The sequence below is a fragment of the Rhinolophus sinicus genome, chromosome 2 (genome assembly GCF_057876585.1).
Source record: "Rhinolophus sinicus isolate RSI-liver-muscle chromosome 2, RSI-T2T, whole genome shotgun sequence".
Lineage (NCBI taxonomy): Eukaryota > Metazoa > Chordata > Mammalia > Chiroptera > Rhinolophidae > Rhinolophus > Rhinolophus sinicus.
The window spans coordinates 56024003-56168181 of record NC_142502.1 but is presented as its reverse complement, the minus strand read 5'-3'; the positions used below and the strand labels follow the sequence as shown (position 1 = coordinate 56168181).

General features: G+C 37.2%; 1 protein-coding gene across 4 annotated transcripts; it reads right to left on the bottom strand.

The window, feature by feature from the left end:
- Window positions 1-55750: 55750 nt before the first annotated feature.
- Window positions 55751-113822, bottom strand: GPR63 (G protein-coupled receptor 63). 4 transcript variants are annotated; one of them, XR_016020220.1, is made up of 5 exons: window positions 113554-113822; window positions 72275-72841; window positions 66393-66466; window positions 63726-63884; window positions 55751-58611 (listed from the first exon to the last, which is right to left on the bottom strand). XR_016020220.1 is itself a non-coding variant. In XM_019743425.3 (2 exons), exon 2 carries the CDS (start codon window positions 72689-72691, stop codon window positions 71432-71434), a length of 1260 nt encoding a protein of 419 aa, XP_019598984.1. In that variant the 5' UTR covers window positions 72692-72841; window positions 113554-113820; the 3' UTR covers window positions 70245-71431. The 4 variants fall into 4 exon arrangements, 1 of the variants encoding a protein (XP_019598984.1); XR_012496687.2 differs by having other exon boundaries at window positions 71466-72841; window positions 113554-113821; XR_016020219.1 differs by having other exon boundaries at window positions 55754-55993; window positions 71466-72841; window positions 113554-113821.
- Between the last annotated feature and the right edge of the window lie 30357 nt (window positions 113823-144179).

Genomic DNA, 144179 nt, shown 5'->3' with positions numbered 1-144179 from the left:
TTCTCTCTGGTTAGTTCCTCTCCTCTGATCTCATGTTCTGCCTCAACTCTGGTGTTACACAGAAGATTTTTCCACACTAAGGCAGAGGGTCTTAACTATGACTTTTTTCAGGTACCAAAGGATTATTTAATAATTGTAAATAGGTTTCATTGAGGAAAATTATTGTTGGAAGGAACAAAATAAGCACCATAGTCATTCCCCCTGTATATATATTTGAAAGATGTTTACATTCCTTTCTCTTTGTTGTATTCTGTAGTATCCTATACTATAATATCCTTATTAAAGGTGACTACTTAAAATCAGCCCTCTGTTGAGTTTGGTGTTTAGGTGAAGATTGGTGAATAGCTAAAGGAAAGGTACCAGGCTGTTGTTATCAGCTAGAATGTTGAAATTTAGCCCAATGCACTGGCTATCTTGCTATGGAAAATATGGAGTGGTCAGAACATTGTATGAGCTTATTGAACGTTAAATAATGTGTGTTTTTTCGTTTTGTTTTGTTTTTTTTTTTTTTTTTTTTTTACTTTGCTGTAACAGAATGTAATTTAATCTGGAAAAGCATGGAGAAGGGCAATGAGGATAGTTAATGTTTGGAAGGATATATGCTTTGTAACTAGACTATCAAAGTAAGATTAATTAGCCATTACAGAAGAGCAACATGAATACATTTATGGGAATCAAAAAAATATATCCATTTTTCCATTTAACCATCCCATTAACTCCCGAAGACCTCATTAAGTTTCCATAATTAAAAGTGAAAGAAATATAAATTATATATATATATATATATATATATATATATATATATATATATATATATTTTAAATACCATGGACTTTCCAGATGCATGAAAGCTGTAAAGTGTATTTAAAGTAAATAGAGCTGAAGAATGAAATAAATGAGTTTTTGGTCAATGACACAATTAGATCACTTAGATATCGGTGACAGTGAGTCTTGACAGTTCATAAAATGGGCAGCTATTAGTATCATTAAATTACTAACTGTCCTGGTATTCATGTCCCAGTTCTAATACTAATGGTTCCTTGATTAACCAATATGTCCAAAAAGAGATTTGACCATGTCAAATTATTTATTCAACCTTGAGTCTTATAAAGTAACAAAATAATCACTTTAAACTGGTTAATCTCTTAGAGTTTTTTTAGAAAAGCATGTGATATTACCAAAATTTTTGAAAGTAAAGAAACAAAAATACTGAGAGTACTTACTGTTCCAATAAAACTTTTACTATTTTGATGCATTTCTTTTTAATCTTTTCTTCTATGCATTTGTACACAGATGCAGTCCTAATATATAACCTCCATTTTCTATTTCTGCCAAAAACAGTTTCCCACATTTCTTACCTTCATAATCCACATTTGTAAGCTACACAACATTCCAACAATAGATTATACAGCACTCTATTAATTATTAGTTCGTTTTCCGATTTTTGCAGTAAGACATTAGAATGATTAAGAGAACATTCTTTGATGTCACACAAACTTTACTTCTACCAGGAATCAGCTGCATGATCTTAAACATGCTTCTTAATCTTTCTCCAGAATCTCACACGGAGAGACACATAGTAAGCTCTCAGTCAGTATTTTTTGAACAAAGGGATAAACCTCTGCTATGGACTGAATAATGCCCCCCTCCCAGAGTCATATGTTGAAATCCTAACCCCCAGTATTTCAAAAGTGTTACTGAAGATGGAGATAGGATCTTTAAAGAGGTAATTAAGATTACAGGAGGTCATTAGGTTGGGTCCTAAAACAATATGACTGGTGTACTTCTAAGAAGAAGAGATTAGGACACACATGCACAGAGGGAATTCTGCCCGCAGACGGCTTCCAGACTTTTACTGCAACTCTTCCCTGGGTCTCCAACATGCTGGCCCATCCTGCGGATTTTGGACTTGTCAAGCCTCCACAGTCACGTGAGCCAATTCCTTAAATCTCACCAGATAGGTAGGTAGGTAGGTAGGTAGGTAGGTAGACAGACAGACAGACAGACAGACAGACAGATAGATAGACGGACATCCTATTGATTCTAGTGAACCATGATGAATACAACCTCTCTAATCCTTAGTTGCCCTACCTACAAAATGAAATAAAGTAGTGCCTGCTTTATAGCACACAGTAGCTATACCACTTGCAAGGTTCTTAGCACAATGCCTAAATCTTAGTAGATATATTGGTCAATATTATAAACACTGTGACAATGGACAAGTTCATCCATTTACATTTTTCCAAAATTTATACTAACTTTCTTTGATAGATTCATGGCCATGATTTTTTTTAGTTATTGATACATAGAAAATTTTTGTCAAAGGATGTGCTGTATACAATACTACTGCATATTTGCCCAAATAGGGCCACTGTTTTTGAAAAATACACAATGACACAGACATTTCAAAGTTTCAAGTATTTTTTTTTTAAATCAAAGGATTATTTAGTTGTTCCTTTATTCTATACACAAAACAATATTAAGCAGCATGTAAATATTACCTCATTGATTTAAGCTGATTTTGACTGTTTGTTTGTTTGTTTGTTTGTTTGTTTGTTTACATGTTTGAATATAACTGGACCTTCAAAATTGGGATTCCTCTTACAACCTGGGAGATTTTTTTTCTCATCTCTTAAAAATTTTACTAGCAAACGTTATTGACAGCACAGATATTATATCACCTGAGACATCTTTAAACCACAAACTGGTAAATATTTTGAGCAATGCTTTTTCAATGAAACTTTGCAAGCATTGCAAAGTTTGAGTGCTTATTGCTGCAATGATGCAAAACCTATCTTTCTGAAAGATGCATTGAAATCTTTGTGGAAATTACTTGAGAATAAAACAAAAGTCTTAAATTTTCTTTTCCCAAGACAGAGAGAAAATAATGAAATATATTGTAAGTATTAAGGATGTTTCAAATCTAAAAAAAAAAATTCAGCCAAGGTCTTCTGGAGCAATAAATGTTTGAATACACTGCTTCCAATGTTAGATATTGTTAATTTGGAGGAAAAACTCATTTAATCGGTAAAACATTATACCTTTTTATTTTGATTTGCATTTAGTTGATACTAGTGAGATTGATACTTACCTATGAATTTTCTAACTATATATTTTTAAGTAAATTATCTGTTGATTTGGGACTTTTTTAATCTTGTGAAGTCCTAGTTATTTTTCATATGCTGTAAATATGTTTTTTAATAGCATGTAAATAGTCACTAACTAGAAGCTCTTTGGAAAGCACTTTCTTCTGGCCCTGAGGTTATGGTTGGGAGACAATTACTCGTTGTGCTAGAGTGTCATGGGGAAGTCACTGAGTCTCTCTGAGCCTTAACATTCCCATTTGAGAAAGGAAAAAGTGGAATTCAATGTTCCCAGATTATCTTAATAAGGATGAATTATTTGCAAAGAACAGAAGTTCCCCTAAAATAGCTCAAGTAGAAGGGTAAGATATTAACATGGGTTAGATCTAAGTGCTCTAACAGTGTCGTGGGGCTGTCTGTCGCAGCTTGGCTCGTCTCTGCTTCTCTTTGTGTTTTGGTCTTATTTTTCTACCACAGGCAATCTCTCGACACATGGCACGTATGAGCACCTTTGGGAACCTACACCCTTCATAGCTCATGATTCAAAAGGAAGAGAGATCCTTTTTGTCCTACTGTCCATAACCAAATCTCTGGGGACAACTTTCACTGGGCCAAAGGACCGGAAGGGCAATATAATTGACAAGCACACCAGAATCCACAGTTGGGGAAGAGATAAATGAGTGTTGAGCAGACAAAAATGGCAGGTGTTCACCACAGACTCACATGGGGTATGAAGAGCAGAACTACACTGAGACTGAAAAATTGTCAGGCAGCCATTTTCTCTATGGTCTGTCTCTAGGACCACAAGTGCTCTCATTTCTGCTTCTCTTTGAGCATCTGTTCCGTTGTCCTTTCTACAAAAACGTCTTTTTCTTGAAAACTCCTGTTTTTGGCTTCCAGTGACCTCAGCTTCCATGTAGCTCTGACTCTCTTGGCTCAGCTCCCTGCTGCCCCCCAAAGCCTCCGCCTGTTCTCAACTCTAAACTTTCAAGGGCAAGAATGATTGACTAAAGGTAGGTCATGGATCTGGTTAAGTTAAATTGACCTCTCCCACCACTGTAGGTGAGTGGGGTATTTTGAGAAGGGAATGAGTGTTCTGTCTACCTGTTCTACTTGACCTTGCATAACTCACATCCTCTTTCACTCCCCCCCACACACACATACTCACAACTTGCAGGTCCCTCCAAGTACAAGCTCTTTTCTATCTCATGGCTTTCCCTGTGCTGCAGCCTCTGCCTTGAAGGCTCTTTTGCCCACATTTTTTCTTTTTTTGCTTTTTTCTCATGTTTGAGATATAATTGACATATAACATTGTGTAAATTAAAGGTGTACAATATGATGATTGATACACATATATATTATGAGATGATTGCCACAACAGGGTTAGTTAACACCTCCATCCCTCACATAACTAACTACCATTTATATGTGTGTGTGTATGTGTGTGTGTATGTGTGCTTGTGTGTGTGAACAATTAAGATCTACTCTCATAGCAACTTTCAAATACACAATACAGTATTGTTAACTACAGTCACCATGCTAGACATTACACCCCCAGGACACATTCATCTTTTAACTGTGGGTTTGTATTCTTTGACCAGCATCTCTCTAGGTCCCCCCAACCTGTCAGGTCCTAGTGGCCACCATTCTACTTTCTGTTTCTATGAGTTTGCCTTTTTCAGATTCCACATATTGTTGTGATCCATTTCAATGCACCCTTCAAGTTTTGACTTAACTATTTCCTCTGACAGGCCTTTCTTGCTTACATAATTTGAAGGTGTCTCTTGACATTCTGTAGCGTTATACGCGTGTGTTGCACGTGCATAAAATCTGTTTACTGTCTTTGTCTGGTCTGCAAACTTACATACAAAACAAATGTAAATTTCATTTTTTATGTAACTAGTATTTTTAACCTCTAGCCTTCCAAGTAGCGGAAACTTCATCTTAATTTCCCTCCAATTACATCTGTGCTCGGATAGGGTATAAGGTATGGGGTGAGAGGGAAGCACCAACTGATTTTTGATACCATCATCTGTCCATGTTGGGATCTGGTGGAATGGATTTATTCCAGGCTGATCTTTAATCAAATCTATCTATTTGCAAATTGTCTAACACAATATATTGAAAATTAAAGTTTTCTCAATAATTGGTTTATTCAATAGCAGCCTCCTTTTCTAGACTGGGGGGAACCCTATTCAGTGCATGATAAAAATTATTTCCTTTCTTTGAATGGCTGAGACTTGACACCATGAATTAGGATGTGAGGGGGGAGTCGGAGTACGACAATTGGTTCATGGATTGTATTTACAACACTGGAAACCCTATAATTTTCACTAAAACAAAATATTTTGGAAAAAAATATTAAAAAGGTCAGAACACAGTATGAAACTGTCAGTCATAACAATGACTTTAAGTATCTAGTACTCCTTAATGAAATGTCATGTAATCTGAATTTCTTTTCAATCAGTGAGCTATTTAAATAGTTTATATTCATCTGCCTCGTATTGCATTATTTCTGACAGCAAATAGCTGTAGTTAATTTGTTTTAATTAGGGGGAATAACGGGCTGTCATTGATTTTGCTTTTCAAATTATTCTCAAATCATTCTGTATTGACAGTGTTTTTAGGGGTTTTTTAAGCTGATTTCTACTATGACACAATTAAAAGAAAAATCTTTTATTTTCAAACTACAATTGAATGGCATATCTAAGTACTTTTAGTAAAGGGCATATGAAAGCTCAAGATACTGAAAGAAGTCATATTTTTCATTGTACTATTTTAATCTACAGATGTTATTTACAAAATTTGATAACAAATGTATTTTCAGTTGTGAGGTAGGTGGGGATATGTGCTCCTTTAATTTTGGAATTGATTTTCTTGTGTGCTAGTCTGTCTGAACAATGTCACCATCCAGCTAAATAAGAATATTTAACAAAACATAGTTTGGCCTTCTAATTAGGCTACAGCATTATGTCTTAACCCACCAAAAATAAAACACAAACATTTCATAATGAATCAAAATATTGTCTTGAATAACCAGCAGCGTGTATACAAAGATGCCACCCAAGTTGCAGAGCAAAGCTGGCCTCTCAGTGCAACTCTCCTTCTTATGAGAAGATTCATTCTTAGAATAACAAGAAAGAGTGTCCCTGGTATTCTGTGTGCTGAGGTAGGAAGAACATGACATTTGGATTCAAATATCCTGGACGTGACTCCTGCCAAACTTCTGGGGCCACACTGTTAATATGGAGATAAAGTCACTATTGGATTGAAAGCTCCCACACAATCACCTGTTGTTTTAAAAGTCCCTTCTTGGACCCATAACATGGGTGAACAAATGTCATCATGGAGGAGGTGGGCCATCAGGATTGAAAGCATGGACTCTAGGATCTGATTGCCCTGAATCATATCTTACTCTCTGCATTTACCAGCTGTCAGAACTCAGGTAGATTAACTAATCTCCCTCAGCCATACTTTTATCAACTATGAAATGAGAATCATAAAATAGTAGCTGTCTCATAGAGTTGTGAGAATATAATGAGTTAATGCATGTAAGGCTCTGAGAACAATGTGTGGGATGCACTGAGACTGAAACGAACACTCACTGTGATTATAATGATGCCGGCGGCTAAGTAATACTATTTGGTACCGAATTGCCCTCAGTTCACTTCAGTTCTGCTCTATGGTTTCCTGATTGCTGCTCCCCCAAAGTCTCAACTTCTTGTGGTTCTTTCTTTATGGATGCAATTAATGAGTGTGGGTTAGCCTGTGTTAAAATTCATGATTTATTTTAAATGCTTCTATTTTCCTAATTGTAAAAGAGTAATATATACTTATTGCAGAAAATTAGAAAATATATAAAACTATAAAGAGAAAAATAAAAAGTTAAATAAGCTAGGGTTATGTTTTATGTTTCTTCCAACCACATTTTTCTAGACATATACATGTTCAACAAAATTTGCATCATTTTATACATACATATACATAGATTTGTTTCTTGATTTTTTTTTGTTTAATCTTTAATCATGAGCATTTCTCCAAGTTTTAAAATTGTATTCAAAATTACTGTTAATGGCTATATAATACTCCAATACCCTGCATTAATTCGCCGATCTCTCACAGTTGAGTATTGAGGTTACTATCCCACTGTTGCCTAGCATAAATACTATAAGAAGCATCACTGTGCTTAAATATTTGTCCACATTATCGTCATTTACTTAGGCTATCTTTTTGAGAACTGACATTAAAATACATTAAGATATTGATTGAAACACTTGTTGGAAATTTTGTATATATTTTTTTACTTCTCTGATAAAAAACAGTATCTCATTATTATTGTAAATTTGAATTATTTGACTGCAAGTGGAATTGGACAGTTTTTAAGCTGCTTATTTATACTTTGGATTTCTTCTGTTAATTGTATTATATATGCCTTTTGCCTAAATTTCTATAGAAAATTTTGTATTTGCTGCTGTCATTTGCCTAATCAGCACTGTTGTTAGGGTTTCCTTTATTAAATTATAAGTGGAGGAACGCAACTTCCCACTCTTGTTTTCCCTCTGTCATAGTCCATTCGGACTTCTATAACGAAATACTACACACTGGGTGGCTTATAAACAACTGAAATTTATTGACCACAGTTCTAGGTGCTGGAAGCCCAAGATCATAGTGCCAGTATGTTTGAAGGAGCACCCTCTTTCAGGTCTCAGACGTCTTCCTGTATCCATCCTCACATGGCCGAAGGGGCTTGGGGCCTCTGTGGGGTCTCTTTTATAAAGGCATTAATCCCCATCATGAGGGCGCCACCCCCATGACCTAATCATCCCTCAAAACCCCACTTCCCAATATCAGTATTTTAGAGATTAGGATTTCAACATATGAATCTTTGGGCGACACAAACATTCAGACCATAGCACCCTCTATGTGAAGACAGCTCCACTGCCTAACAGTCCTGGTCCCTCAACACCCCCTTCCCCCCTTCCCCCCCCCCCCCCCACATACACACTCTTTCTACCAGTAGGAATGAGGAATGACTGATTGGTGAGTTTAAGATAAGGAACAAGGCAAGTGCAGCTTCACTCTTCCTCCAACGTCCTGTCCCTCCACTATAGAAACAGTGGGATGCACTATCAGCTTCTCTTTGATGTAAGTTTTAAAGGGGCAGCTCAACGTGGGAGGCCTGGGGCTTCCTGACAATAATTGCTATGGCAAAAAACGATAGAGCAGGAAAGGGGGTGGGGAGAACTATAGACAAAGAGTGAGTTAAGGGTTGTAATTTTAAGTAGGGCGGTTGGGGAGGACTTCATTGCATGCCACTTAATCGCTTGTATCCTGTGGGTTAACAATTTTACCTTCAGAAATGGGGCTGTAGCATGTGAAATTTTTTTGTTCAAATTTAAATTTCAAAAACTCCTTGATATATCATCATTTGAGCGATATATAATTAATCACCATCTGATGGTTTATGCCCATCAAAGCTTAAAGAATCAACACAGCCTCCTAAAAAGGTAATTAGAAGATGTTTGTTAGAAACACAACTTTTTTAATGCTTTGAAAGTAAAACACAGCTTTCTCCCCTCCCAGCCAAATTCTGTTTCAGGTGTCAATGCAATAACAAAAGAAAAGAAACCTAATATGCACTCTCTGTCTACCTGGTTATTCATTCTTCAAAACAATATATTAACTCTATCATTTATTGAGTATTTGGTGAATATCAGATGAGGTAGCAAATTTAGTGCAGAATCCTTCTATGTTTTTACAATTGATTTACAACCTTTCAGATTTATCTCTTCCTCACTTAATTTTACAAGGATTTTGCTCAAAAAAAAAAATTTAACAAAGCAACTAATACATTGATTTTTTTTCCAAAAAGCTACAACTCTCTGTCTTGCATTCCCATTTCATTCACTTTCCATATTATTTAATTAAATTATACAATTACAATAACAAATACAAGTGATTTAAACCAATTCTGGTAATAAATAACAAACCCAACTCTTCCCAAGCAAATCAAAAAAGTAAGACTAGGCATTTTTTTTTTAGAAAAGGTAACGCTTATCTCACAGGAAGGTATGGCCCTGTTATCCAACAGAACTATGGTGTATGACAGGAGAACAGAGAGACACCAGGATCCAGGAGTTGGCTGACTCATCACACACACAAGGAGGGTTGTAAGTAAAAGCACAGTCAGGGAAAGCGAGCAAATCTGACGTCTCTGTGACGGAACCAATGATTAGGATTCGAGCATATTTCTGGAAAACTAGATAAAAAGCAGAAGGTATAAAATCAAAAGAAGAAAAAAGCAGGGATAAATGGAAAAGCACATCAAGTAAGTTCCTTGAAGGTGAAGGCAGCTGGATACCGCCATTCAATCTGTATTACTTTCTATATAGGGGAAGACAGTCCCTACAGAAGCAAATGTGAGGGAGCAGACAATCTGCTCTGCAGCTAAGCAGATAAAGGAGAAGAGTCACACGTTATTTCTAACTGAGATTTCCTAGCATTAGATCAGTGCAAGTGTTCGCTTCCTTCCAGGGCATTTATAATGTTGTATCAATGCTATGTACAACTCCCAAGGCAAGACTTCCTCTAATCTTGGTAAGGAGACTTGTCACCAGTTAAACACAGAGGAAATGGTGTTTAATGGTACTTAGTAGATATTTGCTAAAGCTCAGGAACAGGAAGAAAATCACAGGAATAAATTAAATTGACATTCTCAGGAACCCAAAATATAGAGGTAAGTGGGGTGGGGGTGGGCCAAAGGAGAAAAGTTAATATCAAACATTTGGTCTTCAGAATAATGGAAAACCTGTATAAATAATTTGTTCGACTTTAGATTTCATCTGCATTTAGTCCTCCTGTGGTCATTTTAAAACGTGGCCACAAATTCTTTCATCCTTCTCCCATGAGGAAGTGAGGGGTCTGTGTTGCTTCCTCTTGAATCTGGTAGGCTGTGGCTTCTTTCACAAATGGTGTATGTAGGAAGGAACACAATGTGTCTTTTGAGGACAAATCATAAAAATCCATGCCCCTTCTGCCTGGTCTGCTGCACACCTCACTTGGGAGCCCTAACTTGAAGGTAAGAAGTCCAACTACATTGAGGCCACCGTGGAGAGGTTACACGTAAGGTATCACGCCAACAGACCCAGCATGAGAGCCATCCGCAGGAGAGGCACCAGATACATGGTCCAGCCTCAGGCATTTGAGTTATCCCAACTGAGGCCCCAGATATCAGGGAGCAGGAACCATACCCTGTTTGAATTCCTGACCGATAGAAAGTGTGAGCATAATAAAATGGTGGTTCTTTTATTTCACTAAGTGGGGGGTACATGTGATTTGTTATACTGACAGAAATAACTGGAATGACTCCCAATATTCTTGGCCACAAAAACACTATTTATCTACTCCACCCCCATTCCCAAGCTGCACACACATTCAGGCATGCACACATTCATTGTCTGCCTTGTTCCAAAGAAAAAATAAAATAAAATATTGTTTTTGTTGATTTTTTTCTTACACCACTTTGTTGTGGTGGTGGTGAGAAACTACTCAGGCATCTTAAGAACAATCAATCCTTAAGAAAATATATAATTAATTCTTAAAGAATACATTTCATTCAAACTGGACATGTTTGGGGCTCACTGTGGCACCCAAAGTTTATATTAAAAGATTATATCACTGAAACCACTGAAAGATGGAAGGCAGCACCCACACACTCTGTCTGCCTTTGCCCTCCTCTGCTTTTCAGTAACCTTGATCAAAGATCGTCTGTCACTCTGAGTTCTGCAAAAGGCAAGATGCACCCATGTTTGATGCCCTGATTTGGAGCTGCACAACCTTCTTACTATGAACCAAGAAGATAGTAGACACAAATCCAAAAACGAGATGGGACATAGCTTTTATAGAGTAGGGCTACTTTGAAAGCATCCAATATGTCATTTTCCTGTGGGTCACTGTCTTACAAATATTCTCAGCAGCTTCTAAGAGAAAGCTGAAACCATATTTTCTTTTTAAATTTAAGCCCAAAATAGGTGATCCAAGACCCAGATGATTGATTATATGACTTTCCTTTTCCACTTTATGTTTCTTGAAGAAATCTTTTAAAAAGTAAAACAAAGATCTTTTGGCTAATTAAAATATTCATACATGGGGATGAATATTCCTAAGATTTACTTAGAACTACCAGATGTCAAAAAATTTACACTCTAAATTAAAAGTTGTTTATTTCTTTCATACTTGAATATTAGATATACTACTAAAGACGTTATATAAAAATAATCCATGTTTCATAAAGGAGTTTATCAATATCTCCATACCATATAGAAAGAAAAGTAATATGGGGATTCAAAGACTCATAAATAAGAAAAGCAATTAAGCTACTTTATACTGGCATTATACTTCCTAGCAAAAAGACAGTGCTAATGAATTTTTAAGCAGCAACTTTTAACTAAAGTTAATTACTTTGTCAACATGTAATGGTTTCGACAATACACTTCAACCAAGCGCAGCTCTATATCATGCATTCAAAGCAAGGCATGGGGTTGTGGCCTTTGTTGATAACAGGCACTGCAAAAGTGAGGTGGAGAGACAGGAAGGGCATGTCATCCACAGTCCCTGCCATTGCCAACTGGACAAAGTAAAACGCGATGAGTTCTTGTGAATGTGTTCTGATGCATGTGCCTGAGCCTGAGCCAACAGAAGGTTAGGCTGCTTTGACTTTCAAAGTTCTCTATCCATGTTGAGCAGGATGCTCCCTGAAACAAACAATGCCTAAATTGCAGCAGCGTAACACACTATTTCTTGCTCATGAAATAGTGCAATGAGGGTGGGTGGTGCATTCTGAGTTATGCAATGACCTCAGGACTGCAGATCCTTCTAGCTAGGTACTCCCCCGTCTTTCCTTTGTTAGATCCTCTCCATCCAGACAGTTGACAAGTTATAAGAGAAAGGATGGGACACCTGGTCGGACCATCTCAGCCTGGATGATGACACGTATAACTTCTCCTATTCTGTGGTCTAGAACTGGTCTGGTGGTCCCTTCTAGATGCAAGCTCTGCCACATACAGCAAAAAATAGGTTTCTACTTTTCCCCAATTCTGTGACCTTGTTTAATTTATTTTTTTTCACTAACTGAGTGGCTACTTAGAAGAAAAGTTATTAATGAAAAATCTTATACCTCCCTTTAAGATGTAGCCTGATGTGGTAGAAATATCCTAATATTTGATGTGCATATCATTGGCATCTCAATAACTTGTTCCCATGATCTGTGAGAAAATGCAAAATTTTGGCTGAACAAACATAATGTGGCATTTAAACCTTCTCATCTACTAACCACCATCTTAGAAATCATATTTAAAGTAAAATTCTCCACATGATATGCTATTCTTAGCTCAGATAAAAAGTAATGCTGGTTATAGCAGTGTAACTATGGTGTTGCCATGGTTATCTACCTATTAATGATTAAATTTGCTTCCTTATGCTCATTAGAACGTATATTTTGCAAACAGAAAAGAGGTTTCAGTTTATTAACAGATTGTAATATCCAAAGTTTGGATATGGTAAAACCAGTTTAGGCTCTGATGTTTAACAGATTCTATCTTGTGTCCATGGAATTTTTTTTTTTTTCCCTCATCAGCTACAGCAATCAATCTTCAAAGGGATAATAATTTTATGCATCATAGAGTCATTATAACTTCCGGGGAAGAGAGAAACTTGGTGAGAGAGTATGAATTATGCAAAAATATAAATTCGCTTAAAAACCAAAAAAGCATCAGCAAATCGAATCTGTTTATTCATTTCAATTATTTAATAAACCCATCCTTCTGAGTCTAAACACAAAAATATCACCATAAATTACCAAGGCAATCAAAGTTGCAGAATCATATGCATAAGATTAACAACTAATAGTTGTTCACAGAAGTGACTTTGAGACTTATAATTCAAGATACTTTTGGTTATTGTATTTTAAAAGCACTCAAGAGCTTGTAGGTGTTTCCGGATTCCAACACAGCAGATAATTTATCTGCTCATTTTAATAGTCCTGCAGATTTTTTAGAAAAGAGTTAAACCTTGGAACTGTGTATAAGATACCTGTGTCTTCAGATAATTTTATTCTTCTTGAGAGGAAAAAAAAGGAACGATGTGGTCATATTTATCTTCTTGTGATTCTCTATTTGTTTATTCAACGGGCATTTCCTGAATGTTTAATATGTGTCAAGACCCACCCTGATGCTAAGGGCACAGAAATGAACAAAACAGACATAGTTCCTATCTTTATAGAACTTTCAATAGCACAGGTAAGAAATGGTGAAAGCCTAGACAAAGGCTTGTGAATGAATCACTCTCTTGATGACAGGATGAACCCTTAGCCTAGTCTTCAAATTCTGCAGCCTGTATTTTAAGTCTTCCTTGCAGGAATCTATAACTCTTCCCCCAAACTGGGTGTCAGTATGTATCATTAGGGACCAAATTCCTATGGTCAGGACCCTCTTTTTTACCACCAATTTGCAAATTATATCCAGATTTCAAAGCCTAATTCAATTCCCACTTTCTCCACAAAGTCTTCCTTGACTGGATGTTCTCTCTCAATCTTCTGAATGCCCATAGATTTTTTTTTTAATATCAAAAATCACGTAGGAAATTTTGTTGAATTTACATGGTGAACCAGATACTTAATAAACTATAATTTATTTTCATTTTGAATCAATGTTATAATAAAAATATCTCCATTTTGTATATTTCAGTGGAAATAAATAAGTTGCCCCAAGTTTGAACTGTAATTCAACTTAGTATATTGTGGTTCAAAAATCTATTTCCCTTCAAACCCATCACATTGACCCAATAATAATTTTCAAATTTCTCATTAGCTTATAAAATTAAGTCAGGAATCATCTTCACATATATGTATATTTTCTTTAACATCTAAAATTAATGCTTTATCCATAATAGACTCTAATTTAAATTTTTCATAATTATGATAACAATACAAGATAAAATATAGTAAATACCCTTCTCCTCACATGCTATATGAAATAACAATTAGATGAGGTCATGAAGGGGAATATCACAGTGGGCTAGTGTAGTGAGGAAAGGAAGCCAAGAACTAAAGAGTAAGTAGAATTTTATTGCTGGTGTCCATAGATAAAAGCACTCCAAATATGGGAAAAGTCAAGAGCAAAGGTGCTGAGATGAAAATGTACAAGGTCCATTCATGAGACAGCAATTGGAAGAGTCCAACTACAGCAAAGACTGATACAGTGGAAGATAGCCTAGCTAATGGGTGTGATAGGCAATAATGGCCTCCCCAAGACATCCATGTCCAAGCCCTCAAACCTCTGGATGTTACTTTATATGGCAAAAAATCCTTAACAAAAAGTGATTAAGCTAAGGATTTTGAAAGAAGATTATTCTGGATTATACAGGAGGGCACAATGTATTTGCAAGTGGTCTTCGAAGAGGATATCAGGATATTTAAATAAGTAGAAGAAAGAGATATTATGAAAGAAGCAATAGGTTGGAATGATGTTAGGAAGGGGCCAGGAGCCAAGGAATGTTGGAGGCTTCTAGAAGCTGAAAAGACAAGGAAACCGATTATTCCTTGAAGGAATGCAGCCCTGCCAAAACCTTGATTTTAAACGTCTGACGTCCAAGACTATATAAGAGATTAAATTTGTGTTGTTTGAAGCCACTCCATTTGTGGTTATTTGTACCTTAATAATAGTATATCAGTGCATCAGGAAACTTGAGGCCCATACTAAATAATTGGGAATCGTTCCTGCATGCATTGAATATTTCTAAGTTTGCATGGAAATAAATTCACATTAAGATGAATCACATTTTTACATTTATTCACAGCTTTCTGAACTACTGTGGCAGTAATGAGAACGGAACCAAGGGGAAATGCTTCGAGATTATATCTGAGGAACTCAGGAAAAGGAAGATTCAAAGAGGATACCTAAATTATGAGTGTGATAAGTATAATTGAGAGAATAGAGAGCTTAGGTGGAATAGCAAATGTTAAGTAAAATGATGAGTTAAGTGTCACACATGATGCGTTTAGCATGCTGAGGTCATGTCCATTAGTCAGTGGAGAGTGCACTACTAGAGAGAGAAAGATGGCTTGGAACTACTGCTAACTCGTTGTGAACTCCATGAAAGTAGAAAGACAGTCCTTTTCTAAATACTTACAGATCCACACACAGCACACTGCACCTAGCAGTTGCTAAGGGCATGGCTGTCGATTGGGAAAATATTTAATTTTGCCAATGGAATGTATTACAAACACATTTAAATTTAAAGCAGACTCTTTGGGATAAGTATCTAGCTGTACAGATTTCTCTCACTCTTAAGTGATCTTTCCTCTTCCTCTTTCCAATTTTGCATCTGGATTTCAGAAACCATATATATTTATGTGTTTTTCACGGGGAGGCTTGCCCAGGCCTTATGCCGTCCTCTGGGTCCTGTTATATCTGCTGAACTGTGCCTTGATCCACCTGGTCCCTGGGTGTCCTACACCAATCTCTGCTGAATTGAGATTGCCCTGTGTGACCATTTGAGCATCACTCGGGCACCACTGCAGGTGCCATGGCCTCCAGCTGCAAGGGGGTGCAGCTACCTCGTTCCTATCAAAGGCCCCTTGTATTCCTCCCAGCACTTCTATGTCCCCCATCTCTTAGAGACCTTGGAAGTCTCAGTTGATTTCCCTGCATCATTCTGATCTGTGCTAGATACGAAGTTGTCATCAAGCCCAACTGCCTAGGTCACCTACTTTTGTCTTTGTTACTCAGCCATTCCCACATCATGATGGGTAATATTCAATATGGACTTCTCTGAGAGTCAGGCAGGTTCCCTCAGCCTATGCCTTTGGAAATCCTGAAGCCTCCAAATATGTCTGTGTATTTAAAAACTTCCTCTTAGCTTTTAAATATATTGTCTCATTGTGGATTTTAAAAAGTCAGATTTGAAATTCAAAGCTGAGCAATAACATCTTGGTTATCGATAGTATATCTTCTTTCCTTCCTTAGAGCAATAAGCCTTGATCTCATAACTTAGCCTTAATGGGACTAGATGGCAGGTAATGAAAAAGAAATATTTGAGAAGGGAAAATCCATTGGAAGTCATTGCAAAAGCATTATTTGCCTACAGAGGCAGAAGAGAGAGTTGAAGTCAAGTGCATGAGTGAGAGCAGGAGTGAAAAGAAGAAAGTATAAAAGGCTGAGGACTGAGTTGGGGAACAGCCACTAAGCAGGTCCAGGAAGGAAAGAGGAAATAGAGCAGGCTGAAAAAACAGCTAAGACAAGAGGAGAATCAAGTCCAAGAGAAAGAGAACATTTCCCAAGGAGGTGATAAACAGAGAGCAAAAAACTAAATCAAAGAGAAAGGGTACCCAAATGGAACTCCAGAATGACAAATGCAAGGTAGCTGCTAACATTTGACAGGTGTGAGTTAGGGGTAGGATTTAGATTAGCACCCAGAGATCATCCAGTTAAGGGCTTCAGAGTAAAATATTGTTTTCTTAGCATATTCCTGTGCAAAAAAATCTGAACAAACCAGAATGGATATTTTGAAAAATATACATATCAAAAAAGACTGGATATTTATTTTTGTTATCCTTATAGTATAAATATTACTCATTACTAATTTTATGTTTATCCCTAATAACCAGACTGGTGTATGGTCACCCTCCTAAGGTACATTCTTTTCATGTGTGTAAAATTCATTCTCCATCACTGCTTTCTGTGCATGTTAGTTACATAATTCTTCATTTAAAACACACCAAAATTACTGTGATTTCAGAAGATGGTCACCTTAATCCCTACTATAAAATTCCAAGGCCGGAAGCATTTCTTGTTGTTCTAATGAGCCTGCCAAATGTAAGAAACAACTTTTTTTGTTATCTTAAGAATTGCTTAGCTTTAGGTAAGGAACAGATGTCCATTTGGGAGTTCAAATGAAGGCCTATGCTATAAAAACATTGCATCAATTCCAAAGGGAACTAATGAGGAAGTAGACTACATACCACATGTATTTAAGACTCATTTTAGCAGATACTCAAGGAAGTGGATTTTATACAAGTTATTTTACTGGTCATTATAAAATTCATTAACAGTTATACTTTTTCAGTTAAGCATGTCATCATAAAAATACATTCAACGGCAGGCAGGTTATATGCTTCTCTGTATGATAGGTGTAAAAAGTATCTCTGTGGGCTTTTAAAAAATATATACACCTATTAAAATGGCTCAGGTTCGAAAACTAACTGAAAGGCAGAGTGATTAACTTGGCAAATAATAAACTAAAAAGACTTATGAGTTCCAGATGAAGTGACTACAGGCAAGAAATTTCAGCTTTCTGAACCCCGGTTTCTGAATCTATAAAATACATGTGAGTACTATAATGCTTTAAGATAATGATGGGCATAACACATGTGGTAGTGTAAGATACAGTACATAAATCTTAAGTGGTAATATGCTGCTCTTTTATTATTGGTTTTACAAAACTATAAAATATGAACTATAGCTAAGTCATGGAGTGGAAAATCATCAAGATTCCTCGATTCCTTCAGAATAATTTTCTTTCTACACATTGTAATCATGTCAGCATGTTGTTCCACTGACATATGCTCTACGTATACAGGATAACAATGAAGACCTGTATCAGATTTTACAAAAATGAAAATTGAAGCTGTGTGATCCATTCTTTTCTCATTTCTTTAATTTCTAAATAAAAGTCCATCCTACCAATCAACAGGAGCTAGAATTTCCAACCTCACTTCTTTTACCAACATTTAAGAAAGCCCATCGAGGACTTCACCATAACAAACAAAAGTTAGATTTAGGATGCAAAGTGTTTTGAGTGTACAAAGAGCTCACCCAAAGCTTCACACTTTCTTGAGAGACAGGCCAAAGCAGAGGAAGACCTTGTTACCGAATCAGGCAGGCAAAAAAAGTTGCATAAGATTTGTATATGATGTCATCTAATACACTGACCTTATTATGCTTCAAAAGAAGGACTAAAATGTCTGAGGTTGAAAAAGACTGAAATGACAGAATAAAAAGTTCAGGTGCTCATGACAGCCGATGAGTACATGCACTGCTCTGAGTAAACATTTTCTGCACAGAGTGACACACCATCACCCAGGACGACATTTCATGCAGAATCCAGCAAGTGAAGGCACAGAGTTCTGATCTTACATTATTATTTTTAAAAATAAAATAAAATAGAAATTTATTTTTATAGATCTGTCATTGGTGTTCTCTGAACTTAAGTAGATAAACATTAGTGAGTGATAATAAAAGCTGTTTTCCTTTCATCAAGTGTCCAGAGGTCCTCAGGGGAGAAAATGGCAACATATTTTGTTAGCAAAATGGCAGGCAACTAACTTTCTTCTTTCCCACAAAATAATTGGGGGAAAATACAATAAAGCACGTAATAATCATGTAAAAGCTAGGTTTTAAAAAGACTCCAACTTCCATCAGACAGCAAAGCATTAACAATTTCCTTCTCTATTATTAGAAAAAATCTGGGAAAGAATTCAGATGCTTATTTTCTATCAATCAAATAATATTCTGAGTCTATTTTGTATGTCAATTAGAGTTTTGCCACATTCTAGTTGAAGGCAGTTCATTAATTAATATTTTTACAAGATTGTTTTCCTTTTCTCTTCAGCCTTGAATTTGATTCAGAATTATTCTCTCCCCAAATAAGACCAATCTAGTCTCCAGAGCTCTGCAAACCTCCAGATGGTTCCAGTGATAATTCTGCATGGAGCTGCGTTTTTGTCCTTGAAAGGAAGAGTGGTCCAGCAATTAGTTTTGTTTGTTTGCTTGCTTGCTTGTTTATTTGTTTGTTTTCATAACATCTTGGAGTGATTCTTCATACTGAAGCTATTTGGAGTTCCCTTTTTCTAAACTCTGCTTTCTGTTCCTACAACTCTCTATCATGTCACTGTATGTATCGCTGAAGTATTATAAATACTGTTTATATTAGGTGTGAGAATGGGCTATAAACTTCCAAGGCACTTTCCAACAATAATGTCCTATGAAAATTCAAACTTTTCTCCCTCTGTAGCACTACTGTGATACAAATAGTTTTCAATGTACTCTTGATAATTTACTCCACATTATAAAATGAACATTGTGGAACTTGTGTAATCTGAGCCTGTAGCTAACATTATACACATAGAACCAGAGCTGGATGGCAGCTTGGGCATCATCCTATCATGGGTCCTCAACCCTGACTCAATACTCCAACCACTGGAGTGAGCATTGAAACACTACTGACAGTCCCACCCCGACTTTATATTGCTCAAAGCCGTCAGGGTTGAGAGCTGCTGATCTCATCCACTTGTCATTAGCAGACAAACTGAAGCCCACATGGATTCAATCACAAACCCATCTGCATAAAGTGAAAAACAGCAAAGAAAGAGGCACAGATCCACGTTTCTAAAAAGTGCAGGGTTCTTTCAATTGCAAGGACTATAGGAATTTTTTGAAGTTTCCTGAAGACCGTAGTCTGTGGTCTGAATTCCTTTCAATTTAGCTCAGCTAATTTACATGTAATTTGCAGGGCCCAATGCAAAATAAAATGTGAGGCCCTCTTTTCATAAATGACTAAGAACTTAGAAAAGTTGGCATCAGAAATTTAAAGCAAGTGCAGGGCCCTTCTAAGTGCAGGGCGGGATGTGACTGCACAGAATACACAGCCATGAAGCCCATCCTGTCCAGGATTTTGAAGATACTCTGTTTTCAGTAACATTGTTAGTAAAAAAAATTAAAAGAAAAGAAAAACTTCACAGCAATAAAGTGTGAAACAGTGCTGAAAGAGTCTTTGGTTTTATTTGGGTGCTTGTTTATTTACTTTTTGTAACTGCAGAAGTTCTCAGGGGATTTCAACAAGCTAATGTTCATTGTGATTGCTTTAGCCTTCCTCTCCCTCTGTCAAAAGCAGAACCTGCGAGACATGGGCTTTGATTTTTGGGAAGTGATCCCAGAGAACCAGAGAGAAGGACAGAAACAGTAACACAGGGAAGGAAGAAATCAATACAAGGGTTTGTTACCAGGTCAGCCACCGCAGTGGGTAACTGAGCTGCGAGTAGAACAATGTAGACTGGGCCTCAGCAGTGCACACCCCACCCAGGAAGTGGAAGAGGACGGCCTTTATCCTCTGGGTCTGGTGACCGGTTGGCCAAGTATGGCCCTACAAGGGGCTAACCCTTGCCTTTCCAGATTGCATGTGAGAGTGCCAGGAGAGAGTGGGATGCTCTGTCAGAGTGATTGATGCCTGTACAAAGCTGGCTGCAGCACTGAGGGCTGGATGGGCAGAGACGCCTGGATATCTGGGCCCTCCAAGCTGGAACTTAGCCAGCGGCATGCTCAAACTGACAAAGCTTAGCTGAAATGTTTTACTTCCCAGAATACCTACTAACATCTTTCTGGACAAATGTGCTATCCATGGAGCACGGTTTGGGACAAAGTAGAAGAATTATTATTAGAGTTAAACACTCCTTTTCAAAGAAATCATACACTGGGAAAGCCAGGTTAGGTGTCGGGAAGAGGAAGGGAAAGATTAGAAGAAAGAGAATGAAAGCCTGCATCCAGCTGAAGGGCAGTAATTGTTTTTAAAGTCCTCCTGCAGGTATAAGCTCAAGGATTTGGCCCCACTGACTGCTCTGTGCCAGCTCTCCAGAAGTTATTTAATGTACATCCAGAGAGGTTGAATAAGGCTATCATTTCTATGCCATATATAAGGCAGACATTTTTTAAATAGATGTTAGATGAAACAGAAAATAGCACTTCCTGCCTGCAAACTGGTAATAGTAAAAGATTTTAAGTGAACTTGGCTACAACGAAAAATTACCCAGAGAGAAACCATTTCCTTGTTTAAGACAATTCTGAACACATGCACTCTTGGTCACTGAGACTGCTGGCAGTAAGATGCACAGACATATTGTGAATAAATGTCTTCTTACTATATTTGTTTAGCTGTGACAGCAGACTCAGAGCAATCTTAGCATTGAGAGGAGACTCCCTAAATATATTTGGTGTAGGTGTACCCATTGACGTATACAATTAATATGGAAAAAGAGCAAAAACAAAAAAAAATTTACGTAACTATGTTATAACTTCTACTTTTACTTAGGAACTCTATAGCTTGCTATTTAAAAAAATCCTTTCAAACTTCTCTTCATCACCTCACCCATTTTCTCCGTCAGTCAGGCAACAATTTATTTAGTGTTGATTTCCAGAGGCTGAACCTGATGTGTGTGTCAGCAAGATGTTTATATATTTAGAAAAGCACAAAGAACTCTGTCTCTCAGGGAAGTTGTAATTGAAATATCAAAATGACAAAATTTCCTGTATTATAGAACATTTTTTTCCATAGGGTTTTCAAAAACCACATTTACCTTAAGAACAATTCAAATCTTTAAAAATAATGTTTTATCATAATTTTCAAAATGTAATCATCTTATTTTTAAATGTTTATTTGTCATTAAAAAGCATGACTTTAAATATTTAATCTTCCATCTGTTTTAAATTACTATCACCCGTAAAGGCTATATGTTGCCAATTTTCCCTATACTCCTTTTTATCGCCACACTTTTTTTTTCCTGCATATAAACCTGGAAATGCTGCACAAAAACAACTCAATAACATGGACCTCTAAAGAAAGATAACTTTAAAACCAGTATAAAAGTATACGAGCAACCCTCTCCTGTTGATCATATTACTGTTGGATACTTAGTACCACCCTGCCAGGTGCTTCGACTGTGAAGGAAAATGTGCAAGCTATGCTGACAGGAGCATTCTAGAATATATGACCCTGATAATTCATTTTACAACCCAAGGAAGGGGAATCACTGGTTGTATATCACTCTAATGGGCTTGATAACTACACATTCATCTCTGAAAAACTGACCTATTCTTGGAGTACTGACGAATCAGGTTTCTAATCCTTCAAGGCCAAGGGCCATTTTCTGATAAGTTCACCAAATACTTATGAGAGGAGCCTGGTAACAGTAGTCAGAATTCTAGCTTCTCTTGATGTCTTTTGAGGGTTCCATGTCTTTCCATTGGAAAGTTCGTCCAATATCTACTCTATTTTTCTACCTCATCTGCATCAAAAACATGAAACCAGCCAAACAAACAAAAAAAAACTTTGTTGCGATTAGGAAGAGAGAATAGTATATATCTTACTGAGCTGGCAATAAGAAATCTCTTGATTTATGTTGACTGAAAAAATGCATAATATGTCCACTGAAAATAATTTTAAAAAAAAAATCTCTGTGAGAACTTTTCAAAACCACTAGTGTCCTCCAAACCACTGAGACTCAAAGTGTGAATATTCCTGATCCTTACATCCGTTAACTTTCATAGCAGAGAACCCTTCCTTTTAGGAGCTGAACTTAAATATGTAAATTAGAGAAAAAGCAGAAATTGCAGTGAAGGTTTTTGTTTGTTTTTGGTTTATTTGTTTTGCTGTTTTTGTTTTATTTTAATGATGAGAAAAGGGAATTGGATTAATAGAAGAGCTGTTATTCACATTAAAAAACATGGAGAGATGGGAGAAGGCAAATAAAGGTGAATAAAAATGAAACCAAGATATTTCGGGAGAATAGGATAGTCTGGAGGTTCCAGAAACCGAGTTTAACATAATAGACAAACTTGAGCCAAGAAGAAATGCTCGTCCCCTCTCTGACAAGTAAAATAGCAAAATTCTGATGACTTGCCTGGTAAAACACTATTTCCAACAACAACAGCTATTATTATTATTTCTTAATCATATTCTTCCTTTTATACAGTTGCAAAATATTTACTCATTTAACTTTATAGTGTGAGTCATTGATGAAATATTTTGCTTTTATTCAGAAATACAAGCGCTAGGTGTCTCCAATTTTAAATGATAGTCATAGGCATTAATCAGTGGATTATGATTTAAATAAGGATAATAGACATCTCAAATTTTCTTTGACTTCTTTCTTCATTATGTAAACAAAATTGTGCTCAGAAACAAAAGCGCTTGTAAAGAAAGAGGTGATTAAAGCTAAGCAGTATTCTGGGAATCTGTGTTCTTAGTTGCCCGGTTGCTTTCAGGCTGCCCATTACAACAGTGCATATCAGCAGGCCTAGAAATTAGCTCCTCAGATAGAGTCTGTGAATAAAGTGATAAACAGCCATTCATCTAACACTTATTTGAAGACAATTACAACATATCCATTTTATAACAGAATATCTTCAAATACTATGCTGACTCCTGTCAGAAAGCCCTGATACAGTCCATCTTTACTTCCAATACCAAAGAAAACAATGGGGAGGAGATATATAATAGATTTTCAAAACTATTATCAGCAACTATCGGATTAGTTTAAAATGGCAGATACTCTATTATTCAAGGCCCCTGGGGTATGGAGCGGGGGGGGGGGGGGGGGGGGAGGGATGGAAATCACAAATGCATTCCCCTTAAAACCCTCATCTATCAGACCAGACTTCATTTTTATTTTTGCCTTCTAGTCCTCCTCAATCCCTCCCCACTTGTCTAAAAAGTGCAGTGATGCCTTTCTCTAAGTAAGAAATATAGATAAAATATTTAGAGATAATTGGAATTCTATTGGCCACCACCTTATTACATTCTGAGCATTTCAGCAGGAACACAGTTCATTTTAAGATCATCTCTCACCTCTCCTTAGTGGTTACTTGCTATTGCAATGACTATTATTCACTTGGATGCATAGAATGTTTTGTCACAATAATAATAAAGGTGTCTTAGAGCCCACTTATACATAAAATGTCCCAATAAATAGCCGTTTAAATTCCCACTACTGCTGCTATCCTACTGCTCAAAATTCCATTTGAATTCACACATCTACAACATCTTTGGAGTGGATAAAATCATTGATTTAAAGAAAAAAAATTACAACAATAATATAAGAATTTTCTATACACCATCTGGTCGTCAGTTGATTATTAGCAGTGGCCTAATTACAGAATAAGACAAACACTGTTGGTGGGAATGCAGACTGGTGTAGCCACTATGGAAGGCAGTGTGGAGGTTCCTCAAAAAATTATGAATAGAATTACCATATGACCCAGCAATTCCTCTCCTGGGTATCTACCCCAAAAATCTGAAAACATTTATCTGTAAAGACATATGTGCTCCAATGTTCATTGCAGCTTTATTTACGGTGGCCAAGACATGGAAACAACCAAAGTGTCCTCCGATAGATGGTTGGATAAAGAAGTTGTGGTATATAAACACAATGGAATACTATTCAGCCATAAGAAAAAGTGAAATAGTACTGTTTGCGACAACATGGATGGATCTTGAGATTATTATGCTAAGCAAAATAAGTCAGACAGAAAAAGTCGAGAACCATATGATTTCACTGATATGTGGTATATAAAACTGAAAACAACAAAAGAACACGACAAACAAATGAAGAAACAAAAACTCACAGACATGGACAATAGTTTAGTGGTTACCAGAGGCTAAGGGGGGAGGAGGGTGGTAGATAAGGGTAAAGGGGATCAAATATATGGTGATGGGAGGAGAACTGACTCCGGGTGGTGAACACACAATGGGATATATAGATGAAGTAATACAGAATTGTATACCTGAAATCTATGTAACTTTACTAACATTTGTCACCCCAATAAACTTTAACTAAAAAAAAAGAAAAAAAGAAATTAAGTGACCCAGATGTCTAAGACATGTAGGCATTACCAGTGAGGATGTTTAGAAGCTGATTACTATATATATCTACTATATAAACACATATATATATATGGTAATCAGCTTCTAAACATCCTCACTGGTAATTTTGTGTGTGTGTGTGTGTGTGTGTGTGTGTGTGTGTGTGTGTGTATATATATATATATATATATATATATATATATAATATATATAAAATTTACTCAGGGTCCACTACATATAGGTTACTAAGCTGTATTTGAGAGTGTTGGGGAAATATAATTAAAAATCAAATCTCCCAACACAGAAACCCTCTCCACAAAGATGGGAGAAAGAAAACACTTTGTCCAGAAAAAAAAAAAAAAAACCTTCTCATACTTTTATGTCAGGAGGTAGTTTTATAACTTGGAGCAAGGTACCCATTAAAGCTGGGCTCCTGCCCTCCCACAGAGACTGGGGAGGAGCTATATGTCCCTTGATGTTTACATTTCAAAGAGATAGTTCTTAGAGTCTAGAGAAAGACATTCCTGGGTTATAGCTGAAAAAAAGCCCTATCTAGTCTTCAAAAAATAGGCATACATTTCAAAGAGAGGAAATATTATTTACAATGAAATGTCCTACTTATTGTACAATTACAATTTTCTAAAGTAAATGTTTTAAAAAAATTAGGAAGGAAAAGTGTCTTTATTTTCAATGGAATTATACTTCTTATTTTTAATTTTTATCTGTCCTTAAGTGAATAACCCTCAACACAAACTCCAGTTATCTTCCAGTATCTTCTTACTGTCATATAGACCTGAATTTTGTCTTGAAAGTCACGTCTTCATCACTTCCCATTCAGATTGATGTAGGTGATGTTGGATCTGCCAGCAGTTTTTGAGTGTGGGCTGGGATCGTGTCTTGTGAAACCAAAGAAATGAAACACGGACCAGGGAGAGGTAAAAAGTTTTAAAAAGAGCAGAGTTTATTAGAAACAGGAGAAGAGGTTGCAGCTCCCGAGCGGGAGGGGGTCCTGAATGGGGGTGCCCCATGACTGAGGCAAAAGCTCTTACTTGTATACCTTCCCTTGCCTGCTTGGGAAGAAGGGAACTTTTATCAAGAAGGGAACTGGCGCCTTCTAATGAAATTCATCTACCAGGTTTGTTCTGCTTGCCCATCCTAAAGGAATTAGAAAAGTAACCCACTCTTTACCTATCAGATCAACTCCATTTGTCAGGTCAAAATGAATTTTATGATTAATCTCAGGGCCTTGTTACATTATGTCCTGGAGCGAAGGAGTGATTTCAAAACCTGAAGTTTTAGGATATGACTGCCTTTATTTCACCAGGGACCTCCCTGTCTACCTAGGGACATGCTAACTCTCCTGCATCAATTTGCCTTGGGACTTTTATGCTGCCTGGCAAAACTCAGCAGTTGGCAGTTGCCAAAAGGAAGGAGGATCATATACGCATTTACTCAAAGACCTGACAAAGGACTGGATGTTAGAGTGTCTCATGTGGAGGTGGAACCAGAGTTGACAGCGTGTTCCAAGTGTTAGGGAAGTATAATAAAAAACAAAATCTCTTCCCAACCCAGCAAATTTCTCCACAAAGACAGAAAAGAAAGAAAATAATTTTATTATTGAATAAGCTTTGACCTGCAGGGGATTGCTCATCACAGGCAATCCATTAAAGGGATTGCAAAGCTGGAAAACAAAACTTAGTCTTCCATATAGCTAAATGGATAGAAGCCATGATATTCTTGTTTGCAAGATAAAATGAGTAAGCTTCTCCTATCTTTGTGACTAAAGGGTAGGGTTTGCAATTTGGAGTCAGGCGACAGCATAACCTCCCAGGAGACAGGGAAATAGGGCATTACTTTCTGTGATGATTACATTTCCAGGTGATGGCTTTCAGGTTCTTGAAGGAGCATTCTTAATCAGTGAGACTGGCTAGAAGCCTATTTAGCATTTTACTTTCCACAAGGAGATGAAGGAACTGGGAGGAGGGGGCCTACATTGTACATATAGAGACAATGGACATGAGATTTCACAAAGAACCCCACGCCCAAGATAGGCAAAGAAGCAATGGACTCTCATGCCTTTGAAGGATTTGGGGAGCTTGGAAAAATGTGTGGATCAAAGGTGAGCAGTGAAGACTGGACACCACTGTGATCTTTCCTAAATGTTTGGCATAATTTAAGATTCTTACCATCATTGCACAACTGTAGATAAAGGAAGGAAACTTTTCATTCATGACTTAGGTTAAATATCCTGTGAGCCAGGAATGGAAAGAAAGTAACTCAAAACAGAGTTATCTTATTTTTTCAAATAGTGAAATGTGATATTCTTCTTTAAAATGTAGTACTATTCAGACCGGCCACATTTACTTACTGCCTACTATATATTGCTCACTGTTCCATGTAAACAAGACCATGACAATCGCTATTGTCATGGAAATTACAATGCATTAGGAAAATCATACAAGAAAGCAGATTATTATAATCAAGAAGGAGAAGTTTTATAACGAAAAGTATAGGATGGTATGAATGTTACCTGAGACCCACACTTGGGATATAAAGGAAGGTTTCCAAATGAAGAGAAGTCAAAATTGAGACTCAAAAGAAGAGCAGGAATATTTATTACCTGTAGGTTCAATATAATAATGGATTTTAAATGGCAACCTTTAAACCAAAAAACATTTAATTCTCCAAAAATATTTTTACCAAAGCAAGGAAGTGTGGGCTAGATCTTAGAAAGATTTTCATCAAAAATAGTTAAGCTTTGAAGAGGAAAGCTTTTATTCATGATATCTCGTTTCTTTAACGATGTCAGACAAATTAAGTGCTGCTTTGTTTGTTTTCTGAACTTCAGATTTTACTGCTAATCCTTCAGCTAAAGTTCAAGGTATGACTTAGTAGAAAGAGAAAACTCAAGTTACTATGATTTTTCCATATTCTTTCATCCTTTACCCAACCAACTTTTCTTGTTTGTTTACAAAAAAAAAAAAAAAAAAAAAAGAGTGGGTCCTCTGCTAGGTGCTGGTGATAACACGATAAAAAATAGCCAGTCCTTCCTTTCAAGGTGCTCACAGTCTAATTAAGTAACAGGTATAGAAAGAAATACTTATGTTACCTTTAATGATTGATGTTTCCAAAAGTCAAACTATGATGTGATTACATGAAGGCTCTAACATCTTTCTATCACCTTCAGATTGGTAACAAAAGCTTTAACAATTGACCACACCCCCTTGAGGCTGCTGCCTCTTAGGACACTCGTTATATACAAATGCTGGGCTATTACTGATTGATCTATACTGTATCTGATCGCACCCATGTAAAGGTAGATTGCGACATATTCTTAGAGCATGTCTTCTGCTGTCTACCTCATCCAAAGAAAAAACGAATGATCTAATGAAAAGCTCAAAAATAAAAAAATAAAAGAATCACATGTGTGGGTATATTTCTCTACTAGGAAATCTTTTTTCTTTTAAATCAAGGCAGTATTTTACTTCTGTTTTTAATTTAAAGATGAGTGGAAATATGAATAGATAATTGCATTTTGATGTCATACTTGTATAAACTTCTGTAGTAGCTATTTTCCTAATAGCTCAGCCAAGGGAAATAAATGGTTTATTTCAGCACTTCATTGACTACAATAGATATTTCCAGTGGAAGAAGCTCAACGGAACGAGAATACTTTATTTTTCCACTTAGAATAATGGTAAATTCAACTAAAATGTATTTAATTATTTGACTAGAAGTTAGTAAAGTGTTCTTAGATTCTAGGCCACTGTGGCAGATAACGGTAAATAGGAGGTTCTTTAATTGAGATTTTTAAAATTAAATATTAATATGTGCTGACATTATACATTACATAAAAATTAATTCTTAAATTGAAAATTTAGGCATAATTGCAACTAATCATTTTAATTCTGTAATTGCCTCTTCGAAATGAGCTGCTTGCTATAGCTGTGCTGTGGGTAACTTTGTAATTAGACCTATGTGTCTTGAAGAACAAAATAATCTACCAACACCATGTTATCTACCAATAGAACTATTAAGCAATGAGATCAAAAAAATTTAAGTCCACGCAAATATGCTAAAATACCAGTTCCTAGATTGTAATGGTTCTCCAAAATCCCTAGATTGGCTACTAAGATTATTATCTCATTCAAAATAAAAACAGCTTTATTTCTTTTGAGATTATAATAAATGTTCATTTTGCTTAAATTTCCATACAATGCAGAATTCTATAAAGAATAAAATCATCCTTGATGTCTCCACCTAAAAATAGCCATTAATATTTTCCTTTATAACTTCAGGCTTTATACTATCTATACAAATTTTTTTACAAAAACTGAATATATTGTAAACAATGTCCCTCCTCTTATTTATCTATTATACTACTAAAATACTTTGGTGTCTATACATATATTCTACCTTCTTTCATGTATGTATTTTTTAATGATATATTTCCCTTATCTATTTAACCAATCCATATTATAATTAGATTTAGTTTACACATTTCTTTTTTGGTATTAAAAGAAATACTTTAATAAATATTCTTACAATACTTGTATGCACTTTATTCATGAATTCCTGCATTGCAGTTTCTTGGTCAAAGGGATGATTAATGTAAAGACTTTTGCTACACATTTTCAGGTCTTTTTCCAAAATGGTTACATCAGTTTAGAGACTCATTAATAAAATATAAAATGGCCTGTTTCCTGACACTCTCACTAACAACACCAGTTCTTATCAATATTTTTAATTTTTGCCACACTTGTGTTTGGTTTTTAAAAGTTATGGGAGGAATAGCAAAAAGGAGACTTCAGGGGTAATGGGTATGTTTATTTTCTTGATTATAAAGTTGTTTCACAGGTATATACATATGTCAAAACTCATCAATTACGTACTTCAAATATGTGCAGTTTTTATATATCATTTATACTTAATGAGACTGAAAAAAAAAAAGAACCCAAAACAAAGTCAAGAAAAAAAAACTATTTACTTTTAAATTTCTTGGATTATTACAGAAGTTAAATATATTTTAACACTTATTGGCCATTAGGTAATTGTGGGGTTTTTTTTAGTGACTAGTGTGTTTTCTTTATGTATTAATAATATTAACTCTTGAAAATACCTTTTCTAAGTTTGCCTATTTTGATTCTGCTGCATTTAGTCACCACAAGCTTCAAATATTTATGTAGCTCAATCTACTAATCTTTTCCTCAACTATCAGGGGTAGGGTCCTCTAGCAATGCTTCTGAAGCTATAACATGTTCCAATATTTGATGTCACATCTGTTTTGAAGGAGGTCTATCCACTGCTCCCTTCCTGCTTTACAAGTTCAAGTCTGAACCAAGATGGGTTTCAGAGGACACAAAAGCTACTGTCAACCTTCTTTCAATCTCTCTTTCTCTAGACAGAAAAACTTCTCATGCCTCCACAAAAAGCCACACACTTGTTTTTACAAATAGAGCATTTATTATGTTGAATCATAAAATTAGTTATTTGACCACTTTTGAAATACAACAATGGAAATTTTGTGTGGTTCAATTTAGTAGGCAGACTTGGGTACCTAGAAGAGATTTGGGGTCTGGATCTCTCAGTGACATCAACCTGCAAAAGGAGTTGGATTTCTTTGAAGCAGTCAAATGTGGAGAGAGTGAAACACTTGCACTGAGAGAAGATTATGATTATATATATAAGTGTGTGTGTGTGTCATATATATATATATATGACACTTGGTACTGGCAGGGATAGAGACTACAAGAACAGCTGCAGGTCTGGTGGACATGCCATTTGTTTCCCAGGCCAGGGCAAGCCTGGCTCAGTCCACTCGGAGCTCTGATGTATATAGGCTTTTTGATTATTAACGACCTAGCATTGGTTTCCAAGTTATCCTGTTTATCAGCCGTATGTCAAAGCACAGGTGATGGCACAAAGTGATATTAGTGCTGCCATCAAAGCTTATCCAAAACTAAAGGAATTCAAAATACTAGGCCAGGTGTCGGGGAGACATGGCACACAGCAAAGGGCGTATTGGTTATCACTGGGCCCCTAAGGGTGCTGGCTCAGGTGACAGACCAACTACGAGCTCCAGTTTAAAAATATGTTCACAAATACAAATTGGACACATATGTGGAAACAAGAGAAACAAGAGGCGATGCTGTTCAGGAAAGCAAGTGCTATAGACCTAAAGAACTCCAAGCAGGACGTGGAGACATCACAGAATGATGAGAGTCCTGGATTCCTACTGAGCTTGAAGAAAAACACAAAGAGCTGTGGGGAAGGGAAGCCATGACCTCTGACAGGAGACCTGCTCTTCTCCTTGGGGTTACCTGCTCTTTGGAAAGAGTAGAATCTGTATTCCTGAATAGGTAGACCACAGTTTAGAATTGACTTCAGAATACAGAGGTCAAAGATGGATTCTGAAAGAAATTTAATAGGCTTTAACAACTCAGAAATAACATTGTTGAGAGGAAGGGAGACTGAAATTTTCTAAATTTTGATAAAAGATTGGAGTGTTTTAGATGACATTTGCCAAAAATGAAGTGGTTTACATGGATGGTAAATTTTTTCCCAAAGCGTTACAATTAACCTTCTCATGAGTGATTTCTACCCACTGACTTTGAAATTAATTCACAAGAGATAAATTTTAGATAATTGGAATGGATTTGGGGGCAACCTAGTAAAGCTGAACCGAAAGACCCTTTCTCTTCTCTTTTTTTCTATTAATGTATCTCCCACCCCAAACTGAATCTTTGTCATATCACTTTTTTCTCCATTTTTTATTAAAAGGCCTGTTTACTTGCCATTATCTGATATACATTTCATAGCCAATGCAATCATACCAATTTGCCATATCAGTTCAAGGCAAAAACAGTGATGTTTTTGACTGGACATTGTGTCTTCACAATATCAAAGTGTGACAGGTGTAATTTTATAGACATTTATGACTAGTCACAGATCCTCAGACAGAACCTCAGGTTGGAACCCTGCTTCTGAGGGATGTATTCTTCACAGTCAATCTAATACTGATCCCCCCTCTCTATGTAAATATATATTTCTAGAATTCATTGAAATTGCCATATATGAAGTCCCCACAAAGAAACACTGTAGTACTACATAAAACCTCCCGGAGAAATGAAACTTCAAATCAACAAACAAAAAAATGAGCACACTCGTTTTCTTACACCTTAAGAAAATAGGTGCATCTGATGTTTAAGCTGCCCTTTTATCAGCCATCCCTTTCTCTGCAGGACCCTTTTCCAGTTAAACACCTATTGTGTCCCAGATACCATGCTAGGGACTTTAAACATGTCGTATCACTTCATCTTCACCACAGCTTTATAAGGTAGGCACGATTATCTTCACTTTAAAGGGTGAGGACATTGAGATTTAGGAAAATTAAAACACTTTGCCGTGGCTAATCAGTGGTCTGTCTAATGGCAAATTTTATTCCTTGAGAGTCATTTATTAATTTAAAACATATTTACTGAGGGCCTGGGCACTGGGGATAGAGCAGTAAACCAAGCAAAGTTCTTGCCCACATGGAGAGCATATTCTGGTGGAATAACTTAACTATGCTACTGCATTATATCTTAGCCAAACATTCCTATCCCCACCACCTGGCAATAGCTGTGATCAGCATTTTCACAGAAGGAACCAAGAACTGAATGGTTTAGCAGCCTGTGCATTAGACCTTGGTGGATCGATTTAAGTTTTATTTTAGTTCTGGATATTTCTCAAGTTTGTGAATAACTTACCTAAGTTTGGATCACAAGGTAAAACTGACATCAATCTATGTGATAAGGCTTTTCCTTTATGGAAGATTACTATTTTTTTCTTCCCTTTGAGAAATAGAAGTCTAGGCTGCACTAATATCTAGGGTTCCTTATATATTTTGGCTCAATATGTCTCACAAATCAAAGATCAGTTTAAAACTATTCAAAATGTCCCGGTAAAAAAATGTTTTGAGTTTTACAATTGCTAAACTTATCTCTTAGTTAGATGGACACAGGGGAGCCACACATCATTGAACCCTCATTCCTCCAACTGAATGTGGAGGAAGAAAAAAATCAATAAAGAGTATTCACTCACTCATGTAATGTCATATAAATGCTCAGGAGGACAGTTGTTCAGTGCATGGCTCTGCAGGAAGGCAGAATTCTGCAACTCAATTTACGACTGCTCCAAGAGTAAACTAAGTAACTGAACATGGAGCGCCAAGAAAACAAGCGGTGTCTGCAGGAGCGCTCGATGACCTGCCCACCTCCAGCACTACTGGTCCAGGGAAGGAAAGTCCAGATTAGAAGAGTCCCCTGCTTGAGGAGCTAGCAGGCACGGTCTTTTTTCTCTTTTCAGGCATCTGGTGTTCGAAGAGCACAATTTGTTGAAATATACACTTGGGTAAATGGAATAAGCTGTTTGTAAATTAAACTAGCCCAGCAGCCATTCTGAAATATCTCACAAATGTGAACAGCCCTCCCATTTAATTCACAAGTGTATTGTAAACATTTAATGAAATAATTTAGTTTGAAATGTCTAACACGGAATATGTTACATAATATAAATTCTCGATAAATATTTTAAGAAAATAACAGTTACAGTTATTTAATCTACTAAATGGAAATGCTGAAGCTACACAGCATGGCACAGGTATGATTTCTAGGTTGACATGTGTAGACAATGCTTGACCATCACTCAAACGCCACCAGTCAAAGTGATAAAAGGGCGAAAAGCAATATAAATATCCCTAATCCACACTCTGACCATCCAATTTCTCAATTATAAAGATTAGTTAAGCTTGGGAAAAAACAGAATGCCTGAGGGGGAGGAATTGCCTTTTACACAGGTAAAAAAGATCACTTCTTGATTCGGGAACCACAACCTCATTTCCCATATATTAATTAATTAACTGCCACAATTCTTTAACTCTAGTGCGACTACCATGTTTCTCCAAAAGTAAGACCAGGTTATATATTAATTTTTGCTCCAAAAGATGCATTAGGGCTTATGTTCAAGGGATGTCATCCTGAAAAATCATGTTAGGACTTATTTTCCAGTTAGGTATTATTTTCAGGGAAACACGGTATGTCTCAAAGAATAAATATAAGAACAGAAATAAAATTACAGTGGTTACATTCATAACACAATCACACTAATAATTATGCTCAGTTTATATGGGAATATGGGAAGCAATTTTGAAAGGAAATATTTTTAAACATCTCATATTCACTTCTGAAAGTGAATCAAATTTTTTAGAAGACATGCAATTGAGCAAAAGGAATGAAAAGAGCTCCAACACAATAGTTTTCTTTAAAACTATTTCTACCCTCCCAAGGATTTGTTCCTTATTCTTTCAATGAATCCTAAATAGCTACTTTACTCTTCACCTGGTTTATTGCTGCCTCAATAAGATACACTCCTCTCATTTTTACATCGTGCGTTTTGAATTTATCCAAAAAAAGTTACCTATAATGGTTTAACTATGATAAAGTCTGCTTTCTTTGAGGGCAGTTTTGGAGAAAAGATTTAGCAAAAAACAAAGCAAAGATACCCAAATTAAAGTTGCCAATGAGCTAAGCTTAAAATAGTTTTCAGATGAAGTTCAAAAATGTAACAAAGCCGTATACTGTGTTTGGGTAAGTTATGAGATCACAATTCTTCTCCCGAGTCCTCAAAAGCCCTCTTTTCATGTTTCGCACATGGTAAGCTTAAGTAGCTGTTCTATAATTGTAAAGGCACATATGCGTATACCCTTAAATTAATTCCCATATTTCTTGAGGAAGCTTATTCACATAGAATATCAGCCTTTGTTGTAAATAAAGGATTGTCACAGATATTCCTTCAGTAATGTACATTCTTATGACAACGACTTTTACTTGGAAGTTTTAATATATGGATATTAGAAAGAACGGTCTCATTCATTCATTCTTGTTCAAATGGCTTCTGGGAAATTTTCAACAGACCCATCTGAGAAGAGTTTAAGTAAATTTATAATTTCACCCAGTCAGGTTTTTTGGGCTATGGATTTTTCAGCTCCAGCCAAATCCCTAGCCTATTTATTTCTGGAAATGTCCCTTACTTACCCAAACTTTCCAAAAACTCTGCCCTATAACACCTGCTTTGAGGTACGATCACACAAAGAAGTTGGAGAAAATGTCCATAAGAAGCAGTTTTTCTTAAAAAAAAGTTTTAGACTCATGAGAACAGATAGAATAGTGTTAGCCACCTACATATTTTAATTTCAACAAATTCCAAACTTCACACCATCTGACGAATTTCCTAGGTGTTTTTTTTTTTTTTAATATCTCATTGCTTTCATATGTTCATGTAACAGGAAAACCACAAGACCTCAATCACTCTTCAATTACAACACACAGATCATACTAATCTAAATCTCATTAACTTGTTCCATGAGTTTCCAAAATACAATTTCAGTTTACTGGGAAAGATTAAAAGGCACATTTGGCATTTGTACTGCAATGAGAAGTCAGTAGTGGGTAAAGGGCTATCAGTCTCAGAATTTTATTTTGTAAGCTTATGTACCAATTTTGAAAGGCTTACAAAGTGAGTTTTCTAGACAAGAAAATAAAGAATTAGTCTCTTCCTAGAAAGGTCCAAATGGAAAAGTGTATGAGCCCCTGCTTCTGCCAGACCCCCAAGCATAACTAACCACAAATATGTGTCTGACCAAATACAGAGATGCTTCACTTTAGAGAATAAAAGTAGAACATTTAAAAAGCTGAAAGAGACCCAAAATCTAAGTGTTCTCTTTGATTTCTTTCTCACAAAGCCCACATCTCATCCATCAACAAGTCATGTCAGATCTTTACATTCAAAATTGTTTAGGTGCCCCCCTTTTCCAGCAGGTTCATGATGGCGGGGGCCTGTGCACAAATCCTGAAACAAGCCATGAGTCTCAAACCATCATTACCACTCAGTAATGTGGGGCTCTCAGCATGACCACAATTCTCTTTGGCCAAACTAGCCTCTCACCTGAATTCCCTGCAAATTTCTTCCCAGGATGTTATAACATTTGGCAGTGATAGATTCTGAGTGGTTAAGAGCAAAGAGCAGATCTCCTAGCTGAGCAATGAGTAGCTGTGCTTTGTTGGCAGCAATACTGCCCCCCCCAGGCCTCCAGAACCTGGCCCCCTTGAACCTCAAAAAGCAGACCTCAGAGAATGCAAAGGAGGATGTCGAATGGGGCTGCTAGAGGCTCACGTGAGTGAGGATTAGGACCTTCCTGGTGGGTAAATATGACTCACTAGCTAGTGTCACCATTGGCTACATCTTATTGTACTTCAACTCTTAGTTCTTGAAGCCTTTTTCTCCCAGGCCTTCCCAATACCAAACACTGGTTTCTTCCCTGTATCCACCAACCCAATTCTGAATGCTCTTGAAAGAGTTGTAACTCTCTTATAATTTCATATTAAACATGGCCTAACTGATGTTAAAAAATTTGCAAAGAGCTAGCCTAAGAAGAAGACTCCATGGAAAGAAAAAGGTTATCAAAAGGAAAAGCAGAGGGCTCAACCTGAGAGGAAAGAAGAAAGTGACTCCAGCAAACACTGGTCCTGAGGGGAACTTGCATAAATGTGAGTAGGAGTTGGCTGCTTAGCCCAAGGCTAATGCCCCTTTGTCCACTTGTCCACAAGTATCTTTGTGTTGGATGAGTTAAAGTGCAAATTTTCCAATGAGAAATCTCTCTCTCAATGCTACATATTTCTCAAAGCACATTTGTCAGGTGACTAGTCCTTGTGGTGTGCTGATTACAGCACACCCAACACTCACCAAACCTTCCTGAGTTCCAATCTAATCCCTGGATGCCGGACAGTGGCTGGACAACCAGGAAGGGTTCCTTTTCAGTGTCTACCTTTTTAGAATCAACTTTATTTCCAGACTTTGGGCCAGGAGAGAAAACGTGAATAGACCTAGCTAATAACTAGACCTAGTAAATAACTAGATAGGAGATTTAATCAGCAATCAAAAATGTGATGCTTCACTGGTGAATTCTAGCAAACTAATAGCAATTCTCCTTTAACTTTAAAAAGTAAAAAAAGTAAAAAATTAAGAGGGAACACTTCCTAACTCAGTCCACGAAGTCAGCATTACCCTGATACCAAAGCCCCCAAAACACTACAAGAAAATGACAGAACAATATCTCTTATGAACTATTGATGGAAAAATTCTGAACAAAATACTAGCAAACTGAATTCAACAGCGTACTAAAAGGATTATACACCATGACCAAGTGGAATTTATTTCTGAAATGTAAGGATGGTTCCACATATAAAAATCAATCAATGTAATACACCATATTAAAAGAATGAAGGGAAAAAAACACATTATCATCTCAATTGATGCAGAAAAACATTTGACAAAATTCAATATTCTTTCATGTTAAAAATATTCAACAAACTAGGAATAGAAGGAAAATAACACAAGAACAAACATGACCATTTGCTCTACCCAAACACTTCTCATAAGTTATGAGTAATTCTAATGGAGAGAAAGATGCCTACATATAAGTCTATGAAGACTGCAGAGAGCAAGGTGGTCAGCATGCTTCCCTTTAGCAACTTACTATCCAACTTGCCCAATTAATTCTTTGCCCTATTTCCAATCTACCCCAGACCCAAAAGCTTACAGCTTCCCTCATCCACATACCATTGTATATAAAATTTCATATGAGATGAAATGACCACAGTGTAAAAAGAAGAGTTTCCTGTGACTTCCTCATACTATATCAGATCTACAGTGTGTGTGTGTGTGTGTGTGTGTGTGCGTGTACACAGTACATTTCCTTAAAAATATACTATCATTAATTTGTGTGTGTGTGTGTGGCCCACTGTCTACCCGTAGGTAAATCAGCAAGCAAACCATCCACATAAGCCTTCATACCCTCTTTTTGGCCTCCTCGAGAATATGACTATACATATTATTCTCCCAAACAGATGGATCCTAGAATAAAAATACAGTATACTTTCTATTTCTGGGGTGAGAAAGCACCAAAGGTATTGCTTTGCTCTACCTGTTAAGGCCACAGCTATTATTTAAAAGCCATTGGGAATATATAAATGCACATTTTTACAACTGTTTCTTAAAAACCCACAAAGGCACTACCATTTTTTTTTTTACTTTTAGACTTAACATGATGAAAATGAAATGATGACTACTAAGAAAAGTTGTTCTACATATACAATAAGATATCCATCTCCATTATGAGATATTTTAACTAAGTCAGCAGAAGGTTCACTGAAAAACTAAAGTCATCATGGCATTCATTTTTTCAAAAATAATTTCTCCAAGGAAAGCTAATCCTTTCTGTCATGCTTCAGTAATTTTAAAAAGCACTGCTAACGAGCACAATTTTGACAATAACTAAATGCCACTGGGCCACAATAAGAACACAAATGTGTTAAACAAGTTACTGCTCTTTTGTAATAAAAAAATAAATGAAAAAAGGTTCTGAACAAGTGTCTGGATAATTAGTATAGCTTTCTACTTATTCAAGGGTCTTTGAAGTGTAGATGGTCATATTATTCCTAGGTTAGAAAATCCTTGTTAAAGAGAGATAGCCTTAAAAGGCTTATTGTGCACGGATTTTTGCATTGGATGTACAGAGTGTTTCAAGAACAATGAATATGACTACAAATTTTCAGACATCCACCCTAATTACAAAACAGTATCTTTCAAAACCTGTAGCCTCTGTTAAAAGAGAAAGAGGAGTGTTCATGGGCAGGCTTTAAAGTCTTAAAAACTTAATTTCCTTCAGTGCCTCTGTGTTGCTAATTTAAAATAAGTTCCCTGTCTTTTCCCATTATTATCACTAATCTTTATTGAGTGCTACTGCTCCTGAAAAGGATATTCCAAGAACATGTTAAACCTGTAACTGCAAGGAAAAACTCCCTAGATACAGTTCACAAAGGGTACACTTATCCATTTTCTCTATAGGAAATCAGCAACTCACAATATCAAATTGCTTCTTTTTATCCTGTTTGTTTTGATGAAAAGTGTTATAGAATGTAGGGAGTTGGGAAAGTAAATGCCAAACTTTTCAACCTAAATCTCTAGAATTTGATGTTGTGGCTGACCAACACTGAGCTTTCCCATCCCCAAACACTCAACACCACCCTCGGATCCCTCTACCTTCTACTCTCTACCTAGGAAAACAAATTAGGAATTAGTAAGCGTTAGACAGGATATTCTTCAAGTCGATTAATATCAATTGTAATGTTACCCAAGGCAAGGAATGTCCAAGTGCAAGAACACCAAAGGTTATTCCTTTTCAGGAAATAATATCAATTTTTTGTTGATGATATGAGCCACATGAATCACTCAAGCGACCTAAAGGTTGTCCTGAGAAAGACTTCAAATCTGAGATTTCAGGAATAATATTTGATTTCAAACAGTTTAGGAAGATCCCAGCTACCCCCTAGAATGAAAACAATACTTATATTTTCAAAAAAAATAGTTTAATTTTTTAAAATTTAACTTATATAAATTCTAATATATTATTCCAAACTCAGATTGATTATAAATAAAGTAAAATCTACAGAAAGGAAGATTTTTGGCATTTCATACATTTATAGACTATTTATTTTAAGCCAAATTTTCTTGGGCCCTAGGGAAGGAGACATGAACTTCTATGATAGAGGACTTACTACTTTATAGGTAACATTCATATATAATGTTTTATAAAGAGATAATATTTTATAAGGTTCAAAAATCAAAATAATTTTTATTTTTAAAATAACAAAATCCAACACCTATTCATGATAAAAACTTGCTGAACTTAATAAAAAAATATGTACAAAACAACCTGGAGCTAGCATCACATTCAATGGTTAGAAACTAGAAGCTTTCCCACTTAAATCAGGAACAAGACTAGGATGTCCCCTCTGACCACTGCTTTTCAGCATCACACTGGAAACTACAACTAATAAAATAAGACAAGAAAAGAAAATTAAAGTTATACAGATTGGGGAGGAAAACATAAAACTGCCTTTATTCACTGATGACATGATTGCCTACATAAAATCCAAAATAATTGACAAAAATCTCATGAAATTAATAACCAGGTATATATAGCAAGGTTGCAGAATACAACCTTGAAGGTTAATATACAAAAGTTGATCACATTCCTATATACTAGCTATGAACAAGTGAAATTTGAAATTAAAAAACAGAATACCATTTATATTATCACCCCCAAAATTAAATACTTAGGTATAAACCTAACAAAATATGTAAAATATCTATATGAGAAAAACTACAAAACCCTGATTTCAAAAATCAAAGAGAAATATTCCATGTTCATTCATAAGAAGACTCAATATTGTCAATATGTCAGTTCTTCCCAACTTGATCTACAGATTTAATGCCATCTCAATCAAAATCCCAGCAAGGTATTTTGAGGGTATCAACAAACTCTAAAGTTTTTATGAAAAGGGAAAAGACCCAGAATAGCCAACACAATAAGGAGAAGGACAAAATTGGAAGACTGACACTACCTGACTTTAAGACTTCATATAAGGATACGGTAATCAAGACAGTGTGGCAGTAGGGAAAAAATAGACAAATAGATCAATGGGACAAAATAGAAAGTCCAGAAATAGACCCATATAAATGTAGTCAACTAGTCTTTGATGATAGAGTAAAGGCAACATAATGAAGAAAAGAAAGTCTTTTCAACAAATGGTGCTGGAATAATTAAACATCCACATGCAAAAAAAAAAAAAAAAAATTCTAGACATAGACCACCCAAAAAAATTAACTCAGAATGGATCACATACCTAATGGAAAACACAAAATTATAAAATTCCTAGAAGATAACATAGGAGAGAATTTAGATGACCTTGCATTTGGCAATGACTTTTTAGGTACAACATCAAAGACACAATGCATCACAGAAAAAATAGATACAATGGATTTCATTAAAATTAAAAATTCTGCTCTATGAAACAGTCTATCAAGATAATGAAAAGACAAGCCACAGACTAGGAGAAAATATTTGCACAAGACATATCTGATAAAGAACTGCTATCCAAAATATACAAAGAACTCTAAAAATTCAACAATAGGAAAACAAACAGCCAAATTAAAAATGGGCCAAAGACCTGACAGACACCTCACCAAAGAAGATATACAGGTGTTAGATAAGCATATAAAAAGATGCTAATCAGGGAAATGCAAATTAAAACAAGGAGATACCACTACATTCCCATTAGAAGGGCCAAAATACATAACACTGACAACATCAAATATTGTCAAGGATATAGAGCAACAGGAACTCTCTCTCATTCATTGCTGGTGGGAATGTGAACGGATACGTCTGCTTTGGAAGACATTTTGGTGATTTCTTACAAAACTAAACATACTCTTACCATATGATTTGGCAATTTCACTCCTTACCTAAAGGAGCTGAAAACTTATGTTCACATAATAACCTGCAAGCAGATGTTTATGGTAGCTTTATTCCTAATTGACCAAACTTGAAGCAACCAAGATATCCTTCAGTAGGTAAATGGTTTAATAAACTGTGGAACATCCAAACAATAGAATATGAGTATTATTTAGCACTAAAAAGAAACGAGCTATCAAGCCATGAAAAGACATGGAAGAAACTAAAGTTCATATTATGAACTTAAAGAAGCTAATCTTAAAATACTACATACAGTATAATTCCAATTATATGGCGTCCTGGAAAAGGTGCAATTATGGAAACAGTAAAAATATCAGTGGTTGCCAGGGATTATGGGTAACAAAGAAATCAATCGGCAGAGCACAGAGGACTTTAAGGGCAGTGAAAAAACTCCAACCGAAAATGGTGGACACGTCATTACAGATTTGTCCAAACTCATAGAATGTACAATACAAAGAGTGAACCACAACATAAATCATGGACTTTGAGTGATAATGACATGTCAATATAGGCTCATTAATTGTAACAAATGTACCAGTCTTATGGGGGATGTCAATAATAGGAAGGCTATGCATGTGTGCAGACACGGGTATACGGGAAATCTCTGTACCTTCTGCTCTATTTCTCTGTGAATCTGAAACTGCTCCAAAAAATAAAGTATATTAAATTCTATTTTAATTTTTAAAGTCTACATTGATAAATCATTAGTTCCATCCCATTCCTGTCCACCTTGTCCCCTCACCTATTTCAAGTAGCCATTTTTATCCGTTTCTTGTTTACCATGCCAAAATGTCCTTGTTCAAATATAAAGATACATATTCTTATTTTTTCATCTTTATGAGATAAAAGCTACCTTAGTATATGGACAGTGTTGCACTTTGCTTTTTCGGTTAACAGTAATATATCACAGCAATCTTCTCACACCAGCATATTATGGATGTCCTCATTCTCCTCACAACTGCATAGTGCTTCACCATGTGGTGAACCAAGTCCCCATTGGGGGGCACTTGTGATGTTTCCAGTCTTTTGCTACTGGAGACTATGCCAAATGAGTAAGTTTACACATATGCTATTTTGTAATTGTAAACATATAACTGCAGAATAGATTCTCAGAAGTGAGATTTCTGGGGCAAGGAGTAAAATGCATCTATAATTTTGGCAGTTATTTGCTAGATAATTTTCCACAGGTGTTGTAGCGTTTTGCTACATTCGCCACCAGCAGCAGTGTATGACTTACTGATAGAGTGTGTTCTCAAACTTTTAAGTTTCTGCCAACCCTGATAGGTGAGAAATGGGATCTCATGTATTTCATTTTTATTTCTCATTCCATCAGTGGGGTAGAGTGTCTTTTCATATAGTTACGGGTATTTCTATTTTTTTCTGCAATCTATCTGTTCCTGCCTTTTAACCACTTTTATTTGTGGGGTTGCCGGTCTTCAGAATTTTAGGAGCTATTTATATATTAGGGGAGTTACACCAGTGTTGTGTATAAGTGGCAAATATTTTTTCCACTGTCAATTGTCTTTTGGCTTTGCCTATAGAGTTTTTTCTTCAATTCAGAAATTATGATCATATTGTCAATTTTAAACTCACACAGCCTTAGATGGGATCACTATTACGCCCATGTTAGAAAAAAAGGCACTGAGTTACAGGAATATTAAGTAAATTGTCCGAGAACACACAAATCTGGCCACAGATCTGACTTTGAAGATAGTGTAATATCCGTTTTACCACATTGCTCTATAAACACAAGGATAAAAAAATAAGAAAAGCAATTATACCTAACACTTTAACTATATTTTTATTTCACAACAACTCTATGAAGTTGATATTATCATTATCCTCATTTTCAGGTGAGAATTTGAGACTTCAAAAGGAAACATTGTTTCAATGAGGATCAAGCCCCTACAGTCCAAGTCCAGAACTGCAGTGCTTCATCTCCAAGCTTTATAGTGCTTGTCCTCAAGGAACTTACAGAGCCCAGCAGTAGAGACAGAAAAGCAACCAGCTCCAATAACAGAGGTAAGTTTAAAAATAAAATAGAGAGGGAAGGATCCAAGATGGCAGAGTAGATAAACACTGTGCTTGTGTCCTTCTGCGAACACATTAAAATTACAACAAAATTATAGAACAAGTAACCTGGAGAATCATCTGGAATCCAGCTGAACAGAAGTGATATAACTAATAATTTAAAGAAGCCACGTCGAGACTGGTAGGAGGAGTAGAGTCATGGAATAGGCCCCTAACCTCTATTTGCAGTTGAGAATCAGGAAGGCTATCTCAGCTATGATGGTTCACCCAGTAGGAGCGAGGGACCCTAACCTAACACCACACTTCCTGACCCAGAATGCTGGCTCCGAGAAGAGGAGTCCCCATAACATCTGGTTGTGAAAAACAGTGGGGATTCCGACCATCTGGGTGGGATGGAAGGCTGCGGGAAACCCAAACATTCTCTTAAACGGTCCACATATAGACTCACTTGCTCACAGGCACTCACCTTGGGCTCCAGCGAAGGGACGGGAACTTGGAGGAGGCGTCCGAGGCATACGGGGGTGCAGTCTGAGGTGGGTCACTCTTCAGGGTGAGAGCTAGAGGACAGTCGTCATTTTCCCTGTGTCAAGTTCTCCTCCCATGCAGCCAGCAGGCAGACGCCATCTTTCTTATACTGAGCCCTCCCACCACATAGCCAAACCTAAATCTGATTGGCCTAGTGAGCTCTGCTGGGATTCTGCCCTAACTCCCCCAACACCTGAGGCACTTTCTCTACAAGCAGCCAGGCCCACCTGCGTTACACTCTTTCTTGGAAAACTATGTAAGTCTGCAGGCTCCAGGCGGGCAGCAACTGTCCTGAGTGTGCTCTGAGACTTTTGCTGAGTAGCTACGGGTTCAGCAGTGGCATCAACCAGAATTTACATTAACCTGGTAACTGTAACACTTCCCAATCTAGTGACTCGTGAGACTCTGCCTCACCCAACTTCCATGCCACATAGGCTTTATCAGCATCTGAACCCTAAGGCAGCTGGCAGGTGGCAGCAGGACTCAGAGTGTCCTGGCTTTTTGCTGAGCTACCCCAGGCCTGGTACTGGTGGCAGACATCCTTAATTCACAGTGTGGCCTCTCCCATGAGCCTCCACGTGTAGCACAGGAAGCAAACAACTGCAGATAGCTTTGTAGCTCCTACCTAATAGCTTCTGGCTCATCACAGGCAGTGGGTGATCTAGGCCTACACCTGAGCCCCTACCAAGAGGCCCCAGAACCAAAATACTTGGAGGTTGGCTTCAGACCACAGCAGAGTATCATCCAATTAGTCCCACAGCGGCATACACAAAGGACAGTTTCAATAGGCACCAGAGCCCTCTGGGACAAATCCCATACCGTGGGGTAAGCCCGCCACACATCAGCCCATAAGCTGTGGATATGGCCAAACCCCACAGCTAGTCAGACTGAGGGTTAATTCCACCTACTGATGTGCCAATAGCAATCAAGTTTCAACTAAAACAAGAGGGTACACACAACCCAAACAAAGGACACTCCTGGAGCACCCAGAGAAGGTGACCAGGGAGACTGTGCCACTGGACCCACAGGGTATGTACTACATAAGTCCACCCAGCCAAGACTGGGAACCATAGAAGATCTCTACCTAATACACAGAAACAAACACAGAAAGGCAGCCAAAATGAGGAAACAAAGAAATACTTCCCAAGGGAAATAATAGGAGAAATTACAGAAAAAGAACTAAACCAAATGGAGGCAAGCAATCTACCAGATACAGAGCTCAAAACAATGGTTATAAGGATGTTCAAGAAAACTTGAACATCCTTAGTGAGAATTTGAACAGAGAGCTAGTGAGCATAAAAAAGGACATAGAAACCACACAAAGAAACAAGTCAGAAGTGAAGACATAATAACTGACATGAAGAATTCATTAGAAGGAATCACCAGCAGACTAGATGAAGCAGAGGAACGAATCAGAGATTTGGAAGGCCAGGTAACAGAAAACAACCAATCGGAACAGCAAAACAAACAAACAAACAAAAATCAAAGAAAAAGTGAGGCTAGTTTAAGAGACTTCTGGGACATCAAGCATAACAACATTCATATCATAGGGGTGCCAGAAGGAGAAGACAGAAAGCAAGGCATTGAGAATCTATTTGAAGAAATAATGACTGAAAACTTCCCTAACCTGACAAAGGAAATAGACATATAAGTCCAAAAAGCAACATGCAATTTGTGTGATCACTTTAACTAAACAGGATGAACCCAAACAGGCCCACACCAAGACACATCATAATGAAAATGGAAAAAGTTGAGACAAAGAGAAAATCCTAAAAGAGGCAAGAAAAAGGAAACTAGTATCTTATAAGGGAGCTCTCATAAGATTGTCGGCTGATTTCTCAACATAAACTTTGCACACCAGAGGGAATTGGCACACAATAGTCAATGTGATGAAAACCAAGGACCTACAACCAAGGGTACCCTACCCAGCAAAGCTATCATTTAAAATTGAAGGACAGATAAAGAGTTTCCTCTTTATCTGAGTGGACAGACAAGAAAAAGCCAAAAGAGTTCTTACCACCAAACCAGTATTACAAGGAATGTTAGAAGGAATTATTTAAGATGGGGGGAAAAATCAAAATTATGAATAATAAAATGGCAATAGCTACATATCTATCAACAATTACTTTCAATGTAAATGGATTAAATGTTACAATCAGAAGACATAGGAAGGCTGAATGGATAAGAAAACAAAACCCTTACATATGCTGCCTACAAGAGACTCACTTTAGATCAAAAGACACACACACACACACAGAAAATAAAGGGATGGAAAAAGATATTTCATGAAACTTGAAACAAACAAAAAAAGCTGGGGTAGCAATGTCTATACCAGAAAAAATAAACTTTAAAACAAAGGCTACAAGTAGAGACAATGAAAGACCCAGTAATCCCACTTCAGGGTATTGTTTTGAAGAAGCCCAAAACACTACTTTGAGTGAATGTATAGATGCATATTTTCATTGCCTTGTTCACAATGGCTAAAATGTGGGGGCACCCTGGGTGTCTGTTGATGAAAATATGGATAAAAAGAAGGTGGTAAACATATACAACAGCATATTGCTGGGCCATGGAAGGAAATGGGTTCTTGCTATCTGTGGTTTCATGGATGGATCTAGAGGGTATTGTGGACTGTCAGACAGAAAAACAGATGCAATGTGATTTTGTTTATATGTGGAAACTAAAGAACAAAATCAACAACCAAAACAGAAACAAACTCACAGATGCAGAGAATATTTTTATGGTTGTCAGATGGGAGGGGATAGAGATGTGGGTGAAAAAAGGGGCAGGGATTAAGAAGTACAAATTGGTTGTTACAAATTAGTTATGGGGATGTAAAGTAAAGCACAGGGAACATAGTCAATGATATGGTAATAACTATGTATAATGCAAGGTGGGTATTAGCCTAGTCAGGGGGATCACTTCTTAAATTATATAAATGTCTAACCACCATGTTGTAGACCTGAAATTAATATAAAATAATATTAAATGTCAACTGTAATTGAGAATATTTAAAAGGTGGTAAAAGGTTAAAGGGGAATAAGAGGTCCAAATTTCTAGTATAAAACAAGTAAGTCACTGGGATGTAACATACAGCAGAGGGAGTATAGTCAATAATACGATAGCATGGTACGGTGTCAGATGATTGTTGGACTTATCATTGCTCTTACTTCTTTAGGTATGTAAATGTTGGATAACCATGGTGTACCAGTGAAACTAATATAATATTGTATGTTAGCCATATTTTTAATAAAAATATTTAAAAAATAAAATAAAGCTGTGTACAGGTACAGTTGCTATCACTCCATTTATTTAAAATATTAACTTGTGTCTCATTTGATTTAGAGGTAATGACAAACTATCAGCCCCGTGTGCAAGCAGCTAGGCAGTTTCACCACATGCTGTCACTATACCCAGCGACACAATCATGGCTCCTAGCTATGCATTTAATGAAACACAAATTGCCATCCTCCAGTTTCTTGTCAGGGAATATTACCTTAAACTCACAATATTCACGAGCTCTATGCAGAGGAGTGCTCTTGTGGAGGACTTCCTGGAGGGTGAGTACTCTATCGATCCCCCTAATTCCACTCAGTAAGAGCTAGTCCAGAAGAAGCAGGACTGACAGAGAGAAAAGTACCTGTCCTGCTTTATACTACTTCCTCCTGGGCAACTGGTCTCACTGAACTTTGATCTTAAATGATGCTCTCGACCTACAGTGAGAAGACTTTAGAAATTCAAGAAAACTGTGTTTTCTGTCAAGGTGATATTAAGGATGCCATTACACATGACCCCCAGTGTCTTCTCTTTGACAGAAAACTAAAAGTGTGACAGGAATAGTTTCAGTCCTACTGAGATTGAATTTTGCTTACCTTGTAGATCCTGACACTCTTATAAATGATCACATTTCCCTTTTTGAATTGGCTATAAGGAAGTTCAGATTAGAATCTGTGGCACAAACATGCAATTTGTATGATCACTTTGTTCACAACTCTATCTTGCTAATTTATCCTTATTTTCCTTGTACTTCCTTAAATTAATTGATCTTATCACATTGTGTGTTTTGTTTTGTCACCTAAATTAATTTTAAATAAGACAGTGTGTAAATATATATTCACTCTAAGTACTTTATCCTCATTTTAGTTTTTTTAAACATTGTTAAAACCCATGATTGGAATTCTACTAAATCTAAATTGTGACCCAAATTAAATGAGTAAATAAAGAAAGATTTCTCGTTCTTGTCACTTTGTGCTGAGCTATAAAATTTCTGTACCAGAATTTCACTCATTCTTCTCCCTTTATGCTGACCTATAAAACCTCACCAGAAATTTTGATCATCTGTTTCTCTGGTAAGAGAAAGGTCAAGGCACATCATAATTCTTTCCAGATTATGGTCATTTTCTGGCACGCTAATCACTACATGATTAAATCAAGCTTATGTTACTAAAAAAGAGTTTTCTGTTCATAACTGCTTTGAAGCTAACAGACATGAAACCTTTAAATTAAAGTAGAAATCGGTGCTCAAAATATAATCTTCCTAGAAATAGACAGGCCTCTATATACTACAATGAAGTCATCCAAAGAGGAAACTAAAAGTACCTAGGACATCTTTTTAAAATATTACTTGTTACAGAAAAAATATATATAATTATATCAAGAAGAATTCAAATGTAACCTAGAGTACACACTTAACAGCTCATTTCCATTCACCTTCAGAGAATTATAAATACAGGACTATTAGTACGACTGAGACTCTCCCTCTGTTCTCAAACTTCTCTCTGTATCACTCCACCCATGGAAGGCTACCAGCGTATTCCATCAGTAACAACTCTATTTCAAACAATAAAACCTTAGCTCATCGGGATTTAAAAAAAAATCAAAACTAAGAAACCATAAATATGTTTATATCTATCCAAAGAAAAAGTAAAGGGTTTTCTTTTGTATTGCTTTGTTTGTCTGTTTATTCATTTGTATCTTTTTTTGTTTGTTTCTATTTTCATTTTCAATGACTTCATGAACAACTCAGGATTTACTCTCCCCAAGCCTTGGATCATTGTATACTTAGACAAGCTGAGTCTAGTTATCTCAGGAAAAATCATGCTTTAGACTTTTGCAATATTTCTAAGCTCATAAAATTACCAGTGTTCCTAGAGTCTAAAACGACTATACCCAGAGGAGCTAATTTTCATCTGTGCTTTGAACTTACACAGAAACCACAGCTGCCTTTATCTATCTGACTTATAGGTTAATTTACTACAGCGTGTTCTGTTTGGTTCTCTTTGGTGTTACATAGTTGATAAAACTGCTTGGAAATATTATTGTGACTACCTGTGTCATGCCCTTATTATATTGTTTGATTTGGTTCATATCATCCATCATTCTCTCTCTCTCTCTCTCTCTCTCTCTCTCTCTCTCTCTCTCTCTCTTTCTCTCTCTGAAATTAGTTTTGTTATTGTCAAGAATGAATTGTTCCTTAGGGAAACCAGGAAAAGTCTCCTGATTGTATGTCACCTTGAACATAAGTGTGCTACATAATTTTAGATTTCCCTCAGTTTAAAATCAGTTTTCTCTTCTTCCATATCTTTGAAGGGGGGTGGGGAGAATTCATCATTATAAAATCATTTACTACTCACATTCATCTAGAGCATATCTACTAACAAGATATTAAACCAGCAATAATTAATATTTAATAGCTATATTAAAAATAAAATGTATACCTTCACTGATGACAAATAAATTAATATACCTAAGAGTTAAAATTTTCATTTCAAAGACAGTACTTATTAGTTGGGTTAGGGTTAAAATCTTAGATCTTCCTGGTTTTCATCTAATTTCTGGTTCCCTCATAAAACCATTACTTTATTATTTGCAGCTGAGAAGTCTCGCTAGAGCTATTTCCCAGGTGTGGTTTCTTGCAAAGGGCACAGAGAAAAAAAATTACAGTTATTACAATAAGCAAAAGAAAGGATGACCTGCTTAAGAAAAAAAAAAAAAAAGAAAAGAAATAAAAACAAACCATATTTCAAAATGGCATACTGGACAACGTAAGGCTTTGAAGTTTACATATCTTCACATTAACTAAGGCACTTCATCAAACACGTTTTCTTCTGAGCATCCAAATTTGGAAACATAATTAGAGTCAAAGAGGAAACAGTTCCAGGGTCACACTTTATAGTTAAAGAAAATAATTTGAATAAAACTCTGTGAGAAACATTAAACAGATCAAAATGCAACAAGATACAGTTGTGGTGTGCAATTACTGAAAAGAATGAATTATATCCCTGTAGACTGACCTATGAAAACAGCTATGATCTATTAATCAAAAGAACAAATATATTGCACAATAATGTATACAGAATAACTCTATTTTTTAAATGAATAAATAATCAAACAAAACTAAACATGATAAAAGGTTATAAATTTCTACAAGCATACAGGAAAATGTGTAAGTGCACATAACCAACGGTTAATATTGGTTACTTCGGGCAGGTATAATTAGAAAAAAGAAAGAAGAGATTAAAGTTTACTTCCATAATTCTATACAACTTTGACTATAAAAATGAATGCTTATTATCTTATAATTAAACAAAACAAAAATGTAAGGGAAAATAAAGACAAACTATATACCAAGAAAGACACATGTATCATATATATAGGACAGATTTTATTTTTTCCAGTTCAACTTAATAAGTATTAGTTGAGTGCTAGGGTCTGAACATATAGCTTATATATGGTGAATTTGGCTACAAATAGTAGGAAATCCCACTCAAACGGGCTTAAATAAGAACATTTATTGGCACACACACCAGAAGTCCAGCAGTGACATGGGTTTCAGGAATGATAGAATCTGTGGACTCCACCTCCATTTCACTGAGATTCCCTTGGCTTTCCCCTCCTCTGTGCTTTGACTTCATCTTCAGTCTGATAGAAGAATCAGACTTATTTCCAACTATCACATGTCGAGAAGAGAGAATTGCTTTTTGGAAGCATCCCCAGGAGATGAAGTAAATGCTCCCATTGTATTTTTCCTTGTGCATCGTTGGCCAAAATTGCATCACATTCCCAATCTTGAAAACTTCACTGGCAAAGGAAATGGGTATTAGATCAATCAGGGCATCTCTTAGAGTGGAATGTGAGCACAATCTCCTGAGAAACATGGGCGAAGTTGGGGAGGGGACCAGGTTAGATATCTGAACAGGGTTCCTTTGGCAAAGAGAAAGAGGATGCGGTGACTACAGTCAAATACCAGTGAACACCAGTGGCACAATCCTTACCCTAATGGAGCTGACACTGCTGCGGAAGGTAAGCATTCGACAAGCAGCTATGCTTGGGAAGAGCATCACAGAAAAGGAAGTATACAGTGCTATGCTCTGGGAACACTAGCAAAGAAGATATCTGTTGACAAGTGGGAGTGGGGAGGTTTACAGAAGACCACTCAGGAATGCTTATGACCTGAAGAGAGGAGAGAGAAACAGAACTTGTGATGACAGGAAGGTCAGCAAGTGTGATCGGTTTAAATAACTGAAAGCAGTGCAGATGGCCAGAGCCTAGAGAAACTGAGGCAAAGGTTATGTCTTCTGTGTATCAGAAAAACTTACAAATTATTAAGACAAAGACAAATGCCCAGAGAGAAAAATGGGCAAAGTAGTTCACAGAGAGAGAAACAGAAAACGCAAATGAAGATATGAAATATTGTTTGGTGCACTAACAATCAAAGAAATACATTTTGAAATAAATACATTCCATTTTCCATTCATGAAAAAAAATTGAAATTAATTATAGAGTCAAATCTTAAGTTAGAACAAGGATAGTTGATAGAATGAATATAAATTCATACAACTTTTCTGGAAGGCAATTTGGCAATAAGTCCCCCTCAACTTTAAAGATAGCTGCCTTCTGAACCTTGTAATTTCACTCCTAGAATTTATCTAAAACAAAAATACAAAAGTGGGTAAACATGTTTAGGGATATTCATCACAGCATTACATGAAAAAAACAAAAAAGTTAAAAAACAAATTAAGTGTTCAATGAACAATACAGGTTAAATAAATGTTGGCATATTGCTTTGATAGACTATAAAGTCATTTTTAAGTATACTGTAAGTAATGGTGAATGACTGTTATTAAATGCGAAACAAAGTACAATGGTATTACAATATGATTTGTTTCATATAGCAATAATGTACATGTACAAAAGAGACTGAAAAAATATATATGTGTTGTCAGTGTGTATTTCTTAATTTTTTGTTTTAAATCATCTTTCAGATTTTCTATAATAAACAAGTCTTTGTTTTATAATAAAAAGGGAGAGATTTTTGTAAAGAAAATCCAAGTAAAACTTTCCTTGGAGGCACCTAACACAGTGAGCAAGGCAAAACTATTACTTCCCCTTATTTTCCATATATTAATTCACAGCTTCTTGTTAATAGAGAGAGGGCTCGGAGATGGTGAATTCAAATTATCACGGTGATGGAAGTAGATACTATCTGTCATATAATAAAGGAGTAAGATATCTGTGTCCTGTAACTTTTCTTCTGAAGTAAATACTTACTTTATAATTCAGTTGGTGAGAAGTGAGACAGAACTGAGACAGAATTGGTCCTATTGCAGCACTTATTGAAAAGACAGACAGACAAGCTCTTGTGAGGAATACAAGTTTATCCTCATTATTATGAATTCTCACTACCATTAATGAGCTTTGTACATCAGATGACTTACAGACATTATTATATTTCCAAATCTCTCAGGAACAATGAAGGATAGGTTTTCTTTCCCTTCCTTCTCATACGAGAAAACAAAGCCTCAGACGTCAAACAACTGGCCAAATCAAGACATGAACCCAGAACTGGTGCAGTCCTAAAGCTCGTGTCCCTTCCTCTACACTAATCTGCCTCCCCACCCGACACTTATTTACATCAACAGCCCATATTATTAACATTGTCCAGTAGCTGTATTTCCATATTCAGTAATTAATTCAGTATTTATTAAGGGACAACATATCCAAGTGACTACCTAAGGGTACTGGATATCACAAAAGGCTGCATGCCTTCTTGGTTCACCCAGTCCAAGATGAGGACTATGGGAAGAAGCGAACAGGTGACTAGAACCAGAACCAGAGAATGTTATGAGAGAGGTGGTCAGGGTGATACGAAAACCCCAATGAGGGGCCTCTAACTCACAATGGCATTGAAAGGGAAGGGGAAGTTTGTGGGAGCCATGGGTACCTCATTCTCACCTCAACAGATGAATCAGAATTGACCATGTGAATATATGGAGTGAACACGTACACATCAGAGGAAAGAGCTTGAGAAAAGCACGTGTTCGTGCAGCAGCAGGAGTATGAAATGCAGTTTAAGTGGTAAAGGGATATGGATCCAGAGAGGAAGAAAGGAGCCAGATCACATGCTGTGCTCAAGAGCTTGAACTTCTTCCTAAAGATCAAGGGGATCCAAATATTATGGATCATATACTTCCCCCCAAAAAAAGTTTCATGCCCTGTCAATAAACATGTATTAATTATTTACACTTATATACATGTACTACTGTTGTAATATTATTTGTCAGATTACATTTCCATTTAAGGTTGATCATTTAGGGCACAGGTGGGATTACAGGAGGCCAGGCTGAAGCCTGTTACAGAAATCAAAGTGAGAAGAAAAGACTGAGGGACTAGTCTACCACAGGTGGGAATGGAAAGAAGGGGAAGAGCTTAAGGTATTTTACGGAAATAGAAGTGACAGAGCTTGGGGAGCAACTGGATAATGGGAAGATGATGACAAAGTGTTAAGGATAAAACACAGGTTTTTAGCCTATTAGAAGGATGAATGATAGATAACACCATACCAAAAAATGGGGAACGCAGGAAAAAAGCAGGTGTGAGCTGGAGTTAGAGTTGGGGTGGGATGTGAAATAAGCATGAGGTTTTTGGGGTTTTTTATTATTGTTTGTTATTTAAAAGTAGTTTGGGAATATCCAAATGAAGATACTGTGAAGTAAGTCATATTGCTCCAGTGCTCGGGACTGAGATTTGGGCTAGAAATATACTCGTATATGTATCAGGGCATTATAAGCATACTAGTGAGAGCTGAAACTAAGGGCCTAATGAGATTACAAAATAAGAAGGTATAAGACGATGTCTTAGTCCATTCAGGCTGCTATAACAAAATACCACAGACTGCATAGCTTATAAACAAAAATTTATTTCTCACAGTTCTGGAGGCTGGAAGTCCAAGATTAGGGTGCCATTATGGTTGGGTGAGGGCTGTCTTCCAGGCTGCAGACTTATCCTTGTATACTCACATGGAGGAAAAGGCTTCAGAGCCCTGTGGGTTCTCTCTCTAAGAACATGAATTCCATTCAGGAGGGCCCACCCTCGTGACCTAATCATTTCCCAAAGGTCTCATATTCTTAATACCATCACCTTTAGAGGTTAGGATTTCAACATAGGAATTTGGGGTTGGCGGGGAACACAAACATTCAGATCATAGCAGAAACGAACAAAGGAAGTGACACAAGGCAAAGTAGGCAGAATGGCCCCGTTAAACCTATCCATGGCCGAATGCCCAGAACCTGTGAATGGGCTACCTTACATGGCCAAACGGCATGGCAGTTGTGATTAAGCTAAGAATTTGAGTTGGGGAGATCATCTTGGATTATGTGGGTGGGCCCAATGTAATCACAAGGATCTTTAAAGGTGAAAGAGGGAGGCAGAGGGTCAGAGTCACAGAAAGATTTGAAGATGCTACACTGCTAGCTTTGAAGATGGAGGAAACAGCCTCAAGCCAAGGTGGCCTCAAGATGTGGAAAAGGAAAGGAAATACATTCTCTTCCAGAAGAAATGCAGCTTTGCTGACACCTTTATTTTAGCCCAGTGAGACCCATTTTGGAGTTCTGACCTCCAGAATTGTAAGCCAACATATTTGTGCTGTTTAAAGCCTCTAAGTTAGTTGTAAATGGCAGTAGTAAAACAGTAGTAATAAAAAACTAGTACACTGGAGTAATCAAGATTTAGGATCTGAACTGAAGATGAGACATCCAGAAACAGGATGAGATGTGCCAGGGAGGCTGTTAGAAATTGAAGAGAAAGTGGTGTCCCAGAAGGGAAGGAAGGAAAGAGCAAAACTTCAAGAAGGAAAAGTGGTGAACAATACCAAATGCTGAAGATAGCTCAAGCTAAAACAGGACTGAAAAGTGTCCATTGTATTTAGTAACAAAAGAAATAATTGGCAATTTTAGTTTGGGAAGTTTCAGTGGGGTGATTGCAGTGGAAACTGGATATAGGTAAGTTGAGAAATGATTTAGGAGTGAGAGTATGTATGAAAAGTTTAAATTAGTCTGTCCAGAAACTTGTCTGTGATGGGAAGGGGGAAGAATAATCATTACAGATCAAACACACACACACACACACGCATATATGTATACATTGTGGGAAGCCAAGAATCAGGTTTTATGGAGACCTGAAGTTTGTATAAGTGGGAGGGAGAGGAGCCTTTAAAAAAAATTATATAACATTAAAATTCAAAATAAGATACAAAATGAGTATTTATCAAGAGAAAAGAGACTACAACAAATTATCCATTTTCAAATCTGGTAAATACCATCATAAAATCCAGAAAAATGTGTCTATTAATTTATACCTGATACAGCTCCATAATACTTTTTTTCTACATGTTTTGGATGTATACTCTTTGATTATCTCTTTGTATGACAAAAATTATATTGTATAATTTCCTACAGAGATGATAAGAAGATAATTCAGTCATTATTTCACAGTGATTGCTCAGAATTTATTTATTTATTTATTTATTTTAATTAAATTTATTGGGGTGACAATTGTTAGTAAAATTACATAGATTTCAGGTGTACAATTCTGTATTACATCATCTATAAATCCCATTGTGTGTTCATCACCCAGAGTCAGTTCTCCTTCCATCACCATGTATTCGATCCCCCTTACCCTCATCTCCCACCCCCCACCCCCCGCCCCCCTTACCCTCTGGCAACCACTAAACTATTGTCTGTGTCTATGAGTTTCTGTTTCTCATTTGTTTGTCTTGTTCTTTTGTTGTTTTTGGTTTATATACCACATATCAGTGAAATCACATGGTTCTCTTCTTTTTCTGTCTGACTTGTTTCGCTCAGCATTACTCTCTCAAGATCCATCCATGTTGTCACAAATGTTCCTATATCATCTTTTCTTACTGCCGAATAGTATTCCATTGTGTATATATACCACAACTTCTTTATCCATTCATCTATCGAAGCAGAATTTATTTTTTAATATTAATGGTCAGAATGTATAAAACATGAGGCTTCCACATAGACACCTGTCATTTGTAATACTGCTAAAGGTTTCTACCTTGCGAACACAGAATTCTGATAAATCCAACTTCACATTATTTCTACCCCAAAAGCCACATACATGTAAGCTAAATTTTTATTGCATTATTGAATATGTTTCTAACAGGACGAGAACTTCTGTTGTACTGGTTTCCAAGAGAATGATGAGGTCAAAATAAAGTTAGAGAACATGAGCATGAAATGTCACCAATATTTATGTTTGTGTAATAGTCTCTAGCAGCATTCAGCGGCTCAGTTAAGAAACCAAATGCAATAGAAATTTGTTGGTTTTTGACCACCCAATATTCACAGACCATCATTTTAGTCATTGTATCCCAACGTCTCTCTAGAGAACCATGCACTACTCCTCTCACTTTTAGCCCACATACTTCTGGGCTCCAAGGTGGAGCATGTTCCTTTGGCCCAAACTAGATTGGTTGTTTTCTGTCACTTACTATGGAAACAGATCTAACTGAATGAAAAAAAAAAAAAAAAAAAAAGACGAAACTGGAAGTGGGATAGAATAAGTAATGGATAAAAAAGATTCAATAGGCAAAAAGTAGGGTAGAAAGTAACAAGGGCTTTCCAACCTGGGCAGGGAAATTGGCCATCCCTGATAAGGAGTAGTGAAATATTTAATCTACTTATATCTTGGGACCAAGACCATATGCATCCTGCAGCTTCCCCACTAAACGACTTGAGAGGAAAAGAGTTAGGAGTTCAGAGAATATTATTTATTGTGGCTTTCTATAAGGTCTTACAAAGAAAAGATCACCTTAGATTGAAATTGTCCCATCTGAAAGCAGAAAGGGATGAAAATTATGAATTTTCTAGTGGAGACCATTTCTGCCTGTGGCCTGCAATCTGAAATGGCTAAAAACACAATGAAATGAAAACAGGTGTTGGAAAATGGAATGTTTTGCTGTTAGTTAAGGTTGATGCCAGGAAAGGCAGGGAGGAACCATTGCAGGAGACAAAATTGGAATATTTTTCAACTTAACTATCTACTGTTATGCACTCAGGGGAACAACTAACTTGCTTACAAAGAAGCTGTGACAGAGCCTAGGAGCAAGTGGTGAATTCCTGGTGACTCCTACCACACTTACTGTTTAATTTTATCTCTAGGCAGAGACCAAAATGGAAGTCATTCAGTTTAGAGCCAAGTATGTGAGCTGATGTGTGAGACTAAGGCGAGGCTATCAACCAAGAGATTGAAATTGCCACGCCTAGTTTCAGAATTCAAAAACTGTTCTTGAAAGGATATCAGATTTGGGTTACTAGCCCATGGAATCCAGGGAATGAAAATGGGAGATGGGGCGGTGGAAAGCCTCCTAAGCTGTTAAGGAAGTTGATTTGTTTGAGCTCTAAATCAACTTTTAGGACCCTGAAATTTTACTGCTCCAAGATAATACAAGTATATATTCTCCCCGATACACATCTGAGTTATAGCCATGAAAAGCAATGAACAGGAAAGAACTTCTTATGCCACAACAATGTGCAAAAACCTTTTTGGTAATTAAAAAAAGTTGTCTGTTATTACCTGTTTAAAAAAAAAAAAAGAATGAAAGAAAGAAAGAAAAAGAAAAAAAGAAAAAGAAACTCCTAGAAAGCAGAATACGGATCAAACTGTTTATTAAACATTCTGATTTGGTAGATTTTGGTTGGGGCTCTATACTTTTAACAAACCAAATATTCTTATTACACACACAGGCACACACACAGAATATAGTATTTTAGGGATAAAATCATCTGATCCACAGGTAACTTCAGACATTGACCTTCATTTCTGGTTTGTCCCATCTGTTCAAATGGTCTCTTCTGACCAACTCTGGTTCCTGAGGCCCAAGAACCCCAGGAGAACTGCACATTAAGGCCTAGGTGAACTACAGGAAACAGGGAAATCTTGGACCAAGTGAAATATTTTCCCAAGAAAGTCTGCAGCCACAATTTCAGGAGGCATAATTTGAATCATGATCAAGGACATACAATAGAAATGTACAGCTAGGCATCAGATCCTGGGAGAAAAGTGAATTCATAAATGAAAGAATTAAGAAATGAGGTCAGAAGGCAGGAGAGTCTCATTAGTGAGTCATCACACATGCTAAGGCCATGAGCCACATGAAAGTGTTTAAGATACACTTTTATATGGAATGCCTATGTGTCTCTTGGTTGACCTTCAGCACCAGTCATTCCATGTCTTCCAACCAGATGTTCATAGGTCATGAGCCTCCCCACAGGGTCCATCCATCAGTGGTAATCATTGGTAATTACTTAGATTTGAACACATTTGAGGCAGCTCAGCGGATGGGCCTATGCACCAGAATCCAGAGAACAGGATTTTCTACAACTACTATCCTATAGGTTTGTGCCCCGCCATCTCAGTCCCATCTCAGTCTAGAGTCCACTGGCTTACTGAAATAAATACAAGAGTGAAGAGAAGAGAAGAAAGAACCAGAGGAAGAGAGAAGAAAAAATCCAGCAGTTGTACTTACTAGACCAGGCCGCGCATTTCCCACCACTGGATGAAGGGGACCTTGAATAGACGGAGGGGAGTAATTAGAAAAGTAGCTGGTTTCCCTGGGATACAACTATAAATGTGCTAACTGACTGCACTTTCGTATGGCAGTGTTTGCACCCTTTACTCACAGAGCTTATCTAGTCCTCAGCCAATGGAACAACATAGTTGTCTTGCCAGCTGAACTTCTATGTGCAGACAACTGATTTTGTGGTCTAGACTAATAAATTATGTAAGTTTCCAGAAAGCTTTCCAGGTATCAGACATTCAGGTTCTCATTGTTTCTAAATAAAACCTGTGCCAGCCACCAGAAAGCCAAGACACAAGAACACATCTGCCCAGTAGAGGTGGCAGATGGTGGTGAAGGTAGTTGCTGCCAGGCTAGATGACCTGGCATGACCTGAGTCACTTCCAGAAATCTTGCATGGTGCTCCAGGAGGAGTCTGGCTGGTAATGAGTGTGTGATTGGTCGTTTATCTGTCTCCCTTCTCTGCCAAGATATCAAGATCGTCACTCATTCTGCCTCCCCATAAATTTACAGCTCAGGGTGGAGAGCTCATCAGTCACATAAGAAAATTGAGGCACTAGACTGTGTCAGGGGAAGTCTTTCAAAGCCAAGCCGGGTCTGCACATGGGGTAATTCTCCTGGACCACTATCAGGAAGGGGAGCCCACCATCTCAGGTGGATTCCTTTCTTTGGGACACTCTGGTCAGAAACAAAGGGGTCACTGCTGGCCCTACTGTAGCAGAAAGCACTATGTTTTCACCAAACTCATTTCTTCTTCATCTGAGACAAAAAATGGACCAGTTTTCAGTCTCCATTGCAAGAAAGTATATCCATGTGGCTGGATTCTATCCAATGAAATATGTATTCTATCCATCTCCAGGCTTGGACCATAAAAATCTCCTAGGTGTCTAGGCATCCAGTCGACTGGCTGAATATTGGCATCCTAGAACCCACATGCTGAAGATAGAATTTCCATCATCCTGGATTCCTGAATGATTACTTGGGAGCCAACTGGGAACATCTATCTGAACAGGGTTGTTATATGAAAAAGAAACGAATGATTCTTGTGTTAAGCCACTCATTTGAGGGAATGTTGTCACAAAAGTTAGCGCTACTTTAATAAACACAGATTGATGTTCATGTCACATTTGTTGGACCAGAGGAGATAATCACCCAAGGTCACCTGAGGAAGCATGGCTAGAGAATTTCAATTGTAGTGTAAGAAGAAAGCAAAACTAATTGCTAGAAAAGCATCCCAAAAGTCAGGATGAATGGAGAAAGCCATTCTGAAGAAAGTAATGAGAATAGAGCCAGAAGGCCAGTGAGCAAGTTGGATGGCAGAGCATGAAGACAATCACAGCACATGATGTAGCAAAGGTCCATTTTCTTCCAGTGCCAAGATAGAGGGGCCTAAACATGTTAAGGAACCGTGCAAATCCAGAAAGCATCAGCCCCCGTCTTTAATAGCCAGCTCTGCATCTTCATTAGCTTCCAGAAGCCTTTACCCACTGGCCTCATTCCTGCAAATCTCATTCCTCAGGGTTTGTTCATTTCCCACTTTCTTTTATTTAACCTTGGACTGAACCTGTCAGACAGGGTTTTCATGCTCTCCTTCCATGCCTGGCCATATCCAAGCCTAGATTTGAACTTTTCTCATAAGCTGGTGATTGCTGTGTTATGTTACTGTGGGTAAACGGCTCCTTTCCAGAAGAGAAAGGAACTGCCATTTTTTGCTCTAAGCTTATTCCTAACCGTCAAACTCCACAATACCACTATTTACCAGCCCCTGCGGGGATTAAATTTAAAGCACCCAGGTGAGCACCCAGGCTGCAGAAGGGGGCAAATTCCCAGGAGTCCCTGGTTCTGAGACTTGAGGACTTTGTAAGAAGAGCCACAGCCTCTAAACATTCCATAATCTAAGCTAACATTCCTGAGGAAGGAGGTATCCGTCTTTTGGTTAGAAGTCTGAATGGAAACTTCACCAATCCGAGTCTCTTTCCACTACCAAAATCTTGCCTGTCTTTCTAGTGGTCATCATGTCTGTACATCTTTCTAGGAAGAATCTCAACACAAAGAAACTACCATCATTTGCACTATTTAGATCTTAAAAGTCTCTTATTGGCCCTGGCCTCTGGGAGCTGTGTACCCTCCCGGACTGCAGGATTTCTGCCCTATATTCAGAAGTGCTCTGAGGATACAAGGACCAATAATACTTAATAAGGATATTTGGTGCATTTCCTGTGTTTCCTGCTTGCAAATGAGAAACACATGACTTCAGGCCATAATGAGGATATTCATGTTTTATCTTGTGCAATAGCATCTATGTAAATTACCTGTGCTGAGAAGTGTTTAGGAATGCTGAGCCTAGTATACCAAGATGAAGATGTAATGAACAATGTAGACAGATGACCAAAGCTTAGGGCAGGAGTCCATACAAGAGTTGAGGACAAGCTAAATGCAGGTCCAGAGGCAACAGGGTGAATTACCAAGTACAAGTTAGGTTGAATGGGACAATCAGATTCTAAAGGAAAATCCTTCATGAATGGAGGAAAAAACAAGGTGAAGGAAACAAGAAAGCACAGGTAAGATGATACTACAATGTGAAAAAAAGCTGGAGTTCCAGTGTCCGCTCAGATGTTGGTCTAAATTCTTGTATCATGAAGTGTTGACTTCATGCATCCCATGGCCTCTTAAAATTCAATTCACCACTTGGAGCACTGGAGGATTTGCAAAATAATATCCACCTTCTAGAGTTATAAGAGTCAGAGAGTATATATTTACATAGCTATAGTATACTTGCGTCATCTAGCAGGCATCAAATAAATGATGGGATGCAATCATAATGATGGCCATTAATATGATTATTTGGTTGTGAATGTTCTATAGCAGGGGTGTCCAAACTGCATCCCGTGGGCCAACTGAGGCCCGTGATCCATTTTTTATTGGCCCACAGCAAATTCTAAAAATATATTTAGTTTACTTAAATAAACCAGATGAGGCAATATGTACTTCATCTCGAGTGAGTGGCCCGGCTGTTTGTGTATTTTACCGCATATGGCCCTTGGTGAAAAACGTTGAAAAAAGTTTGGACACCCGTTCTATAGGCTTTAAACAGCACCAACAGTCTTAGCCAGGAGCTGATGACTGAAATAATTATTGACAACACTTACCTTGCTTCAGCCAACAATGAATCTTTATTTAGTATTTAAAGCTTAGCATTTGTTCACTGAACAAAGCAAACTTTTATTTGTAAAAAGTCTGAGCTAGCTGCCAAAAAACATAGCACCCCATATATACACCATAATATTATTAATACCTGTTTTTATGTGACCATTCATCTTTATTTTAAACAGCCAGTATTTTAAAGATTTGTTACTAAATATAAGTTCTCACAATACTACAGTGATTTGGCTGAAGCAAGGTAAGTGTTGTTCTCCTAAATTTTCTTTTTTGTTCTCATAAATTTTCTCTTTTGTTCTCCTAAATTTTCTTTTTTTATTGAATCAACCCTTCATTCTGGCACCATGTTAACATACCTTTTGGTCTATTATGTATGTGACATCTGGATTGACTCTTTATTTCAAGTTTCTTCATGGCAAAGACAATGAGCACAGGGAGCATACTTAATAAATGTTACATAATAATAACTATTAAATGTTCTTTTAAAATCTCAAACAGCTTTTTATCTTTAGCTTCTACTTTGAGATAATTATATACTTCCCCAAAGCTATTTATAGCTCCCATCAGGAAGAACAGCTGAAAAAAAAATGTGTTCCCAGTGCTGCCAAAAGTATGGTGAAAGTGATTTCAACTCTGAATTTCTATTGCAAGTGTTCAAATGACATTCAACATATGGATGTCTAATTCCAGCAATAGAAGACTTTTCCCATCTAACTCTCCTTGATGGAGATTTACATTTTCACCATATCACCGTTGTCATTTATTTATCAACAAACTGAGGTTACACAAAACAGTTATAGAAATATGCCTTTTATTTGCCGTTATCAGTCCATCTGTATTTATGTTCCTCAGCTAATGAGTCAGCTCCTCCTTTTCCCCTTTGAAGCCTGAACCCCTGAACATTTAGTCAAGACAGACAAAATGTAGTCACATATCAGCCTTACAATTAGGACGTACAGAAGAACTTCCTCCATGATGTGATTTGCACATCATACAGTCAAAAAATTATATACATATGTGCACTCCTCTTAGGGTTGCCAGGTGTAGCAAAGAAAAGTTTAGCAGCCCTAGCTACTCTACCCACTCATTCCCCAAACTGGCAGATGCAGTGTCAGAGAACCCCCAGACTGCCTTCTCCCCTAAGTCAAGGAAGCAGATTGATTTGACTAAGTCAAATAGGCAGGTCACTGCACTTGGAGATTAAAGACCTGCGTGCTGGTCTCAGATTTTGCCCCTTAGAACAAACTTGGTTTGGATAAGTCTGTGATAATTTTTACCACCAAGATTCTATCATCAAAATGTCCATTTCCAGACTTTTGGAAATCACTACTCTCTGTGAGCCATCATGCTAGGTGCTGGGGAAACAAACAAGCACAGGTCCCTGCTATCAGGGAGTGTAGTTTCTAGTGAGACAGAAACATGTGAACTCAAGGGAGGAAGGTGAGGCTAGAAATCAAGACCTAGCTGATGTGGTGTTTTGTTGTTGTTGTTGTTGTTGTTATTGTTTTTGGGGATGTAATCTCACATCTCTGTCAGATTACATTGCTGTATTTCCCTTCAGTGTGCATCTTGTTGTACTCTATATTTGTTTTCCTAAGAAGCCTTTGCCCTTGAAAGAGATCAAATAGACCTGTTGCTTGGTAATAGCAGCCCTCACATGGATGAACATAAGGTATTGTGATGTCTTGCAATCTAAGCTAATCATAGCTTTAGAGACTATAAATACCTTTGGGGAAGTCAGACAAGAAAACTCTACCTTTCTTTCTGTTGGAGAAAAGTGTCTCCTATGCCGTTTGCAGTTACCTTGCTCATTAGGTGAGTCCTAGACGAGGAGGTGAAAGAAATGCCCCAGCTACTGACAGTTTCCCGAGGAGTCCCCAGAATCCAGAAAGGAAAAGTTCTCCCATTGTAAGTCTGGTGGGGCAAAAGTGATAGCAACACTCACCTCGCTTAGGTCCCCTCAGAAGTTTAAGTCCAGACTGAGGAGAACAAATTCTGAGCCACATACTGGGAAGCAGTAGTTCCTGGCCTTGTCACAGTGATCTGCCATATTCCTTTGTCCGTGAGCTCAGCTGGTTTTTAGTGGTTGGGCCTGGGTGATGAACTAAAAAATAACAATAATAAAAATAAATATTTTCTTAAAAATGTAAACATTCTATTATTCTTCTTTCTACTAATAAACATGTACCTATTAAATTACAATACTTTCCAGGATCATTTATCTGGTCTCTGTTTACTTGATTATGGTTTTTCCAAACCTTGCAACCTCACTATCCAGCCTCTCTCTCTCTCTGACAGTAAAACCTCACTGACTTGAAGTGAAATGGGAAAAGATCTAAAGTTGGGAGCTGTCAAGCTGTGTTTGAATCCCAGCTCTACCTCCTAATTGCTGTGAGAATTTGGGCATGTCACTTAATTGCTCTAAAACTGTTTCTTCGTCTGCTTATTAGGGTATAATATATTTGAAAACCTCTAATAGGGGAACTGTCATAGAACAGATGGCAAGAAAAATCACACAATTAAAAATATTTTTCATCATTTTCAAAAATATATAATAAACTACAGTAACGGTTCTCTGGTACAGTTTTGTTTTGTCTTGTTTGATGCAAATGATTCAATTGATTAAGCAGTTCTGAGTCCTTTACCAATCACAAGTTAATGGGTATCTTAAAACACTGCCATTTTATGTCAGGCTAAAAGAGTTCTGGTGACACAGCAGGAGTGTCAAAGCTGGCACAAGGACCTGGGGCTTCTGACTTTATCACCACCACTTCCTCTCTCAAGTAGTCTTGGCTACAAGAATAAACCCCAGTACTTCAGACAAATCAGTATATAATTGAACCCAAATTATGCACCAGGTGACAGCTTTTCCAAAAGGAGTTCTGGGATCTATGCAATTTAAGGTAAGTGTCTGGGAGTTAGAGTGTCCCTAAAATTTCAGCCATAGTCAGCAAGTTCCATGAAAGTTCTGTGACTTTAGAGACGGTGTGCCCATGGTGCCCAGAGGCCCACGCAGCCTGACAGCCTCTTCCCTGACTTAGCCAAGTATCGTCTATGAGTTCAAACCAAGAACAAACCAACCTAGGCTTTGTGTTAACATCTACAACTTTGTGTGTAGGTTTTGCTGCTATGATTATTTATTATTTAATGCATGGAGAGTATAATCATTCAGTATGATGCTTAGAAAGGTCTTCTTACTAGACTCTCAGTTCTCTTATCAGAGGATAATAGGATCAAGGTGGCCTAGAAAAATATGACATTAGGCATTGGTTTGAAAGCAAGCTATGCCTCAAAACGTTACTTAATCTCTTAGGAACATAATTTCCTCAGTTGGAAACGGGAGAAAATACTGTGAATTAAAAGAGATTAAGTGTATTTTGACTGCAATAAGTGGCTAAAAAATGGCACCCATCATCATTATTACAATTTACATACTTTTATCCTGAGAGTTAATGTTAGAACTATCAATGCTTTCAAATTCCTTAAAAGGTATCATCCTTGACAAGTATCACAAATAATGAAAGCTCACATAGAAAGGAAGTTGGTCTACATAATCATCTGAACAACTATTATTCCCTTTTGAGAACTTTCAAAATAGATACAGTGAAAACCAGGGATAAATATTGTGCCTTGTGATTACATGAATCTGAATGGAACGCGGTCAGAACGTGTATCCCATCCTCTGCCACAAGCTTACCTTGGTCGTTTTATTAACCCCAACCTGAGATTTGTATGATTGAGCTTTCTGGACTACCACTACAGCGTCATGAAAGAATTTTATTACGTTTTAAATGTGGGTGATCATTGCGATGATCTTTGGATGTGTCAGCTTGGCTAAGCTACAGTCCGCAGCTACTCCATCAAACACTGACCTAGGTGTTGATGTGAAGGTAATCTGCAGATGTGACTAAAGTCCATAATCAGTCCATATTAACAGAGATTATTTTAGATAATCTGGGTGGGCCTGATTCAATCAGTTGAAAGGCCTTAAAAGCAGAACTAAGGCTTCTTTGAGGAAGAAATTCCACCTGTGCAGCAGCTTCAGTTGTGCCTGTGATTCCCAGCCTGCTTTACCTGATGGCCTGCTCTTTGCAGCTCAGATTTGCCTAGCCAACCCTACAATCATGTAAGCCAATTCTTGTAATAAATCTCTTAATAAATCTCTCCTATACCATGTTTCCCTGAAAATAAGACCTAGCCAGACAATCAGCTCTAATGTGTCTTTTGGAGCAAAAATTAATATAAGACCAGGTATTACATTATGTTATGTTATGTTATGTTATATTATATTATACCTGGTCTTATAGTAAAATAAGATCAGGTCTTATATTAATTTTTGCTCCAAACGACACATTAGAGCTGATTGTCTGGCTAGGTCTTATTTTCAGGGAAACAGTAGTTCTTCTCTGGTTAAACACTGACTGATAGAGCCAGGAATTTTTTCTGTTTTCTTTTTGCATTAAATCTAACTGCACCTTGATATTTAAGGTAGAAATTGCTCCTAAATATTCTCTTTGTTGTGAATGAATTGAGCAGGGTTCGTTATTTTCATGGTAGTTGTGAAAATGCTTTTAGTTTAACACGTTCTTCAATTTGGCTATATCTTTCTTACCTTTCCGTTTCAGAAGGAACTGTCAATGTAGATTCAATGACAACCTTCTTTTGTAAATCAACCTTCTTTTGTAACTTAAAAGAGAAGAAATATATTTAGCTATTTCATATGAGTGGAAAATAAAACCCTATGTTTAATTGGCAAAACACTGAAACTCATATACAAATAAATATTTGCTATGGATTTAAAAGTGGATTTTAGATAGGCCTTAGACTTTAAAAATGGGAGCAGGGTATGAAATCACTTTGTCAAAATAGGAACAGGCACTGCCATTGCTTTGCCAAGTGACAATGTAATTTTAAATGATTCAACAGTAAAATTTTCATAACTCTTCTAGACAGAATTTCTTAAAACTGTTTCTTAATACTAACAATCTTGTGCCAAGTTTCATTTTATCCTTAACTACCCTGAGAACTTCTAAAACTAAAATACAGTTACACACACAGGTTTTAAGAGCTAATTTGAAAATAAGAACCCAAAAGGAAGCCGGACATTAAACTAAACTCAGATTTTAATTTAACAGAAAGTATTATTCATGACAAATTTCTCTAAGATAAGATGAAGTAGTCCTTAAAAAAAAAAAAAAACTCCACTTTTAGAAATATTAAACATTTATTTTTCTTATTGGGAGCACTTTTCCTGGTTGTAATAAGAATATGCACAAATAACCATACTTTCCGATTTCTAAATGTTAACAACCCAAAATTCAAAGTGGCTTTTTTTCCCCCAATACAGGTCGAGTACTGTTTTAAAATAAATTAATTTTAATTACAAAGTACTAGTACCAATATATATCTAAGAAATGTATTACCATTTACCTGCAATAACAAACATGTGCTTTGATACTTTTATTATAAAAATTGAGTTTTCAATGAAGGCAATTTAACAGGACTATGGTTGACAAAATAAATTTGAAATAAGCAGTTCTTTAAACTTAAACTAAAAACCATGGCAGAATAAAATGTCAAGCGAATGAAAAACTTTCTGTGATATATGCATAAATATTTTATGTAAACAAAAGCAAAGATCAAGAAAAAAATTAAGTGTCTTTGTTAGTAACCAAAATACATAGATTAAAAAGGTTATTTTATTTTTTTCATGCTTCCATTGAATACGACTGGCATAAGCAGAGCAATAGGAATTAAACGAATCTTTACATTCCCCTTATACTCTTCAGAAGGTTACATACGATAAAGACATCTCCCTAAGAGAAAAGAAGGTATTAGCGGAATAAGAATCCAGAAGCCATGACTTTCAAATAGTAAGTCAGTCTTTTTGCTCTACTGTTAAGTGAGATGGTTTATCTGAGTTTGGCCAGTTGAAAGAAGGTAAAGCTAACACTGGCGAGATCCAGCACTAACACACATGGCAGCAAATTAGGCACAATGATACATACATTTTTTCTTCTGGATGTGGATTATCCATGCACTAGGAGATAATGGCTTCCAACACAAAACCAACATCTTTGTATAAAACAGACAATATTGAAATGGGTATATTTTTTGACTGGAGTGTTTCTTGAAGTGTGTCCCCAAGACCACCTGCAGCAGAAACCTACAGAGCGCTCAACAAAATAAAAGTGCGCGTTCCTGGGCCCAACCCAGCCCCTCTGGGAGCCCTGGGAGCCTCTGGGAGCATCTGCATAGTTAACAAGCCCCCTGGGGATACTTAGACACATATTCATATTAAAGTTTGAACATCACTACTCCAGACCATTGGGGATTTCTTTTGACTCTTTGACTACAAATATTTCACTATCCCTTTCATGCTTCTTACTTATTAGCCAGAAGGAAAATAAAAACTTTTCTGATTATGTCAGTCAGCAGTGATAATTAGTAGTGGTATTTTTTTCCCCCTCAAGAAAATATAGGGGAATAGGCAACAAACGAGTCTGCACCTAAATTTTTCAAAGGTACCCCATAGTACTTCTTTTTTTTAAAGCTTTCACATTATATACATAATAGAAATGTTCAAAATGATTTGTAAACTATCATCTGATCAAGATTATCCAGGGTAAGGGCGGCCGGATGGCTCAGTTGGTTAGAGCGCGAGCTGTGTACAACAAGGTTGCCAGTTCAATTCCCACATGGGATGGTGGGCTGCGCCCCCTGCAACTAAGATTGAAAACGACGACTGGACTTGGAGCTGAGCTGCACCCTCCACAACAACTTGGAGCTGATGGGCCCTGGAGAAACACACTGCTCCCAAAGAAAAGAAAATAAAATATAAAATAAAATAATAAAGTAAAATAAAATAAATAAATGGAAAAAAAAAAAAAAAAAACAGGTGTGGCTTAGATTGAAAAAAAAAAAAAAAAAGATTATCCAGGGTAAAGGGAACTGCTGTTCAGCGTTGCTGAATTCTCACAAAGGCCCCTTTCTTTTTTCTTTCACAAACACGGAGCATCTCAGCAGGCACTCCACAGCTCTCACTAAATGAGGCACTGCCTACCAAGCAGCACAAAAGTACCGAAGGATTGCTCATAAAAAAAGGACAAAGAAAATAAAGCTCAGTTTCAACTCCAATCAAGAGTCTCAAGACCCACTGCCAATATGTAAGATGAATACAGAGCATGCTGTCTTTGCTTAGAGAAAGTCTAATTTCAGTATACTTATTAATATCTGCTGAAATCCAGTTTACATTGAAAATGGAAAGCATGATACACTTCAGTGTGTTACTAGAGTATTTATGTTCTATAAGATCCATAGGTACACAGTAATTTTACCTGCGAATAATATAATCTAGAAACCAAAGAGGTAGGTGACTATCATCAGAAGATGATCCCAAAACAACATGTTAAATGATACGCTTGAGTCCCCAAAGATTTCTTTAACTGGAAAATGAGTTCCAACACCATTGCAATTGCCTCAAGAGCAGCATTTCCCAGGTCTTTTGTGGTGTCCTCTATCTTCTGAAGTCCTAACTCCTGACACTGTACCACATGCTTTTCAGATGTTCAATGTTAAGAAATCACTAATGAAATAAAACGTAAAGAATTAATACTGGAGACCAGAGTAAGGCTGCTGTCAGCTGGGCTCTTCAAAAATCTCCACTCTCACGTGGAGGAATGCCCATTAGAGTTGGGACAGACCTCAGATTCACCTAATCCAACTCTAGTAGGACAACTGAAGAAACAGGGGCTCATTCTTCCCACTGGTTCACAAAGCACTAAAGTTCTGAAAAGATGCTATAAATCCAGAAAGTGTTCACGGTTAACATACCTATTTATAAGGCCCATGATGTAGCCAAGAGGCGACACTTTCAGCCCTATGGCCTTAGGCTGCAGCCCCATCCCTGTCGGCCGTTCTATAAAGTGGATCAGTGGTTACAGAGAGAAGGGAACCAAAGGGTCTGGATGCACCGAGCAGTACACATCATCAGCAAGAGAAAAATAATTTGAAACCCCAGACCTGCCCTAGTACAACTTGCTCTATGTTTGGAACAGGGCTGATTTTTGCTTCTCTGTAGGACACTCACCAACTGAGCACATTCACAAACTCCAGCTCTGCTATGGGCGAGCACTGGGCCACAATGCTGTTCTGCCTTAGAACATTTAGAAACAGCTGGAAACTGGAAACCTCCGAACCTGCAAGGCCAAACCTACATGCAGCTGCATGTAACTTCTCCATAATCATCAGTCACTTGTTTTTTAAACAAAAACAAAACAAAAAACAAAACAAACAAACCAAAAAATCACCTTTCCTTATAGCTTTATTTACCTAAGATTTTAAAGTTCCAGTGTAAAAGTGTGGTTGTAAACGATTTCATTTTTATATTTTCCAGACTTTCTGTAATGGTCTCACATTTCTTTCGCTAATTAAAAATGAAGCAACTTTTTAAAAGGTTTTAGTCTAAAAAAAAACACGAAATGAAAAGACATACAAAGTTCCCTCTCAACTACAAATATCTAAACCTGCCAGATATGTCAGTGTGTCCCAGTGAAGTAGCCGTCTCAGGACTCCGACAGATTCCCAGCTCCACCATTAACCCTGGGCAGGGTTTTAGTCTCTCTGAGACTTGCTTGCTTTATCTGTAAAAAGGAAGAAATAATACCTGCCTCACAGGATGCTGTGAGGAAAAAATGATACACAGTGCCTGGCACGTGGTTGGTGTCCAATAAATGGTAGGCCCTTCTCCCCGCTGGACTCAGTGAGAATCCTTGAGTAAAAGGAATCACCACAGGCTGCACTACTTGCCACCCCCTCACTGCATCCCATTTAAATTTGCAAGGGTGCTCTGTCTCTGCAACTTCGCCCTATTGCTCTAAAGAATCGCTTTGTGCTTCGAAAATTTTCTACATGTTTATGTTCTCTCCTTTAAAACTGTACATGCAGATAAAACATTTAAAAAACTATCTTCCTACAAATGATAATGCAATATTCCTAAAGCATAAATATTCCTAAAGCATAACATGTCGCCTATAAAATCAATTCTGAAAAACATGACTGAATTAGTTGGTACGTTGTTTCTTAAAGTGCACCAAAGAAAATATTAATGACTTTTAAAATGTCACTAACCCCCTTGGGTTTGTTTGTTTGTTTTTAATAAAAGTAAATATTTATTTACTGAAATGTATGTGGTTTTCGGCTCCAATGTGATGGCAAAAAGCAGCAGTGTCTTTCAGAAAAACAAACAAAAAAAAAGAATTAATAAAGTCAATTAAGCATACCTTAGCAGCATACAAAACACCTACAATTCAGTGTAACTGCAGGCTCAATAAAGCCCAATCCTGATTCCTAGTTCAAAAACAAAGTCAATCAAAGAACAACAACAACAAAAAACCATCTCCCCACCCTAAATCTAGACTTTCTCTTGAACCCAGGAGGTAACATTTGTGATTCTTTCCATATTGTGTATCCTGGGAAACGAAATTATAACTAGTCACAATTCTTTCTTTACACTGCACACACACACACACACACACACACACACAAACCTATTAAAAATACAATAAAGTGTAAGTGGAGAAGCCATGTAAAAGAAAATTCAAAGTCAGATAAAGAACAACCATCACCCAAAATGTCAGTCAGTTCCAATATTCACACCACCGTCCGATGTTCCCCACACACGTACACAGCACTGGGGCGTATCCGGCGCCTTGTGTGACCAGGGAGCCGCGGTAGAAATTTGAAGGACTTAGGCATCATGTCCAGGCAGGCGTCATGGAATTTCTTAATCCTCCAGTAGTAAATCAGTGGGTTCAATGCAGACTTGAGGTAGCAGAGCCAAAGTAACCAGGTGCTGATCTCAAAAAAGTTGTGCTGATAGTAAAAGTGCTTACTGAACGTCGCCACAAGGCTGTAAGTGGTGAACGGGGCCCAGCACACAATGAAGACCACGAAGAGAATCAGAATGGTAGTAAAGGCACGCGTTTTAAAGCCCATGTCGATGCTCATCTGGAAGGGTCTCTGGAGACTCATGAGACCCAGTTTGCTGGCCTGGCGGAGGCATATACCCTCAGGGTAGCTATGGATCCTCAAGGCGTTGTGCCGAAGGGTGTTGAGTATGCCCATAAATGAATACAGTATCACCAGGAAGGGTATAAAGAAAGACATGAGAGAAATCAGCACCACGTAAGCCTGGTAACCCGGATTAGTTGTGTATCCAAACACACACTGGGGGGCTCGGGAAGGTATCTGTAGGTCTGGGTTTCCTACAGCCAAAGGAAAAGCTACACAAAAGGACGTCGCCCAAGAAACTGCAATCAGAACCTTAGCCCTATATGGATTGAGCTTATCCTGCCTCTGGACTATAATAAGGAACCTATCAATGCTAATGATGAGCAGGATGGTCACTCCCTCTATCACAAACAACCAGAAAAACATAGCAGATACCCTACAGAAGAATTTCCCAAAAATCCACCTGGTAGTAAGAATAGTTACCAAGGCAAAGGGCATGTTCAACACTGCTAGTGACATGTCAGCAAATGCCAGGCTGGCCAGGAGGATGTTAATGGCAGATCGCATGGCAGCCTTTTGGTAAACCATGAGGCAAACCACCAAGTTCCCAAGAAAAGACACGAACAGAATAAATATCATTATAGCAGAAAGGATGATCTGGAGAGGCAAGTTTAGGCTCTTAAAAACTGCTGGTGCTGGGGGTACAGCTGTGCTATTCGCTGTCAAGGAACTCATCCCAGTGGGAGCCAGGGTTTCAAAACTGTATCTAAGCAGTGGACCGATGCCAGCTTGCTGGAATGGTGGAGGGACCGTAATATTCATGTACGTGTTTTCATAGACCACGAACGTTGTGTTGGTGGCCCCAGTTTGGGACGCAGTCAACACCGCGGAGAAGACCATGGTTTCAGTAGGATGGAAGTGGCCAGCAGATAACAGGATGTTCTTCAAGCATTTCAACACAGAGCAGCAGTATCATGTTTCATTGATGGGCTTGGAAACACGTTCTGGAAAACACACATAGAGTTCCATCTTCCACAGGAGTCCTTTTGCCTGAAAACAAGCCCAAAACATGAAAAAGTAAATGAGAAATGAGCTTTGTAAACAACATTTGACTTTTTACCTTTCATCATGAAGGATCAGTTTGGGTTTTCTTTAACCCTTTAAAAACATTTAAGACTCTAGCCTAGTCAGCATTAAAATATTGTGTTCTGTTGTTTTATTTTTAGTCAACCATAACAGAAATTTCATGACATTCATATATGAAGTGAAAGTGAAAAAATGTATTAAAAGTCAAAAGTTCTAATTTTATTGTTATTATTATTATTATTATTTTTAATTTCCAGTAGCAGGATGGCTTTTCCACAGTAATTATTAATACACATTTTATTATCTGGTTCTCCTGAGAGTACTAATATTTTTCTTAATAGCTCTTTGGTACCAGTTCAAATTGCATTTCTACATTAGCACAAAACTAATTGACAAAAATCCCTGAACTCAGTTTCCTATTTAATACTTTTGTTATAACAACCTGATAAGTAGGTACTACGTACATAGGTTATTTTCTATGGAGGCCCAAAAGAGTTTCCTGGCTTTCTATTTCTTTGTGTTTCTTCCCAGAAATCCCACCATCACCATACTAGAAAAGTTATTCAAGAGGAGAAGAAAAATTATACATAAAAAGTCTTGGTCATATTTTCAAGACTTCTTTTCTTTCTCAAAAACTCTCTTTGCTTCTCATATACTCTTTCTGCCCATGCCCTCCCATTTCCATTTTTTATTTTCTGATAGTTACTTCTATTTTCTCAATTTCTTCTCCCTAAAACCAACTTCATTGTCTGTTGGAAACTTGATAGAGATGTCAACCAAATAATAAGGAATTCTAAAGGAAGTAACCAGAAAAATATTCAGGAGAATCTATTCCAGAAAACTTACAGATATTTGGTTATCTTACTCCAAAAAGTTTCTTATCGCCTTTCTCTTATCCTTAGCCCAACTTCTGTAACACTAGAGTTTTCTGTAAGGGACTTTATTAAACTACTATCTTACTAATGCATTTTTGTGGTGTTGGGTCCTCCTTCCTTACTGCAGAGGTAACCTCCATTAATTAGAATTCTCTGGATTTCTGGGTAGATTCCTTTAATAAATCCCAAAAGATCAGGAAAACATAAATGCACAGTAAGTTTAAAACAACACTGTAATTTGCTCTTTATTTGGACTGAGAATTAGTCATTGATTTACTAATTTCTTGGGATGTGTAGGTTGGAGGCACCAAATTTGAGAGACCCAAGATCCAGCACTGTATCCAAATCATGGGCTCTCAACCATACTTGTCTCTCTCCAATACCCTTTGTTGTCAGAGCTACCTTTATGAATAAGAATACTAACACTAATTTTACTATTTACTCTCACGTTTATAGTTTAATTTCTTTTTCCCTACTAGACTTTATCCATCTTCACATATTCACTTAGAAATGCAAAACATATCTGGATAAGATGCCACTCTCTCAAACTTTATTTAGCACAATGGGCCAATGGTTAGGGGGCAGTGGTAGTTGGAAACCTGTATACCATAATCACCATAAGTCTCTTTAGAACTACCTAAATATACATACAAAGAAGAAAAAGACTGTGCTTGCTACATAAATCAGCCTCAATACAAGTCTATCTCTATAGAAAAATTGTAAGTAGGCAAATGTATATCCTAAGCCTAATATAACAGCATAATTGTGCTTGACCAAGTAAACAAACACATATCCACTCTGAAGTTACACAGATGTTCTCTTTGAGTACGGACTAGTTATCTTGCTATGTTTATTCCTTTATGCTTCTGAGTACTTAAAAACAAATTTCTAAATGTTTTAAGGCGAGTTTTGTGCCCTATGTTGTCAGGTTGATTATTCAGTGGCTGTGGTCACATTGGTTGTGGTGAGTGGAAATCCATATTGCTGAGCCCATGTACAATCTTAGTTCCTGCTGCAGTGGCCACTTTGTTCGTGAACCCTTTGAGAAAGAACAAGAATGAGGGAAAATGTTGATTGACCTCTGCAGAATGGATCATCTTGTCTACCTGATTATTTAGCTCCTTCTCTTTGAGGTTGCTGTTTAGTGAGTATTTACATGACCAGCCAGCCAAACCATTAGCTACTGTCCATGAATGTGTGTAGATCTGTACCTCTGGCATGTCTCCTTTAAAATGAACCACGAGGTACTGTTCAAAGTTTTCACTACCAGGAGGGCTTCCGTTTGCTATGTCTTTCAGGGCTCCTGAGTGAGGCTGTCATATTACAACTTCTTGCTCTTATGGGGGCACCAACATGTCATATAGAGCCATCTCTACATTAGGCCTGAATTTCTCTACTTTAGTTAACTGGTCATAAGGAGATCACAGGTGAAGTTTGAAGAGAGGATCAGTGTAGCAAGAATAGGAGCTATGGGAATCTGAGCCACTTGCTCATGTTACCTAACCAGGCCCTTAGGACCCACCAGGCCTGATTTCATACATATACTTCTACTTAAGGTTGATGTGCTCTGTACACATACAACTTACGCTGGAAGGTTCCATAGCACTAAGCTCATGTGGACTGCTCCTGTTGCAGAGCTTTGTTCAATAATCCTAAAGGTCTGTGTTGTGATTCACTTCTAGTGGGCTTGCAAAATGCCATACAAAATTCCTGTCTTCCACAGGGACTTAAAACACCAGTGAACTTGTTGTGTGATATAGCCCGAGGCAGAGCAGCTGCTATGGCAGTATGGACCTGTTGCTGGGCCTTCTCTCAGTAAATGTCCTATGCAAACCTGGCAACTTGTCAAGCTACTTGATAAATGGGTCAGAATAACATACCCACATAAGGTACATGATGCCTTCAAAATCTAAAAAAGTCTACTAAATGCTGTGCCTATTTTTTAATGGTAGAAAGAGCCAGCTATTGGAAGAAGTACCTTGACACACTACAAGACCCCTAGAAAATTTAGAGATGGCAGGCAGGCCTTTGAATTTTTGTAGGAATTCTTCCCCACCCTCTGTCATACATGTGTCTTACCAAGGTGTGTAAGGTAGTCACTACTTATTGCTCAGTCAGCATAGAATGGGAAACGTGACATTTTTATGGAATGGAGAGGCAATCAAATCCCTGTGGATTAGATTATGGCAGTGTGGTAGAGAACTGATAGAGCCTGAGGTAGAACAGTAGGGTGTCAGCTGGGGGCAAACTGCTCAGGTGTTCTTTGCAACACATGCTCATATAAAGAAAAAACAATAATTTGTCAGATTAATAGCTACTCGTATATACTGGATTCCAGGGAATACGTTGATTTAGTTCAGCAATGAAATTACATCTGGTACAACATCTGAACTTTACAAAATCCATCTGTTTTCTGTAAGGCCAAATAGGCAAGTTGAATGTGGATGTGATAAAACATGAAGTGCCATCAAAATACAACATATTATAAGTATGATCTTCCTATAGCACTTCAACTACTTTATGCAATCAATATTTTTATTGTACAACATTAGTGGGAGTATAAACTGGTACAACTTTTAAAAAAGATACCCAAGAAGTATTTTTCAATATTAACACGTTGCGTACGGATCACGAGAATCTTCACGAGGGATTTAAACCCCGCCGTATGCAACGTGTTAACAATAAGCAATTTAAATATTGTCTGTAATTCTGTATTATAGAAATAATAGTAGAAACATGCAAATAAGGATATTTATTGCATCATTATTGAAGAGTGAAAATCCAGACCCCTTTTAAATGCTTATCAATAAGATAATAGTTAAATGAATTATAGTACACACATACTAGAAAATACCATGCAGCTATCATAGACAATAAATTAATCTATAAGTGACACCAAAGAATATTCATCACACACTGAGTGAGAAAAAAAATCAACTTGCAGAATGACATACAACATAGCCCCATTTTTTTTGTTGTGTATGTATGTAGATGTATTTATGTGTATGTACATGTACATGCATAGGTATATGTATATGTATTAGACAAATAGAAGAATATACACCAAACTGACAAAAAAGATATCCTCTCTGATGTGAAAGTAAGGGTGCAAAATTTATTTTCATCATTTACTTTTGGTTTTGTAGAATTTTTTTCACATCAAACCAATACCGATCTTTACTCTTCTGTCACATTTTCTTCACCTGTTTCCTGTATAAAAGTCCTTGAGGATGCAGGCTGCAGCCCATCTTCTCTGTAACCTATCAGGCCTAATACAAAGCTGTGCACTCTAGTAATGCTTAAAATGCAATAACCACTTATCACACCCTTTAACCATGGAGAAGAGAAGCAAACCATTCAGTTTGTGGATCCTCTCGACTACTGGGCCCTTGATTCAAGCAAAGGCCCTTGATTCAAGCAAAGGCCCTTGATTCAAGCTTCTCAGGCTCCCAGCAGAGATCTCCCAGCTCTCTGTACACGCTCTAAAAGTTGGCCTTAAATCCATAGAGCTTAGGTTTCTGGAAAGGGTTGAGCAGCACCACTGTGAAACAACTGCTGTTCTGGAATTCTTCTATCCATTAAGGAGAAAAATAAACACACAATCGGCTGCCAGTAAAGATCAGCAGAGGACTGATGGAATAACCCAAGTGCTCTAGCAAACTCATAACTGACATAGCAGAATAAAAACAGGTGAGAATTTGAAATATTGGCCTTACTTAAACTGTCTGCTTTTGTCTGGAAAACAGCAAAAGCCCAAAATAAAGGAAAATGCCTAAGAGAAAGGACACCTCTTTTCTTGGCTTCCTGAGCATCTCTCTCCCATTCTGGACCAGAGGCTGTGCTACAGGAGAAAAAGTGTCCCACAACTGTCCTCTTCTGGTATTTGCCAAACTATCTGCCAAGAAGAATTTCAGTCCATCCTAAAGCCTTCCTTCTTTCACCCTTATCTTTCCTCTCATTCCGGAAAGAAAGAAATTGAAACTAAGAGAGGAAAGAGACCATGTAGCACACACAAGTCCATATTCTTTGCTTATGACAAGCCCTCACTACATTGTCTAGAGACTCTAATTAGAAAAGGGGCATATCAGACAAAGAACACACCAGGATCAAGGCAAGTATACTCTGAGTATAATCCTGAATTCTCTTATGAGGTAGGTGGAACCAGAAGTAAAGAACCAGGCATTTCACCTCAGAAGTAGACAAAATTTCAACTTTATTTCATTCAAAACAAAACAAAACAAAACAAAAAAGCAATCACTTTCATTGGACAATCTGCTTTAAAATTAAAAAAGAATAGTCTAAACATAAATTTATACCACTATATCAATGTCTACTTTTTTGGCTAAATTATGTTTCATTTATCTATAGGTAGTGTAAAAGGGCACTTTGGATAAACTAACCGAAAGAGAATATGTAACAATCAAGTGGAGTGGGTGGGTAGGGTAGGGAAAGGCTTATTTTAAGTTATTTTTATAAAGAAAAAAATCATCATTGCACTAAAATTTCACTTATTTTCAAGGTATATCTACTTTTTAAAACCTATATGCAACGAAACTAGAGGGAAAAATTCTGTGTGCACACTTTAAGTATGAACCATAAGCAGTGTTCTTTTTCTACCTCTAGTCCATTTCTAACGTATTTCTAATTCCAACCAGAATACTCACCACAAAAAATGAATTTTTCTCATGAATGTTCAAAAGAATATTTAGTTCTTCCATGGACATTTTAAAAATTAGATTATTAAGCATGAGGATTTATTTCCATTCATGTTACTTTTCCCCACAAATACTAAGAAGAAACTAAACTAAATAAACGTCAGCACATCTTCTGTTTTAGAGAATATTCTAAGTGACTTCTGATGACAAAACTGAAACTCAAGTGGCAAGAAAGATCAGCATTTAATAGGAAAGTACATTAATTATAATAAAAAACTAGGAAAATGTATTTTAAGTGGCTAATAGAAGCTTAACCTTCTGGAACCTTTCTAGAAATGCAAAAAGCAAGAGAAATGATGAGCCTATGGGTGATTGGTTCTATTCATATTCCTTTTCTCTCCTATTTCTAGTTCTTATTATTGGGCTCACATTCATTAGCTCACTGTTCTACTGAGAATCTTTACTTGCCTTGAAACTATTATTTGGGACAATAGTCCAATTTAATTCCATCAGCTTTTCTGAATAGTTCAGACACATTATTTACCTGCCACGGATATTTTTCACAATGGTATTTGACTACTGTGTTTCCCCAAAAATAAGACCTAGCCAGACAATCAGCTCTAATGTGTCTTTTGGAGAAAAATTAATGTAAGACCCGGTCTTATAGTAAAATAAGTCCGGGTCTTATGTAATTAACATAACATAACATAACACCGGGTATAATATAATATAATAATATAATATAATATAATAATATAATACCGGGTCTTATATTAATTTTTGCTCCAAAAGACGCATTAGAGCTGATTGTCCGGGTAGGTCTTATTTTCAGGGAAACACGGTATAAATTCAACATTTGGAAAGAAATACCAAGTCTTAGATAACGAACCTAGATTCTTAAAAAAAATCATTATCCTGCCTAGATCTATAACTGCTCTGTTAAAACTTGAATATCTCCTTTTATTGCCTCTCAACTATTGCATAGGGCAAGAGTGACAAGTTTTGTTTTGTTTTTCACACCTAAGGGAGTACATGGGCACTCAGACTGAAATCTGCATGCAAGTTAAAAGCAATATAATTTAGTCTGATTTTAGAAATACACATAAAAAAGAAAATAAAAGGTTTAAAACTTTGTCCTTTTCTTCTCATGCCATAAGCAATCTCCACCCGCCCATTCCTTCAATTACCTGCATGTAAATACCTGACAAGTATGTTTTAATGGCCCAAACCTCACTTCTGAGTTCCAGCCTCATACACCCAACTATTCATTTAACATCTCCAGTAGGATATCTCAAAGGCCCCTCAAATTCTGCATGTCCAAATTAAACTTAGGGGGGTGGGCCCTCCTCCTCTAAGCTACCCCACACCAGTGTTCCCATGATCAGTGACTGGATCACCACTCACCTAGTTTGAAAAGCCAGAAACCTAAGAGTCCTCTTCCTCCCTCAGCTATAATTCATTCTGTCCTCCAAGAACTGTACATTTTAACTCCTAAATATTGTTCCTATAGGGCCACTTCCCTCCAACCCATCCACATTATCCTGTCCAAACTACCAACAAGTCTCATAAGACAGGATTTTTTGCCTAGGTTATTTACAACAGGATTCCCAATACCTACAACTGTGCCTGCCACACAGTTGATGTCCAGAAAACATTTGTTAAATAAATAAACAGCCTCCCGCTAACTCTTCACCCATCCTATTCCCCATTCATTTTGTGACTTCTTACTCTTCCATTACTATGGGAACCTTCTGTGGTCCCCCAACCAAGCCAATCCCCACCCCTATTCTGTTGTCTCATTTCAACATGCACTTCTCTGTGATAACACTTGGTCAGCAGTCATTTTACAATTATCTTTGGCATCCCTTGATTCATGCTTGTGCTTGTGCCCACCCCACTATCCTCCTGCCCCTACTAGAGAGCAAACTCCAGGAAAGCAGAGATGTGATTTTATTTTAGTTAAAATTTATTGGGGTGACAATGGTTATAGGTTTCAGGTGGACAATTCTGTAATACATCATCTATATATCACATTGTGTGCTCCCCACCCAGAGTCAGTTCTCCTTCCATCACCATGTATGTGGTCCCCTTTACCTGTTTCTACCACCCCCTCTCCCCCCTTACCTTCTGGTAACCAGTAACTATTGCCTGTGTCTCTGAGTTTTTGTTTCTTTATTTGTTTGTCTTGTACCTTTGTTGCTTTCAGTTTTATATCCCACATATCAGTGAATCATACTACTCTGCCATAAGGAAAGATGAAATAGTGCCATTTGCGACAACATGGATGGGTCTTGAGATTATTATGCTAAGTGAAAAAATCACATAGAAAAAGTCGAGATGTAATATTTTTTTTGCTCAGCACTGTATCCTGAAATCCAGTTAAGAGCCTGGAATACAGTACACATACACTCAATAAAAAGCTACAGAGTTGTTAACTTGAAAAATTCTGTCATCATTTTCATAACATAATGCCTCCTTCTTTTTATGAAACTCCTGTTTATGAAACCCTTAAAAAAGATTTTGACAGCATTGTGTTTTACTTCTTTATTGGGACATTTAGGATATCTTGTCTATTTGGCAAGCAAGCTGCAGAGATTAGCATAGTAATACACAGGGTTTAGATGAAATCATGTACCTAATGGAAATCATGACCCTCAGGGTAGTTTTCTGTCTTCTGACTAATGAGTCAGAGAGTTGCTATAGTCTGCATGTTTGTGTCAGGTCAAAATTCATATGCTGAAAACCTAATGGCCCCCTGTGACAGTATTACAAGGTGGGGCCTTCAGGAAATGTTTAGGTCAATGAGAGCAGAACATTCATGAATGGGATTAGAGCCCTTATAAAAGAGGCATGAGGAAGCTCCTTCTCCCCTTCTGCCACGAGAGAATACGGTGAGAAGTCAACAATCTGCAACCTGAAAGAAGGCTCCCACTTGACCATGCTGGTACCCTGACCTCAGACTTTCAGCCTCCAGAACTGTGAGAAATAAATTTCTGTTATTTATAAGCCAGTAGCAACAAGTCTATGGTATTTTGTTTTAGCAGCCTAAACAGACTAAGGCAAGAATAAATAGAGGAACACAATTATATTAAACCCAGAGTCTAGAAATTATGTGAACGGAGGCATCAAGTGCAGAGAAACTAGGGGAATATGAGTCTAAGGTTAAAATCTGAGCAGTAATAAAAATAAAACACCTCAATAAAATTCAGAGCATTATAAAAATCTTACAGAGTATAAATAGGAAACTAGGAAATGAGAACAGGGTTGAGAGAAGTTGGGAAAGTGCTTTGGACCCTGTTTAAATGCCACTGTATAGTCACTCAGCCCCACCTGCCACCTGGGCCTCCGTAAGTTCCCTGGACCTCACCTGCTTGTCCAAATCCAACCCCCCACAACCCACCGAGGTTCCAGCTCATCCAAACACTTCACAACGCATATTATAGGCACACTGTGAGGCATGAGATCTGCTTTCCACTGGCTGCCCAGAGTGGCTCTTTAACCCAGTCTAAGAATGAAAGTGGAACAACACTCCTTGGCGTGACTTTTGACCTGGGAGACATAGGGGAAAAAAGGATGACTCTCCCTTACATCCCTGACTGATAACCAGGCCGATGGAGAGTTCTTGAAAGTCTGTCTAGAAGACAATTCACTTGACAAAGTTGTGGCCGAATCAGTAACACACCACCTTGCATTCACTATTCCTTCCTCCCTGCCTCACTTCCCTTTTCCTCTTACTCCTGCTGCCCTGGGATCACACTTCCCAAGGCAACCTTCCAATATTACACTAGGTTTGCCTCAGGCTATGGTTTCTAGGAAACCTCAGCTAAGAAATATAAAAGCACTGAAAAAGAGATACTAATCTAAAATACTCCTGCTAAAATACTAATTTAAATTACTCCTGTTACACTTTTCTTCTGTCTCCTAATTGCAGTTAATGACCTCACTATCTATTTCCTCTAAACGAAAACCTGGGAGTCAAACAGCATTTCTTCTCATCACTCTACCAGCACACCAAACCAGGCACTCTAGCCTGCCAGTTGTACCTCCTAAGAAGTTCTTTAACTGTTTCCCCTCCTCCCACCCCTTTAACCATGTCTCTAGGCCAGCTGTGAAACTCCTAAATAGTCTCTCTTCCTCAGTCTTGCCCTCCTCTTTTAAATCCACCCACCAAACTGTAGCCAGATGAATATTTTGTTTTTAATCACAATCCTAATTATATAAACACTTGACAGATTTCCATCAACTACAAAAATGATGATTTCTTTTTTCTCCTCAAACTTAAGGGATCCAACACCCTCATAACTGATAAGAATTCAGGGGCCAAGGGGATATTGAAGAATGGTCACCAAAAATAGAGGTATAAGAATTTTTAAAGTAAGCATGTATAGTTGTGAGAAGCTTCTCTCCTCTCTGCTCTCCTAGGTTATAATCTATCCACCTATTTGTTGTTTTTTTCTTTGTTTGTTTTTTGTTTTTCCTGATTAGTGTCCCTTCTCCCATCATATGGTAAGAACAGGTCCCTGGGCCATGGCGGTAGATATGTGACTGCCAAGTACTCCATCTCCACGCAGTGACCGTTCTGGGGATTGGCTCATGGTACCCACTGCTCCCTCTAACGACGGGGCCTTCACATTTCTACGTCAGGTCACTCTTACCCTTCCTTTAAGAGATCACTCTCTCCAGGAAGTCTTCTCCAGGCTGCAGACTGGACTAAGCATCTTCTCTCTGTGCTCCAAGTATGCTCCATGCACACGGCCAAGTTAGCCCTGGGCTCTAGATACATTATCTCCCCAGGAGCACTGCACCTGTTAAGTTTTATTAGGTCTTTAATTAAGGCCAGGTGGTGAAGGAAGACTGATTTTAAAAAGTAATCTGGATTCCTTTGGATTAAATACATTCTACCCACCAAACAAAATACCCATCTCTGTGAATCCCTTTAATAAAGAAACAGAACTGTCTCACACGTTAAGATTTAGAGATAATTTTAAACTTAGACGAAAGGAAAGCTACCAAAAAGAAAGAACATTTCCTTCTCCTAATCATCTACTTCTACTTCCTATTTCCCCACGTATATTCCAAATGCTGACTGCTCTTTAACCATCTTTCAACTGATCTTTCAAATGACCAATATTTAGGGCCTAGTTATCTCAGTAAGACATGATTCAGCCACTTGAAGTGATATTTATGAAGACTGTAAAAACATGGAGAAATACGTATAATGTAAAGTCTTAAAAGAAGGAATAGAATATAACATATAAAGTATAATTATAAGTATTTTACATACACACAGGCTCAGCGGAATAATCACCCCAATGCTGAAAGTGACATGTTAATGGTCATAGAAATATGGACTTTTTCTTTACTTTCTACATTTTAAAGTGCTTTTATTATTTTTATGAGAAAAATTTAAAAGATTAACTTAAATCCTAAAAAGTATTTTCAATGTATTTGAAAGAAAGCATAAAGCCACGCCTCATTAAAATTCTAATATAGTATAACCCATCTAACACTGAGCTAAGTGAATGAACTTCACCACCTTTGTGACAGACATATTTTTACACAGAGCTGAAGGACTCAGCCTCATAACTGGTCTGCTACTGGACATCTGAGAGCTCCCTAAAGACGGCACAGGTAGATTCTGAATGGTGTGTTTTTCTTGGTGGGATACACGGTGGTCCCTGGGGGTTACTGGACTGTATGTGAAGCCCACGCTGGGAAACCCATTTACAGGAGGTTCTCCATGCCTGTGCTTTTGGCTAAAGCAGAGAAGGGCAGCAGCTGTTCTGCCCCAGCTGCACTTGCCAGCATCGGCTTTCATTGCTCCTCTTGCTTTAAGTGTCTCCAGCCTCCTCCCTCACCAGTGCTTCTACTTCCTGCAGCGCAGGCTGCTGATGCTCCCGGAAGGACATCTCCATGGCACTGGCTGGCTGATTCTCTTTCCTGTTTCATCTCCTGTGTCTTTGTCTATCTCCTCTCCTGTCACCGATTCTCTCTGATTTGAATGAAAGGATAAGTCTTTAATATGAAGCCAGTTGTTCTCTTGTTCCTTGTCTTTGGAATGTCACGTGAAAAAGTCGCAAACCTGCAATGTTATATAGGAACTTGCTACTCAAAGAGGAGTCCATGGACTAGGAGTATCTACATCACCTGGGAGCTTGCTAGAAATGCATATGGGCTTCAGATCTACTGAATCAGAACCTGCATTTTAAAAAGATCCTGAGGTGATTCCCAGGCTCATTAAAGAGAAGCACTGATTGAGGGGGTCTCTGGCGAGGTTGTTTTCAGTTTCCAAACCTCTGTAGTTCTACTTACACATGTAATGTTGTTCTATCCTGAGGAAAAGTAGAGAGACTATGCCTGCCCTTCACCTTACCAGTAAATCAGGAAGCATGCTCATTCCTCATAGTCTAGCAGCAGGGATGGAGCTGTGAGGTTGTGCAGACTGACCAAACCAGCACTCTGGGAACAGGGCTTTCTTTCTCCCAGGGCTCCTGAGGTTTCGAGAGGTGAAATCAGCTAAACTCTGCACTGGCCTGGAATTGTTGAAACATAAAATAATAGCAATTCCTAAAATGCTAGCTGCTTTCTCATGTTTTATAATAAAATCTAAATTCTGCACTGTTCTAGCCTATAATTCTGGATTGTTTAAATATATAAAGGTTCAGAAATTGGAGAAATTTAGGGGAAACAGTCAGAAAATAAAATACTTTCTCATTGATATGTTCTTGGCCTCACTGGTTTGTAGGTGAGGTAAACACAGAGGAAATGCAACAGCCTCTAATTCATGTTTTTTATATGAATTTAAAAATAAACAAAACACTTAGAAGTGGACATATTAAACAAATTCTAAATCAATTATGGAATTTTGCTCCAATTTAAGTATATCCTCTCCAGCATTAAGAACAACATCTATATTTATGTTAGAATCTCAACCAGACACCAAGTCAAGTAACATGTAGTTTTTAATTACTTTTGACTTTGAGATAACTGTAGATTTACATGCAATTGTAAGAAATGACACAGAGATCCTATTTATCCAGTTTCCTTGAGTTTCTTGCAAAACGATAGTACCTATCCCGGACAAGACACTGAAAATGACAGTAGGCACACAGAATACTTCCATCACCACAAGGATCCGTCTTGTTGCCCCGCCCTCCCACATGCCCACAGTCGTCCCTGACCCCAGGCAACCATTAATCTATTCTCCGTGTCTCTACTTTTGTTATTTCATGATGTTATATGAATGGGATCATACAGTATGTCATCTTTAGGGCCTTTCTTTTCACTCAGCATAAGTCTCTAGAGATTCCTCCAAGTTGTTTCATGTATCTGTAGTTCGCTCCTATTTCTTGCTGAGTAGTATTCCATCTATCTACAACAGTTTGTTTAACTACTCACCCACTGAGGGATATGTGGGTGGGTTCCCGTTTTTTAACAGAAACTATAAAGCTACTAGGAACACGTGTATACAGGTTATTGTGTGAAAATAAATTTTTATTTCTCTATCCTAAATGCTCAAGAGTACAATTATTGGGTCATGGAGTAGTTTCATGTTAAATTTTATAAGAAACTGCCAGTTTTCTAGACTGGCTGTACCATTATGTAGTCCCACCATCAATGTATAAGTCATCCAGTTTCTCTGCATCTGAACAGGCATTTATCGTTGTCACTATTTTCTTTTTTTTAGCCTTTCTAGTAAATGTATAGTAATATCTCCTTGTAGTTTTAGGTGGCATTCACCTAATGGCTAATGAGCTTGACATCTTTTCATGGGCTTATTTACAATCTGTATATTATCTTCAGTGAAATGTCTCTTTATGTCTTGCCCATTTTCTAATTGAATTGTTCTGTTTTTTTACTGTTTTGAGAGTTCTTTATATATCTACATACTGTCTTGTTGGATACATGATTTGCAATTGTTTTCTCATAGTCTATAGCTTGTCTTCTCATCATCAGAACTGAGTCTTACGCAAAGCAGAAATTTCTAATTTTGATGTGGTCCAATTTATCAGTTTTTTCTTTTATGGATGGTGTTTTTCGTGTCCAGTTTAAGAAATATTTTTCTATCCTTAGATCCTGAAGATTTCCTTCTATTTTCCCCCCTTTAGGTTTATTATTTTATACTGAACCATTGAGTCCATGGTTCATTTAATTTTTATGTAACATATGAGGTTTAGGTTGAGGTTCATTTTTTTACCTATGTATGTTCAACTGCTTTAGCACCATTTGTTGAAAAGCCTGTCTTTCCTCTATTGAATTGCTTTTGCCTCTTTGTCAAAAATTAGTAGAGCCTATTTTGTGAATATATTTCTGGGTTCTATTCTGTCCCACTGTTTTACATGTTCATTCTTCCACAAATATCACACTACCTTGATAATGCAGCAATACAGCATTGGGTAGAATGATTCCTCCCATTTCTTATTCAAGATTGTTTTAACTAATTTAGGGCCTGTGCTTTTCCATCGAGACGTTAGAATAAGCTTGACTATCTCTACAAAAACACAGGAGTAGGGAGGTTTTTGACAAAAAAAAAAAAAATTCCAGTTGTACTGCTACCCTTTTCCCCATCCTTTGGCTAGGGGAAGCCAGATTTTGTTTTTTTGGCTTTTTTTTTCCTTTGCCCAAGTTGCAGCACTCTGATATTATCAAAGGCAATAAGGACACCCAGGAAACTCATTGCTGTATTATTCCGCAAGTCCTGAGGGTCCTAGGCAGCTGGCCTTCTTTCCACTTTTCTGAGATGTCTTATTCTTGTTTGTTGTGTTATGTCCGAGGAGGACTTGTGAAGAATGGAGCAATTTCCTCTTGATGGAAGTAGACGTTTCAATGTGTATTTTTCATGTTATTTGTGGTGCAAGGAAAAGAAAGAAAAATAATCACAGAAATACGCAAAAATGAACTTCCAGACACCTTCCACTATTTATAAAACACTACCTTGTGGTCATTTAATGACCACAAAGGGATAATTAGAAGCAAAAACAAACCCAAACAGAGACTGTATCATTCAACCCTGTTTCCCCATGCCCCAGCAGAGGGACAGGCACATGGAGCAGTGAGTGATCAATGGATATTTGCTCATTTATTTACCGATTCTCCTGACGTAACAAATTTTTGAAATGCCCTAGGCTCTCTTTGGAAATGAACTCCATATTCCCAGAACACAAGGGAGAACCAGAATAATGAAACAAGGGTTTTGCTCAAAGAAGAATGCACTTTGATTCTATTATTTACTACTTGTCAAACATCACATTTTATTGCATAAATTTAAAAGGCCCCTGAAACTTTCCATTGTGTCGGCCATTAAAAAGAGTAACTGAAGATAACAGTCCAGAAACAGATCCATAAATATAATATCACCTGATTTACAACAAAGGTATCACTACAATTCAATGAGAAAAGGAAGAGTGTTTCAATAAATGGTGTTGAATCGGTTAGCTATCCAAACCTTGACTCTTCACTCACACCATATGCAAAAATCAATTTCAGATGGAACCTTAGCCTAACTATCAGAGGCCTACTAGAAGATAATGTTGGAGAACAATATCAGAATAATGAGCAAAAATGTATTATCTAGACACAAAAAGTAATACCCTCAAAGAAAAAATGGTTAAATAACATCTCATTAAAATTAACATCCCCTGATCATGAAAAATCATCATTGAGAGGAAAAAAGCAAGCCACAGACAGGGAGAAGATAATTACAGAGGACTAGAATTCAGACAACTTACAAATCAGTAAATAAAGGACAGACACATTAGGTTATTTTTTAAATGAGCATAATATTTCATAGTTTTTTAACAAAATAGGATATACAAATGTACAATTTGCATATGAAAAGTGATCAATATCATTAGTCATTAAGGAAATGCAAGTTAAAAGTACAATAAAACACTACCCACCCATTAAAACTGCTAAAATTAATAAGAAAATGACAATCCGAGTGCTGCTGAGGATTGGGAGCAGCTGGAACCCTCACTGAGTGCTAGTGGGAGTATAGCTTGGTACAAGCACTTCAGTTTGGTTGTACTACTAAAGCTGAACATACACATAACTTTGAATACACACACAAACACACTCACACACGCACATACCCCAAATCATATATACAAGATATTCCGAGATCCAAAGAACAAAAACAACACAAATGTCTATTAACAACAGAACATTAAACAAGTTTGGTATATTCATACTACAAAATATATACACCAATAAAAATAATAACTACTACTACATATGACAAGAAAAAATATTATGCTTAACAGCAGAAGTAACCAGACATGCTATGTGGTTCCACTTTATATGAAGTTCCAAAGCAGGAAAACTAATCTATGTTAATAAAGGTCAGAATAGTGGATCCCTTTGTTGTGGGAGTAGGTAAGAATGAGAGAAGGCTCACGGAAAGACCCTGGGAACTGGTCATTTTCTCTATCTTTATTTGTTTGTGGTTACCTGAGTACAACTTAAAAAATTATTGACACTTAATATTTGTGTACTTTATTGTATGAGCATGTTGGGCAACAATAAGAAAGCTTATAAAAGGAGTATCTACATAAGCAAAAGAAAAAAAGGAAGAAAAATGGGCAAAAGACATGGGCAGTTCACAAGAAAAAACACAAATGGCCCTCAAACATGATGAGATGCTCAACTTCACTCTCAATAAGAGAAAGGCAAATTATAAAACCTCAAAGACACTATTACTCACCCGTAAGATTTGGAAAAAAATTTTAAACACCCGATATTGGTAAATCTATTAGTCAACTCTATATATTACTGTAGTGAGTACAAAATGACACAACCCGTTTGAAGGGGAATTTGGCAATTCCAACAAAACCTTATATGCAGTTGCCCTTTGACCCTGTAATCACAGTACCAAGAATTTACCCTAAAGAAATACCTCCACAAATACAAAACAACATATGCACAAGGTTACTCATTGCAATATTGATTGCAATAGCAAAATACTGAAAACAATGTAGCTGCTCATCTAGAAGACTGGATGAATAAATTTTACACATCCACCAATAGAACACTATGGAACTGCCAAAAACATTAATGATTTCAGAAAACTGATAGTGATTTCCAGATATATTGTAAAGTGATTAAAGCAAAGGGCAAAAGAGTATATATAATAAGCTAGCTTCGTGAAATAAAGACAAATATAAGTATACGCATGTATTTGCTTATTTTTACGAAAAGGATAGACTGAAAATGGGGAGTGGGGGAGTATTAACATGGAAAAGATAGGCATTAGTAAGGCTCTCTGAGTATTTTTATATGGTTTAGATTTTGAACCATTTAAATATTTTACATATTCAAAAAATTATATTAAAGGGATAAATCAGTAAATTTTCAAGATGTAATATGTACAAAAATTAATGAATCCTAAATCTATATATCAAATTGATAACCACACTGACGAATTCATCATCTGACACAGTACTCTGATTGCATGCCCTTAGAAAGCCCTATATTTTAAAGACAAAAACAAAAAACAAGCAAAAAGCTTGTGAAGAAATTCTGAACTTAACATATTTGTTATTAGTAGTGATATTGATATTTGGTAAAATATTTTGTATGTGTCATATGATAAAGCATATAAACATTTATGTCCCCTCCCCACCCAGCTCTATCCACTGAAAGGGTGTAGAAACCACAAAACTCCAGCTACAGTGAGTACCCAGGTTTTGTTATCTAAACACCACTAAAAGAAACAAAAGTTCTTTAGCAAAATGGCTGACTCCAGATCTAGGATAAGAAAAGTATGAGATGAGTCTGAAGTACCTTATTGTACCAGAAAGCAAAGAAGTGTCCAAAGACCAGTGGGAACTTGACAACCTCACTTTCGTCTCTAGAAGCTTTTAAGAACTTTTCTTTACACTGAGTATTTTAAAATTTCACAAGAATTAGTCTGAATTTAAAGTTGCCTTCATCCATTTTGCTGGGCTCTCAGAACTCATCAGTCTGAAGATTTGGATTATTTCCCAGAACAGAAGAGGAACTTCTATTATTTATTTGATATTTTCAATTCTTCATTTACTCTGTTGTATCTTCTGGAATTCCAAGTATTTAGATATCAGACCAACTTGACTGAGCCTGTCTCTTTGCCCTTCTTTCAAGTTTTCTGCCTCCCTTTTTGCACTGTGTTCTAAGAGATTTCCCTACAGTCATCTTTCAAATTTTCCATTGAATTATTTTAATTTCAGCAAATAAATGTCTAATTTTCCAGAGTACTTTCTTGTGCTTATTGTTCCTATTTTACTATATCCTGTTATTTTCCAGATAGCATCTTTCTGAAACTCCCCTAAAGTTTTCTTTTATATCTTCTTCTATTCCTTAATTAATCTGTTTCTTCCAGACATATTTATTCTGTTTGTTTTATCACGCTTTTGTGATACTGCTTGTATCTTGTCATATATCTTGTGGCTATTTCTGAATAAAGGACAGGGTGGCTTTTTCCTCTATGGTTGATGTTGGTTTCCTCCGTTTTTCTGAGAGTTTCTCCTATAATAAGGCAGCTGGCAGGGATTTCTCTGTGTGGAGATGTTGGATTTGTCAAAAGACAGTCTGTATTTTAGAGTGAGCAGGGGTAGGTCTTCAAATACCAAGAAGACAAGGGCTTTCTTGAGGCATATGCACTCTCCTTATCAGCTTCAATTCTCCCCCAGGGAGTTACTTTCATTTCTTGAGAAAAGAAGTCTCTAGTTTTCAACTTAAGGGTGAATTGCTAGGCTGCTCTATTCTACAGGGTTCCAGGTAGAAGAAAAACTGTGTAATATGGGCTGTACCTTTACTTTTCATTCTACTTCCTCCATTCATGGCATTTACAGAGTATTGTGAATCTTTCTTTTGACTTAAAATACCTATTATGGTCAATGGATGTGTCCAGAAAACAAGGTGTGCTGAACTATTCAAAAACCCTCAATGGTAAAAAGATTCTCATTGTTCACCCTAAGAAATTACTGAACTCATCTGTTTTTATTCTTTCTCTTTTAAAAATTTCTGTAATATTTGAGATGGAGAAAAAAAATCACTGCCATAAAAAGCATTTCAATTCTCATTTTATAGATGTGTACCCATTCTTGAGTCTCCCCTGCCAGTCTGTTTTACCTTTAAGATGCCTTCTGTTCTGTGATTTATCTCTGAACGGTAGCTATGTTTTTTTAACCTAAGCGTGAGCCATTAAGGATGGCAACATATGAACATCTGCATGAATCTACCAGATACTCAATTTATATTAAAACAAAGCCTTATGTGAAGGTTGGCACTACCTGAAATGTAGGATATAAAAGAAAATTACTATAAAACTTCAACACAAAAGAAGACAATTCTGGTATTATTTATGCTAATTCAAAGCAAATGAAAAACCAAAATAAAATATTTTATGCACAATGACATTGAATGGTACTCAGAAAATAATCCATAGACTTGTCCAACCTCCAAATGTATATCTGAAACATACCATATATACATATTTATCAGCCAAAGGAGAAAATGAATGATATTATTGAGTGACAGTACCAGCTGAATGTGGCATGGAAGTATTTTCTGCCCAAGTCACATTACATTTCCTTTTGGTCTCTGTCCTGACAGTGAAGAACACAGCAGAAAACATTCTTTTGAGAACATTTCTCTATAGACTCTCGTAAGAGTGAGCTAAAAGTAAATATCTCCACCACTCTGGTATTCCTACTGATCAACAGCAGCCATTTGAATTTGTGCTAGCTTCAAAGTTACCGATTTTTATCTCACTAAATGTCATCTTTGTGCCTGTTTCTCTTACCTCTGGGCCATCATTTATTATGTGACAATACTATCTCTAGCCCCATCTCTAATCCTATTATTTTTATTAATGACAATAACCAATTAATATTGGCTTTGAATGTTTACTTTTATATAGCAAATACTAACCTAATGCTTACATATCGGACAGACACTATTCTGGTACTTTACAAACACTAATATTTGTAACAACTTTAGACAATGGGCATCATAGCTATCCTCATTTAAGGATGAGGAAGCTGAGCTACAAAGAAGCTAGGTAACTTGCTCAAGGTCATACAGCTAATAAATAGCAGAGCTAGGATTCGCATCTAGATAACCTGGCTCTAGTTTGCAAATCATCATCATATTAAGAAGAAAAAAAAGTCTCACTCCAGAATGAAAAAAATTAAGATGTACAGTTACAGCTACCATTTTTTAAACACCCATCATGTACCAGACCGTCACAAATATTATTGCTAATCCTGACAAACCACCCCAAAAATAGAAGTTATTTTCTCCCATTTTGGAGATAAGTAAATGGAGGCTCAGAGCATGTATGCCCAGTCACACAGCTGGTGGGGGAGCTGGAATTGAAAACTCATGCCAAAGTCCCTGCTTTTTCCAAAATACTTTGCTGCCTCCCTCATCAACTAAGGAAAGAGAAAGGGACTTTTATTCCACTTCACTAGCAATCTGCAATGTGAAACATGCTGTCCCTAGATCTGGCACACACCTCTGGCCTAACACCTTCAGGATTTTATTTTTAGACTAGACTTCCCCAAAGGGTTCAATTTTTCTTCAAAAAATCCATTCCCTGAGGGCCAGAGGCAGCATGAGAGAAGATATTAAGTTTTATGAAGAGGTGATAAAATGACCAACAAAAAGGTAGGGCAATGACTGAAGCAAGGATATTTCTGGGAGTAAAATTATATTTCCACAATTAAAAGAGTCAAAGTATGCCTAACATGATAAGGAAAATTCCACTATCCCTCATCCTCAGACATTATTTTCACAAGGTTCACTAAAAATTAAACTGTCCAGATAATTTCTTGAAATCCAAACACTTGGTTAGTGGTGGATAAACTCTGTGGATGGAGAATGCTTTATATTTTTAAAACTTTTATGTGTGTTTTAGAATTCTGAAGTCAGTCTAAAACTGTCTTACCCTAAAACTCCTTCAAAAGGCAACTGATAAGATTGCTATTCAGCGTGTATATGATGCTTCTGGGAATGACAATTTAACTTCATGTGAAGAGGTAAAACACAGAATTACCCTTTTACATGAAGATTTATGAATCAGATACTTATCCCCAATGAGTGTGGTACATCAGAAAAAGCAATTTGATCCTACATTCGTGATTTGGATAGATGTGAGAAAGAAGGTAATGAGTCAAAAATGGGATGCCTCATGACCTCAGACTTGAGGCCGTGTTCCTAAGTGAAATAATATAAATCAATAACTAAAGAAATTTTTCACAGTGATTAATCACTGAATGTAGCATGACATGGGAAACAATCTTCAAGAGCTTATTGCTCCTATCTTGGCTTTATTTTTAATGCAATCCGCTTCACGTTCACATGGACTATGCCATGCAGTAGATAACCAAGAAAGAATACAAAAGGATATGAGATACAACCTTTGCCTTCAAAAGACTCCACGCATTATAAAGATCAATGGAAAAAAACAATTATTTTTAAGTTCATTAAGGTAATAATCCTTTTTCTTCAGATGCATAAATTCTTATTTATTAATACAGGCAATATTACACTGTTCTCAAAAATCAATGGAAAATAATGGAGATGAACAGGTACATCAGAAAGAGAAGATACCAAAGACCAACCATCATTCGAAACAGTGTTCAGTCTCACTAGAATAAAAACAAAAATTAAAAGAAAATTACAATGTTATTTTTTGCCTTGCAAATTTTCAAAGGTTTAAAAAAGATGAAAATAATTCTAGTAAACTAATACTCCACCAATGGAAATGCAACCTTATAGTAAGTAATTCAACAAACTTTGTCAACAGCCTTAAAAAGACATTCCTAGGGACTTCCTTTCCAGGCAAAGAAAGAAGAGCTTGTGGCAGACCAATGCCCCCACCAGGAACAACCAAAAACGGTGGATAACTTTCTTTAAAACTTTTTGAAAGCATTTAAGAGCTACCAAAGCAGTGAGAATCTAAGAGGCCAAGATCTCAGAAAGATGGAAATGTGGAACAGTGAAGTAGCTCTGCATTTGATGATACTTCTCCCCTGGAAGCATGAGCCAATTCTAAACTGCCAGCTCTGGAAGTTTTCTCAAGGCAGCTGAGAAGCTGAGAGTCTGAAAAGTGGCAGCTGAAAGGCTTAAAAGCAGCTGAGAAGCTTAAAGTTGACTAAGAGAGGCAGCTGGGAGGCTGAGAAGCTGAGCAGAGCAGAGTCTGTACGGCTCAAGGAGCTGGGCTGGAAGCTGGTGTTCGGGTTCATGGGAGGGTGGGGGAAACAACTTCTGAAGAACTTCCCTTTTGGAATAAACATGGACAGGAAATTGAAGAGCTGTCATGACAACCGAACACCAGCCTCTAATTAGCTTGTTTGAGTTCCCTAATCTTAATTTTCCAAATCAAGTTTATTTTCAAGACACAAATAAGACATCAAACATACGAACTATAAAGGAAAGATTTATAAGTTGACCAAAAGGCATTATCATGAGAATGAAACAGCAAGCTAAATGACACATGAAGGCACTTACAATTTCATAACTGACAACCAACTCATACCCTCAAGGTGCTCTTTCTCACTACTCATCAAGGAAATGCAAATAAAAACCACAATAAGACACAAATCCAACAGAAGGGCTAAAAATTAAAAAGAAAGAAAACAGCAAGTGTTGTTCGGGATGTAGTGCAAATGGAACTCTCATACATTTCCATTGAGAGTGGAATATGGTAACTGTGGATAAAAGTTTGCCATTTATAGTAAATTTGTACTTATGCCTGCTCGATGAACCAGTAATCCCATTCTTAAGTATACACTGGACAGAAATGTTCGCATTTGTGCACCAAAAGTCAAGTACAAGTATATTCATAGCAGCAACATTAAAAATAGCCAAATATTGGAAAGGCAAAAATGTCCATCAATAGAATTGATTAATAAATGTGAAACATTATACATCCATGAAAATGAACAAACTCCTGCAGCACACCATATGGGTGAATCTCACAAATGTAATGATGAGCAAAAGATACAGATAAAATGTATACATAATATTATTTCATTTATATAAAATTCAAAAACAGGCAAAATTAATCTATGGGGTTAGTAATGACTGGTTACCTTTGGAGAAAAGTAGGAGTAATGACTGGGAAAGGTGCTTCTGGGAGGTTCTGAGGGTTTCTTGAGATGCTGGTATCATTCTCTCAATCTGTGCGGTAGTTATACACATGCATTCATTTTCCCAAATTTCACTGAGCTTTGCTCTTATAATTTGTACATCTTCCTGTTTGATGTAATACTTCAAAAAACTTTACTAAAAATGAATTTATTATAAATTCTACAACTTTTACTTTTCAGGATCCATCCTTAAGAAATATTCTTAAATATCCTTTAAAAGTTCAAGTAATCAAACTGCTGTAGATAAAATCTTCCAGATTTGGGTTAGGCAAAGAATTCATAGACGTGATACCAAAAGAACAGTCCAAAGAAGAAAATGTTGACAAACTGGACCTCATCAAAATTCAAAATTTTTGCACTTCAGATGACTTAATTAAAAATTTAAAAGCCAAGAAACAGATTGAAAGTATTTGCAAAACATGTATCAAATAAAAGACCTGTATCCAGAATTTGCAAAGAACACTTACTACTTAATATTTAAACCCAACAAAAAACGGACAAAAGATATGAATAGACATTTCAACTAAGAAGATATATGAATGCCTAATAAGCACATGAAAAGGTGTTCAACATCAATGTCATTGGGGAAATGCATATTAAAGTCACAGTGAGATACTTCATACCCATTAGAATGGCTATAATAAATAAGATAGACAATAACAAATGTTGGCGAGAATATGGAGAAATAGGAACCCTCATACGAGTATATTGCTGGTAGGAATGTAAATGGTGGAAACACTTTGGAAAAGTTTGGCAGTTTCTCAAATAGTTAAACATGAAACTCCCAGACAACTCAGCAATTCTATTCCTAGGTATTTACCCAAGAGAAATGAAAATGTATGTCCACACAAAGACATGAACATGTTCATAGCAGCATTATTCTTAATAGCAAAAACATGGAGACAACCCAAATGTCCATTGACTGGTGAATGGATACACAAAATGTATTATATTTCTACAATGGAATACTGTTCAGCAATAAAGAGGAATAAAGTACAGATACATGCTATGCGATAGATGAACCTCAGAAATATTATAGTTCGCAAAAGAGATCAGTCACAAGAAACCACATATTACATAATTCCACTTGGAGGAAATGTTCAGAAAAGGCAATTGTATAGAGACAGAAAGTAGACTAGTGGTTTTCTGGGAGTAGAGATGGAAGGGGGATTAACTATATTTCAATAAATCTGTTAAACATGTCCATGTACATGATAGCAAGAAAATGGAACCAACCTAAAGTTTCACATTAAGGAAACAGATTGAATTAATTATCTAACTCATATATAATGGGATGTTGTATACCCATTAAAGGTGTTTTTGAAGAGTATTTATTGACACAAGAAAATACTATGTGAGCATGTTGAGTGAAGAAAACAGACTACGAAGCTGTATGTACAGTATGTCCTTGCTATTTTTTTTTTTCATTCTTAAAAGGGAATGGAAGGAAACACATCAAAATATTAACAGATGTTTCTGTCTAGTAGGATTATTGATGATACATTTTTTCTTAATTTTCTGTATTTTCCAAGTCTTGTAAATTGAGTAGTTTCCTTATATTCAACAAAAATTCTGTTTGGAGAACATTTTCATATATACATTAATATTTTTTTTCAATGATTATAAGATATATATTCCTTCTTTAAAAAAACTCTACTCCTTAGAAAAATACATTAAGGAAGCAAAATAAGCATTTTCCTGACTATCTCATCATGCCTCTCGTTCATGGGTAGAACATAATACAATATTTTAAAATTTGGAAACTAATGACATGAGGAATTATTCAAATGTATCTTATCCTTTAGGCAAGTATTACTGGTATTATTATGCAGGAAATGTACTCTCATCAGTAAAGGGCATAACAGACTTATGAGTAAAATATAATTTTGTTACCCCCAAAAGCACAAAATTTAAATACCATAATTTATGTAGTCACTACTTCTAAAAGTACTCCATGTTCCAATTATTTATGTACTAATCTAAAAAAAAAACAAAAATAACAAAAAAAAACCGTGCCTTCCTATTCATATTAATCTCTAGATCACCTTTCTGTTTCCCACAAACACCCCATGGGAATCAATACAAATTTTTAAAAAGAAAAAAAAAACCAAAAACCTGCATATCTTTTTCTATTCTGCAAGTTTGTGTTTTTTTTTTAAATTCAGAGTCATCTGAATTTCTGAGTACAGCTCAGCTTTCCACTCCATTTTTCAAACCTGTTCCCTTTAGCAACTCTGTGACACATCTGATCCCACACACCTACCTCCATGTGAAGTAGACATTTAATTTTTCTTTAATAGTCATAAAGTCAGCACAATGAAAGCTTCCAGGGCCTTAAAATAAGTTTATCTAATAAAAGCTAAAGATTTCTCCCATCATACTGGTATTTCTTCTAAAAATGCCGGTGCTCTCTTCTCTATGGCCTCTTACTAATGATTTTGGCATGTCCTTGGCAGGGAATAAAGTCGTCAAGGCCACAATAAACTTTCTATTGAGCACTTTCATGCTCCTCCTCCAGACCCCCACTGTGTTCACCCTAACATTGGTCAGAGGATCTGGTTGCCATTTACAAGCTGTGCGTCATTGGGCAGGGTACTTAATCACTCGATTCCTCAGGTTCCTGGTCAGAAAAATGGAAATGACCACAGTGTGCGTTAGTTCATGAAGCTGTTGTAAGGGTTAAATGAGACAGCAAATGCAAAGTGCTGACATATACTCAGGTCTGAATAAGTATGAGCCAGTAGTTCTGCACAGCCGGAAAAGAAAACCATGTCCTCTACACCAGCACTTCACTGACACTTAGGATTCTACTCTTGTCACCCTTGCAAATGACTATTTTCCATATCTCTCCCCAAACTGAATTTAAACCTGTTTCTCACTGCAAGATTCCACACTGTGATTTTGACATACCTTTGCTTCTCTTCCTCTGACCTTCTCCACTCCAGCTGCTGCCCTTGTATTTTAGAAAAGTTACTTTCAGAACAAAAAAGATGCAGCTTCTCTTGGTCTTTCATTGCTTCAAACATGGTGGAAGTCTATATATTCCTTTATAGACCTTCTAGGAAGAGTCCACTACAATCATGTGCAGTGTATTCTTATGTCTCCAGATGCAACTGTAGTACAGCTGAGTTGTTTTTCATAGTCACACCTTTTGCTGTTGTCTGTAACTGCCCTCTAAGAGCTCTCGCCAAGTCAATTCAACAAAAATGGCTAGGATATCAACCATGTGCCAGGTACTGTGCTAGCTGCTGGAGATTCATACGGCATGTTATCTGTCTACTAAAAACAAGAGGGGAATAGATATGTTTACACCATGGTTGCCTCTTTCTTCCTACACATCTGGGTAACATCACTGCCTAAGATGGTTCAAGCATCCCCTCTTGGCATTAACAGGGAGTGTATAAGACTCCCTACCCTACCACTTTACCACCTCACCTCGCCTGCATGAGCCGGATACATCTTCTCCTATAGTATAATAGAAATTGCACAGAATGTGGAATTGAAAGACCTTAATAAGATCACCATAGCCTCAAATAACCTCCTGGTTGTGTATACAATCGTCTTATATACATATATAAGCTAAAATCCTTGGTCCCTTGGTCCTGTGCTTGTAGATGTAATTCCTTACCATAGCAAATTCCAGTAAACCTAAGAGATATATGAAATTACAGAAGTTTCGTTTTCTAGTTTCAGTTACCCATAGTCAACTATGATCCAAAAATATTAAATGGATATTCCCCAAAATAAACAATTCATAAGTTTTAAATTGTACGTTGTTTCAAGTACCGTGACGAAATCTTGCACCATCCATCTCCATTTTGCACAGGACACGAATCATCCCTTTGTCCAGCGTATCCACGCTGTATTTGCTACCTGCCCATTACTCACTTAGTAGTCATTCAATTATCAGAGTGAGTGTTGTGGTATCTCGGTACTCGTGTTCAAGTAACCCTTATTTTACTTAGTAATGGCCACAAAGCACAAGAGTAGTGACACTGGCAATTCAGACCTGCCAAAGAGAAGCCATAAAGTGCTTCCTCTAAGTGAAAAGGTGAGTTCAGTATAGTAAGATATTATGAGGAGAGACCACATTCATGTAACTTTTATTACAGTAATTGTTGTAATTGTTTTATATTATTATTAATTATTGTTGTTAATCTCTTACTGTGCCTAATTTATTAATTAAATGTTATCATAGGTATGTATGCACAGAGAGAAACATAGTATATATAGGATTCATAACTGTCTGTAGTTTCAGGCATCCATTAGGGGTCTTGGAACATATCCCCTGCTGTAAGGGGAACTATTGTACTAAATATTTTCACGAGTGGGAAGCTAGAACGTAATATAAGAGAAAGAGCACAGACTTAAAGATTGTTCTGCTCTTAATATACCATTTCAAAATAGGATTGCTGAAGAGCAGCGTTGACTCATCTTTAGAAATAATGCAAATCTGTTTTGACCTTGATTCACTGACATGATCAAAATAATTCTAGTTAACTTCAGAAGATTCTGAAAAATCCAAAGGCAATACTTAAGAGTCCAAAAATCTAAGAAGTAAGACTTTAGTTTTAGTTTTCAAAATGGCCACCAGATAAAGACAAAGGAAATTTCAAGAGTCATCACGTGCCAACTGATGGCACTTGCACATCTTGCCGTAATACTCACTATTCAACCACACTATCCATGTATGTTATATAAATTTTTGACATATACTTTTCAACTTGCCTTATACACTTATTTAAATTTATTTCCTTCCTTCCTTCAATAGTTATTAAGAACTTGCTCGAAACCAGCTTCTGACTAAACATGGCATACAATGAAGAACAAAATGGATCTATCTCCTGATCTTACATAACTCACCAATCTAATGGAGAGACTCATTGTCATGGTTAATTTTATGTGTTCATTTGAGTGGAACACAGGGTGCCTGGATTAAACATTATTTCAGGGTGTGTCTGTGATGGTGTTTCTGGATGAGACTAGCATTTGAATCAGTAGACTGAATAAAGCAGACCTTGTCCCCCCACAGTGTGGGCATCATCTAATCCACTGAAGGCCTGAATAAAACAAAAAACACTGCCTGACTGTTTGAGCTGGTACAAACCCAGCTACCCTCAACTGGTACTTACTCCATCAGCCCTCCAATTCTCAGAACTATACCATCAGCTTTCCTAGGTCTTCAAGCTGCAGATGGCAAATCACGGGACTGTTCAGCCTTCATAATCACATGAGACAATTCCTTATAAACACTCGTATATATCTTCTATTGGTTCTGTTTCTCTAACAAATCCCGACTCATATTAAACATGCATGAACATACATACAAACAAAAAATAACCTTTGAGTTACATCATGCTATGTGTGCTGGAAAGAAAAACTCAAGATACTCCAAAAGTAGAAAACAGAGAAAGCATAATTCCATATGTGTGTATATATATATATATATATATATATATATATATATATATATATACACACACACACACACACACACATTCTCTTGCAACGTTCTCTAATTCTCATGCTCTATGACAATGTGATATTATCTACTAAGATGAACCCTAATGTATTATGCTGAAGACTGCTATATTTGGTTTTGAAGTTGTAGTTTATTACATTCTGGTTTTTTTGTTTGTTTGTTTTTTGTTTTGGTGGGGAAAGGGTGGGAGAAAGTAGGTCATAGGGAGTAAGAGGTAAAATAAAAGAAATAAGACTAAAAGCAACGATCTTCCATTGAAAGAATAAATAAAAGTTTACAAAATGTATGTGTTCCTGAAAAAAAGTTTTCTAAAATCAAATTGTTGACAAATAATTTTAAATTCAAGAAAACGTTTCTTGAAAGCTGCTAACTAAAGGACTCTTTACTAAATACGGCCATAAAGCAGAGTTCATGCATCAAAATGATCATCTCCTGTAACCCAACCTTACTTCCACTTCTACTATTTCTAAATTTTAATTCTCAATCAAGTGGGCAGTGCATTCAACAATGGGGAAGAATTGCTCTAGTAAAGAGGGTTACATAATTGTCACTGAAAGTGTTACACATACCATCTCCCAACAGGCACCCTGCTCCGCACCCCCCAAATATCATGTCTTAGTAAATAAATGTTTTAAAGAAAATTTACAATATTCACTTTGAAACTTCAGAAATGAGAAAAAAATCAAGATGTAAAATAGCTGTATTCTAAACACCAAATAATGTCTTACCTTGCATCACAAAATCACAAGGGACAAAGAATTTGGGGTGAGGTCGTGCTGCTTGTTCCTAACTGGGTTCCCTATTGATAGTGTCTCCATGATGCTGCCATTCAGTCAGGTGCCTGCTGCTAGTCCTCTGCTCAAAGATCGAAGCATCAGGAAAAGCTTTGCAAGTTCACAAGGTGCTGATGCAACTGATATACAGCTGGTAAGACCAAGGACCCATAGGGAATTCACTGGCCCAATGTCAACTGTACACACGATAGTCAGAATTGCTATTCCTGGATTTTCTCTTACACAAAAAAATGGGGCTGAAGGGAAGAAGAGTACTAAATATTGCTATATAAACACCACTACTTATGTGGAATTTTTTGAGTTTTATTATACTTCACGTATGACTACTTCTCACTTGATTTCTCCTAGCAGAAATGGCCGATGAAAAAGTGATACCAGAAAGTGGTGTGTACATGTGCATGCGTGTGTGTGTGTGTGTACTCAATATATATTCAATGGCAAGAATCACTGCACTTGACTGGCCCAAATATAGAGTTGTCTAATCGTTGATAAAACAAATGTGAAAATTCTTCTTATATGTAGAATATTTATTAAGCCGGAATTGAGTAGAAGAAGCTGAATTTAACATAGATTCTGGGAGGGGCAGCATTCAGTGAAATGATCACTCCAAGTCTCAAGTTTATATTAGATAAATAAATAAATAAATCCCTTTTAAACAAGGGCCACAAACTAAATGGATGCTTTATGTAATGTGGCTTTTCATATGAGTGTTCCCTGTCTATCCTCTTAAAAAAAATAAAAAAATAAAAAAAAAAAAGAATTATCTGAAGGATCTTGTCCTGGAACTTCATTCTAACCTTGAATGTACATACGAACAAAGACCTTTCGAGAATGAGATTCTAGTATGTAAGCTTCAGAGATCATTTCTATTCTGATACATCTTTATGCAAGATGTGGAGAAATAGTACAAAAAGACAGATTTTAAAGCTCAGAATGCAAAAGAAAAATTATTTCATAAAAAGAACACAGAAAATAGTAAAAGATTAATTTATGCCATGGATAATTATCATGATACATGGAATAATTATCCAGAAGTAATCAAGTAAATTCATCTTCTTTTTTCTATTTTGCTTCATTTTGCCATTGTGTCTAAGTTTTTCTAACTCATCAACAGCAACTGAGCATTGAGAGATATAAAAGCTGAGGTTCTTAAACTGTTTCTACTGTAGCTGTTCATCACAAACAAGACTGTGCCACATATCTACATGATGTAGGGTTAAAGGGAAAAAAGTTGTATATGTTACAATCACAAAAGAAAAAATCTAAACATTTCTTAAAATGTTAACCAAGATGTAACCATGTGGAAAAAAGCACAGAATTACTCTTTTACAAAAGTGAACCTACCCAGAAGAAGCCTGCAGTTTGTCATCTTTAACTTGCTTTTGAGAGTATAAATAAGCGCAATGCAGACCATGGGTAGCTTTTCCACATTTCCTACTATCATTTAAAAGGCAAAGCCCAGAAATCTGAAGAAACAGAAAACTAAATGTAATCAGCAGTGTCTTTCAAGCTGGAAGATGTAAAGAGGAGTAACCGAATAATTGAAAATAAGATGGCCACACTAACTTCCTAAAGAACAAAATACAAAACTAAATGCTAAATGAACATAAATAAGATGAAGTTTAGAGCTTAGGATGAGAAAGTACTGATATCAATATCCTACACAAAAATTTCAAATTTATCAGCAGAAGAAATTGATAAATTATAAAATTGGAGTTAAAAGTCTCTATCACCGGCTGAACTTTAAGGAAGCTGGCAGGTGGCAACAGGCCTTGGGATGTCCTGGATTTTTCCAGAGCTACCCCAGGCCCTTTACTGGTGGCAGACATTCTCAGTTCACAGAGTAGCCTCCCCCACATGCCTCTAGGTTTAGTACAGGCAGCAAACAACTGTGGATCACCTTATAGCTCTTATCAGGTAGCCGCTGGCCAGTCACAGACCTGAGCCTCTACTGGAGCCCCTCCCAAGAGGCTCCAGAACCAACATACATGGAGGATGCTTCAGACCACAGCCGAGCACCACCCAATTAGTCCCACAAGCAGCACACACAAAGAGTGATCTCAACAGGCACCATAGCTTGCTGGAGTAAATCCCACTCAGTGGGGTAAGCCCCCCACATAGTAGTCCATAAGCTGTGGATATGGCCAAATCCCACAGCCAGTCAGCCTGAGGATCAATCTCACCCACTGATGTCCCAATAACAATTAAGGCTCAACTATATCAGGAAGGCACATACAACCTACATAAGGGACACTCCTGGAGCACCCAGAGCAGGTGACCAGGGAGATTATTCCAGGGCCCCACAGGGCACCTACTACATAAGGTCACTGGGTTAAGACTGGGAGACATAACGAATCTACCTAATACATAGAAACAAACACAGAGAGGCCACCAAAATAAGGAAATAAAGAAATGCATCCTAAATGAAAGCACAGGAGAAAACTCCAGAAATAGAACTAAAAGAAATGGAAGCAAGCAACCTACCAGAGACAGAGTTCAAAACACTGGTTATAAGGATGCTTAAAGAACTTAGTGAGAACTTCAACAAAGAGATAACATAAAAAAGGACATAAAACCATACAAAGAAACCAGTCATAAGTGAAGAATACAATAACTGAAGTGAAGAATGCACTAGAAGGAATCACTAGCAGACTAGATGAAGCAGAGGATCAAATCAGCAATTTGGAAGACAAGGTAGCAAAAAACACCCAAACAAAACAGAAAAAAGGAAAAAATTCAAAAAAAATTAGGACAGTTTAAGAGCCTTTTGGGACAACATCAAGAGTAACAACATTTGCATCATAGGGGTACCAGAAGGAGAAGAGAGAAAACAAAGGATTGAGAACCTATTTGAAGAAATAATGACTGAAAACTTTCCTAACCAGGTGAAGGAAATAAACATACAAGCCCAGGAAGTGCAGAGAATCCCAAACATGATTAACTCAAACAGGCCCACACCAAGACACATTACAATTAAAACAGCAAAGATTATCGACAAAGAAAGAACCCTAACAGCAGCGAGAGAAAGGCAACCAGAAACTTATAAGGGAGCTCCCATAAGATTGTCAGCTGACTTCTTAACAGAAACTTTGCAGGCCAGAAGGGATCGTCATGAGATATTCAATGTGATGAAAAGCAAGGACCTACAACTAAGACTACTCTACCCAGCAAAACCATCATTTAAAATTGAAAGAGAGAAAAAGAGCTTCCCAGACAAGAAAAAGCTAACAGAGTTAATCACCAAACCAGTATTACAAGAAATGTTAAAGGGACTTTTTTAAGACAGGCAAAATAAACCCAAAATTATGATTAATAAAATGGCAATAGCTACATATCTATCAACAATTACCTTCAATGTAAATGGATTAAATGCTCCAATCAAAAGACATAGGAGGGCTGAATGGATAAGAAAACAAAACTCTTACTTATGCTGCCTACAAGAGACTCATTTCAGATCAAAAGACACACAGAGAGAGAAAGTAAAGGGATAGAAAAAGATATTTCACAAAAATGGAAACATACAACAACAAAAAAGACAGGTAGCAATACCTATACCAGACAAAACAGACTTTAAAACAAAGGCTACAAGAAGAGACAATGAAGAACCCAGTAATACTACTCCAGGGTATTTATCCGAAGAAGCCCAAATTCCTACTTCAAGGGGATGTGTGCATCCATATGTTCACTGCACCACTGTTTACAATGGCCAAAATTTGGAGGCAGCCTGGGTGTCTGTCGATGGAAGAATGGATAAAGAGGAGGTGGTTCATGTATACAATGGAATATTGCTCGGCCATGGAAAGGAATGGGTTCTTGCCATCTGCAGCAGCAAGGATGGACCTGGAGGGTATTGTGCTGAGTGGAGTATGTCAGACAGAGAAGGACAGATGCAATGTTATTTAGCTTATATGTGGAATCTAATTAACAAAATTAACAACCAAAACAGAAACAAACTCAGAGACACAGAAAACATTTTGATGGTTGCCAGATAGGAGGGGGGTTGGGGATTTGGGTGAAAAAGGTGAAGGGATTAAGAACTACAAATTGGTAGTTACAAAATAGTCATGGGATGTAAAATAAAGCAAAGGGAATATAGTCAATTATATGGAAATAACTAGGTATTGTGCCAGGTGGGTACCAGACTAGTCAGGGGATCACTTCTTAAATTATATAAATGTCTAACCACCATGCTATACACCAGAAATTAATATGAATTAATATTGAATGTCAACTGTAATTAAAAAATTAAAAAAGGGGGGGAAAGGTAAATAAAAAAAATTAGCCATGTTAAGAGGATAGGAAGCGATGTAGATTATGTGTGTTTGGGGAGTGGGGGTAAGGGTACTGGGAAGTGCAGTTGGGATGAAAGAGACCTAACTCTCATCCTTCATATTGGGAACCACCTACAACTGAAAAATCCACAGTGTTAATTTAAGAATGTTATTCAGAGATTTAGGGGTATATAAAAATTAAACAGTGGTGTGGAGCAAAGGAACCAAAAGAGGGAGCAGGAATAAGCCTTCTATACCTATTTAACTTTTTAAACAATATTGAAATGTAATTTAAAAAAATAAAAAATGACCAAAGCATTTTAAGGACTTTACTGCCATTGCTTTAGAGCTTATCAAGGTAAAGAAAAAAATAAATATCTAATATAAAGAAAAGAAAGTGATTGTCACACAATCTGTTTCTCTCTCTCTCTCTCTCTCTCTCTCTCTCTCTCTCACACACACACACACACACACACAAACACACACACACACGGAAAAGGATGTACTTCAGGCAGAAAAAAATGATCACAGTTAGAAGGTCTGATATACAAAAAGGAATGATTAGAAAAGATATTGATAAATACATGGTTAAATATAATAGGCACTGTATACCACAATGAAAGGAATATCTAACTTATTAAGAGTAAAATCGGGCTAGAACAAAAATATTCACTGTGTCCTCACATGGCCTTCCCTCTGTGTATACTACACAGACAGGGAGAGGGAGATCTCTGGAATCTCTTCCTCTTCTTATAAGGACAGCAATCTTATTGGATTAGGGCCTCATTCTTAGGACTTCATTTAACCTAATTACCTCCAGACCTTCTCTCCAAATACAGTCACATAGGAGGTTAGGGCTTCAACATACGCATTTTTGGGATAGACCCAATTCAGTTCACAACAGAAGTCAAACATACTGACTAAATTTACACTAGATTAAGCTGAGTATGCGTAGCAAAATTGCCTAGGTATCAGGTATCCACGAAAAAATAGATGTAAAGCTTGTAGCCAGTCATATGACCCAAAACAAAAATAGTAAAAGCGGAAAATCAATCTATCCAAGAAAGGAGAATAAAAAGACACAGAAGAAGTAGAAAAATACATAATAGTATGATACTGAATTAATCCAAATATATCAATCTTCATTCTAAAGATGAGACTAAACTCTCCTGTTGAAAGCAAACATCCAGCTATATGCTAGCTATGAGACACATTTAAAACCATAAGAACATAGATCCAACTTGAAAGTCAGAGTAGAGAAAGGTATGCCCAGCAGATCTTAATTTATAGAGAACCCTATATTGCTGTAAAAATATCAAAGGAAAAAGACACTAAGTCAAATAGCACATGCTAAAACAGAGGTCAGCGTCAGGTCCTAAGAAAACATGTAGCCTCAGTCTGACTTAGAGCAAGGAAGAAAGAAGACTTTCCCAGTGGAGAAGACAATGTCTGAAGAAAGAACACCGGCCCAGAAAATATGGTTCAGTGTGAGTGTGTTTACTTTCTCTTTCCTTTTACAGCCAGCACCAAATTCTAAAAAGAAAACTGTACATGAAAACACAAATGTGACCTTGCATTCATTAGGGTCATGTTTGATGGCTAAAGATAACTTGAGTTATAAAATGAAGGGGAGAATTTCTCTCTACATTTAAAGATCAGTCCTTCAGTTTTCACGTGTGCTTTTCCTGGTTTTTGCCTATTTTATACATGTAGTTTGTTCCCAGAAGTGATCATGTTTTTGTGGTAGCCAGAAGGATACTTACCTGGTTTCAAAAACTAATTTGGGGCTAAAATGAAGTTTTGTATTTTTGACAGAAAAGGAGAAAAATATAAACACATAGATAAAATACCGCTATGTAGATATTAGACACATACACACAGATAAGGCTCTAAGCTGAATCCCATAAATTAAAATTTTCCAATATTTTTCTAAATGTTAAGAGTCCAGGAGTTGGCAGCAAAGGGCAGAAAACAGAGTATTTTTAAATCTTAGAGATGACTACACAGGAAACAGTATTTATTCACTCAACCATACAGCAATTATGTACACATCAGGATATGTGGGCAGGAGGTCAGATGGTAATATAGGAAGGAGATGAAAATGAAGAAGGGAGAACATTCTCAGTGCTCACTATCAACTGTCGTACCTGCTTAGGTGGAAACAGCATTTACAGCTGACTGGTATTAAGGCGGGAACTTATAGCTGAGTCTTTGTAAATATCTAGGGTTATTTCATTTGCATAAAGCTCTAGCTAGTCAGGTCTGGGTTCAAATCCTACTGACTTGAATCTTTTATATTACACAGACCAAAAAAAAAAAAAAATCACTGTAGACAGTAATCAAGGAAAACTATGATTAACTCTATAGATTTTACATTGGGAATAATAAAGTGCTCTGAGTTCAATGAAAAATATCAACGCCCTTTATCTCTACACCAAAATTCTACTGCTAGAGCTTTACTCAAAGGAAATAACAATAGAGGTATATAAAAACTGAGCTGTAAGATATTTACTGCTGTATAATAGTAAAAAAAAAAAAAAGAAAAAAGGAAAATCTGTCTAATATTATGGTGGCTATCCCCAATAAATTATGATACACCTTTGGAATAAAATAATATTCAGTATTCAAAATGTGTTACAAAAGATCATTCCATGATATGGAATTTGGTTCATCTTTGTATGAGAATTAGAAAGAAACACATCTAGTAAAATGTCATTTTTAGAAATTAAAATATTATAGTGTTTTAAATATACGCCAAAATATTAACAGTAATTATCTCTGGGCATAATTTTCCTTTTCTTTCTTTTCTATTTTCCTTTTGTCATTGCTGTCTTTTTGGTTTGAGGGAAACAAATTTTGTGTGTGTGGATCTTCAAAATTTTCTATAATGAACATGTGTTACTTCCTAAATAAGAAAAAAATATCTATTATAGAATAAGAATAAAGAGCAAAGATTTAAAACTTTACAACAGCAAATATACATGAAATATGGAAACAAAAAAGAGAAGTTTTTGATATCATTACACCTGTAAGCAGGAGTCAATATATCCAAATCCTATTATGGAAAATGAAGGAAACAAATTCAAAACTCATATCATTAAAGAATTCAATAATTCAAAAGAAAGAAAAATGTTTGAAGAAGTATTAGGTAGGAATGAGCTGAAAGAATTAAAGAACAGATTTTCTGCTAGTGCTGGACAGTGTGGAACTTTAGAAGGCATCACAGTTTGGGCACGGTTAATCAAAACAGAGCAGGAAGATGGCCTATTTTATACACATCCTGGAGGAAATGAAAACAAGCTCAAATGATGAAAAGAATAAATTTTATTGTAAGTACACACTTAGGCAAACATTTGTCCCTCTGGAAAGCAATGGATGCTATACCTGGAATAGCCCCTTTGCACTCCAACTACGTCCTTCCAGGACCAAGTTAGATAAAAAACCCTGCAGCAGATACCCTTCAAGCCATGTACTGTACTGATACCTGGCATAGATGTTAACTGTTTCATATGTAACTTTTAATTGAAATAATTATTCTGATCCAAGCTTCAGGCATCTTTAAATGCCTGCAAATGTTCATTCTCTAAAATTACCTATGCATTCATTTTTGTTTAAAAAAAAATCAGAAGAGGTGACAACACCTCCCTTTGGAAGGTGACAGCTAAAATAATCATATCCACCTCTCCAAGATAGAGCCTTATAAGTTTTCACATAAAAAATTGGCCTAAAATATTTTCAAATGCTTTAGAGATATAGATTTGGTTTAAGTCAATTGAGAGAAAAGAAGTTAACTAAGAAGCTTTGGTCAAAAACCTCAAAAGGTATGTAAAGCTTACAACTATAAGACACATAATGGTTTCTACTGAAAAACGTCTAAGAATTGATTAACATCTCTGCCAGGTGATTGGCATAGTATCTGGCTGGGGATGTTTCTGTTCATCTAAATTGGGCCTGGGATGATATAATTTCTTTAGCATTATCACTATAAAGAAATACTGATAATAATCATGTTATTATTAATTTCAATAGGTAACCACTAGATTACTCTCCTAACTGTGAATGCACATGCACTCTTGCACAAGACCTGAAAACTATGTTAAAATCCAATCTTCCAACTCTTTACTACATTTGTAATGAACAGGAGTGAGCTTTTCAGTATATTAAGCAGGAGTTTCATGCTTGAGTTTTCTGAATCTTCTGTCATACGGACAGAAAATGGAAATAAATTACATTTACAAATCCATCCATATTTACTGGCATAGAAACTAAAAGGCACTTTATCCTATGTGTCAAACTCAAAGACTGAAACAGCTTGCTGTCTGTATGCTTCAGAAACCATTTTTTACAAGCATTGCACACTGCCTCAAGCCAACTAAACACTAAATCATGTTGGGCTGCCCACACTGCAAATTATTTAGAATGTTCTCCATGTTTTGTGGTTGCAAAAGTACCTATTCCGTGGATAATCCAGTTCAATTTGGGGCCACATCTGACCTTAAACAGAAAATTCCCAGGAAACTTGAAACTGTAAATTGACCAAGATCCCATCAGTTCTGAAATCTGTGATCCCAGGCTCACAGTCAAACATTTCAAATGGTATTTTTTGAGAGCCCAAGAGACACAACATAAACTCTAGGAAACATATTATTGTCTGTTTCAAGTAAACACTAAGAACTCACCCTAAACATGCACATGTCATAGTGGCCAAAAAAAAGCTGCATGCAATAAAGTAAGGGGTATTTGCAGCAAATATAAACACATTTCTGATAAATGCCTAGCAAATTAAAGCAAAAATCAATCTAAAAAATTATGTCATTTCTAATTTTCATACATATGCTGAAATGTAGCAGCTTCGGCTGTGCAATGTGATAAGAAATATTTCAAAGCTTTGCTTGTAGTGATTGGAGCACTGTATTATAGGTATTACTTTCCTGGACATTAATGGGTACGTCTCTCAAATCAAATTCTTAGGACATCATTTCACAAATTCAAATACCAAAACTTTCCCAAGGTTCGTGTCCCCATGCCTTTGAGGTGTAGAACTCTCTAAACCCAGACTAATGGGGAGTGCCCTGAAAGTCATTTTTGAAATGTTAAAAGGAGAATACACTGACTGACTAAATTTTACCTAGGGATTTCTCTACTGAAGATAAATTACTGAAGCTTAAGAAAGGTTTGATTCAATCATCGGTGGGATAATTTAGTCCACTTCAATAAATATGTGGTTAAGATTCTTGGCATAATGCTCCCTGGTCCAAGCCTTGTGCAAGAACAAGAACATGTTTGGATAACACAGTATTTTTAACTTCTGATATTGACAAAAATGCTGAAGAGATGACAAGCTCTAATGGTAACTGTTTTTATCTTTGTATCTTTTAGACTATATATATTATCAACTCCCTAAATATTTTAGGCTGTGTACATACACACACACACATATGTATATATACAATTTATTATATATATTATTACATGTTATATATAATATATTTATGTATTATTTCCCTGATATATATATATTAGCTATTGATTGATATGGATTTATGATATATATTGTGATACATATATTTAGTTGCAAAAAGAATAATTTACAAAGCAATCATCTCAAATCAAATGAACCATACACAAAATCTCAATCTCAATTGATTAACTCATATTAATCAATACAATTCTAGGAACTAAGATACATCTACCTTAGGACCCCAAATTTTTATTTAATGCAGTACTACTTGCCTGGAGTCCAGCAAACTTAAGGTAAAATGGAACTGTAGCTAGAGTTTTAAGTATGTGAACTTTTCTAAGCAATTTTTTTTTCCGCAAAATGTTCAGTTTGCTGCAAATGTTCAGAAAATGCTTGAGATTGTGAATTGTTTTTGTAAAGTTTCAATTCTGGTATATTTGACAGCAGAGTGACAAAACTACTCAGAGATGAAACTCTATATCCCGAACAAAATGTTATAATATTAATGGTTAATCTGAAATAGTTTTCTTTCAAAACTTCCCCACTGCAAATAAGATGTTTCCTACAATATTCCCTATTTTGGTAGTATATTTTTCACACACAAAAGTGTATGTACAGTATATACCTGATTAAATACTTCATGATACTCTTTTCTTTAACAAGCTCCCACATTCTATTTTTATTTTTCTAAATAACCTGGATGATGTAATCAATTCTATCATTAAAATTTTGGCTAATACAACACTTCCAAAATATAGGGACTTTTCATCAGCACTTTTGATTTGTAGCTGACATCAGACATAAAATATAAGTGGAAAAGACAGAAACAGAAATTGACGTGTGGTAGACACATGGGGTGTTAGAAAATGGGCTTCATTCACCCACAGGACACATGAAAAAAGAAAACTCACCCATTTATGTAAAAATGTACTTCTATATTAGGTTTCACCAAACAATTACATGTATTACCTACCTCATCCAAGGGTAAAACTGTCAGAAGCAATGTCAGATTATGCAAGAAACATCAGGTTTTATTCATGATCCATAGAAATACTACTCCTAAAATTTGTTGGAGGTTTTTAATCTAAGACGTAATGAAAATCAAATAAAGAGAAAATCCTATTTTTAAAATATGTGGTTAAAACATCATCTTACCTCACTGAAAAAAAAGTGGCATACCTATTACAGGGATGCCTGTATTTTCTTAGCGTAAGACCAAGTCTAAATATTTAATCAGGGACTAAATGATCACTTTGAACATTTGAGTCAGCCCTGGGGCGGAGGCAGGAGACAGATTTCATAAAGATATATTATTGGGTAGTTTTTGTATTGCTTTTGGGGTTTTTTGTTTGTTTGTTTGTTTGTTTTTAGCATCCTGAGCCTCCAGGATATTAAAAAAAATTTTTTTTTTCCCAAAAGCAAAAGGCGGGAGGGGGAGGCGACAATCAGGGCGACGCTGAAAACCCACCAGGGCTGAAAGACACACGGAGCCTCAAGCTTACCTACATGTAAGAAGCAACCTCTCACAACTGCTGGAGCTCGCAAGGAGCCTTCCCACTTGAGCAATCGAGGTGGGTTTCACCCTTAAAGAGGGACGAGACCACAATGTAAAAGTTCAAGAGGATTCTCACTCCCAGCACTTAGCTTCTCGAGGAGCATGCCTGGCGGTGAGAAATCCGGCAGTGGGAGCCAACCTGCAGCCGCCCGCTTTCCTAGAAGGCCTAACTGCTCTGGCGGGCAGGGGATGGGGCAGGGGCGTCGGGAGGCCAGGCGACAGCGGCGCCCAGGGAAACCGAGTCCCGCCGCTGGGTCCCCACCGTGTGGCGCTGGCTGCTGAAATCACTCCAGCCAGCTGCAAAAATGTTCCCGAAAACCCGAGCTCCTCCGCACAACTTCGGTCTAACCAGCCTTCTTCCTCGCCACACACACCCTTCCCAACGCGGCGGATCAAAGGACTCCCTGCCCGCCGCTACCTGCCCCGGGGGTCCTAGGACCCCAAGTCTCACCTTATACAAAGGGCTGCGCGCGGGCGCCTGCAGAGCCCAGCGAGCGTGGCCCCATCCAGTCCCTCCCGGAACTTTCCTGACATAGCACTTCTCTCCCCCGCTGCAGAAAACAACGCTTCTAGGCAGAGGAGGAGGAGGAAAGAGAGGAGGTGGTGGCTTTCCAGGCGGTGGCGGCGGTGGCGGCGGTGGCGGGAGCTGGAGCAGAAAGTGAGGAGCATCGCGGCCGAGCGCCGCCGCCTCCCGATCTGCCGGGGGTTCCCGCCTCCAGGGTAACCAAAGCTCCCTCTTAAAGGCGCCCGCCGCGTTTTAGGACGGGAGGTGAGGGGGTGGGGAGAGAGAAAGAGAGGGATGAGGCAATTTAAGAGCGAGGGGAGCCGAGATGGAGTGATTCCGGGGGGGCCACTGCCCAGATCCCCGCCAGGTCTGGTTGTCCCTCACCCTGGGCAAAGGTAGGGCAAGTGCTTGGACCCCTGAACTGGGGGCCGCCCTCGCGGATGGCTTGCGCTCCATGAGGGTCCTTCAAACCTCGCCTTCTCCTAACCGCCCTCTCCTTTACAGGGTCTTAGCTTCGACACCCCTACCCCCACGACGCAGCCTTGGCCCGCGACCCCAAAACCAGGACTTGCTGGGGCGACTGCCCAGTGGAATTGCGTTTCCTCTCTTGTTCCTCTATTTCCAACACAGTGATGAGGGTCTCCCCTCAGGAGCGCAGGAGACTGAATAGCTAAAACCCAGCTGGGGCCCGTAGACTGACCCTTGAAGGTGTCACTGGTATGTGGCATGGGAGACTTGCCAAATGCCCTGCTTTACCCAGTGTTCTGTTCTCTTCCAAGGACCAATGGCCAGGTGGCCTCCAACTTGGATTTCTTGAACCACTGACTTTCATCAACAAAGATGGGACAATAAAGATCTCCAAACTGAACTCAGGAAGCGCCTCCAGAAACCATACCGACTTAAGATATAAATGATACAGGGAAATGCTGTTTTCAAGTGACAAGTGATATTGTTTTTCCAGCTATCATCAATATTTATGACACCTACTGAGGCCCCAGTGAGGTATGCCCAGTGTGGGGAGGTACACATAGCATCAACAGTTCTCATCACCTTAGGAACAGACCACAGTAACAGTGGGTGTGGCCTCAGAGGGCTTGTTTGTCCTCCTCTTGGCTGCAGCTCTTGCTTCTGTGTCATTTGTACCCTGCACACTGTCCTCTGGTGGAGGTGGAGGTAGGCAGGCAATTGAGGTGAAGTTCCAGCCTGGGTTCCAAAGGGGTGCAGTGAGGCTCAGAGGAAGGGGTATTTTCTAATTTGTACAAAGGCACTTAACTTGCATTACTAGCTGGAGATTGGACCTCAGATCTTTCTCTCCCACCACCTACAGCTGTGAAATAAGCATATGTGGACTTGTGGAGGAAGAGGGCAGGGAGACAATATGTAAAAGGTTGGAGCAACTTCTGTTACAAGATGGAGAGTAAATAAACCTTGTGCTCTGAAAAAGCAGGAGGCATCGTCCTGCCTAGACCAAATGTTAAGATGAGAAAGGAGGTTAGCAATGAGTAAGAGTGAAGATATCCTGGTTTTATGATGAACCCTGTTTAGTAAGGAGAGTTGGATATAACAGGCACCCAATTCAAATTGACAAGAAAACCTACAGTGGAGGAAATTGGAATGTATTGCCTCATATGCTTATAAATCCCAAGAATAGAGCTGGCAAAAAAAAAGAGTGTTTTAAAACTTTTTTTTTTCATCAGATACTCAGTGTCATGACTCAGTTTCTCTTCATACCATGGCTGTGCTTTCGTTGCACCTATTTTCTCTAATCTGGGCCTAGACCCACAGGCCCAGGCTTATCTCTTCCTCCAACCTCCTTAGCAATTGATCCCATTAGCAAGAGAGCAGGCCAAAGAATGAGTTTCATTGGATTCACTTGGATTCTGTGCCCATCTACAACCATGCTTATAACCATTATAACCATGGGTTGGAATACGACAACCAGGTTGGCGTTATTTGCGTATTTCTGAAAAAGGACAAAGGAGGCAGCTATAGTGCCCCCCATCCCCATATACACCTAAACCACATGGACCAAGTGGGAGAGCGAAGATTACCCAAAGGAAAATCAGTGTTGTTAACAAAAAGGAAATGAATGTTGAATAGGTAAAGACCAGAGATGACCCATTCCCCACAGCCCCTCACTCCCCATCACACACGTACACACGCACACCACCAAAGGAATAGACTACCTCTCCATCTCCTCTGCCAGCAGCCTCATGATCAGAAGAATGCTGATGGTCGTGGGATTTCAAGTAACTGAAGCAGCCAGCCACATCCTTTGGTTTCAGAAGCCACTGGGAAGGTCCTCAGTAGTGTTTAACAAACCACTAGCAAACAAACAATAATTGTATTCAATAATTTTTTGTTCTAAATCATACTTCTGCCCCACATGTCGCCAACCCCACATTCATTGTTAAACCTTGTGTTGTCATATAATCAATTCAACTTGATAATATCGAGTCTGTGGAAATTACTTGTTGAATATATATTCAGTCAACTTGAAATGTGGCCGATGAATAATCACATTTCAGTATCCAAGTGACACAGGGCCCAGCTTCATTTTCAAACTCCAATAAGTTGTTCTTAATCTTTTCAGAGATAGCACAGAATTTATACATTGCATACCAAAAATGCCAACCATTTCAGCGTTTTTTTCCTTCCCACACAAGAACTTTTCTTATAGTTGCTCATAAAAATGTTTCCTATTTTCTTCCTTCATTTCTGTATTTTATAGAAGTTCTTAGATATCATAGAAAAAGGGACTTCAAAACATGAAAGAGACTAATAATTAACTTAAAATCCCCCTTCATTTCAGGCATGAGGAAATGAAAGCTCGGGGTGCAGGGAGGACAAAGAGGATAAGGGGGTCAAATATATGGTGACAGAAGAAGACTAGACGTTGGGTGGTGAGTATACAATGAAGTACACAGATGTTGTGTTATAAAGTAGTATGCCTGAAACTTATATAATGTTATTAGCCAGTGTTACCCCAATAAATTTAATGAAATTAAAAAAAAAAGAAACGAATGCTTAATGATTGACTTGTCTAAGATCACGCAGCTGTTCTTAGCATCTGTGATGTACTCAGCTCTGTACTAGACATTTTGAAAAGTACAGAAGCAAAAGCATACAACAATACAACACGGTCACTATCCTCAAAGAGGTTAAATTTAGTCAAGGAGACATAACCATGTAGGACATAATTAATTACAGAGCATCACAATATATCATATAATTTAGTATTAAAAAAAAGTGTGATGAACCCTGTGCATTAACTATAGGCACTGAAATAAGAGATACTATGAAATGGAGTCATTTAGAAAATGCTTTTTAGCCAGGAACCATCTTGATGACCTTTACAAAAATGAGAAGGAAAGCATGGGCTTTCCAGATGAGAAAACAAACAAAGGGACAAGGCATTGATGGGGAAAAGATCTCGCCATGTGTTTCGAACAGAAATGAAATCTATACTGTCATGATTTAGAAGAGTGTTTCAAACTGCAAGTCTTTTTTCGTGGGTTTTAACCAGGGATTTTTGTTTTGTTTCTTTTTAATTAAATAAAATAAAATATCAGAGAGCATCATATTTAATAAGATTAAGTATCACTTGTTAAACTTGTGTTTCATTGTTATGCGTTCCAAGTTATGATGTAAATTTCATGTCTTACTTTGTTGGGTCATGTTCAAAAAACATTCAAAAGACCCTGGTTCCGAAGCCATACAGACTGGGTATGAAATTATTTTGTAGCAAGACATCAACTTCCAAGCATCAATTTCCTTATGTGAAAAAGATTTCCAGCACAATCCTTTGCACACAGAAAGACCTATAAATGGTGACTTTTATTTACTGGCTAGATTGGAGATTTTTAGCCCTGATTGCATATGAGAATCATCTGAAGAGATTTTTCAAAATACCAATGCTTGGGTCCCACCCTCAGAGACCCAGACTCATTTCTCAGGTGGAGGCTGGGCATCAGTGAGTTTAAAGGCTCTCCAGGTGCAGTCATGGGTGCAAACCCCTCTGCTGGACCCATCGCAGAACACATCGAGTACCTGAGCAGCATGGTGATATGCTGTCGCTTTCTTTAGTGGGCACATTGACCTTCATGATTTATGTTTCTATTTCTTTACCACGCAATAGATACCAGGCTAGGTAGTCAGTAGAATTCTAAGTACTTTCTGCTCTGAAAATCTTCAATTGTGGTGCAAACTGCTCATGGTTTATCTCAGTCAGTAACACAGCATGGATCCTGAGTCATAATCTCTTCACATGTACAATTTATGATCAGTTATCAGCATACAGTAGTTTCTGAAGGTGTTAAAAAGCAATAAAACACCACCAAAAATTCCCTAAGGAAGAGAAAAAGGGCTAGAAGCAAATGGCATTGGAAATCCATGAGCTAATTAGCAAATAACTCATTAAATTTCAACTGTTTTCATCCTGAATTTTAATAGTGTAGCATTGAAATATAGTAATTAGTGATGTGCTTTTTGTAATCTTACATTCAGTAATCTCTAAGTGTTCATATATAGTTTTCCCCTATATCGTCAGTCCCCTTGTGTGTGAAGCCGGAAAAGCTTCTGCAAATACAAATTGTCTAAGAGACTCAGAACCACTGCTATTCTGCCTAATCATTTTGATTGTATAAATCTTGACTTTTGTTTTTAATTTGGTTGGGCAAAGATAATCAATGTAGCACAATTCTGAATCTCACCAAAGCAACAGAGCAACTAAGATAAGAAAGAAAAAAACTAAAACCTAAACATCTAACAGCCAGACATATGTCCGTCATGATTTGACAAAATCAGAAGTACCCACAACCAATATGAGGTCTTCTTGCCTAAGAAACTGAATCAAAATCTAATCAAGCCTCCAGACCTAATAGGAAACACAGGGACAGAGGGTCAAATTTTGAAACTTCCCCAAGGAAGCAATCAGTCAAATCCAGAATGTCAAATATTCAATGAGAAAAATGACCTGGTTCCTCTACCAAATCAATGGCATGAAAAAAACAGGGGGCAGATTGTAAAAGAATAAAAGAGAATTAAGAATCATCATCATAAAATGCAATGTGTAGACTTTGTCCTGTTTTGAGCAAACCACCTGTGAAAGGAACCCTTGAGGCAATCAGGAAAATCAGATTATGGGCTAATATTAGATACTATAAATGAATTATTGTTAATTTTGTTAGATGTGATAGTGGCATGACAGTTATATATTAAACCAAAATATCTTCAGAGGTACATACTGATGAATTTTATAATCCTGCAAAAAATGGAAGTAGGAATCAATTTTTAAAAATTGATCATTTTTAAAGGTAGATGGATACACAGAGGTTTACCATCCTATACTCACTCTTTTTATGTATGCTTGGAAAGGTCCATAGTAGGGTTAGTTTTTTTAAAAAAAAAAAAAAACTTTCTATTTCATATTTAGTTAATGTTTTATCAAAATCTTTCTCTTGGTTTTGCTGATACGACAGTGATAAATACATGTGAGTTTGGGCCTTGTTACATCTCAAGTAGCTTTAGAAACAAGCTTTCAGGCTTAGAAGTCTTTTACTATAATATTTTTGGTCAATATTTACTGGTCACATTCAAGGCATCTTTCAATTCACTGGATGCTGAGGACAAAGCTCTAAAGCCAACGCTTTTTCTGCGGAACCTCTCAGTGGCATAAGATTGGACCAAAAGAGTCATCAGTGAAGTTCTCTGAGGGAAGAGCACACAACTGCCCCATACCTGGTTCTCTGTCTTGCAGGTGCCCATTTTCCAAGTATCTCTGTGCCCCAGTGATGGTCTCCAATGATGAACTTTGGATGCCTTCCCCCTACAATGTCAATGACTGGCTGGTTGCTTCTGTTCTTTTTGTAAACCTTAGTGCAGACATGATATCTTGGCCTTTTCCTTCCCCAACCTTACCCCACTACACCCCATGTAAGCAAATACTGGCACATGCACACAAGCACACACACACACATACACATGTACACACATATGCACACACTAAATAAACACTGCAGTGGTAAATCCAAAAGGCCAAGACCAGTAAAAAAAAAAGAGATGGAGAGCAGCAATTCAGCCTGCTTAGTCCATGTCATAGTCTGATGTTTCTCCAACACTGGTATCTGGACCACTTATTGGCATCATTGAATTTTAGGAGAGAGTAACCTGTAATATGGCTATTTAATTTACTATGAATTAGAAAATATAACTGGCAGATCAATCTCATGGATATTCCTTCCTATGATAAGGCTAAGATTTTTTTAAATGCATCAATTAAAAAAATATTAAGTGAATAAAAGAGCAGATATTTTGAGAATATGACAAAATTCACAAAGGTGTTTCATATAAGATTAAAAGTTTTGAAATTCTGCCTTTAGAAGCAGAAAGAGACTTCATAGTTCACACTACTAGCCCAGTTCAGCAGATTCCTTAATTAGAAATGCAGGATAACATAGTAGATAAGTAAATCCTTTGGCATTTCATAATTACAAGTTCTACTTCTAGCTCCAACACGGTAGTGGGAATTTAGGCAACTACTTAACCTCTTCAACCTTCAGTTTATTCTTCTGTAAATTAGGAATAAGAATGAAGTGTTATGAAGATTAAATAAAATATTCATCTAAAACACTTAACATAGTTGCCAGATATAAAATGAATGTCAATATGTGTTACAGTCATCACTAATGACATTGGGTTTGTATTTTTCTGGATATTGTTTTACCTCATTCACTTTTAGAAAGTTGTGGAATACTAGACAGCTGATTTCACATTTTTTCATTAAGAAATATAATTAACAGTATCCTATATCGGTATTACAAACTGTGAGAACTCTTTTTTCAGCATGAATGTTTTCGATATTTAAAAAAGTCATTCGGTGGCACACCCACTACATGGACGACCCTCCTCCTCCTGAAGATGCTGAGAACAAAGAAAAGTGAACAGGTGATATTCCTGTTTGAGACCAAGAATTCCTGAAGGCTGAGTGAGGAATACTTTTTGAACTTATTCTAGCTGCAAACTACTTAGACCTCAAAGGTTTGCTTGATGTTACATTCCAGATTGTTACCATATCATATGATCAAGGAGCTAACTCCTGAGGAGATTCACAAGACCTTCAATATAAAAACTGACTTCACTGAAGAAGAGGAAGGGAGGTGAAGAAGATTGGAGGAGCAATTAATAAAATCCCCACAGAGCGGTCAGGGCAGTGCCTATTGGGGGGAAAGCACCCCAGGCAGGGGTAACAGCAAAGCAAAGCTTCCAGGCTGAGAGCTTGGAATACTCAAAGAACAGCCAGGAGACCATTGTGGCTGGAGAAACGGGGAGAAGAGTGGATGAGGTCCATATTTACTAAAATGCGTTCCAATGGAATATTAACACTTCAGTCAGTTTGGGAAATACTACAGTCTCTGTCCCCCTTGTAGAATCACAATGTCATCTGAATATTAAATGCTCTAAAAAGTCCTGCCGAAAGCAACCTGCTTAATATTTATAACCCAGGCAATGGACTGAATGTTTGTGTCCCTCCAAAATTCATATGTTGAAATCCTAACACCCCGTGTGATGGTGTCAGGTGGCAAATCCTTTGAGAGGTAATTAGGTCATGAGGGTAGAGTCCCCATGAATGGGATTAGTGCCCTTCTAAGGGACCTCACAGGGCTCTCTCACTCTCTTTCTGCCATGTGAGGACACAGTGAGAAGATGGCAGGCTCTATACCAGGAAGCAGACCCTCACCAGACACAAATCTGCCAGCTCCTTAATCTTAGATTTCCCAGCTTCCAGAACTGGAGAAATAAATGTTTATTGTTTAAGTCCCCCAATCTCTGGCATTTTTGTTATAGTAGCCTGAGCAGACCGAAACAACCCAGCATTCCTCAAACTTTCCTAAGCACAGATATCCTCTGCATTGAGCACCTGATTTTTGGAATACACATTTTGAGAAAGAGTGTTCTATTTTGTGAACTCTTAAAAATAAAGTGTATTTGGGCGACTGGATGGCTCAGTTGGTTAGTGTGAGCTCTGAACAACAAGGTTGCTGATTCAACTCCCGCATGGGATGGTGCCCCCTGCAACTAAGATTGAAAATGGCAACTGGACTTGGAGCTGAGCTGCACCCTCCACAACTAGATTGAAGGACAACAATTTGGAGCTGATGGGCCCTGAAGAAACACACTGTTCCCCAATATTCCCCAATAATTTTTTTTTAACGATAAAGTGTGTTCTTCTTTGTATCTGGTTAAATACATTCTCAGTAAATACTTATTGACTAGATCAACCCTCATTAGACTACAGTTGTCTAATGTACAAGGTTATTGTGCCTTAAAGGGAAAAAACAAACCAATCATTTCCTTTGGTCCTGTCCTGTATGCAGTGGGTCAGTCCTCAGCTTCCTGTGGTGAACCTGCCATGCAGTTTCCACATCAGTCCTGGACATCCTCCTCTGTCCTCCTCTGGGTAAGTCAGGAGGTCCAACACCTGGATATATTCAATTCAAGTATTTCGCAGGTACCTCTCTGGCTTAGCCAATTCTGTTTTTACCACAATCTTTACCTGAGCTATTACATAGACTTCTGGTTATTAATCAATGAGCTTAATCATTGTTCCTTGACTTAGCCCCTGTTTATACCACTCTATCAGCAAGGGAACCCCAGAGGAGAAGAGGGGGGAGTGGTGGAATTTGGGGAAACTTCACAACAATAGTTACTCCTCATTCTTTTCCTTTAAGCACGGGTAATAGAGAGTTAACACATGTGTACAAGATATCTACAGTTTAAATAATATATAACACACTGGAAGTGCTTTCAAGAGGCCTATGGAGTATATACACTGTTTTCACTTCAAAGGACATTACAACAACATTTGTTGCTGAATATTTAAGAAATTCACAAAATAACAGATACCAACAGAAGGTCTGAAGAATGACCTGTTATTAACATAGCAGTTAACCCCATGAATATTCTTAAAGCACGTGGTGCTAACCCATGGTTCCTTCACTGACAACTGGTTATATATTTACTAAGACTATGCTATTGCCAACCATCTAGGGAATTCACATTCCCACAGGGAACTGCACTCTTCAGCTGGCTTCACGTGTACACAGTGTATAAGGAGAGCATCAATTAGTATAGAGTTCAGTAGAAAATATCGTAGCTATTAATGTGTCACTGTGTGACTTTTTGTGTTTCAACCCAAAAACCAAGAATATGGAAACATAGGTGTTTGTGTGTGATTATATATATACAATTATATATATATGCGTGTATATATATATATATATATATATATATATATATATATATTCATATATATGGAAGCATCATATATATGTACATATATATACAAAGAGCTTTGATGCTTTCATATATATATATATGTGTGTATATATATATCTATATATATATACATATATATAGATATATAGATACAGATATATAGATATATATATCAAAGCTCTTTGTGTTGACTACCTTCCAACCAGTCTTTTAAAATTTCTGACAAAAAGACTTGTCCTCTAATAAAATTATTTCTAAATAAAAATGGAAATTTAGGTTTTCATCCACCAGTATATCCTTCATGGAAACTTTTAGGTTCATGAAGTGGGCATGGCACGTAGGAGGATGTTGATCATAGTTTGTGGTAGCAGGGAGTTGATGGCAACCTAGATGCCTATCATTTGGAAAATAAATGCTGAGTGTACTGTATACACACAATGAAATGCCATGCCATGGTGAGAAATACATGAAAACATACTGTTAAGCAAAAATGTAAGAAACAGTACAAGACAATATTACTTAGCCAACTAAAAACACATACATACAAACAACACTACATACTTCTCAAAGCCATATCTATTCAAAGATGCATTAAAAACATTAGACGTGAACATCAAACAGCCAGGGGCTGGATCAGCTAGGGTTCCTTGGGCATCATTCTCTATTCTGTGAAGTCTCTCTACATAGCCCTTTCAGTATGGTACCCTCAGAATGGTGGACTCCTTACATGGTGTGCTTTCAGAACTCTATAACACTGGGTCTCAAATTTTGGTATATAAATGAATCTCAGAAGGGTTTTTAAAACAGATTTATGGGATTCAAGTATTATGAACAAAAGAAACTCACACCTAGCCACATGGTAGTAGAACTTCAGGACACCAAAAACAAAAAGAAGATCTTAAAAACAGGCAGAAATAAAAGACTGTTCACTCACAAAGGAAAAGCAATTAGAATGAAACAGTCTTCCCAATAGCAGCAATGGATTCTGAAGACAGTGGGATAATAAATATTGCCACAGTGTTTAGAGAAAATAATTATCAACCTAGAAATGGGTACCTAGCAAAATTATTTTTATAATTTTTTTTTATTTACTTTTTTATGCGTATCTTTTTTTATTATTAGTTTCAGGTGCACAAGACAAAGTAATACTTAGACATTTATCATTTATATCCCTCACATTGTGTGAACCCCCCCCATCCACTATCCCTCTGACATCACACACAGCCATTACATTTCCACTGTCTCTATTCCTAATGCTGTACTCCGCTTCTTGTAAGTATATAAAATTATAGTTGGCATTCATTATTGTTCAGCTTCAGCTTCAGTTGTACCGTGCAGTGATCAGGCATCTACATCATCCCTGAGGTGGTCTCCCAAATGGGACAAGTGTCCATCGGATACCCTACAAAATCTTTACAACATTATTGATTACATTCCCCAAATTAATTTTCAAAACCCCGTGGCAATCTTGTGGTTACTGACTGTTTTCTAATCCCCTCACCTTGCCCCTTATTCCCACCTCCCCTCCCATCTAGCAACCCTCAGTTTTTCCTCTATGTCTCCAAAACTGCTGCTGATTAGTTTGCAAAAAATTTTTTTAAGCAAGCAAGCGAAATAAAGACATTTGCAAATAAGCAAAATCTAAGAATCTTCTACCCAGAGATTATCACTAAAGGAGCTATGGGAAGATGGAATTTAGGAAGAAGGAAAATGATCCCAGAAAGATGGTCTAAGATTCTGCAAAGAATGCTAAATTAATAAAATGGTAAATATAAATCCAAACAAAAGGCTTCTACATAAAGTAATAATGCTGGTAGTTTCTAATTTAAAACGCTTTAAAATAAAATTTTTAATAGAACAGAATGAAAATGCTGGACTATATAATACTATACCAGGTAAGGGGTGAGTGTGGTTTTTGAAGTTAGTGTTCTTTGCATGCCCAGGAGGGAGGCACAGATTTGTTCATCATTAGACTTGTAAAGCTAATTATAAATGGTAATTTTTCAGAGACAAACATTAAATGAATGAAAATAGAATATGTAAAAAAAGAAAATAGAGTGTATAAATTCAGGCTATATGGAAGGGAAAAATGAAATAAGGAAAAAGCAAAAACAATGAATAACAACTAAACTCAATTTCTCCAAAACAAATAAATACAAAACTAGGAGCACAGAAAAAGTGCAACAAAAATAGATGTTGAAAAGTAAAAGTGTAAAAATTAGTCCAAATATCTCAGGAATCATAACCAAAAATGTAAATGGATTAAACTCAATAGTTAAAAGATCTTTCTCTATGTGCTCTTTGTGTGGTTATAGATTTATGTTTTTTATTTTATGGAATACATTATAAATAATTATATCATCATTCTTTTTGGTGTTCAAATTGTCCCAAATTTGACCCATAGGACCTTCCTCTGGTTGACTTTTGCATCTTTTTGACATTATCCATTAGTCTTTGGGTGTTTGCCTACTTTCTGTCACAAGAAAAAAGGGAATGATCAAAAGAAAGTACTTTACAGAAGAATACAGGCTAATAAATGCAAATGGCACTGTAGAACTGGAATAATCACCATTCTTCAATGCCAATGTACTGTTTGTTCTGAGTGAAAATTTGAAAACCATTAGATAAAATACTGTTGAAGAACAGTATGTTCTTAGAGTGCAAAAATTTCATCCCACGGGTCATCTAACAGCAAGCGGGAAATGTGGGCTTGTCACGGAGATTTCTAGGACATACCACCTTAACCAAGTGATGCAACTTATCAGTAGTTGCTTCCTGGTGTGGTCAAATAAGAAATATACAGTATCACCTATGAAGTAGTCTCTTGCCAACAATGTTTAATCTAAATCTATTCAATCCTTAAGACCCAGTCACTCATATCATCTGCAATGGTAGATTGCTTCTGCAGACCAGCTCTCACCCTCCTACACCCTCCAGCAATGGTGAGCCCCTTCTGGAGACCACATCCTTTGCACTGGCTGGCTGCTTCTAACAGAACCTCTGCTGCACCCCTGGCATGCTTTGGAAGAGGACTTTCCCTCTTCAAAAAGGTCAGAATCTCAGCCTTGGCAGGGGGAAGGTGAGGGGCTTTGCACCTGCTACTCTAGACCTCTTAGGTTCATATTTCACCCTATTAGTAGATAACTATGTTTTACTAGTTAACAATTCTTTATATTACATTTTCCCTGTTCAAATAACTGGTGTGGTTTCTTTTCCTGAGAGAACCCTGACTGGTTATACCATACAACAAACATAAGATCAGTATTCGTAATACATGAATGACCCCGACAAATCAATACAAAAAAGACAATCAATCTAATGGAAAAATCAACAAAAGATATAAGTAGGCCTTTCATAAAAGAAGAAAACACACAAGAAGTTTAACTTCATTAGCATACCATTTCATGGTTGTGGAGAGCGATTGGGTCCATGGAAGCATTGCTGGCAAGAGGGGAAACTGCTTTGGCATTATCCCTAAAAGTTGAACAGTGTTGGAGCCTGTGACCCAGCAGCCTCACTCTTAACAATGTACCAAGATATGCACACCAGGAGACACGAGAATGCTCTTCACCTCCACGTACATAACAGGAGGAAAAAAAGAAAAAAGGAAAAAGAAAACAAATGCTCATAGAAACAGCAGGAGAATGGATGGATACATTGTGGTGTATTCACATAATAGAATATCATAAAGATGTTAAACTGAACTCACAAAATGCCACATAATTGATTACTCTTGGAAACATAATGTTGAGTGAAGAAAGTGGAGTCCAGGAAGACTGCAGAATTGAATCAAGAAAAAGCAGAACTGAACAATGTATTTTTAAGCATCAACACATATGTGTCAAAACTGTATTCAGAGGTATATAATTAAATATGGAATAATATATTTTTAAAAACAATAAAGGAAAAAGGCATATAACAATGCTCTACGATAAAGATAAAGATCTACGATAAAGACAACATAACATACACAGTGCTCTCTGCACAGAAAGGTAGGTAGTGGCAATAGATGGTGATGGATTGTGTTGGAACATGGAAGAAAAATCGGAGGGTGGGTATAATGAACTAAATTCTCTTTTCTCAAGCCCACAGGTAAAATCTGAAATTGGTAAATTAAGTAATAAACATCAGCTCCTCATTTTGGAAAAACACCAAAAGGAGTACCAGACAAACAGTAAAAAGAATGAACATAGTTGCATATGTACCATGGGATAGAAGAAACGTAGAACCAGAGCTTGTTACTTTTCTTCCCAGTCTTTCTGTGGGTTTTGCTTGGTATGGTTTGGTTTTTCTTTTTTAAAATAATTTTGTTTATATATGTACCTTCATAAAATACTTTAATTATGTAAAAATTATAAAATGCAGAGCTATGAAAGAAATGCTTGGGATAAGAGTTTAGAAACCCTGGGAGGATGGGGAGTCGGGGTCCTGGACAGCAGAAGCATCTGGGCGATGGACAGCTTCGGGGCTAATCTGCACTCTGCCACCAACAGGCTGTACATGATTATGCTTTCAGGTGAGACCACCTCATCTATAACATACAAGACTTTGCATAAGTCATCATTAAAGTGCATTCCCATTCTAAAATTCCATTTTTCTGCTATTAGTTCAGTGCGTCATTTAACTGTTGATCATAGTAGTATTACCTCTTAGTGAGCAGTCACATGGGCTCAGTATCACTTTGCCACCGTCTCTGTTAGGCTTTTCATGCCTGGTGACCCTGGAAACATTTGCTGAGAAAACGTTCTCTTTACATTGAGATCTCGCAAAAGTAACGGGGTACCCCTCCCTTCATGTTCCATGCTATACCCGTCCAAAAAAAAAGATTGTTCCTGGGAGAGAGAGTGAAAGCAGGAAGGAGGGAGGACTGGTAGGCCCAGAGCTGCACGTAAGTCTACTTCTCTTCAATCTCTGTAATGCAATATTAGAACTCATTTATTTTTGTAGGAAGAGCAGTGTAGGTGCCTGTTCCAGTCCTCTTCTGCCTCACACACAGACTGTACACTTTGAACGTCAAAGCTTAAAAAAATGACATATCCTATAGCATGAGGGGTTCCCTTCTTCTTTGGCTTCCAGGTTCTAGAAGGTGTGCTTACTCTGAAATCATTTCCTCCACAGCAGTCGTGGTAGCAGCCTCAAGGGTTAGGCTGCATGAGCCGGGAGGAGTGAGCACACCCAGTGCCAGGTAAATCCTCCTCCTCGCTGAGCCAGAGGCGCTGGGCACAAGTAACCCTGCTGCTACTGGCCATTTTTGCATTGTTCTCAGGCTCCACTTGTGGCCCATCTTTTGGACTTCTATTCATACTAGTTTTCCTAAAAAACTAGACAATTCTTATTTGTCAAAGAAAATTGAGGGTTTGAGTTTTGAAATTGAGTAGGCTTTCGCATCTGTATTCCTGAAAAATAGTCTGCCACTACACCATGTTCTGTCCTATTTACTGGTGATGTTCATCACTCTCTTCTGTTTCCTTAAAGGCCCTGGGTACCAATAAAACACACTTATTCCATTCAGAATCACTCCTGGCAATTTTAACGCAGTACTCCTGGATGTTTTGTTGTTTTGGTTGTTGTTTTCATATTTCTAATCCCATTAGAAGTTGTGATTAAATGTGCCTGTCTAGCTTCTATTTCTCTTTTTTATAACTGTGTCACTTAGAATGGTTTTTCTGATATATTTTTCTCCGTGAAATTTAATTATATGGGCTCAAGGTTATAGTTTTCAGAAAGCACATATGAGTGACTAACTTCAATCCAACTACTATGCAGTCATAAATCCCGGCAACCTTTGCTTGGGTTGTGAGGAAAAAAATTTGTGGTGCGTTTTTGTTTGTTTGTTTTCAATGCATGCAGATTATAGCTGATTTTGTCAAGTGTACTGCTTATGCAATTGCAAGATGATAAGGATCGCCTGTCTTTGAAAGTTAAGCTATAATGGTTTTGATCTCACTTCATTTAACAGAACAAGCATGTATTGCACAATTGTTTTGTGCAAAGGATTGTGTGAGTACTGTCAGGGATATCAAAATGAGTAAAACAGAATGGCTGCATTCCGAAGAGGAAAACTTTCCTCTAAAGCAGATGGAAACAAATGCTATACACTAATAAAACCAAATATGGTGGTAATGTGGACGGGGAGAAGCTTCATTTCACCTCAGGGATCTTAGAAGGCTTTTAGAAGGAAATACTATTTGACTTGGTCCTTGAAGAATCGATAAAAACTTCAGGGGAGTATATGAGATAAAACTAGATTTCAACAAAGACAGAGTCTTATCATAGAAGCACATGTATACCCTATAATTCATAATGTATATCACAAACATAACAAAGGATAACTATCGCCAATATATGGCAATATATGTGTTAAGAAAAACACTAAATGGAAAAGCAAGGAAAAGACATAGTTACAAAAGAGAAAATTGTATATATCTAATACATTCGTAATCAAAGAAATTCAAATAAGAATTGCAATTCTTTTAAGCATTTCAAATTACAAAGAGTTTTAGACGATATTATTCAGGATCTTCAAGGTATAATAAAATGGGCATTCTTGCATAAACTGCTACAACCTTTCTAGAAAATAATTTGATAATAAATTAAGAAATTAAGAACCACAGAAAAGTTCATATTTTCTGTCCCCTCAAGTGATTCCACATCTAGAAATCTGTCATGGGGAAATAATCAAGGAATGTCTAAGGTTCATTTGCAATGATATTCATTATAACTACATTCTTTAAAAAGCAGAATGCTAAGTAAGTCATGCTATAGATTTCTGAGGGAATATATCAATCATTCAAATTGATGTTTGGGAAGAATTTTTAAAGACATGGGAAAAGGCTAATGATTCACTATTGAGTGAATAAAAGAGGATATAAACAATATCTACAGTATATTCGCAGGATATATCTTGGAAAACACATACACACACACACACACACACACACACACACACACACACACACACACACACTGTATAGAAATGCACCAAAATATTTACAATAGTTCTGGAGGAAACTAAATTTCTTTTCTTCTCTATATTTTATTTTCCGCATTTCCCTCACTTGAGCACGTAATAATACTTCAGTCATTAGTAAAAGATAATTCTTCATAAAAACTTGGCATCTTTCAGTCTTTCCACTTTTCACAATTGATCCAACAAATTTAACAGACCACATACCTCTGACAGTGCTGGTCTTCACCTTGAAATATGTGTTTCCTTTGCAAAGCTTTCAGTACTTTGTAGCACTTGCCCAAATCAAATCCAAAACTGTCCTCTGCTGCTCTACTTAACAGAAATTTCTCTCAAGGCAAGATCCCTGAGTTATATCACAAGAGAGTCAAGACTTTACTCCACACCCTAGACCTTTAACTGAGAACTAATACACACACAAAAAGAGACTATGGAGCTTTGATATCACTTTATAACCAGGAATTACCTCAGCCAAAAACTTTTCTCTTTAAATTTCAGCCTTCCAATGACACAAAACAGATCAGTTATTTGTATAAATCTGAGTTTCCTATATCCAGTCTACTTGGAAGAAGAAATAGCTGAAATTTGTGCCCAAATACTCTGAAGCTTGACCCTATCAAATAAACCCTCATCATGTATATTAACTCCTACTTTTTTTAAAACCAGATTTTTAAAAATGATAGGTAGGGAGCCCTTCCAAATATTTGGGGAATCCTGTAAATCCAAGGTAATTTTATTCATTCTCAGTATTTCTGTTAGATTTCATAAGAAAAAACAATAGTAGATTACAAAAGGAAGGAAATGCACCTTCATAGAGAAGGATGCACTTGAGTCACCTGCGTAGAGAACAAAAGCAGATGCATTGCTAGTATTTGGACAGAGGCCAATATTGGGTAATACTACATAACTGGTGCGGGCCGAGAAGAGAGAGATTCATTTGATGTGAATTCTAAGAAGGAATTTATCTGCCGAGATTGACTCCCCATGGTATACCCAGGGCCCAAATTTTATAAATAATGAGTTTAGCAGCTATCTGCTGATAGGACCTTCTTGCGTGCTCTGTATACCAGGAATAACCTTGGACTGAACACTTGGCTTCATGCACCAAGCCCTGACCGTTTATTCCATTTGAGCAAACTATTTTAACTGAGTTCCTGATTTCATCTTTCAACCAATGGACTAAGACATGCACTGTCCAATCAGAACTACACAATTATATCTTCATTTGCATCTAACCCACCAATCAGAACTGCTCCATAACAAGCAACCAGGATGCATAATGATGACCAATCAGGACTGCATGGTTTGGGCCAATCAGAACCATAGGAATTCAGATACCTCATTTACATAAAATGGATGTAATTGGGAACTTGGCCTGGAGCTTTCCATTTGAAAGGTGGCCTCCCCTTTGTCTCATCAGAGCACACTTTTGGTTTCTGCCCAGGGCTGTGTCTCCCCAGTTTACAAACTGTTACCTGAATAAGGTCTTCTTCTTACCCCAGCACCTTTGAGATTTGTTAAACTTGGTGAGAAACTCAGTCAATGTTCTGAGTCCCTTCTACTCCCAGGGGAATTTCATTCCAGGCTGAGGAAGTCCCTTCTTGTCTCAGTGCCACTCTGAGTCTTTCTGCAAACCCTACTATTCCCTCTTGTTCTTTCACAATGAGCTGAGAAGGCCCATTATACCCAGAGCCTAAATCTTAAAACTAGTTTCTTTTTTTTTGAAGGCAGGAATAGTTGACTCTTCAAACTCTCCTAGATGGTGAGGAAATATTTCAATTTATATTTTTAGGGCATCAAAGGGAAAACTATATATATATATATATATATATGACAAATGACAATCACATCCTGCCTTCTCCATGTTTATTTTCTCAAGTCATATACTTTTATGTGTCTCACAGTCACACTACACTAGTTCTGCACTATTTTCATCCTCTTGTGTTTTTTCCCTTCCAAACCATTTTCAGATGCCTGAAGTACACACACCTTTATATCTCATCTCTGTTTACCAGTTGAAGCAACTTCGAGAAGAGATATTCTTTTATATTTTACCCATGTAGATCTGACATTATTTCTTTTAAAGTTATGCTAAATTCTTGATTTTTCTCTCCTTCCATTCTCTACTTCTGGTTTCTTTTGAACATCTTAGGAATTAGGAAGTGCTGTCAGGATAAGAGATCTAGTAGGGGTGACATCTCCATGACAGTATCTTGTCTCACGGCCCTTCCTGAAATGCACCATGATTGTTTTGCACACAAGGGATCAACTCCCTGAGTCAAAGGCAACAACGGACAAACAGCCGTACGCACTGTCTCTTACCCTGACAGAATTGTGCCTTCCGCTAGTAACTCTGTGACCGCCTCCTACCTTACATTACTTTCCTTGCCCTCTGGACATGGAGGTCGGGCCTGAGAAATGCTATAGTAGCAGCTCTTCCATCCCTATAAGGACACTCACTGTTCAACCCTGAAAGACAAACAAATCTCAGCATTTGAGTATTTCTAACATACTCGTTTCTGAAAAAGGTACATCATGAATTCCATTTTTAAGACTTGCTAGCTTTTCATAACATTTATGATATTAGTGAAGACAATTTGAGCTGTAGGTGATAGAAACCCAGTCAAGGGCAGGACAGAAGCCAAGAATCAGCAAGCACTCATGAATGAATCTGTCTTTCTCTTCTCGGCTTGGTCAGTGCGACTGCTGACTTCTTCCCTCTTGGTACAGCCTGGGTGTCTTACTTTTCCATTCACAGAGAAGTCCTCATTTACAGGAAAGAGGAGTTTCCTGGTTTTGCTGTTGTTATTGCTTTCCTTAGCAGAATCTAATTAGTTGTTTGCAAAGATTCTTGCTTAATTTCCACATTATTCAGAAGCATTTAGCTTACTAAACCAAGTAGAACCAAATTTGGGATCTTAAATAATTTGTTCCATTTTTCATCTAAGATTAAAAAAAAAACACAACAAAACAAAAACCTAAAAAACTCACCCTCAAATGCAGCAAGAACAGGTTTGGATTTGTTTCTTCCACCTATACTGAGTTTTAAGCAAACAATATGGATTGCTCAGGTCAAGTCCACAGCATTTAAATTGAGATGACTTATTCCACCATTATTAAAGGGCTTAAAGAAATAAAATGCTCCGAGCTACATAGGATGGAGTGTAGCTTTGATTGGCACTTCTGATTTAGTTCAAGGAATCCAAACAGCTGAATCACAGGAACACCAAGTCTCCATTAAAAACAAGCCTCCTTCTTCCCAGCTGTGGCCAAGTGAGGGGGAGGAGGAAGATGGAGCAGGAGGGAGTAGCCTGGGGGGCTCTGGGCAAATCTTAGAAAAGATTATTGTTTTTTCTTCACATCCAACTACTGTGTTTCCAGCCACTCTTTGTTTGTTTGACACAATCACTTCCAAATCTGAAATTTGCTCAGGGGCCTGGATTTTAAATTTACCCTAAATATCCTAATGAGCTCTTTCCTGGACTAAGCTCTAGCCAGCCTGTTGAAGTATAAGTGTGGATGCTTGGCATGATAATAAAAATATGCATTGTCTCATGATCATTAATTGGAGGAGAATACAAGGTAAGATGCTTTATGTTGAAAGAGAATGAGGGTAAGAGAGTCTGGGTGATGGTGTTATTGCATGAAGAAACCAAGGACATGATCTGGAACTTGAGGAAAAAATGCAGTCTGAAAGGGCTTCCACTCAAACATTGGAAGGTATTCCCTTTTTGGAGGAAGTGTCACATCCAAGCAGCTCCTCTGCAACCCATGTCAGGCTAAAAATAGGGATGGCTTTGCTGTGTTTCACAAATAATCTGAAAATCAAATACTTTCTCTGAAACATTCAAAATTAATGCAGATGACATGTTTCTATCAACACCCATTTCCTATTCAAGCATGGTTTCCATACAAGTATTTACAGACTTCTCCACCGGCAGACACGCCTCTCACTCTGTCTTGTTGCGTGTTGTCAGGCTGCTACAGCTGGTGGTTAGGTTTGTAGGCTCTGCAACCAAACCACCTGATGCATCCTCCTGGCTCCTCCACTTAAGCAGGAAATGGTACCTACACTTTCTGTGCAATAGTCATATCATTGTAAAAGTGAGGGCACTAACACAGTAACAATGCCTAATTCACAGGAGGATCAAAGGAATTAAACAAAAATCTTTAGACAAGTGCCTAGCAAATTATAAACCTTGGGTGATCTTTGATATTGCTGACTTATGACTTATAATAATCCGTGGGATTTAGACATACATGAGGAACATTTAAAGTCTACCTCATACAGAAAAAAATTGTAAATCTTGATTTTAAAACTGAAACTAGCCTTTCACGAATTGCTCTGTGGCACGAATCTGGTTAAAAATTAGTATTTGAATTACATTCAGGACCATTGTAAACAAAACAGTAACCCTTGCCCTGCTTTCAAAGTCACCGTAGTTTAGAGAAATGAACTTCTTGGTTTTAGGCCTTCCCATGCCCCCAGTTTCTTGTAGGCAGGAAAGATGGGAAGAAGCATCCTTTTCACCAGGTCATCCTAGGTCACTGGCCTATTAGCCCAGATCTACAGCCCAACCACCTACTGGGCACAAACTTACTTTTTCCCTCTTTTTCTTAACTTAGATCTGCTGTGCTGGTCACCTACACAATTTAAATAGCATCCGGTATCAAATACTTCAGGCTTATCAGAGTATAAATAACATGTTTGAAAAACAGAAATTCAGTAAAAATCAAGTTACAGTATTGAAGAAAAGGAAGTTCCAACAAGCCTTGGTTACCCAGAAAGCTGAACAATTCAAAACGGGAGCGCTCTCTTGCCTTCTACTTTATGAGATGAACGAGGAAGTAATTTCATAAGTGATGACGATACCACGCTACCTCCTGCTTGAAAAAGTTAAAAATCGAGAGCCGTGGTTGCTGGAAAGAAAAGCAGGTTTGTTCAGAATGCAGGCATTCTGGGAGGATGGCGAACTCCTGTCCAAAGGCCAGCTCTCTGTTCCTAGAATGAGCAGAAGGTTTTATACGGACATACGATGAAGCACAAAGGAAAGCGGGAGTCGTCAGGCAGGTCCGAGGGCTGATATCACTTCCTGGGGTCTGGTCTGTTTTAAGATAAGTTATCTCAGGACTCTGGACTGGGACTCGGCCACTGCGGCCTGGGACTTCATGGATCACCAGTGAAAACTGCAAGGGGATTGCAAATTGGATTCCCGTGTCTGAGCACCTGAGTATTAAGAAATTGCCCTTTCCAGGTTAGGATTTTGTTGATTAAATGGATTAACAAGGTATGTGTAGCCTTGAGAAAGGAAACAAAACAGGAATATTTAAGTCAATCAGGGAGGGGAGAAACAAAGAAAACAACTGAATATCAGGGTGCATCTAAATACTGCAAACTAAGTCTCATTACTACTGGCTAGATTGGGAGCTGGTGAAGAGTCAAACTGCAAACAAGCTAAATCTAACTGTGTTATTGATTCCCCAATTTCACCCGTACAATGAGGCCATGTGACAGGTAAACTCAGTGAGAGAACACACAAAATTTCTTCTGTTCTATCTTGTTCTCTGGAGAGAACAGAGGAAATCTTGGTACGGAAAACATGACACCAGAAAAGACACTGATATTTACAAAGATTTGCAGATTAGTTATGAAATATAAAACGTAATTCATATTATAATAAAAATAAACATTGTTTTTCTATGTTAATAGCACAATTTTTAAATTTCTGTTTTACATAGTTAAGAACTGAAAAAGAACAGAAAGAAATGAAAACAGATGGAGATGTTGAAGGATTAGATTGTGAGAGGATTTTTTCCCTTTTTTTAAATTTTATCTGGTTTAGATGATAAATTTTAAAAATATAAACATTATACGAGAATATCATTTTCTCTTTATGAATTTGAATGCTGTTTAAGGCATTTCATTACAAAGAATTAAATATAACTGTAAATATTTTAATGATAATCATTAAAAGTCTTTCTAATTAAAAACAGAACTGAGAATTTGAAATGGTCCTGAAGGATTAAAAAATTCCTGCCTTAAGATTTAAATTCAATCCATAATTTCAGCAGCTTTTTAGTCTGTAAGTACCTCCAAGAGTCTATTCACTCACAAGAAAAGTGGACTATCAAACGCAGAAGTGCATCTGAATTGCTTCAGAAATAAAAATAACTTTACAAAACAAACACCTTTGGCTCCCAACTATTAACATTGAAGCATCTATTTTATATGCCCTAAATTTCCATGTCATTGGTTAAAGCTGATCTTGTAAGCAAGTAAATGATGAGCATTAAATACATTAAGACTTAAGAAATGCCAATCCAATGGAAAATGTAAGAAACGTTGAAGAAATAAATTACACATCAGCAAAGTGGCTCTTTCTCTCCCTCTTAAATTGAAATGAACCTTTCAGTCCTGAACTTCTTTCTTAACCACATAGTGATGTTCTTCCCAAAGTCTAAAGCGATCTGACAGCAATTTGCCTGCCCAGCATGACTAGGAAGATTAGTGAAAGTATTAGATTAGAATGAATTAGAACGAATGTCACCCAATGAGTAATGTCAGCATGGTATTGTCACAACTGCCATAGATAGGGTCACATACAAAGATATGTGACTTGGGGCCACAAGGAGGGCTTTACAATGGAGATGGCAAATGAGTTTCCGCTCATGTACCAGTACTCACAGAGGATGGCTGCTGGAGGAGTCTGTTGAGAGGGATTATCAGGTCACCTCCATAATTTCAATCAGCGATATCTGCACAGGCACAGGTGGCTGTGTGTGTGGTAGATGGAGGTGTGATTAGGGCTTAAGGACACATTTTTTACATTCCTGCAACATCTTCAAACCATGCCTAATAACCTGCAGTTTCTTCAATGTACCCTGTTCTCTCTGATCTCTGTGCCTTTGCATGGGCTACTCCCTCTGCCTGATACACCTTCCTGGGTCTGGTTTCACTGCTATGTGGCTCTGTGAGTTCCAGGTAAAGACAGAAACGTTAGTAGAGACAGACAGCGCTTCCCTTTCCGATCCAGACCAAAACAATTAAGGAAATGTAAAAATAGGGACAAAGCACACATCAGCACTGGAAATGAGCCATTGAAATACCAGAAATTTCAAGAGATATCAATTGGATGCAGTGCAGACGGGTCCAGATTGAAGAACAACACAGAGTCTGCCTGTGCAATCCATCACACTAACAAACCAGCCTGATCTCTTAAAAAATTAACTGGGGGAAAAATCGCAGAAATAACTCTTTGTTTGGAAGGGCAAAAGCAGGTTGTGAGAGAGATTGGAGGGGCTGTGGTTCAGTCTGGGTTACTCACAGTGTAGGGAGACAGGGGTGTTAGGGGGGTAGGAGGGGGCCCCAGAGTATGGGCAGCTCCACCAAGCAAAGAAATGGCAGTGGAATGGGCACGCACACAACACCTGAAACACAACTAGAATTTGGGCCAAGTGTGTTGAGGGGTCAGGCGCCAAGGGAGTGGGTCCATACTAAATGGTGCACTTGTTTATTTCTTCCCACAGGAAACTTTTTAAAATATTTTTTAAATTAAAAAAGAAAACAAAAGTTAAGGGAAACCAGAAATGTATTAAATACAAAGCTGCTTCTTATTCCTTATGCAACAGACGAGTATATCGTCCTAGGTTTAATGCTTTGGCCTTGGATCACATTGTGAGCAGTTCCCAGATACTGTATTTCCCTCTTAATCAAAGGAGCAAGTGTCATTCAGAATTTAGGTCTGAACAAAAAACGTCTGGGCTAAAATTTGACTTAATGATGTCAGAGAATCTCAAAGCAGGTTGCACTGAGTGAAACAAAACAACGCCTCCAGTCTCCGGGGTGTTTATACTCTAAAGAGAGGTACTGAAGCATATGGTAAAATCTGCAGCAATGGTTCTCAGGTTTAGAGAACCATTTAAACAACCTCGAAGTCATCCATTGTTTCATGTAGCCCTGCTTGCGTGTTTTTAGCCCAATCACAGGAGAACCGAGTTGCCTGTTTTTAAAGAATATCCCTTCTTTGTGGCTGGTAACAAGCTGCCTCTGGGCAGGGCTGCTAATTGGCAATTTTAAAGACACTTGGGGCCTAAAAGGTCTCATGAGTAGTGATCAACAAATCTGATGTCTAACGGGAAAGAGAATAATGGGGATTAATAGTAGAATGTGTCTATTTTACTATATTTTTAAGGGATGCATTTAAAAGACTAAACCACATAAAGAAAAAGCACAAACAATGTTTTAACGTCCTATTCCTACTATGAAATAAGTTGCAATACACGTTGTATGAAATTATTTTAACCCCACTAAGTGCTTTGATATGGAACTGCTCAAGGAACTTAAATTCATTAACCTTATCCAATTTGGGGTTTTTCTTAGATTCAAACTGACATTTCAGATGTAAGAACTAGATTTACAAGCAGCTTCTTTTATAGCAGGATTTCAGCACCACTTTGAGTATGACTAAATATTTTCCTACTTATTACCAATAATCAATTACCAAAAAAAATAAAAGTGATGCACTATGATCATACTCAGAAGTTCAATTCTTCCTACTAAGGAGTGAAACCCTTATGGAAGGGATGGGGGCAGAGCAAGGAAAAGTAGAATCCCTTTACCCTACAAGGGGTCAATAGGATGCATAGGTGTTACATTCCTTAACCCACAGTGTGTCTGTGTTTGGCTGCTCAGTGGTATTGCTGCGAAAAAAATTCCATCTTCTGAACATCTTAACACCTAGAAAATTCATGGACTGGTTATACACCCATTTTCCAGGGCCATCTTGGCCTGTCAAAGGATTTGAGTAGATGCGCCTCCCTCCACACCTCCCACCTTAATAGAAAATTCTGGGGAGGCAATGATATCAGAGGAGACATCCTTCCGCACCCCTGGCGTTATCCTCTGCCTGAGAAGAAAGTTTGGTGTCAGGGTGCATTTTTATTTGCATTAATTAAACCTTTAGAAGTTTTTAAAAAACAGACATTGTAAATTCATGTAAAGTTTTCATGAGTGATCCACATAAACTTGATTCTATTCTGAAAGTAAGTAATGTTTGAAAGTACATTATACACAAAGCATTTAGTAATACAAAATGTCTAAGGGAAAATTTACTCTAGTCAGAGGTTACTGTTTATACTATAATTATCTATTTCCTTAGGACTTATTTCTCTTTAAATGAGATTTTATAAAATCACATTTAATTTTCATATTTTAAAGCTCTATGTCATATTAACTTGCAGGGCTACACTTTGTCTATTCAAGATTTATAGAATAAACCTCTTTACAAATTCAGCATACTGCTTTCTGCTATCATTTCCTTTTTAATCACTTAAGTGTGGAATATGACTACCTGTCTTGAAGTTAGAAAAGTTGAAGTTGAAATTGCGCTATTTCAAACATAACTAAGTTACTGGTGAAATCTACCCATGAATAATGTTTGGAGAATACATTTGATAAAATATTTCAGTGGTCTCCATCGTTCAAAAGCTTCAAGAGAATTCACGCCTGTCCTACAGTTCAGCAATTCATTTGCCCAGATGCATGGAATTGAATGAGAGGGTTGTGAAGGATTCTTTTGAGCTCTTGCATCTGTAAAAAGGCAGGAGTAGAAGCAAGCTATGGATTTCTCATTTCTGCTTGGGGTCACATAGAGCAGCCTATTCTTAAAAGAAATTGGGCGTCCTCCTCACTATGGGGACACCTCTCTTACAGCCAGCAGCTCTCTAAAGCCCTGTTAATAAATTAAAACTTGATGAGCAACTGCTACATATGCAAAGCATAATGTGAGGTACTAGAGAGTAGGAAAGATGGGTACAGTTCCCACCCTGAAGAAGCATAGATCATGCGAAAGGATTAAAATACCTATTTTCAGTTTGTTACATGAAGCAAAAAGCTATACAAAAGATACCAGAGATATAAAACAACCAACTTTCTTTTTATACAAATATACATTTTATACACACACACAGTTCTTCATCCTCCCACAGAAGAAAGTTGAGTGGAACTGTGAAAATAAACATACAGCTACATGGCTTACATGTATTTACACATATATGTAGGTATACACACACACACACACACACACACACACAGAGGCATGTGTACAAAGCACAGTAAGAAGGCCAGATGTTCAGAGTTGGGACTCTGGATTTGGTCAAATTAAAATTGTTTTTCTCTTTACATTTCCGTATTTTCTAAATATTCAAAATTGAGTGGGTTTTACTTAGAATTAGAAAAATAGTTATTAAAATATAAAATATACTTAAATCTGGGCTTTAAATACTTTTTCTTATTTTATCAAGATCATTTATCTTCAAGAAATGTAAAAGTACATTTCTAGTCTAGAAATCAAATAAAAAATATAACCAGTGAAATAAATCCTGCATTTTGGACATCATGTCTAATCTATCCTATTAATATGATGAAAGAAGACCAGCAAGTAATCTTACAATTTGTATTCTAGTCTAAATCTGTCTAGGCTTCCAGTGCTTTAAATGCATGAATCAACCAAAATATAATGTAAAATTACAAGTGATTCTATCACAAATACAACCAGCTGTGTTTAGAATGTTGTCTTGATACTTTAAAAAACTAACAAATTTTAATGTACCATAGAAGTTAATTACCTTCAAAACTCATTTCCTGTGGCCAGTAACAGAGAAAAATTTGCAACTAATTCCAGTTTTATTTACTGTTATTGTCTCATTCAACAAACCTTTTAAAGTATTTGTTAATTATCAGCCCCTATGCTGAATATTGGGAATTCAAAAAGGAACATGATGAATAAGAAAAGACACATAATATGATTTTTTAAATGTGCAAAACACTTGAAAAGACACTTTGCAAAAAATATCCAAATAGCCAGTAAGCAAACGAATAGGTGTTCAACATCATTACTCCTCAGAGAAATACAGATTAAAACTATATAATGTATCCACCCACATAACTAAATTTCGACAGCTGGCCATACCATCTATTGGTGAGAGTGTGCAGCAACGGCAAGACTCATTAAGGGGGAGAGAGGAAAATGCTAAACCACTTTGGAAAACTATTAGGCAGTTTGGAATAAAGTGTAATATGTGCCTACTCTATGACCCAGCAGTTCCACCCCTAGGTACATACCCAAGAGAAATGAGCACATGTATCCCCAGAAAGACATGCAGAAGAATCAGCTTTATTCATAATAGCTCAATACTGGAAACAATTCAAATATTTATCAACAGGAAAATAACATATTCATACAATGCAATACTCAATAACAATAAGAACAACCAACTGATACACACAGTGACACAAATGAACCTCAAAAACATTACATTTAGTGGAAAAGAGTACACACTGAATGATTCCATTTATATAGAGTTCAAGAACAGGCAAAACTAATCTATACAATAGAAGTCGGAATAGTGGTTACCTGGGACAGAAGCAGAGCCGTTTACTGACTATTGACTGAGAAGGAGCAGAAGAGAACTTCCCGAGAAGACTGAAATATTCTACATCTTGATCTAGGTAGTGGCTACACCGGTATATACATAAATAGAAAGTAACTGAGCTGTACACTTATGGTGCATGCCTCTTAGCAAGTGACAATTATACCGCAATTAAAAAAAAAATAACGTGAGGTTAATTTTTAGGTCTTTACCTTCAAGAAGTTATAATAGGAGAGAATTAATAATAATACAATGTGATAAGAGCAACAATATACTTAATGAGCAGAAGGTCCATGGAGCTTAGAGTAGGAACCAAGGAATTCTTTCTGGGAAAGGCTCAAAGGTACCACAAGGACGTATGGAATTGGTGCTTGATAACGACCCTTACCCCAGGGAAGCCTTGCTCAAGGATATTACCATGTTCCTATTTATTGGTATATTAGAATCATTTTTAAAAATGTATAACTGAATATTCATCCCAAACAACCTACCCTAGGCATTGTAGGCATTATTGCTTTGTATTTCATTTGCTATATCCTGTCACATAATTGAAATTACTCTAACATGTATCTATTGGGTCCTTAGTATCCTTTATATTGGGGTGATGGAGAAGGCACAGAGATAAGTGAAACAAAATTCTGACTTTCAAAGCATTTATAATTTTTCAAAACACCTCTCATATTCATCTCTATTCCATTTCTATTGACACCATCTAAGAGCAGTTCTCTTTCCTGGAAAATATGGACAAGTCACAGCTGAATCCTGCCTAGTGTCCCTGCTTCCCAGCTTCAACGGTCATTGTACAACTGTTCTTATTAAGTTCCTTTGATGTTCTTAATCCTTCATTGGCTTCCCAGGGCTAATATATCAAGTGTGAACTCTTCAGCATGGCTTATAATGCCCTCTGCAATGTGGTTCTCTCATTATTCCAGAAAGGGTAATGTGTACTAAGTGGCGGTGGTACTATGAAGACACATGAGAGACAAACAACTCTTAGCTTGTATTTCCTTCAAAACCTTTTTTTATTGAAAGGAGAAATTTGAGCTGATTTTTTTAAAAAAATGTGTAATATCAGTTCCAGGTATGATACATGCTGGAATCTGTCTATATGGAAATCTGTTCTAGTCTGAAGGTCTTCCTCCCATCCTTCAAAAATCATTTACTGATCCTTTTCTCCACTCAATATTAGAGGAAATGCAGAAATATGAAAGACCACTCTATGGTTGTTTCATGTCTTGGCAACCAAAATGTTCTTCAATAAATGACTGGATAAAGAAGATGTGGCATATATACATAATGGAATACTACACTGCCATAAGAACAGATGAAATAGTGCCATTTGCAACAACATGGATGGATGGATCTTGAGATTATCATGCTAAGCGAAATAAGTCAGAAAAAGTCAAGAACCATATGACTTCATTCATATGTGAGATATAAAACTGAAGGCAACAAAGGAACAAGACAAGCAAATAAAGAAACAAAAACTCATAGACACAGACAACAGTTTAGTGGCTACCAGATGATAAGGGGGTAGGGAGATGGTAGAAGAAGGTAAGGGGGTCAAATATACGGTGATGGAAGGAGAACTGACTCTGGGTGGCAAACACATAATTCAATATACAGATGATGTAATACAGAATTGTACACTTGAAACCTATGTAGTTTTATTGACCACTGTCGCCCCAATACATTTTAATAAAAAAAGAAGACCACCCTACCTTCAAAGAAGGAAAGACCAACATGTAAAGCTCATGTACACAGTGTTTCTTTTTTGTTGTTTAACGTCGTAAAATCTTTCTCCCCTACAGGGGTAACACAACTAACATCCTTAATAGAGGTTCTTGGTGCAGCCATAATTTCCCGAAGAGGACATGTTAAGTGTGTGCTGGAGGGCATATACTTGCTTTATAAAATGTTTTGGGGGGAAAAAAGGCAAAAACTTGAAAGGATCAATCTGTTGATCTCGGCCCTATGGCCTTTGAGGATAGACTTTTCCTTCTCTCCTTAGCTCAGATTTTACAACCAGCATGCCCTCAGACACAAGAATCAAACCATTTTCAAGATCCCAACATCATTATTTAAAAACAAGACATGGCCATTGGAAGCAAAAACAGCATCTTATGAAAATATCAGTGTCTTTTAAAACACTGTAATCTGATTTTTCTTTCGCTAGGAACCATCACACTGGGGTCTTTTAAATCAGCATGTAAGGTGGGCAAAATTGTCTACTAGAAAAGCAAAAATACAGTTACCAAGTTTACTGTTCTGTCAGAAATGATCAGGCTGATCATTTTTACGCATTCACCAGAGACACGCTGCATCTTTTTTCTACCCTACATTCCAGTCACAGACTTCTGGCAATACGATGTTTTCAAGCACAGATTTGGTATGCATAAGCCATCAGTTTTTCTGGTGATTCATAATCTGTAATTTTAGAAAGATTCAGTTCTTTACCACTTGTCTCACTTTAATAAAGAATCTTTGCTAGTATTTTCTAAAGTTCTTTTGGAAACAAAATCCTCTGAAAGATTTCCAGTCTGTGAAAGTGACAAACTCATTTAAATAATCAGTTCAGAACAACATTTCTGTTTATGGAAAGAATGCAGCTCTGATATTTAAAGTGATTTAAAGAAGTTCAAACAGTTAATATGAAATTAAGCATAATTGTCTCTTCCCTGAGAGGGCATGGGGGGCTGCAGGGAAACTGATAACTCAGAAGATGTGTGGTCCCTTGCTGCAAGGAGTAATGCTGAGAAGCTTTTGCAGTGTTCAGCCTGTGCTTACTAACTGGATTCTTAAGCTTTCTTTCCTCCCTTCTTGTGGTAACCCACTTATCTATGCCATTATTGACCATTCTAAGGCACCTTTATTTTTCCCAAAATTCCACTAAAAGTCA

What these genes read in the sequence shown, in the direction of transcription:
- GPR63 (XM_019743425.3), bottom strand. Translation starts at nt 72,691, where the DNA reads ATGGTCTTCTCCGCGGTGTTGACTGCGTCCCAAACTGGGGCCACCAAC.